General features: G+C 35.0%; 3 protein-coding genes across 4 annotated transcripts in view; 1 reads left to right on the top strand and 2 right to left on the bottom strand.

Moving 5' to 3' along the window:
- The window catches only part of LOC124632026 (aldehyde dehydrogenase 1A1-like), an 11,212-nt gene extending 638 nt beyond the window's left edge, over positions 1–10,574 (bottom strand). The window contains exons 1-10 of the mRNA XM_047166679.1: positions 10,428–10,574; positions 3,252–3,356; positions 1,827–2,094; positions 1,624–1,740; positions 1,226–1,413; positions 1,004–1,106; positions 737–921; positions 490–654; positions 206–363; positions 1–18 (exon numbers count right to left, since the gene is read on the bottom strand). The exon at positions 1–18 is cut by the window's left edge and continues 57 nt beyond it. Of these exons, the coding sequence (XP_047022635.1) occupies positions 1–18; positions 206–363; positions 490–654; positions 737–921; positions 1,004–1,106; positions 1,226–1,413; positions 1,624–1,740; positions 1,827–2,094; positions 3,252–3,356; positions 10,428–10,454 (1,334 nt within the window). The 5' untranslated portion in view covers positions 10,455–10,574. The remainder of the gene's footprint in view (positions 19–205; positions 364–489; positions 655–736; positions 922–1,003; positions 1,107–1,225; positions 1,414–1,623; positions 1,741–1,826; positions 2,095–3,251; positions 3,357–10,427) is intronic.
- An 11,964-nt stretch (positions 10,575–22,538) lies between these two features.
- On the top strand, positions 22,539–43,355 carry LOC124632153 (RYamide receptor-like). Its single transcript, XM_047166840.1, has 7 exons — positions 22,539–22,819; positions 32,586–33,222; positions 34,222–34,420; positions 35,232–35,300; positions 36,269–36,427; positions 37,729–37,816; positions 43,009–43,355. The coding sequence occupies exons 2-7, from the start codon at positions 32,618–32,620 to the stop codon at positions 43,203–43,205; spliced, it is 1,317 nt and encodes a 438-aa protein (XP_047022796.1). The 5' UTR covers positions 22,539–22,819; positions 32,586–32,617; the 3' UTR covers positions 43,206–43,355.
- A 25,579-nt stretch (positions 43,356–68,934) lies between these two features.
- Positions 68,935–139,223, bottom strand: LOC124631894 (RYamide receptor-like). 2 transcript variants are annotated; one of them, XM_047166530.1, is made up of 7 exons: positions 138,821–139,223; positions 91,231–91,957; positions 90,821–91,019; positions 88,438–88,506; positions 86,731–86,889; positions 84,814–84,895; positions 68,935–69,175 (listed from the first exon to the last, which is right to left on the bottom strand). In XM_047166530.1, exons 2-7 carry the CDS (start codon positions 91,869–91,871, stop codon positions 68,994–68,996), a joined length of 1,332 nt encoding a protein of 443 aa, XP_047022486.1. In that variant the 5' UTR covers positions 91,872–91,957; positions 138,821–139,223; the 3' UTR covers positions 68,935–68,993. The 2 variants fall into 2 exon arrangements, with proteins under 2 accessions (XP_047022486.1, XP_047022487.1); XM_047166531.1 differs by having other exon boundaries at positions 138,825–139,223.
- Positions 139,224–144,179: the final 4,956 nt, after the last annotated feature.

The following is a 144,179-nucleotide window of genomic DNA, read 5'->3' as shown; positions in this document are numbered from 1 at the left end:
TGTAGGTATGTGTTGACCCTGCAAATACGCAATAAATGTTCTTAAGTTAAATATCTTTATTTAAAGTTCATTCTTACCTAGATTTCTTATTTTGAAGCAAGAATATATCATCAAAGTGCTACTTCTGTGTGAACTTTAATAAGTTCGTTGAGTAACATCTTTTCAGAGTGTCTGTGGCTGCTGAAATACTCTTAAGGGGTCTTACCAAACTGTGCCAGCCTCGACGTGCTTGGAGTATTGTAAGGCGGTGTTAAGACTGGTCGTGAAGATTCCAGCTGCCAAACCGTAGTTTGTGTTGTTGGATCTGTCTATAACTTCCTCCAGGGTGTCAAACTTCAGAATACTTTGTACTGGGCCGAAAATCTACAAGAACAACAGAAAGATAAACAGCTGTAAATGATAAAGGCCAAATAAACAAAAAAGGCAAACTTGATAATAATTTTGATTATGTATTGATTGTGAAATTCTCTAAAACGATAAATGAGTTACCTCTTCCTTTGCGATAGTCATATCATCTGTGACGTCAGCGAAAATTGTGGGTTGGATATAGTAACCAGTTGTGCCGATTCTGTTACCACCGCATAACAACTTTGCGCCTTCTTTTTTGCCCTTTTCGATGTAGCCAAGTACTTTTGTCATCATTTCGTTGTCAATCTAAACAAATAAAATATGGTTTAGATAAAAAAGACTTAAAAATAGTAGATTTTTATGATAACTGAAATATTTATGAAAGTACCTGTGGACCGTTTTGGGTAGCGGGATCTCTTGGATTTCCAACCTTGATAGTCTTTGCGTATTTTACAGCTTCTTCCAAGAATTTGTTGTAAATTCCAGATTGAACGTATAAGCGAGAAGCTGCGACGCACACTTGTCCTTGATGGAAGAATACTCCATTAGCAGCAAAAGGTACCGCCAGATTCACTGAAATTTATCGAATAAATACATTTGTTGCAATGTATGGTTTGAGTTAATGGTAAGTATTATAAGTGATTGAAGAACTCACAATCAGCATCGTTCATGATAACCAGAGGACTCTTGCCACCGAGCTCCAATGTGACCCTCTTTAAATTATTTACTCCAGCAGCTTGTTGGATCAATTTGCCAACCTGTGGGTGTAAAACGTAGATTAGCGTGCTTAATTTGAATTTATGATGATTTTTTACTCAAACGTGTGAATTGCATGATATCGTCAATATTCTTTTGGTTCCTCTAGTGTATCGCTTACCTCAACTGATCCCGTGAAAGAAATCTTGGCGACATCGCTGTGATGAGTGAGAGCTGTTCCGGCACCAGGGCCAAAGCCATTGACGACATTGACGACGCCCTTGGGTACACCGGCTTCTTTCAGTAGCGCCGCCAACACCAACGCGGTTAACGGAGTCTGCTCTGCTGGCTTGACAACCACGGTACATCCTTAAAATAAACATCATTGTAAGGCATCATTTCAGAATTCCAATAAATCGAAATACAACTCATGTTATGAAATAAGCAAGGTGATTTTTGAAATCCACACAAGGGTCTATAAAAAGCCATATTCCAACTCTGATTCCTATTTTTGATTCTCAAATTGTAATTGCTTGTAATTGAGTATAAAAATTTTATGGAGACTGACTGTCAACTAACCTGCTGCTAATGCTGTGCAAACTTTGTTAGCGAATAGGTAAATGGGACCGTTCCAGGGGAGGATGATACCACACACACCAATAGGGTGCCTTGTTGTATATGTGAACACCTCGCCATCTGTTGAAAAGCAAGTACTTAGTTTAGTCATAAATGCATTTCTAAAACTACTGGTATATCCTCTACAGTTTTTAGTACTTATTTACCTGCAGGAATGGTATCTCCATGTACCTTATCTGCACACGAGGCTGCAGACCGAATAACGTTAACAGCACTTCCTACAAACACTTTTGCGTTGTTGAGTACCATCCCATTGTTATAGGATTCTAACTCTGTGAGATAGTCTATATCTCTGACGACGAGGTCAGAGAACTTGCGAATGATTTCACCGCGTTGTGAGGCGTCTAGTTGCCGCCATGGGGAGTTACGGTGGAAAGCACGCTTTGCTGCAGCGACAGCTAAGTCGATATCCGCCTGGAATACATAAAAATAATTGTATTTAATGCTAGCTGCATCACACTGCGTCAAAAATATAAAGATTCGGTCTCTATTGTTGCTATCACATATTTAATGCAGGATTACTTATTTTTGGATCATCAATACTAATGGAATCTTAGCGACTTTGCAATAGCTTTTTGAATGTTACTGAACTGTTCTAAGCTTCGTTCTGCATACTTTTCTTTCTTGGTTTAGTTGGGATCACAATAATATATCAATGACCTATTATAAAGTTAAGTTAGTTATCTCAACAGTGGACTTGCTAAATGAATTTATTCTCCATTAAAATAAACGATTGTGACATTGTTATACTGGTTTTACCTATTTACTTCCAACGTTTCCACATGAACTTTGTTTTCCTTAAAGAGTTATTAATTAACGTAGAACAATTTTGCAGCAAAACTAGATGCAACTTCGTCTATTTTCCTCAAAGGACGGAAAATAGTATGTACGGTCACCATCAAAAGTAATTTGCCGAGTTGCGTTTTAATCTTGCCTGATCGCAGAAATATTTTTATTTCGATTCTTACACAAATATTAAAAAGGAAATCATGAAAAAATATATAGGTATTAAATTAAGTATTTGTAATTTGTCAAAAAAATATATTGCAAAAAACACCCTTATCCGTGGTTTTAAGTTTAATTGTTTTGACTTTTCTAACTTAGGTACCTAGTTCTTTATTGAAAATAGAATTTTCCAGAAAAAAAAAAAAATCATTTATCGTGTGAATTTTGTCCTCGTATGTACCTACTCCGTTGCATGAGTTTTGTACAGTGAATTTATGTTGTTTACCTAATACAATGCAATTTTATGTTTTTTTTTATCATTTAACTTTTATTTTTTTGTATTATTCTAAACATTTAGTTTATTTAATTAAGATATTATTTTAAGAAGGCTTCTGGTTATCGGAACAAGAATTGGATTAACTATTTATATTTTCGTAGTAGATTTATTTACTTACTTATTTATCTACTTGTAATTTACGAATATATAGGATTTTTCTGTTCATTGGTCATATGCGATGTAAGAAACGACAAACTCGTCGTTTTCATTTTTAAGACTCCACAGTTTTGACGAAGATCCCGTCTGGTTAATTGTCATATTTCTCTGTAGGAAGTTATTAGGTACAAACCTTGTCACCTTCAGCCACTTTGGCGATGACGGATCCATCATGAGGACTGTATGTGTCAAAGGTCTTGCCACTCTTTGCGTCCACCCACTCATTGTCGATGAACAACTGAAAGAAGAGAATAATTTATTATAGTACAATAAGTTTTATATAGGACTTTTTTTATTTTTGACCTGAAAGTGCCTTCTTCATCTCCCAAGCTTTTTCCCAAGACTTATTATTTATTAATTTATTAATTTCAATATAGAGAGACATAATTACAAAGAAGTATCTAAGTTTACCAGTTTTAATATTTTGCACAATCTTTCACCAATAGAAGGTTAAGCTATTTGCAGGCCCGCCGTAAGCGGGCGTGCAATGCGTGCACCGCACGCGGGCGGCACGTCCTAGGGGGCGGCAAATCGAGCGACTTATCACGTAATATTAGACGACCTCGATGGCGCAATGGTCACCATGCCGGACTGCCGAACCTGAGGTCCCGGGTTCGATTCCCGGTTCGGTCGACATGTGTGTGATGAGCATGTTTGTTGGCCGTGGTCTGGGTGTTACAATATGTACTTATCAATATGTATATATATGTAGTTTATCAGTTGTGTTAGCACCCATAACACAAGTTAATCAATAACTTACCATGGGGCTAACCGACCGTGTGTGAAAATGTGTCCAGACATTATTTATTATCCAGACATTATTTAATATTTAAAAAATACAATATCATTTTATCAATGATTTGATTTCAATATTTCCGAACACAGCAATAGCGCTAAGAATATTACTTACACTGCCGGTTTTATTTTCAAAATCATTTTCAAAATTAAAAATTATTTAAGATCAACAATGCTCCAGCAGAGACTAAGTAATTTAGCTGTAGTTTCAATCACGGCAGTAGCGTAGCGTGGGGGGCCAGGGGAGGGCAAATGCCTCGGGTGGCACCATTTAGGGGGCGGCAAAATTAAATCATAATTGCTGATTACTGAATTATATAATAAAAATATTTTTACTATAAATAGATAAGTAGATAAGCAATAAAATTTCAGTAAAAGCCGCCCTCGCTTTGGTCGTGTCCTGTCAATTTTGATGGGTTCACCCTTTGCATCTCCAAAAATTAGCGCTCGCTGCGCTCGCGGCTCCATGTCAGATATCACGATTTATCTTTGTTTAATGTTGAGGCATTCAATTCCGAAAAAAACATTTTTCGCGCACGTCTTTTATGACTTTTTCTTCACTTTGGCTTTGGCTTTCAAAGTGAAGACACTTTGGCTTCAAATAATATGATTACTTCATGTAAACTCTAAGGAAAAAGCACGGCTTCTTATACATTTGCGCTTTATTTCTGTGAATATCTTAATTTTTGACTTTGCTTTGTTAATGTACAGTGTTTTTAGGGTTCCGTACCTCGAAAGGAAAAAACGGAGCCCTTATAGGATCACTTTGTTGTCCGTCTGTCTGTCTGTCTGTCTGTCTGTCTGTCAAGACCCTTTATCTTAAGAACGCGTAGACGTATCAAGCTGAAATTCACATGAAATACTCGGGTCTATTGTCCCTTTAGGCTGTGAAAATATCAAGCTTCTAAGCCAAGCCAATCAAAAGATACAACCGATTATGTCGATATTTTCAACAAATTCTCGACACTCGCAAAGGAATCAAAACCTACAGGGTACTTCCCGTAAACTCAGAATCTTGAAATTTGGCATGAAGCATTGTTATATAATGCAAATATAGGAAAAATTGCGAAAATCTCATTTTTTTTTGTTATATAATATAATAAAAATATTTTAATAAAATGAAACTTACTACCTTATTTCTCACGAACGAATAAAGGTACCAAATTGAAATTTATACCAAATACCTAGGTCTATTGTCCCTTTAAGCAATGAAAAAATCAAACTTCTAAGTTAACGCGATCAAAAGATACAGCAGTTTTACCGACACCTTAGACGAATTTCCGTCACACGCTAGGGAATCAAAACCTACAAGGTACTTCCCGTGAACTCAGAATCTTAAAATTCGGCACGAAGCAACGTTATATAGTACAGATAAAGGAAAAATTGCGAAAATGATAAATTTGAAGTTACATAAAATATTAAAATATTATTTTTGCTTACATGACATAAAATATTTTTTTAATAATTATAAACTTACTACCTACCCTTTTTCACATGAACGCGTAGAGATATTAAAGTTTTGAATAAAAAGTGAAATTCATATCAAACACTTCTTAAATACACACATCAAAAGTGTCTAGGGATCAAGCATTTTTATGCGGATTTCTTGAGATTGAGATGTGGCTTTGTAATAAATTTATGATTTTATAAATTTATATGGATCCTTTTTGGTGCATTTCATAATTTGAATCAGGAACTGTGAATCAAATTCGAGTAAAAGATGAAAATCAGCTGTCAATATTTTCCCTATAAACACATACAACGCATTGAAGACATTATTAGTGCTACTGTTTCCCTACTACTGATTAAAACCAACGTTATTATGGAGCGGCGACGTCATTTAAGCAGGGAAGAAATGCTCAGAGCCGTGGGAATGATAGAAGCTGGTTCCCGGCAACGTACTGTGGCTTTAGCTCTGAATACAAGTCAGAGTGTTATCAGTCGACTTTGGACACGTTACCGAAGCACTGGTACCGTAGCTGAGCGCCATGGAGGACGGTATCGCTGCACCACACGGAGACAAGACCGATACATTCAAATCTTAACTCGAAGAGCTCCAACAATAACCGCCATGATGTTAGCCGTGAGGCTTCATCACTCTTCAGGGAACTTAATTAGCGACCAAACAGTCAGAAACCGCTTGCATGAAGTGAACCTTCATTCCCGAAGACCGCTACGGGTACCACCTATAGCAATGCACAATCGTAGGATTCGATATCAATGGGCTCTTGAACACAGAAATTGGGCAGAAGAACAATGGCGTTTCGTGTGCTTTTCTGATGAGTCTCGTTTTGGTATGAGACCGGATACAAGACGTATACGACACTGGAGAACCCCTGGACGCCAACAGCGATTAAAATCCTGCCAGGAAGTCCATCCTTATAGTGGTGGAACCATCATGGTATGGGCGGGTATTTGGATCGGCGGAAGAACTGAGTTGATTTGGATCAGAAGCAACCTCAACGCTCAAATTTATGCTGAGACGATTGTATCAGACGTCATCGTTCCTCTACAAGTGCAAATCGGTCCCTTATTTCAGTTAATGCATGATAATGCACGACCGCACACCGCAAGAGTTGTAAGACAGACTCTCGCGGCAGCTAACATCAATGTCCTGCCCTGGCCTGCTCAGTCGCCAGACTTGAACCCGATTGAGCATGCATGGGATATGCTACAGAGAAGAGCTCTGCCGAATATGGAGGGTATCCAGTCGCAAGAAGACCTTTTTTTGTTGTTGCAACGAACATGGGCGGCCATTCCACATCGTGATTTGGATGAACTCATTTTGAGTATGCCAAACCGATGTTCTTGTGTTGTTAGTGTTCGCGGTAGAAACACGGATTATTAATTGTTTAAGTTACCCAATAAACTTTTAAAGAAAACTGTTATTTCAGTCTTTTTTTTCGAACTTTTGTGTTAGTGTTTCAAATGTCAAAAATCCCTTTATTAGGAAAATGGCAAATTTCTTTATTAGTGCAAAGGTGACTTGGTTTATCGTTACTGTGACAAACGAAAACACTTTATTTGATGAATCCTTAAAGAAAATTTTAATTAATATCAATCAGGAGAAAAGTTATTGCAAAAATATATGTTGATCCCTAGACACTTTTGATGTGTGTATAATGGCCTCTAAACTGTGAAAAATTTTAAATCATTCAAAGGTCATTGGGCACCTTAGTATGAAAACCATACCCACGGCGGATACGAACGAAATATAGCACAGTATAATGATAAAGGCTCTGATTTACTATGGCATTAGTCGCATCAATGTGAACCATGGGAATCTAGAGAAAATCAGGTGTAAACATCAAATATTTTCCTCATTTCAATGGGGAATTTAAACGACCAAGTTTGACGGATCTGAGAAATCATTTCTTTGTAGTGAAAGAGTATACTCGCCGTTTACTTCCATTGTCATCAGGTCAGGATCTGATGATGGAAATCCTGAGAAATCGAGGGCAACTATCAGAAATTGTAGGCATGCATAGGATTAAAACTTGATTCTCAGATGAATGTCTGGTGAAACTATCAAACAGTGAAGGTTTAGAGCTTATCTGATGATGGAGACGTGAGAAAGTCGAGAGAACTCGGTATGTTTTAGTTACGTCGTGTTTGGGCTTATATTATTCGTATTGACGAGAACTTTTCACAAAAGTTAAAAATAAAAACTTTTTACAAAAAAAAACAACTTCTAAAACAACAAGAAAACTGTTTATATGCATCGGTCTAGATCTCGGTGGTTAAATAAATATAGATGCATCCTCTAGACACCGACTTCTAGACCGATGCACCTAACATCTTTTTAATTTCTTTCTTGCTTTTGTTTTCTTGTTGCTTTTTAGGGTTCCGTAGCCAAAATGGCAAAAACGGAACCCTTATAGTTTCGTCATGTCCGTCTGTCCGTCTGTCCGTCTGTCCGTCTGTCACAGCCGATTTACTCGGAAACTATAAGTACTACAGTGATGAAATTTGATGGGAATATGTGTTGTATGAACCGCTACAAAAATATGACACTAAATAGTAAAAAAAAGAATTGGGGGTGGGGCCCCCCATACATGTAACTGAGGGATGAAATTTTTTTTTTCGATGTACATACCCGTGTGGGGTATCAATGGAAAGGTCTTTTAAAATGATATAAAGTTTTCTAAAAAACATTTTTCTTAAAGTGAACGGTTTTTGAGATATCAGCTCTCAAAGTCGTAAAAAGTATGTCCCCCCCCCTCTATTTTTATAACTACGGGGTATAAAATTCTAAAAAAAATAGAGGTGATGCATGCTAATTAACTCTTTCAACGATTTTTGGTTTGATCAAAGTATCTCTTATAGTTTTTGAGATAGGTTGATTTAACTGTAATTTACGGAACCCTTCGTGCACGAGTCCGACTCGCACTTGGCCGGTTTTTATATGATTGAAGTTGGATTTTTTTGTAAAATGCTACAAAATAAAATAATGCCGACTTTATAAAACAAAGAAAGGGACAGAATTACACTTTTGTCAAGGCTCTAGAAACGTAAAGCCAGCAGCCCCGAATCCTACTCTCTAGAAGTCGTTGTTACAATTCGACAGCTACAAGTCGTCAGGCGGTTTCGAAAAAAACCTGAAACTGGGGCTCTTTAGGTGATTAATCCCTCAAAAATAAAAGATCCCATTCCTGCAATGGCTGCTTTAACCCAAGTTAGTAGTGAATTCTCATCACCTAAAATAAAATAAGCTCCAACACAAGGTTATGTTATAAATTGTAAAGGAGTTCCCATAACTATATCTGATCTTAGCTGTCGATCCCACAATGGCAGTCAAACCTATCTTTTTGGAAAGTCTTCGTCAATACGAATAAAATAAGCCCAAACACGTGGTAGTTGCAACATACCGTTCGGGAGTTCCCTTGACTCTCTGTAGTCTCCATAATCAAATCAGCTCCAAACCTTCACTGTTTACCAGTACCCTCAAAAATACACTCACATGTCTGGTTATGACTCGATGCGTGCCTACAATATTCAAGAGTTGCCCTCGATTTCTCAGGGTTTCCAGATCCTCATCAGATCCTGGTCATCCGGATTGGCACCTTCCTTCTTTATGAAATGTCTTTAGCAATAAAAACTAGCATTGCAACCTGTACAATCCTCTGAAACTGCTTGTCTTTTATATTTTTCAAACGATCCTGGACATTCGTCTCCATGGAATTTTAATAAAATATTTATATTCAAAGAAACGTCATACCATTCTCCACGATTTAAAACTACTTTGATTCATGTTCGCCACTTTTTACAAAGCGGGTCAGATATGCCCCATGACCTTTAAGACATAATTAGTTATTTTCAATCAGATTTCTGAATGATGACTATAAAATGTTGTATATAAATAACTTCAATAAAATAACTTTTACAAGGTACTGGCCTACTATTTTAGTTATATTATAAAATAAAAAATATTAACTATTTTGACTGAACGGTTGGCACGAAACTCACTTTTTATCTATACAGCATTTGTACGGAACCCTCGGTGCGCGAGTCCGACTCGCACTTGGCCGGTTTATTTTATTTTTATTTATTTTGTGTCCTTAGACTAAAAATCTTTCGCGCTCGCTTCGCTCGCGCTTCATTTCATATGAAACATGTCTTATGCGGTGACTTTTTCAACGGGAAACCCACCAAAAAAGTTGACGCTATCATCTTTTACTGAATGAATCTTTACTAAACATTCCTATAGATATTTAAGTTCTTTAATAATAAACTGTTCTAATTACTTTGATATACATATGTTGTTACGTATTAATCACAATCTTTCAAAACACAGGGGCCACTTGGTTAAACAAGCTCATTTACGGACATTAGCTAGAGACGCCTTAGGCTCCAATTACTTTTTCAGATTATAGACTAAAAAAATATAATCGTACAATTGGCTCTCTCTTCTTGCATCGCGCCAGTCGCACTAAGATATAAACCAAAATCTATTCAGTTCATCGGTGGTAATGGTATTGGTAATGACAATTGTTAACTTTAAGACCAGATTCCACAACCTTTTGGGCTGCATGCTGCATGTGCCAATACATAATACCTAAACTTGGGGGTGGCAAAATTGCCTTATGATTATATGGCTTAGTTTTACACTTCAGTAAACAATATGATTACTTGTACCTAATTAAAATACATATTTAATAATCTAAACGAATTTTTCGTTTTTTTTTTTTGACAAAACCCAGTATAATATAAGGTCATAGGGCGGCATAATCAGATTTGCACGCGGGCGAACTAACAGCTAGCGGCGGGCCTGGCTATTTGTGTGTTTCACAGGGATAGCTTATGACAAACACAAAAACCGTGGAGGTTAGGCAGTGATAGCTTATGACAATCACAAAAACCGTGGCTAAGATCTTGGTACCAAAAGTACTTTCCTCGAGAAATGGGTGAAATTGAGCACATCTTTTAGGGTCAAATACAATTTTTATTCCTATTTCGTAATTCGTCAAGTATTTAAAAAAATATCCGCTCAAATAAATATTCATAATTTTCATACCTTAGTGTATTTAATTTGCGGTGCCATTTTAACAAATTATAAACTTATGGACGGTATCACTGACACAACACGTCTGCCACGAGTAAAGTGCGAGCCGGGTTTAATTTTGATGCTCTGAGCAGATCACTTTATATTGTATAACAGAATCTAAATCCCGATATGATAACAGCTGCCGGCTAGCAAAACAAAAACATTGTCGGCCGGCATTTTTAGAGCTTTGTTTTTATTTTTTTATGGTTGCAGTTTTATGCATACTTATATTACATATTTGAAGGCGTTATCTTTAATTAAAAAGATTCCATTAACAAGATTTCCTGTTTTCATTTAATAAAATGTAGATAGTGTAACTGTTCATTATTTTTCTCTTGCGTAGTTTTTGGGGCTCTTAGAGAATAAAATGGTTTAAAGTTTATTTTATAGGTCAATAGTATACATTGTATTTAATAATGTATTGATAACACAGTGTACCTTTTACACCATATACTTAGTTGGGGTTTTCTCAATTTATTTGTAAAAATTACTAAAAAATATTTTGCCTATTTTAATATTTTTTGTATCCGGACTAGGTACTAGCTATCTATTAAAATACTCCAGTGAATCCAAAATAATTATTTTTAGCGGTGACTGCTACATAATATTGTGCAATCGTAAAACAACTGTGTTGCCTTGCCATGTGTAAACAGACTTCAAAACAACTTTTGTAAAAATGTGAGATATATTATGCTCGAACCACGGGCTACTTTCCAGATAGTAGGGGTCAATGACATTAAAGGTCGACTGCTGTTTTGTATCGGGAATGCTGCGATAGAGTTGGGAAGACTGCAAAATATTCGATCCACTAGAAATTGCCGATAAAGATCAACGATAATTTGAGCTTGAATTAATTAAATTCCTTCCAGAATTTAAAAACATCCTCTGTTGTATTAAAAAAGTAAACAATCTTGATAGGATTGTTTATTTACAGGATTAAATATTAAAAAATATATATAAAAATATATATTTTATTAAAATATATATAAAATATATATATTTTTTTATATTATGTATGATATTTAGCCGCATTAAATTTTGGAATTAGGTATTTAAAATCAAAATTCATAATGAGATTTAAATGCCTACTCAAATGAATTTATAAATAAATGTCACTAGAAACACTGATCGGTTACTAAAATTATCTGGCAAAAATCCTTGCGCAATATTGGGCAATAGTAAACGAAATTAGGATATTGTTAAGAAATAAAATAACTCCCTCACATTTTCTTAGGATGTATACACACGGGATAGTTAGCAACCATGCAACTTTCTGCGTAATAACTAAAAAAAAAAATCCAAAGCGATTCTCTTGACGTGAACTAAATACGAGTTCCATGATCTTGCTTTTTTTGCACCTAGGTTATTTCCTAGCAACAACATTTAGTGATGTTTTCAATAAAACTACTTTTTATATTTCCATTGGTTATATATTTGACCTTTAAAAAGTGTTGATTTTCAGTCTATTATAAATAAATGACTTTCCTTTTATCTATATTTTCTCATTCTTGCAACTTAATGACAGTCGGTCCTGGACTTTGGTCCTGACAGACACGAACAAGAGAGTTGTTATCGGCAGCAAAGCCATTATGTACCCTGGCAAAGAATATCCGGTTTGTTAGACGTATCAGATTCAAATTAATCATTATCCAGTTAAAGTTTCCGTAGTAATGCGGGCGACGGCACTTAGTATACACAGTTAGGGATAAAGATACATATAAACTTGTGCCAGCGTATTGTATCTGACAGATACGTACGTAAAAATGTTCTGTGTGATCATGCCTTAATAGGTAACAGTCAACTGTGAAGATAGCGTATTTTTATGTTTAGTTTCCTTATCAATCACGTATAAACTAAGTAATAACATTTTCACAACATTGCAACTGTAAGGATTAAAAATGATCCAAAATTAGGTACCTATATCCTATTTCTTTGATGTATATTTTATATTCTGTTACTGTAATATTCTTGCATTAAATAAAGCATTTCTTTTTAAAAACTTAAGATGTAAAAAAACTTTGCACATACCTAGTTATTTTATAATATAGGTAATTTCATTCATACTTTTTCTTAGAAGATGTTAACATCGGAACCTGAACAAGAATTTGTTCGGCTGAAAAAATAAGAAATAGGTTTTTGGAAGCGGAGTTTTTTCTTTTCGACACAAGTCTTAAGGGTTAATAATGCTCAAGGGATTAACCCAACATTTCCCGATGACACTTTTCATTATAACACGAATAATTTATTAAAAAAAATTGTTAACATCAAATTAAATCTACCTTGTTATGCTTGACCCATCTACTGCACTGAAGCACAAAGTGTAATTTGTGACTACGCTGGCTATCTCAAGGAAAAAGTATTTATTCTTGCTGGCACACGGATAGTCTAAGATCATTCAAAGGTGTTCGTGTCCATGTAAACAGTCTTTTGTCTCTTGAGCTTGAGTGTGTGGCGTCTCGTCCATGGTCTTAGGGTCAATCCCCACTGAAAGAGCAGCGGCCGGCAGCGGCCGGCAGCGGCCGCAAATGCAAGTGATTGAGCCCGAGCGCGGCGCCGCGCCGGGCCGCGCCGCGCCGCTCTCTTACATTGTCCGTGCTCTTACGGCCGCTGCCGGCCGCTGCTCTTTCAGTGGGAATTGACCCTTAGTGAGTTCCTAGAATCACAAATGTGACGTTAAGGCGATCTTCCTTGTCTATTTACGTTTGCGTTTCGTTACCAACCGACTGTTTATCCGTTTCTATCGTATCGTTTTTTTTTCTGTTTATATTTGATGGCCATAAAGACTAGTATCTTTGACTTAAAACAGGATATTTTGTGAACTTACATATATTATTATTTATCAAACATTGTTTATTTCACAAAATCAAATATAAGTACTGTTCGCAATATAGGTGCTCTTGACTAACTGCACTTGAATTTATCATTAATTAAAGTAGATAATTGATTGTTTACTAACATGCTTATTACCCCTGATTATGAGATAATGATAAGCGTGGTTTTTCCAAGGTTGCCAAGGTAAAAGAAATGGCCATGAACCTAGAGAACTGTCAACGTTAAGATACCAAATTCTAACATAAGAAATGTGTAGCTTTGTTTGATAATAAAATTTAACAGCGATCTTAACAGCAGGGTTAATTTAGCATGAAAGGTCTTTTCAGTCTTAGTGTAAAACTGGTTCAGTAGCTTACTGAAACATAAAAGGACTTAGCGCTTGTTAACCCACTTCTTTAACAGTTGTGGAAATCCTTATTAATTGTAAGAATAAGGATTTCATACAATCCCCACAACTTTTAGTAACAAATTGGGTGTGTAGGTAATAAATTAGAATCGCAGTTGTCTTGATTTGCCACTTATCGTTAATAATCCTACGCATAAACAATGATAGGCATCTGAGACTCTTGACTTATAACGGCTTCCAATTTGATAGTAGATATCAACTAGAATCCTTTATGAGGACTCTTCACAAGGATCTCTTGTAGAGATATCAACATGTGAGGCATAAGTTTGTAACCTAGTAAGTGAAATGTATGTGTTTGGGCGTGACCTCTTTTAGGGTAATGAATTCGAGGAATAACTGACAGGAGACTCTCTCTAGTCATTATTGAGCTGAATTAATTAATACCTCCTCAGTACTCAAGAATTACCTATGAAAGGAATCCATGTCAAGAGAAGGCCTTGTCTAGAAACTTGAGTGTTATTCGATTAACTGGATTTCGCTAATTTCAAATACATACATACGTGACACTTTATAAGTTAAACGAGTATGTATATTCATAACATCATCCTGCTTACTCCTTACAAATCACTATATGGCAAACCGGCTGACGAATTATTTCAATCGCATGTGTAAAGTCTGTTTTGCTTACGAAGAATATATTTTGAAGTTATTGCCAGCACTGGTGCCATGCTGTGGTGACAGGTGCAATATCACCGTGCTATTAGTTGACTTTGATCCCGTTGAGCACGACGAAAAAAGAAACATCAATCACACTCAACTAGGAAACAGGCAATTCACCGTTTTATTTGTTATCTTTGTAGTTTATACACATCTGACCTTGCGAACGTGTTATTATGTGGAGACACGGTAATCATGTCCATTGTTACCGATAGGCATAGATTGCAGTACATATAGATCAGTTACATTATAATGGATTGAAATTCAGCGTTGATTATACGGTCTATTTGCTGCGCGAACATTGTCGAGCTCGAAATTCTTTAGCTATAGATAGCATTCGAATAGCTTTTGTTTTGTAGCGACGTGTGTCCTGAGACAATTTTGTTATATAGGTGGCACAGTGAGTTGGTTGCTTCATCTACATTTCTCCTTTCTGATGAAGAGATAGTGTCTGCTCTATGTGTTTTAATACATAATCATAACATTTCTAATTAATATTTATGAGGATTTACCGGGAATATTTTGATGCCAGATTTGTATTAAAAAAAATACAAAATAGTATCAATAAATTAAAAAAGAATTCGATGATATCGTTGCAAACCGACTGAGTTTCAAACATTATAACTTCGGAATGAGTAACATGCAGATAAAACCTTTGTAATCTTAATCAGTGTCTTTGTTATCACTTTATTTCAGCAAACAACTACATATGTATGTTCATAAACAAGTGTGAATTTGTGCGATAGGACTTCAGGCCAAAGTCCACATTTCGGTACTACTTATATCTAATGTAAAAAATGGGTGTGACTAATAAAATTAATAATGGTATCGATCATATCTTAACCTTTAGACAGTTCGTGGTATTTTTATGTATGTATAATAGTCGAAAAAGTATTGTGCTTAAAACGCAAAAATCAGCGACTTGCGCTTGTTGTGAAATAACTATTATTAGGATCGATGTTTGGATCTATTTTAAAAATAGAACTCACACTGGCCTTGACTGGTGTCCGAATATGTATTCGGAATTTAAACAATGTCTCGTTTTTTATTGCACAGCTGTGACTTTGTCTATGGGTGTGCTAATTTGTATCGGGATTAGTCTGATATGAGGTTTTAATTACCTACCTAAAAATCTCAATTTTTATTTTCATACACTAGTTAGAAATGCTGTCTAAAATATTATTAGACGTAGTATTTTCCCATTTATATTTATGTTTTTCAACGATTGCATTGCCATGTCTATTTCAGTTTAAAACAATAGAAGTGCAATATTTAAATGACGTCACAAGATAAAACTACAACATGTGTCTAATCGCATTGTTAAGAGCCGTTATGCACTCAATGTTCTTTCTCTCTCAGCATGCCTTCCCATTTACTGTTGATATAGTTCAACATAAATAAGTACTAACAACAAAATTCTATTAAGTAAAAGAATATTTATTTTTATAAAAATATAGGTATTATTTATTGCACTTTAACGCAGACTGGAAACCGCAATATACTTAGGAAAAGGCTTTGTAGATAAAGTAAATAGTGAAAACATTGTGTAATACTTATCAAATTAGCTAATATCATGTACTCCACATTAATTCGATAGCGGGAAGATAAGTACCTATCTACTGAAATTGAATGCAGCACTCACAATCTCATCTGATAAGGAAATCGAGTAGGTATAATATAGGTACGTACATACATATATCATTATGTTAAGCATAATATTTACTTACTTATCGAATGCTTGCCGCGTGGGGCGGTAATGTCGATTACAAAATCGTATTTCGAAGGTCATTAAAAGTTTTGATATAGGTACACACTTAATTATAACTGTAAGTACCTATATTGGGATGATTTTTAAGATGGATAATTAAACTTTTGCAGCCACGACGTGCTTACTACATATGTAAATAGGTAAGAGTACATAATGATAATGTTTTCTTACCTACTTACACATGTAAAGATGCCAGATATTGAATGTTCGATCGATATCAAAGTATCTACTTCTGTGACTAGAAGCCTAGTACTAGCCTAATCTACTAACTACTACTAGTGCTGGTGACTTAGTATTCTTAGAAACCTCCTTGTTGAGTAAGTGCTTTTAAATAAAGAGCATTTGTACAGGATCATCGTCCTACATATCATCATCCTCCGAGCCTTTTTCCCAATCATGTTGGGGTCGGCTTCCAGTCTAACCGGATTCAGCTGAGTACCAGTGCTTTACAAGAAGCGACTGCCTATCTGACCTCCTCAACCCAGTTATACCCGGGCAACCCGATACCCCTTGGTTAGACTGGTGTCAGACTTACTGGCTTCTGACTACCCGTAACGACGGCCAAGGATGTTCAATGACAGACGTCCTACATATCGTGGGCTAGAATATATCCTATATTACTCAGTGTTAGTCTAGCTTTGCAATAGTGATAGAATTATACAAATCTGTTCAGTAGTTCGGAACCTCCATGGTCAAACAAAAAACCCTTTATTATATGAACCACACGCAATGTTTACCAGTATTTTTTCTTCAGCAACAAAATTGTAACTCTTTGTCGAATGCGTTCAGGCGTGTAATGACGTCACACAGTGTCTCGTAAGACAGTTAAGTGGTTCACAAAGAACTTGGAAGTCCGTGTCAGTGCAAGTTTAATGTCGATTGATGTACGAGTTGCGACGAGATACCTACTTCAATAAATTTTCTTGGACGCACAGCTGGTACCTTTTAAAGCTGAGATATTACCTACAAAAGTCTTTGCTTTTACTCAGGAATATTGTTAAGACTTTAGAGTAAGTACTACAGAATCTTTGAGGCGGTAATTTGAAAAATTCAGGCTGTTACCTTAAAATTATGGCAGGTGGTGCGTAACTACAGAAGTTTGAAAGTGAAGTGAAAACTTTGCACTTATCGCTCAAGACGTTGTGTAAGATTTGACATTAAAAGTTCCAACGAAGGCAAAATATTTTACTTATACATTTATTAAACGTAATAAGGGTTCCAAGTTGATTACGGAACCCTAAAAAAGGTATGCGTGATTAATTTCGACACGAGTTATATCATTTCTTCCGTTTATACGAAGTATCCTTGATGAGAAAATACTACATATACGGATAACGTTGTATAAAATACGTAGGTATAGCTTTCAATAATGATTGAATCTAATGTGAAAATAAAATTCAATAGTACCTACAGTATTATAATGAAATTCCAAAACATAAATAATTTAAAATACTCGTAGTAAACAATAAATTGGAGCTAACAATTATTTTTTTCACGAAAATAGGTCCGTTTCTATATTGAGTATAATTTATTGTGACAACATATTTGATAATACTTAATAGATGATGGAAAACTTTAGATGAAAAAGATGTGATGAAATGATGACAAATGAAAACCATTCATATCATTTATCGTGCATAGCCAAAACATACCTGTAACATAATGCATAATAGCTTACTTTACACTGCAGTCAAAACACCATTGTTATGAGACACCCATTGAAGCGATAAGCAATGTCACATCATACTATGCGCCAGAATCCATTGCAACAAATCACTTGATTACATTTGATGGTACAAAGTGAATCTATCAGGCAGGGTCGAATTTTATTAGATATGTTCCTCTCTAAACAGCTACATCTCTAACCGATAATGATGGGAAATAAACGATCTTTAAGATAACTACTTTCAAGACATCACGTCTTCATCAATACCTTGAATATCGAATCATCGTTGGCCACAGACTCGAACCTTTTTCCCAACTATGTTGTGGTCGGCCTCCTGTCTACCCGGACGCAGCTGACTACCAGGCCACACACTCACACACACACTTTGTCCATAGGCTTTCAGGCTGTCCAGGATAAATAAAAAGCCAAATTGACGTTGATTTACAAGTTGAAACATGTAAGTATTGCATATCTCGATCATGATCATCACAATGATATATGTTTATTTTGTGATTGATTGATGATAATATGACTAATCCCCCATGTGTTCTGTAAAAAAATGTTTTCATAAGTAATGATACTTGATACTGCCTTGATAGGCATATAATTAATAATTATTTATTAAATTGAATTTATCAAAGCGAAATGAATCTAAAATATTGTACAATTTTCAGAAGTTTATCACAGAGTAAACTTATAGTTTTAATTAACTAAAAGTTTCTGGCGACGGGCTATTATAGGCGCTTCAGTTTAAACAATAACCCGGACCTACGTCACAGTAAGTATAAATTTAAATTAAATGATTTGAATGGAGGAAATTTCAAAATGAAAGTTTGTTTTGTCTTTTAATACAAAGAAAATTAACAAAGTCTGATTAAGTAAAGTCGCTGGATAATATTATGACACCTTAGCTTTGGTGTTGATATACATATCATGATACCTAGACATCAGAATAGGTAACATGATATCAGTGGTGCAGAACAAATTATTATTGACGTTTAATATTAGAATCTATTTAGGTAATTTCAGCTGGACAGATCTGAAAATGTCAAGGTACATAGTTTGAGGAAATCATCTTACCAGGATCCCTTAAACTCACAACTAAAGTAAAACAAATTGAACTTTTAATAAACAATATGAACGACACTTACAACATATTCAACTTAGTGTTTCCGTGTTTTGCAAAAGTTCCTGCGCGCCCAAGTTTAAATGCGTGATAGACAGACAGACACGGTGAACAAATTGGATTAGAGTATGGAGGCGACATGCGGGATGTCGTTGACCGAAATTATCCCTTTGTCTGGAAATAGGACGCTCTGTATCACTCTAGCAAGGACATGTTATTTGGAGGAACTGAGATAATCTAAGGACACAGTAGTTCCACTATCTCTTAAAATATCGAGCTCCAGTATATTTTTCATCCGTTGGAGTTTTCATCAGTTTGGAGTATAAGAACATTGTGCAGGAAACTCTTGGAGACAGCCTAGTTTAAGTAATATATTAGTTCAACGATTCAGCCATGAAAGTGTAAATAAAGTATGGAAAAAAACTTAGATACTATCGAATTAATAACGGATAAAATTAATAGAAGCGCGAGCGTTCTTTGTAATATAAAATTAAAGTTTACCTCGGGTGCTCTGGAACTTAATAAAAAATAATATTTCCTCTCAGAAGATAAGAGTATATTGGTCTACATTTTATGAAGGACGCTCTTTTCATAACTTTATAGTAGGGGTTCGCTTTAAAATCCTAGTTTATGGCATGTTATGTTGCATTTTAATGGGTATGTAGACACATGCCCTAATAAAACCTACAGATAAACGTTAAACCAGAACTGATCACGTTCATGTAGTAGGTACATTGACAAGAGTGTTCTATTTATGTAGCTGAATTTTGAAATAACTAAAAACAGTAGACCGTCGCACAGTCTTTCAGTTTCGATCAAACACATCAAACATATTTTGAACCTCTTGGTTTTCAAACATGTCAAACCACAATTCCTTCAGAGGAATAACGAACAAAACAAAGGAATGATAACAAATGTTTACTTATAAAAGCGGTGAGACAGCGTAGCTTGGTGAGTCGCAGAGAAATTATTCAACTGCTCTAGAAAATACCGCAAAAATAATTAAATTGGTGCTATGGGAAATAACTATAATTTTATTTACACAAACAACCACTTTTCTGCATATGAAGTGCCGAGAGAGACGTACTATTATGATACCAATAAAAAAACACTGATTGAACTTAAAAAGGCACTACTTGTATTGCTGAATTCTACTTATAGACAAAGCATTTTTTATATAAAATTGCCACACCCAAAAATATTGAAAACAAAAATTTATTCCCTCGTCACATAATTTTCAAGGTTCAACACTAAACATTTCTGATTCCATTAAACAAGCTTATTCACTGGATAATAATGTGCACATTGTTCTAATCCAAGGACAGAATTTAGAACATTGGTAAGACAAGCTTCAAGGGAAATAATTAACCGTGAACTGTATAAAGGGGTATTTTAGGCTACCACTAACATAGTGAGCGATCCATCTTCACTTATGAATGCACATAATAATTAATGTAGTGATAGAAAGCCTCATGTTTGTGTGTAACTAAGTAGATGTAATCATAGACATAATATTAGTAAACAGGACTGCGCACGTAAACCCAAAAAACGAGCCGAGTGAAACAGTTAGTACGGAGGCTGTCTGTCCCTTTCTAATAGGGTGACTATGAGATTAAGCTATGTGAGACAAATCCGAATTTGCTAAGATTATTAAACGCAGATTGGTATTGAAGTTTTAACTTACGCAGTTTGTGACCTTAAGATACTTATAACGGCTTTTAATAATTAGCGGGAATTAGCAGTAAAAAAGCAGGAAGATTCGAAGTGAAGACTGTTTTTTTTGTATTCGTACTTCATATATAGACTCTGAGCCATTTATGTCGCCTTTCTTCATTTTTTGGGAAGCTATAACAATAGTATAGATAGATATATTCTTTATTATGCACACCAATTAAAAAAAACAACAAGAACAAACAAAAATTTTGAAGTCGGTGACACAATGGGCGGTCTTATCGCTAAAAGCGATCTCTTACAGACAACCTTTGGATGGATTGTAAAAAAGGAAATAACCATATCGCAGGTGTTTGTTGTAGGTGTGTAGTACAACAGTTTTAAAATCCATTACCCATATTTTCACTCATTACAAGAATTCATGGGCACCCTAGTTGTTTGGTTTACGAAAATGTTATTATTAGCTAACCTGTGGAACGATATATTGCAACCACCTAGGATTCACTTTTACAAGTATAAACGCAATACTTTTTCACCATTTAAATAGTTTAAATTGATTTAATACAAAAAATATAAACAAAATTTTAAATGCTGATTACGCGCCAAGAATGTTCAGGGTTACCGCTAAAAAAAAAATTATGTTGTTTATGTTTAAAGAATAATAATTTATATAAATAATTTATTCGTATAGGTATATTCGTATCTGCCTAATAAATTAATGCGATTTTTATTAATTTGTAAAATAAGATAAAAATATATGTGATTCAATTGTTTTTTTGGGAAGACAAAACTGTTGATCACAACATTTTATTATGCTGGCAAGGTGTTAGAAAGAGACAAACGGCCTCCGTTCTAACTATCCCTCTCGGCTCGGATTTGCCTCTGTGTATTATGCAACAAATTTAGTACCTTATTGCATTGGAATAGAGTTCATTTTCGTAAATATATATTTTGAGCGTGCGCAATCTTGTTTATTATATTACATCTATGGATGTAATACACTGTAGGTATTTTCCACTGTTTTATCGCCGCCAAGTGTCGTACTCGTCTGAAAAAATCGTCACCCAATAAAAAAAACGATATCGATTCTACCATAAACAAACAATCTAACCAATAAACCTTCATGTGAGTCAACTACTGTAATTTGTAAATCATCCTTTTTACGTCTTTTCCAAGTCACATTACCGTCATTTGACTTTTGATTGAGCAATTTACGCCGTACTGTGTAACTATGGTCCAGTTTTTCAGGCGCTTTGTGCACAGTCTATGTGCCTACACAATCCTGAAAAAAAAACTGTCTTAATTAACTATACGTGTATTGACGTGACCGAACGCCAATGTACGTTAATTAATTTAGTTGGCTCTCTAAGGACAACAAATTATTGTGTTATTTTTTAAAATATTATTTTCTTGGAACAGTTATTATACGACGGGGAATGAACCAATCCATTGACCGGCAAAAAATATGCTTATTATATTTTGGTCAATAGTTTTATTTTTATGAGATCCGTCAGTTGCACAAAGCTCTATTAAAATTAAAGCTTCATTAAATCTATAGCTGAAGCTTTTTATCTTGTTGACAAATACAGAGTCAGCAATAGATTTAGAGAAGCTTTAACTTTAATGGAGCTTTGTGCAACTGACGGTTTATTCAATAGCTTTTGACATTTAGTGGTACATCATAGTCACAAAATAATTCTGAGAAAAATCTAGGTGAAGGGAAAAATCGTCTCAAAAAAATGGGCACTAAAGCAAAACAACCCGTGTTGAAAAGGCAGATGTGCATATAATGGATGGTAACCAAAAGGCCAGACACTTGAACTATTATATAATTAAGTTTAATTAATTATGCATTATTAAGTAATTAATTTAACAGTTATAATGTGTTTTGGAAGCGAGCATGCGCTCCCGTTTCGGAACTTTGTGGTCGTTTCTTCTCATAGAGATCGCATCCACGGGCCGAAGCGCGCGTTCCTGCCGCATTATAACCGGGAAAATAACTTTCAACGTGTATAAATCACTTAAAAACCAAAAATTTCAATCCTTAAATCCACTAATTACCCAAATAATATTTTTTTAACACATAGTTTTTTTTTTGCGTCTAGTTATAAGGACACGATGTGAAGTTATACGAAGTTTGAAATCTCGCAGTGCACTCGTAGTGAAATATTGTAAATTAACTATGATTAATGGATTTGAAATGTCACCGGAATATGTTTTAAAACATTGGGAATTGGTAAGTGTTATATTTTATACTTGAGGATTTCTGCTTACTGCTTGAATTACTTCTGTCGTCGTGATTAAACTATTTTTATTGTTACCATAATGTGTTCTTACTTAATAAATAAAAAGCAATTTGGATTACTGTATATTAGTCTCTAATCTACTTATTATATTCTAACTTTAGCATTTAATATACATGCTTGATGTCCTTGGTCGTCGATGTTAGCTTAGTTACTTAATCTCTTTAGGTAGGCAAGAACTCAAAATTTACGCACAAATTACTTACTTCACATTACAAAAGTGTGTGTTAATGAATGGCTTATGTTTAACTGATCACCAGAAATAGTAACAAATAGCAGACAAAAATAGTAAATGATCACCAAAATGAAACTCGCATTTTAATGTAAAATGATAACCAAAGTTTTAACACTTTGCTATCCCATTTAAGTGAAATTACTCCAAAATAAATCATGCGCAAGCCAAAAATAGTAAATGATCACCAAAATTAAACCACCATTTTAAAGTAAAATGATAACCAAAGTTTTTACATTCTGCTATCCTATTTAAGCAAAATGAGTCCAAATAAATCATTGTTATCCCAAAAGTAGTAAATGATCACCAAAAGTAGTGAATGATCATCAAAATTATACCAGCGTTTTAATATAAAATGATAATCAAAGTTTTTACATCTTGCTATCCTGTTTAAGTAAACTGACTCCAAAAAAATAAGTTCGGCCTGATACAATAAATGTAATTACATTATGGGGACCCTTTTCCTGCACTAGGGTGGAAAATTGTCTATTGCATGCCTCTAAACAGTGCGATAAGAGTGTGTTTTCGAGGGAGTGTATTGAGAAACACATTCTTCTTCTTCTTTCTCCTGCCCTGTTCCCAATTTTACTTGGGGTCGGCGCAATATGTCATTTTCTTCCATTTTCCCCTGTCACTCGTCATACTGACACTCACGCATGCATTGCAAGCCGGACACATAACTTAATATGGCATCATAATACTTTATTTGATAATAAGCCTACATTTTATGGCAATCACAGTGACTTATTTAGGCAAAAATAATACATTAATTTGGTCGTCAAGAGTTGGTGATCATTTACTAAATTTGGTGGTCGAATACAATTTAAAGTGAAGTCGTGACTAAAATAGCTGGTACTATTACATTTTTAGACTTTATTTTTCTGGTGTTCAGTAGATTTTTCTGGTTGCAAAACTAAGGGTATCAAAGCATTTTATGGTGGTCATTATATTTGTTCCCTTAATGAATTGGAATCAATTCAAATTAGCTCGTTTGAAATACTTGTAATGAGTAATTTGGTATCAATGTTTTATTTCCCACAGTTGCTCAAAAACCCTTAAAATATCCGTTTATTATTTTATGACGCAGTTTTTACTGAAATTTATACCTTATAGCTACTATATATTATGTAGGTACATTCGTGGCATTGTTAATTAGTCGGCAGATCGATTTTGCTTTGACCACAAAGGGTGCTTCATATATGTGTAGGTACCGTGCAATTCATATGTATGGGTAATTAATTGTGAATCACAAATATAACAAAGGCCTGTTATAAAGTCAATGATTGGTCCATGGCAATTATGTTTTAAATATTAAACCTTTATAAAAAAATCTTTTTAATCCCAGGCTGCGGGATTGTCCGGAAAAGTTACCGCGGCGCTGGTACACAAAGGGCTCAGGAAGGAACGTGGTTGGTTTTAGTCATTAAGAGGCACACTCACTTATGTTGCACCCACAACAGGAGGTGTCATTTGATGATTACCATAAAGAAATGGTTCCAAAGTATGACAACGATTGGTCCAAGTTGTAATGGCGTTCTACTAATTAGGGATAAATCTATGTTGTCTGACTGTATTTATTTAGACTTGATGTTTTATTTGCTGTTATTCGAGCTTTCATCCGAATACGAACTTCAATACCTCATTACTGGGACAAGGTTTTTATTGGAATTACGGGGGTCTTTTCTGTTTAACAACCAGGACTTTTAATTGATAATTTTTCTTCAACGGAATTTAATGAAAATAAATAAATAAAATAACGTTTATTAGGCCAAATAAAATACAGATTGATACACTTTAAACAGAAGGTTTATATTAATTTATACATCTGGAGTTCGTGATGCAATCCGTCCAAGAAAGATTCTTCTACCTCTTAAACTAGGATTTACCTGTATCTTAAGGGGTAGTGTTCGGTTAAGGTAACAATGGCTAAAGGACAGCAAAACAATGTCTGACAAGTGGACTAAGCATTTGGGCTTCGAATTGTACGTTGGTACGTTTCAAAACCATCTGTCAGTTGTTAAAGACCACGTAGTAGTAAGACCACGTCGAAATAGCTTTGTTGGAGTTAATACCGAATCTGGTCGAGTATTTGCAAAACGTAAGGCTGTTACTCAAAATAGTCAAAAGCCGCTTAATGACGACTAGCGCAAACCAGATCATTTATAACATATTGAGCTCGGAAATTCTGGGTTAAACTCGCTATTGTACATAAACTATCTGTATTATTTTTATATATTTGTTGTTAAGTGTGCAATAAAGAATAAGAAATTGTAGATTCGATTGTTTGCAGATATATGTACTCGTACTTGATAGACATACAATAGGGTTGCATTTTATGTTTGTTTCTACAGGGGCATACCAAATAATCGAAGACATGTAATTTGTTCGGCCTACGGCTTTGTCTTTGTGAATTTCGGCAAATATTATAAATAGATTGTTCTTTGATTCCTTATCAGAGTTATTTACCTCCAATGAGCAGTCCTGTTCAAAGAATCTCTAAGAATATAATATGGAATTCTTATTTTGTTATTTGGAAATGTATTACCGACCGGAAACGGGTGCAAATACTGCTGTAATAGTTTATGAAAGTAGCTCATGTCATGTAAATTGATTCAGTAGTTTTGGAGTAAAGACAGTTGGATGGAATGGCTTTTGCATCTTATATTTATAAATAAATTGCTGTTCTTTAGTCTGACTAAAACTCGGGAATGGCTGGACCTTTTTTTGTTTTAAAATGTTTGTAGAGGTCCAGGGAATAATATAAGTAAGGATGTCTGTCCATTTTCGCCATCTATCGGGTCAACTGTCTGGCCGAGTATTTAGTCTGCAGTATGCTTCTCTAACTGTACATGCAAATTCAAATTATGCATTCACATTGAAAGTTTCTAAGGCTTATTAAGTTTCATTCGCTAACTTTGCAATGAATTGTTCCTTTGAATTATACATAAAGTTGATCTCGTGACTTTGAGATGAAAGATTCAGCAGTTAGATGTACCTACTGTTTGCAGCTGGATAAATTCGATTCAGCGAAAATTAGTAACTTTGTCATCAAACAGTGTAAACTTTTTAATATTTTAAGTGTGTAGGTGTTTGTCTAGGAATTCTGAACACACTGTATTTTGTACCTCGTTTTATTCTTGTGCAGCGTCTAATGATTGCTATAAACAAACTTTGTAGCGGCCATAGAGGTGACCATTCTTGTGTACATACGTAGGTACAGCCATAGGTAGGTGTAGATATGAATGTAGTCCGCTCGATTACATGTTGACTAGACTACATTTGTATTGGAATACATTTCACCAGAATACAATCTTGCCCCTGTTGTTATATCCTATCTTCGTGATATTGTATCCTATCATCGCCTTCGTCATACTTATCAGCCAATTGCCATCCACTGCTAAACATGATTTGGTTATGTTGTTTCTTTAAGTTCAGAAATATGGTGGTAGATTGTGTGGGCCACATAAAAAATTTCAACATTGTTTTCTTCTTCAGAGCTTTACTTACAGCTAGTTTAGTTTACAGTTTTTATAATCTTCACCAAATGCCTAAGCTAACTCATGACCAGTCCTATTAGCTATTTATTTAAATTGTCCTCCGATGTAAATATACCTGCACATTGACTCCTACCAAAACATTTTCTTTCAAAACCTTACATAGGTGTGTAAGAGGAGACAATATGTCCACGGGTTGTTTTAAAACAAAATGGATTAAACGTGTACTTCAACTTGACGGCTCAAACAGGTATTCAGCTACAATAAAGGAGGTTATAAAGCAAATATTGTGTTTCATGTTTATTCACACACAAACAAAGCGTGTCCGAGGGGTAATGTGCTAGCCTATAAATCAACAGGAAGGTAAATTCGGTTCTTTCCGTCATTTACCGAAGCGTAATGTTAAATAATGTATTTGTTCTATGGGTATTCTTTTGAGATTTTGTAGAGCCCATATGTAATGGCATTTATGTCTATCGAAAAATTACACTACGTGTTAAAATATGGTGAATTACGGAAAATACACAACTCCATCTGTTGAAATAATAATCCTCTATAAAGAATGTATGGTAATATTGTCATTTACCACCTCGCTCCTTTGACAAATTTGATGTATTTTATTTACCACAGATACTTTAACCTTGGCTAAACAAAATTTTCATTTTTTTTTCTTCCGAAGTTACTTATAAAGGTGTGATTTTCTGTGTAAAGATTGATAATAATAGGCCGATCAACTAATATAAGTACAACATTCAAATGTACAGTTTTGACAAATAGATTGCGTGTCGTAATATTAATTTTACATCTTGAATTCACAAAATTAATCATATCTTTTGGCAGAGTGAATCGATTTCGATGAAACAAAAACTAAGTAATACCCCAAGTTACGTAGAATTTTTGTATATACGCATTGTCTGCATTTAATTCGTAGATTTTACGTGAATCGCGAACAAACAAACAAATAAACAGACAAACAGACAAAAATTATGGAAATGGGTTCTGTTAGTTATCCTTTAACATGCTGGCTATTTTTTTTGTCAATTTCTTCAATGTACAAAAATTACTTTTCTACAGATTTATTATATGTATAGATATAGATCAGCTTTCATAAATATAACGAATATTTAATATTACTTATTTTATTCTGAGAAATTATGGTCAAAGCATTACGGCTAATTTGACCTTAATTATGTTATCTGAGCATACAAAATCACGTGCCTAATAGGATTAATCACGAAGAGATTTTTGAAATTAGCTAGATGATACCGCAATTTCCATCACGCAACATGATAATTTTAGTTAGACAAAGGGTATTCCCTCATATCGATGATAATTTTCTATTCGAAACTACGAAACAGACTCGCGCGTCACAGTTTCTTTCTTCTGCCAATTAGCGTTAATTAAAGTAAGACCCAAAATCCCTGAGACTGTCTTCCAGTTTTTAGGACGTTACAAAAATGTCCCCGTTTTGACGTTCCCAAGATTAAGAGGCTTAGAAAGGAGCAGCTTGTTCAATCTCCATGTCAACAACACGAATGCTGATGAGGCTTCTGAAACTTTAAATATTATATTCTTTCATAATTTACTTCATTTATTTTTACAAGACGCAACTTGCAGATGAAGTAAATGAGATTACTATGTCCTGCTTTGAACATTTCATTTTATAAGAAGGATACTTTGCACTCAATCCAAAAATATTTTCATTCAAATAATTTATCAGCACCGATATATTTACTGTACGATATATTTAATCATAATTTAGTAATGCAAATTGATAAAAAATACTAGTACCTATGTACTCACTGTGGTTAATGGTTGCTACTATTATGGAAATGCTCTTTTATGAGATTACATTGTCGTGAGTGATAAAAATAGAATTACTACACACGGTCGTAAAAAGAAGAAAAACATTGTCTTTGTCTATCTTATTCGTAACTGATATTAAAAAGGTTTTCATGCAATAAGAAGCTAATGTTTAGGATATTGGATAGTCTAGTCCAAGTCGGGTTCAGGAATGAAACGAGATAAAATCGTAATAACCATGTGAGTCAAGTTTACAAAGATACACATTCAGAAAGCTATAGCAGACTTGACAATACGGGCTTCAGAACTTCTAAAGTCAAATCGATTTTTGCGCCAAAACGGAGTTAACTAAAGTTAAATCGAAAGCTAAATGAATTTACAAAAGTATTTTGTTTGAACAGAAAATGGTTTAACTTACTCATAGTTAAAGATACACGTTAAATGTAGCCCGCGGCAGCTCTTTTGTGCGAAACTTAAATGTTAGATTATTTAGAGATATTTATGTAAAGTACTGTATACAGAGATCTGCATATGCTTGTTAAAATTTAAAAGAGTGAATAAATATAACCTATAAAAAGGGCGTCTGCTGGCTAATTAGGTAACCTGCTATTCAGTATTCAAAGTTAATTACGGAACGAGTGCACAGTCATCGTTGTTTCATGAAAGGATGGTACGTTTGCTCATAAAGCCCTCTAGTTTTGGTAATTCGTCCGGATGGTACAAAGACAAAATGTTGATATTGAGTGACTTCTATGCTAAATATTAAGGGTTGGGTTTCCCCAAGGGGATACTAGTCTCCAACAAATATATATTTGGTTAGTCTTACCGATAGTTGCTTACGTACGAGTGTAGTGAGATAGATACTGTTTGTATTTGTTACCCTTCTATTCTCGAGATTATTATAGTGGGGGGTAAAATTAAACTCTAAGACGATACTGCTACCTCTATTACAAGATTCCAGATAAGAAATATTGATTTTAAATACAATATGTAACAGATGCGACTGACAGTTAAGTAAAAGGATATTTCTTTGAATCTCAGCAGACTGAGTTGAAACGCGAGTATTACTAGAATTATATACTAGCTTTATGTGGAAGGATGGAAGAGTGAATGGATCTTTATTACTCTTCCAAGGAAAAATCACTGAACGGATTTGTGTGAAAATTGACACATAAATAAATGGTCCATATTCTGGATATCTTAATTTGCATCTCACTGAGAGGCGTCTGATTTAATAAAATCTAGTTGGGTACACCCCGAATTTAGTTTAACATTTATATGGACTAATATCCTATGCCGATTTCAGCTACAAGCAACAATTTTCATCAAGTGCTTCATTATGTCACTCATAAGTACAATGTGTCTAGTACTCTCGCTTGTGATCTAAACATAGTTTCTACGTCATAAATCTGTCAAATGAGGCATATTCACGACTCACAGAGTACAGTTTCACCATATACGTATATTGTACGGATTTCAAGGTGCGATTTAAAATGAAATGCACGTGATTTAGCGAATTATTGAAGAGTTTGCCAATCGGAAAAGTTTTAATTACTTGAGTTTTTACGCAACTGACCCGTGACCATTGGGGGTTGTATAACAAGCAAGGTACGAGTCGTCACGTGGCCACCGTCTCACCTGTGTCGCTCGTAGCCCGTAGCTTTTGTAGCGTAGCAACAACTTAGGACTTGCGTAGCTCGCATGACGCTACGTCACATTTTGTAGTAATCTTTAATCTATATGGTGCCTTCGTTTTGTAAAATAATTACCGTAATTACTCACATATGATACTCATTCTAACCAACCCAACCCAAAATACTTTCTTAGTAGGTACATCTGTATGAAAACTGACAGTCATCGTAATGACTGGTATATTCCTGATCCCATTACTAAGTTCGGACATTTTTAAGCTGTGCTTACGTCCATTGGATGCCGTAAATTCCTCGTATCTCTCGTCTGTTTGCTCGTTAAACGTTAGGACCTTACAGTTATGTATTCTACAACAGTACTTTCCTCTCAACGTTGTTTTTCATTTCGCACTAGTCTGAATTCTCATGTTTTATGAAGACTGTTAGTGAGGAGATTATTTTACGCAATCTCAGATATATTGTACGCTTATATTGGACAGTCACGTATAGCAAAGATCTTAAATATTATAGATTAGATCCAATATCGATACGTAAGACGTGAAGAGAAAACTTTGCACCCTTTTGAAGCACATTGCGCATTGAGAGATGAACGATAGTAAGTACGTATTCGGTGGCCTTCTTAAAATGTGGATGTGGGAGCACTGAATAAATGTTTTCAAATACAAGGACTTTATCAGATAATAAACATTAAACCAACCAGTGTGCGACTTCTACACGATACTTATATATTTACGTGCCACATGCCAGAAGGCAACTTATGCTAAAACTTATTTACCCCTTGTACCAAAGTAGGAAGATTTGTAAACTAATTTGGAGCAGGGTAAACTCCTCTGGCGCGATGTTGCGGCCTTTTCTCAACTATATTAGCCAGCCTTATAATTAATAGCATCCTAAATTACCTCTTCACGCGCTTCTAGCAAATTCCGACTAAATTTTTCAACGCCCTTCCTTCTCAACATTGTATTTAAAAAGGTCTTAAGTTATTGCATTCATTTGCCAATTTTTGTGTTGACTGTGTTTTTGTTTTAACGATTTTCTCTGTAGTTGCTCTATACAGTAATTAGAGTAGGCGCTTGATTTTGCGTTCCCAAAAATCTCTATATAGTCAGAACCAAGTGAAAATAGGACAGCGTAACGTCACTCGATCCAGTACCAGTCGAATTGTATTGCAAACGACATCAATGTTTACAAGTGACTCGTTGCTGTGCAAATTGGGTGTTACTATGTGTCGTTTTTGTTTCAGAATGTCAGTTTATCAAGTTACATCCAAGCGACATAAGACCTTTTGCTCCAAGGACCACCGATTTGTTTTCTTCAAGTGACGTAAATACGCTCATGTTACGCCTTATCTTCCGTCCAATTACAGTTTATTTCACTTGTGAAGTGTGTCACCGTTTTTGCAGTCGTAGAGAGCAGTTCTTTGTTTACTAAAAGAAGAGTAGTTCTTTAGTTCTTTTATGGCTATTTAGACTTTAAGTCTTGACTTAGCTTCCAGAGTGAATTACTCTGTGCGTCAAAATTGCATAAGTATTTACCCACCTGTTATATAAAAAATATTTTTATTTTTCGAACATGAAACATGACAGACTGCCTATACCTACATGCAAACCGTTTCAATAGCTTTAAAAAAATCTAAATATATCACAAGCACGCCCGACATAGAATCGTTGAAAAACAAAACAAAAAAAATCACAAAAGTTGTTCATTTAGTTTTTACCCTCTGAAATTGTGTTGTATTTCACAGACATGTAGAACTTTCAGCTTCAGTAGAGAGATCAATCGAGTTGAATGCACCTGTGAATGTTAGCGCAAAGTAAATAATTATTCATTAAGTACTTTGAGAAGTCTTTATGAATAAATATATATGGCATAAATGGGTTTGGAAATAGTTATAAAAGGGGATTTTTTAAATTATTACGTCAATCATTGTAAAATTTTAGCAAGTGTAAAGTACCTATATTTAGTGAGATTCTATATTGATTGTGTGAGATATATAACATACGATAGTCGTATGTTAATCCATGTAAAGTATTCACACACACAGCCAAAGTGGCGTTTTATTTTGGTGGAAAAATATTGACGTTAAACGACGATTTCAGACAGATTGATTTATGATTGTTTTGTTTAATGATGTAGGTACATACAGTGGGAGGCAAAATTGATTTGCGCGAGTTCATCAAATTGAGCATTGTTTGATGAATATTAAAACTGTTCGGTATTAGATTCCAACTGGCAGAGCTACAATATAAAGTTCTTATTACGAAGGTAACATCATATTTCTTTTCGACGCCCTTAGCGATTTTCATCGATGGTGTTGTTTTTCAAGTTATGTAAGAAATTTTATTTTCATTTCGCTCTTTGATAAACACGTTGGGCCCTGTTTTATAGTCATCTCGTGCACCAATTTCCCTTCATCCAAACTCGGATTTCTCTCAACTTTTGTTTTTACAAATTAAGGTGTATTTTATTTATTATGTACATAAAATCTTAGCAGAATTAAAAAAATGTATGTTTGTTTCAGGACATCATGAGAAAATTCAACTGAATACATGAATGATGTACGATAGTGAAAAAGCTTCAGTGGATAACTTTTCGTGCACCAATTGCAATAATGAATCTTATTACAATAATAACTATTCTTATCCGGACGAACTTATTTGTATTTTTCATACGGATGAAGACATTGCCTCCGGTGTTTTTAAGATATTTGTATACGTGATGTATATAGCAGTGTTTGTGGCCGCTTTGTTAGGAAATGGTTTAGTGTGCTCAGTAGTGCACACCACGCCGCGAATGAAGACAGTGACGAACTACTTTATAGTGAACTTAGCGGTAGGAGACATTTTAATGACATTGTTCTGTGTACCGTTTTCGTTTGTGTCCATGTTATTGTTACGGTACTGGCCGTTTGGTGCGTTTATGTGCAAAGCGGTGAACTTTTCGCAGGCGGTGTCAGTGCTCGTGAGTGCGTATACTTTGCTCGCAATATCGATAGATCGGTACATCATTATAATGCACCCGCTGAAGCCGCGGCTGGGCAAGACGGCTGCTAAGTTCGTGGTGTTCGCTGTGTGGATTGGAGCCTTTATTACAGCGGCCCCCATACCAATTGTATCGACGCTACAGAGGCCCTCGCTCTGGCACCGAGCGTGTGAAGTGTATGTGTCATGTAATATTATTTGAATCTAAGAATTTGCGGGGCTACGCACCATGGCTTTTGTATTGTCAGAGCATTGCACTTTGTTCACTACTTATAAAAATCTAAATTCTAAACACAAAAAAATGCAACAATATGTATCAGGCCACGATGCACAGTTCTTCCGTTTTTAGTTTCAGTTTTAATAGAATACAGCTAAAAACTCTCTTTTTGTCTACCTGCTTCTTATTTCATTTTTTCAAGAATCGTGTACAACAACGTTTTTTGTGTCAGAATTCTGAATACGCGGATATTTTTGTTGAAATATTTCTTTTCAGAATTCGTGGAATTTTAGAATTGATTTGTCATGTAGAAACAATTCTCTTCTAAAAAGATTTGTCCTTCAACATTCAAGTACAAAAACCCCACAATGATTGGTTTATATTCGACTTAGTTCATTTACTCGGAAACAGATTCGTTGTTTTCATAATAGATAGACTTTTAGCGTATTTTTATTTACTAGTCAGCATGTACAGTTTGACTTTCAGATTTTCAGCGTACAAATTATTACTTCAGTTAAACATTAGTTAGGGACTCGACGCGGTTTCATGGGCTCATGAAATTGCAAATTCATAAAGTAAACACGACTAAACACGTGATTCGAGTTGATAAACACTAATTTGCTGAGATTAGTTTATTAACTCTGTTTTTCAATAATTTTGTCCTGATGAAATTAAAACTTAATTTTTAATATTCTAGACGGTTGTTTCAATTTGTTTTGCTTTAAGCCAGATAAAGACAAATAGGCATCTTTACAGATTTTAATATAAGAAATCAATTGTTTTGTCACATGGCTTAGGCTCAAGTTCACCGAAAACATAAACGTCCGTTTTTTTTTAAAAGCAACTACATATTTAGTTTGAAAATTGAATGAAAAGTTTCGTAGCAAACAGTTATTTAACGGACGTTTATACTGTCGGTGAATTTGAGCCTTAATTGTAATGTGTGGTGTGTTGTTAAGTGACATTTGTGGTGAGCAATGGTCGAGTCCGGAGAAGAGCCGGCAGTACACGTACGCGCTGTTGGTGCTTCAGTTCGTGCTGCCGCTGAGCGCGCTAATATGCACGTACGCGCGCATTGCGCATACTGTGTGGGGAGGCCGGCCGCCCGGGGAGGCGCAGGACGCGCGAGATTCGCGCATGCAACATTCCAAACGAAAGGTATTGTATAGTTTAAGTACTGTATTACTTCTCGAAACCAATTTGTTTACTGTAGTACAAAAATGTTATTACCTGTTTTTAAAGGTTTACAGCTTAGAAACATAAACTTTTTGTTTGATTCCTGTCGTTAGCCCGTAAAATCCATTCTCAGTTTTTAATTATAGCCCTTATACTTTTAATTGACAACGTATCATATGAATTTAGGGATGCGACGATTTATATGGACGGGCGCCGGGATGGCGAATCTCGTTTGAATAAGTTCTGATATTTTGACAGACGATCACGTCGCCCCTCTGTCATAAAACAGGAATCGATTTGTCATTATCAAAATACATAATGAATAGCAATTACTCGATTTAATGGTTAGAACGTGATTTATCTCATTCCTGTATATTTATACGGAATATTTTTATTTTTCATTGCCAACTTTTTCAATCGTCAGATAACTTTTATCGGAAAATTAAATGATCTTTTTTCCTCACGAAATATCGAACGGACTGGAAAATCGAATCCTACAAAAAATAAAATATAAGAAGCACATGATTATCTCATAGGCTTTTAAATTTTATTAACCAAGTTTCGCAAAGAATAATTCATTTAGGTATGTGTGTTCTAAAAATGATGTATTTTCTTTTAAACCAGTAGACATGAAAGTAAGCAACAGGTCGGCAAGCTCCTTTAAATAGAATTGAAATACTCGAGACGCATGCTATGGTTTCTTGAATATCTTTCCAGACATTTTGCAACACTTTTAGGAGTATTTTTTATGTTATTGTTTTTAATAATTACATACTTATTTTCCTTTTCACAGATGATCAAAATGATGTTGACAGTGGTCACTGTGTTCACGATGAGTTGGCTGCCCCTTAACATTTTTATAGTAAGTAAAACTTTTACTTATTTCATTTTTAATTAACATTTTCAATAAACAACAGTTACGGCACAGTTTGACGACAAAATAAAATACAGCAAAAGTTAAATAAAAGTGTTAAAATCGTTTTAAAATCCCTTACATTGAAACTCTTTTTAGAGTGTCTTTAATTTTTGACGACTTTTGGATTACGGATTAAATTAAAAAGTCTTAACAACGGGAACAGCCTAGCAACCAATTTTATTATTTACATTTTACGATCAAATTTTGCGTTCCTACAACGTGTTAATAAAAACGAAATGTGGCGTTTCGATCAACGGCTTCATTTTGGCGCTTACCTATGTTTTTACAAACAAGTAACATAATTAAAGGGAATCAGACATAAAACCCCGCGAAGTTTACAAAAAAATATACTGGTATTCCAATTAATTTCAAATATTATAACCGCAGTCGAATATAAAATGAAATAGGGAGAGGATATGTTACCTTTTTCATCAGTCAATGTTTCAGCGAATTTCAGCTTTAATAAATAAGGTTTCTGAAACCATAACGTGCAGCCCTTACAAACTTGATGTCAAGTTTATATGAAACTCGCCAAGTTTTGCTTTGTAAGCGGGCATAAAAACTCTTTGCTTTTGCAACAGTTTAAAATCGGCGTATTAAAATTGGTTTCTTAGTTCAAACAACTCGGAATGATTGCAAACATTTCGAGTAAAAGTCGAGTACTTTACAACGCTTCATTTTTCAACTCATAAATCAGTATGGAGATGAATGGTAGTGAGCATATTCGAATTTAAAGAAGATCCCTATTTTAATTCTTTATCACTTTAATTATATTATATAATACAGCTAATGACTATCGTCGTACGAGGTGTTATGAATTCTGACAAAATATCTGATCTAATTAGAAGGTACTTACCTAGTACATATGTATGTAACATTACATTGGTTTTTATGTACGTCTGTTTTTACCGTAGGTGCTATGGACGGTCCATGAAGACGATGACGAGTGGAGTATGTGGCCTGGCATGCCATACTTGTGGTTCGCATGCCACTGGCTGGCGATGTCCCACTCGTGTTACAACCCCATGATCTACTGCTACATGAACGTACGGTATCGACGAGGGTTCAAAGAGGTAGAGTATTATGTTTTTATTAAAAAAAAAACTTTATTGAAATTGCTTCAACTGTTCGGGAGCTATGATGCCATACAGACAGACAGACACGTCAAATTATAACACAAGTAATGTTTTTCATAAAGGTTACATAATTTTTTAAAAAGTCATTTTAAATGCTAAAATATGTTGGGATCAAATATTAATACAACTCTTTATAGATGAATCCTTCCTAGCAAATAAATTCAGTTGCATTGCAAAATTTTGGTCTTCTTGGTTGAAACTAATCAACGTTTCTACCAAAATATTACAAGAGAGGTAAATCTGAGCATCTATGCCGATTACATGATTTGAAATTCAGATTTGTTTTCCCCTGAACAGACGCTATTTTTGTTTCGTTGCGTGGGTGTTTTGTACGCATCCGAGAGGGTTAATAAAGCTGTGGTTCCACTAGAGATCTGCAATATTGCGTAGCTGTAGGTGAACCAATTTTTACCAAAAGGTGTTTGGTGTTCTAAAAATCGAGTCTTCCTATTGATGGAGATCAAAAACATCGCACCGTCGCTTGACAGATCCGTAGTGAAACCGCAGCCTTATTAAGTAGGCGGTAGTGACAATGGGTACATATTTTGAGTAATGAGCATAACGGGGAAGGGGACAGTGGAATATTCATTAGGTTTCGACTTACTTTGAAAGACTGCTTTATGTAATGACAGTTATAATGTACTCCGGTTTCATAGTCATTGTTCTTGTCAGATTTAAGGAGTCCATTAATTTATAACATAAGTATAGGATAGATAAGCGATGTTAAGATTACTCGTGTGTAAGTGTACCATAATTGTTGGCGACTAATATAATTTGTAGCCGTCTTACCAATCAGCAGCCAATTAGCAACGTACCGTATTTAGCTGCGATCCACTAATGTATTGGTTTCCAGTGTATGCACCCACATGTCTAGCTCAGACCGACCCACACAGCCATCAGCCGCTTTGTATACCGAAGATTACAAATCGAACCCACTTAGTATAACAAGATAGTATGCTTGGAATTACCTAAAAGTAGCTTTTTGGTAGTACTGAATTAAGAAAATACGAAATTACTTAAATTAAGCATATTTAAATTTCTTCTTAGAAACTTATAGTCACTAGAATTTGAGAAGATAAAACAGTACCTATTACTTATTCACCGTTATTGTCACAATGGTCTCTCAAGAATAAGAGTCTTGAATTTTCGGCTAATTTTCCTGTTTTTTGCTGTTCAGAAAAAGTGTAATTTCTGTAATTTCGTATTCAGTTTTACATATTAAGTTTTGGTTTCTATAGATACTCGGTGGGCTGCTGTGTTTGAAGAAAAAGGATTCCGGCAGGCCGTATCAGCGCTCAAGTATTTGTGAAGGCATACCTTTGTCGGGTAAGAAGGTTTATGTAATCTGTACCGTAACCTACATATTTGTAATGTCGGTTTTCGGTAAACATGAGTTATGACCTATTGAAGATCGTTGGCCTAAAATGCTATGTTAATTTAGCTTTGCTTCTATGATAATAAGGGAATGTGAAACCAAATAAATGAAGAATGCTTATTTTTGCTTTATAGCAATGTATTTCGCAACTTCAAAGTTTAATTCCGTTAACAAAGCTCGCTCTTAAATGTACACCGAGTAATTACATTACAATGTTTAAACACGATGCTGTGGGTATGTTTGAGTTTTCCTCGTTACATTTTTGGTTAAGAATTTAGAAGCTTTGATTGTGGGTTTTTGTAATTTTCTGAGTTATGGACCTATTTCTTCCATTGAAAATGCGTAGAATTTTAATCAGGTTATTTCACACTGCAAACGGCCGATAGTTTGTTTAGTCGGCCGATAGTTTGTTTGGGCTAATCAATCAGTATGAATATGAGTGGTCGTAAGCACATTAATACAAAGATCAGGTAAAAGTCAAGATCAGACCGACTGAAAACTTTGATTGGAATTTTTAGACAAACATCGGGTCTACTGTCGCCGACTGTTTAGTCCGCAGTATGTGAAGGGTAAGACCATCACATTCATGTAGAGAAGAAGTATCACGGTTATAAATAACAGTTATGGGTTCTGCTACATTATTGATTATAACTATACCTATTATATCTAAGATATGAAATAAATCATTTTTGACGTGAAAATACCCTTCCACACGGTGCGCAGACCTTTCAAATTTTCGTGTGTGACAAATTACGACAAATTTTAATGCGAGTGCCGTTGAGCCCATTATAATTCTTACCTGCCTACCCACATACATTGTTATTGACGTGTGTCAAAGAAATTCCACAAAAAAATATATTTTGCTTTAAATTGAATAACGATGAAGTAACCAGACATAGTATTTTTTCATATAGGTATATATTGGGTAATTCCATTTGAATGATGGCATTAGCTTGATAAATAATTCTGTTACTGTATAAGTAGTTATTGTGCCCATCAAAATATTTTTCGACCAAAGGTACTAAGTAAAAATACTATGTTCAAATAAAATAAAGTCACTGTACATATATGTACCACGGTGCTTAAAGAACAAAGTTTCACAATATATGTACATATACAGGGTGTGTCGTTCACAATCACATTAAATCCTATCGCATATACTTTATGATATTCTATGGCGAATTGTAAAAAAAATAACCTAATCCATGCAGTGGTTTAACCACAGGAGTCATTTTTCGTTTTTATAATTTACAACATCATGTGTAAAGCAGAGATAAAGTTAGGAGTATCTAATGTTTTGATCAATTGACAGCTGTCAGTTTTCAAGGGAGGATTTCAGTTGTTTTTAGTGACTGACATTTACATGGTGTTCTAATTTTCACACATTTTTATTCTATTTACTTTGATTGTAAAATGCATTTTTTTATTTTTACGTATTTTTCTTTTTTCTTTGTGTTAATCGACATATTTTAACCAGTATATTATCGCATTTCATTTAATGTGATTATGAACGACACACCCGATATACACTCATCAGAGTTTTGGTACCAGGCGTTACTTTGAGGAAATTCATTACATACTTAAGCATAAAATGTTAGGAAAAATATGTGGCGTTAATTTCGTCGACGAGTCAAAATTTCCTGAAGATTTTCCGTGGAGAAGCCAAACACGTATCGAATACCCAAAGCTTGAATTAACTGTCTCGCGAAAATTAACTATACCTACATATTTTTCCTTAACGCTTTTGAATACTATTGAACAACTGTACGTATTGTATTTATCATAACGGATAATTTATTTCATAAAATACATTTTAGTAACAATATTTCTGATGAATGAATCGGATAAAGATAACACGCAGCAAAATTTACGATCAAATTGAAATTTGATTTCAAATTGAAAACAAATAGGAACGCTTTGCTGTTATTAATTATCTACATAAGCATTAAAATATTTTCAGTCATGCTCTCTCAATGATATAGATTGCCAATTTGTAGGATTAAAAAAATCTAAAATTTTTAAATGTTCTATTCAGCCAATTAAGTGCGTTTTACATTGCTTTTATATATGAGCTAGACTAATACTTCAGTATTTTTTCAGGTAGGTAGAATGTTTTGAGTGACAGTCTCAATACTCAGCAATTCTGAGACATAAGCACAGTAGAATTCCGTAAATTCAACGTTCTTGGCCAGAATATTTCAGAATTAGTAAAATATTTGTGTTGGAAGCTCGTAGCAAAGCGCCGTAGCACATATTTCGTAGCTTTGCCGCGTAGTGTTTGTGCTCGTAGCCAATTCGTAGCAGCTTATATTTGAAACAGGCATAGGTATATATGCAATCGATTTGAATATTTCCCTGTAGAATAGACCGATCTAATCAAATAGGCTAGATCTTGTACTACATATCTTGACAGGGGATAACCCTTGGGACGGCTGTTGTTATTGTTCAAATCGCAGATATGAGAGTATTGTAGTCAGCTAGTATGGTCATTGTGTAAACAAACCTGAGAACACAAAAAAATACCACACACTAGTTACAGTAAGTTATGGGAGGGTATATGGAATGGTGTACCAATTTGTTTCTTGTTAGGATGTGTTTACTGCACATAAACCATCTCGTGGTTGTGGAGGTTTGTAATCGTCCTATTTATCTTCCAACTACTGAGGGAAGACCTACAATAAACAGGCACGACCATTGATCACAGGGCTTACTCAGTAAGGATTGTGGATTTAACACAATCTCTATTTTAAAGTCTGTTTTATTTCACAAATGTATTCATGGTAATCATAGTTTGTCATCATTAAAGTCGTCCTATAGTTCGATTGGGTTCGTAAATCGGTGTAGAAATAAAAGGCTGGTATACATAAGGCTTCTAAAAAGTTTTATTACTTGGATGCATGATTCTGTGCAATATAAACCTGTCGGCTATCCATCGAGCCAACTTACGGCCAACGGTTTAGTCTGCAAAGTGCGGAGGCCTTAAATCTATACTAATATTATAAAGAGGAAAACTTTGTTTGTTTGTTTGGTTGTAATGAATAGGCTCAAAAACTACTGGACCGTTTTTAAAAATTCTTTCACCATTCGAAAGCTACATTATCCACGAGTAATATAGGCAATATTTTATACCGGTACGGGCAGTAGTTCCCACGGGACGCGAGTGAAACCGCAGGAAAACGGCTAGTGTTCTATATATTTATAAAGAAGCAAAAATATTTTTGTGTGTCTCAAGTCATTGCCATGTATGGGTTAAAAAGCCCATTTCCTGAATCATAAGTTTTAAGCACTGCCATTAGAAGGCCATGTCGAACATATTATATTAAAGTAGGCTGGCGTATATTTGGACCTCCTACTTGCTCCCACGTGGTTTGCAGGCCATAATTACTTTTGAGAATAATTTCACTCCTCGTTTGTATATATTTATGTACCTATGATTATGATTAGATAAGCCTTTCAATGTTGTGATTATATTTTACTAACATTCATATTTTCAGAAGTTTTTTTTAATGCTAAGCTAATTTTAGAGGGGAAAAATTGTCCTAGGGTGCAATGTAAAATGTAAATTGTTCGCAAATAAGAAAAAGAAGATCCCTACTGACTAGTGTGACAGCACTTTGGTGTAAAACCTCCTAGAGATTGCTAATGGGCTCCAATTTCTGAACTCTCAGTTCACTTAATGCTAAGTATTCGTAAATGGTTCAGTGTTCTGGGGGCTTAACACGAAATCACCTTAACTTGAGCGATTTTAAAACCGAACGACCACTTTATTTAAATTGAATATTTTGGATGAAAGCTTAAACACGTTAAAATATATTCAATTTAAAATCGCTAGCTTTAATATAGTAAACACTATATTATAGTGCGTTCGTGCTCGAACAGTTTTTTATGGAAATTGCAACCCGTTTTGTAAATTGGGAATGTGAACTGAGACCTTTTAATATGCATAGCATTTATACTTTGATAACTAAGTTTCATGCTTACTTTAAAAATATACCTAAGCTTTCTCAGCCCATTTTTGAACACACTTTTAAAATAACAGTGAGAATTTTTTGCACACAGATAAAGTGCATATAATAGCAAACTTACGTCTTCATCGTTTTCCGTAGTTACTAAGATAAGCGAGTAAAAAAACATGAACAAACTAACCTTTCAGCTTTATAATATTACCTATTATTAGTAATTTTGTAGAGACATGAGTATGTAAACACTACCAATCCGAATTAAGGTTTTAAGCTTTCACCCACAATTTGTTTTACACATGTCGTATTATGGTTATCTGGTTGAACGATTTTAGGTTAGTTTCATCAGGATTAACCTCATGTGTGTATAAAGGCCATTAACCTTGTCACTTACGTAGTTGGAACATATTTACATAACCACAATCATTCTATTTCGATGTCTAACCAAATCAAAGTAGGTACTTAGCGATTTTCAGTAACAACTTAGTGTTAACTTTTGTTTAAATAGTTTTCAAACACTGATTGCCTTCTATGAAGCGTTTTGGGATAATTGGTACGATTGCGATAAGTGAGAGCTTTAGTTAAGCTGTTGATGGTTTTCTACTGGTCGAATGATGGCGATCAAAAATTTTTTTAAAGTTATTTCAAACTACATAAAATGTAATTTTTGTATAGTGAGTGTTGTGAAAAAGTCCATTGAAACGATCTCCCAATGTATGGAATACAAAAAAAATAAAATAAATCCAGTGATTCATCACTTATCGATACCGCTTAAAATTGTGCTTCTGTTAGCGACGGCTATTATATTAGATTTGAGTAATAAATTAGTTGCATATTATTATTTGAATTGTGCAAAACAATATTTTCATTTATTTATTGGCTTTACATATAATAATACTGACATAGGTAGAACACAAAATAACGACGTAGCCGTTCGATGTTTTAAACTAATTTGCGTCTCCAAAAATGGCACTCAATTATTGTTCTGTAAACATGCATAATTTTAACTGCGAAACATAATAAATTATTATAATCTTAGCGATGGTAAATTCAAGTAACTGCGCAACACATTCATGAGCTTAAATGGAATGATAACAAAATTAATTACTCCTTGTTTTGGCGAAACATAACATTTGCCTCAAAAATTATGTTCTTTTAATTAAAGTTTTTTTTTTTGTTTCTAGAATTTATGGGTGCGAACGGTACCGGGGCGTCTAACCGCCGTAGTGTGTCGGTGTGCAAGTGGCAAGCGTCCAAAAGTGCAGGTGTGTCAAATAGCAGCAAAAGTACCAACTGCACGTCGCGACTCCAACCCCGGTCGTCTGGAAATTCATCGACAGCTCCGGTCGGCGCCATGTCTATACGCTCACAATTTTTCTAAGAATGTTTAGATATGACATCTGAAAATTTTACCTTCCTAAGTTTTACGGACAAGAATCTCAACTTTTTACATACGAATAGGCTGCCAATTGTGGGAATAGTTAAAATTGTCAACAAAGAATAAATGTCACAACAACACTTCAAATTCAAATTGAGCTTTATTTTTCTACCCGACAAAGTACAGTGTACCTTTACTGATCATTACAATAAGCCATTGTCGTTGAGGGCCTTTGATTCGATTCGGCATTTTGTAAGTACATTGATATTTTGTATTTGTTTCTTATGAGTCCTCCGTTTTGGTGCTGTTTGGGCCTTAGGCTCGGGAACCGACGTAGTTGCGTCGTTGCGCCGTGATTAAAAGCTCTGGACATTAGTATTATTATTGTTGTTACATTACAATAATGATCTATGAATTAATCCAAAGTCACAGACTATTTTTGTCACGTAATAACTCCTGCGGGATGGTAAAGTATACTAAATGTATTGTGTTGAAAAAATCTTAGCGTTTGATAGAAGTTCTTCGTACTTGGTCATCTGTTATGACGACGGTAGAAATATCCGTCAAGACTTCGTAATATCCGGCAGTCCTCTAGTAAAAAGGGACACCTAGAAGTCGGACATCTAAAAAACTAAGTTAACAGCGACACATTATATTGCTCCAGGGTTTTCAAAAAGAAAATACAAATTCTTGTAGTTATTTCAACATCTATATTTATATATTTTTTATAGTACACTTCTACAAAAAGAGCCTTATTTACTGAAGTTTTTTTTATTAACAATGACATACTTATTTCTTAGTGATGTATACAACACTAAGAAATAAATTATTTCTTTAAAATCATTTAAAACATGTGGTATATCCTAATGATTCAAAAGAAATAATTTAAGAAATAATGGATTATGATGTACTCAGATAACTATTGCATTATTAACTATATATGCTTTGTCCTAAGCCCCCCTAAGCATCCTGAAATTGAAGAAACATTTGTAAACGCAGACGCAAGTTCATCACACAAATGCATTGTTTGTGCAAATCATGGTACTCTACGGAATAACGTAAACTTACATTAAATTATTTCACGGTGAATTTCAGTTTTGTATTTGAATATCAAGCCTCGTTAATCTTCTTATGATTAATCTATTTAATAACGTCGAACCCTAGTTATTTCATTGTTATTAAAAATAATAACGTTGATGTAATTTGCATTTTTATGGAGGGTTTTATACGGTCCTTATAGTATGGAGTAAGTATGTGCCATTATTTACCTCTACATGGAATTTGGTTCGATTCATTACGCAGTTCCAATCAGAGCGCTTTTACACTGGCGGATTAAAACGCCAGCTGGCCGCGTAATGCTCGCACTTACTTAAATCATGAAAGAGTATTTGGCCGAAGCGACGTGGCCGCACTTCGTGGCAACACGACACTACACGTGGGGGCACCAATACCCGCTTCAAGTTAGAACGCCCGTACGACCGCGTTGCCGGACATAAGTAAAAACTTAGCAGGAAATCCAGAATGAAAGCTCTCTAGCTATCGTTTGAAAAATTGTTTTTTTTTCTTGGTATTCATACTTAGGTAAGTGTTCGAGTAATCCAGATACAAGTACCATCTACCTTGTAATTTGCCAGTATTTGAGAAGTTCAAAGAAAACACTTAAGAGGTTTTTATCTTTCCTTTTATTTTTTCATTAACAGGATACAAAGGAAGTAGGATAAGTCTTCTGTTTACAAACATATCGAAGCTTCCTTTTATAAAGCTCGTGTTTGTTATAGTCGAGTACTAATTTAAAAAATAAATAATTATAGGAAGCTTCGTTTCTTTGTCGAACAGAGATAAGATCAATTTTGCCGTATGTCTTTAAGCAATCTTTATGGAACTGTGTAAAAATCTTTTTACACGCTTTTGTGCCCGTAGTTAATTTTCATTACCCGTCCCATAAAGAGATGTCTTAAACGTGAGGTGGAAAATCAAAGTAACATTACCTCTATATTTTAATTACTTGCTTATCCACCATTTCTACTCATATTTCAGTTATACAAGTAGTTCGACAGTAATACGTACATTTTATGTTTTGCATTTTAGGTTATTTTCCATTCCTATATTGCACGAAATATGAAGTGTGAATTACGGAACGTTATCGTTCCTTTAAAAACCGCTATTTCGGTAGAGCGTAAGGGTTTATGATCGATTTATGATCAAATCACATTTCGGTTATCATTTCGCCTTAATAGACGGTGACACACCTTGGTTGCTATGAAGGGGACATAAGAGGCTCGAATTCCAATTTTACGAGCACTATTTACATTCATCGTCTTTGATAGCACGGAATAAATAATTTCGGGGTTCATTGAAAATATACCGGATTAATGGCCTCTAATTAAGTTCCAGACCCTGTTTATCATTCACCTCATTATTCGCGAATTATTTATTACTAAGTACGTTCACATCATTAGCGCGTTCAAGCAAACAAACAAACTCTTCGGCTTTATAATATTAGTATGGATTGATATCTTATTAATTGTAAAAAGACAAAGCGAGAGGACGTTTGATTGAAATTATAATTTTAATAGCCCAAACAAAACATGTAGGTAGGCATACATACATACATAGGGAAGGTCATCTTATCGCTAAAAGCAATTTCTCACAGATGAACTTAGGGTGGAGTTGGAATCCAATTGTGTAAGTATAGATAAGGACAGTTAATGGCGTAGAATATGGGAACAATATAAACTTATATGTACAATCGCCAGCAGGTCAACCTACCCAAATCTATCGAATTTTATCAATCATACATTGGCCTTCTACTATTGTGATAAGCTTAAAAATCTATAGAAGAAATATGACAGACTGAGGTAGGTCGATGTGCAGTCTGTACAATGGATACAACCGCAGAAAAGAAAGTAGTAGGTTACATTTTAAGCATGCGCTATTGGATTCGTTGAACGTTATGTAAAATCTATATATGTAGTTTTGAACTACAGTTTCTGAAACCAGTTATGAATCTAGTATGAACTTTGTTGCGGCTTCCGTCTAACTTTGGTGCTCGTTGGTATCTAGACCTGAACAAGTTAACAAAACCTAACCAAATACTTGAAGAAAGATTGGAGAATTCTTGAAGTACGCAGTTATTCGGACTGTCCGCTCTTATTCACATGTATTGGCTTCCATGGTGTAGGACGTAATAAGTTTCATATTTGACCCTAATAACTCTGAACTAGGTTACTTAGGATTTTTTTTCAGTCCACCCTTGTTAACATATTTATAGCTATTCATTGATAAGAATACTTATTATTCGAAATGTGAACACAACACTTAGTCTATCATAAACTTTATAAACATATTTCTATTCCCTGACATTTTCAACATAAACGGTGAGTTTCTATTATGTAGAGGTATATAAGTACTGTTTTATTATGGTTAAGTAAACTTGTGGGTACCACAACTTTATCCAAAAAACTTTATCCAAAAACAACAATTAATATTTACAGTGAAATAAATTGATGAATGAATTCCTCATATACAATAATGATAACTTTAAGTGTTTGTGGAAAACAATAATTTTTAATACAAAATAGCAATTACTTTAGTTATTTATTTATTGTTCCGACAGATAGCATGTATATTGTAATAGCTTGAAACCTGATAGGGCCCCATCGGGATAGTGCGATCTCGATCCCGACCCTGATCTATCATACTTATCGCTAATCATAGACATACTCTCTATCGTAAACTAGTTTAGAACCCTTGCGGTCTTACTACAAAAACTTTAACCACTGTTTTACACTTGTCTAAAAAAAATGTGGCTCCAAAATGAACCATATGTCAACGTCATAATTTGACATTTTTTTAGACAAGTCTTAAACTGACGTTTAAAAGTTTTTGTGGTAAGACGGTTAGTGTCCCCTGTTTTGCTTAGAGGAAAGAAAACTATTGAGATTTCCATGTTCACAGCAGTCAAAAGTAAAGTAAACTATCTAACAAAATCATGAAAAAATATTTTATGTTGTAACAAAAAATTCTCTCTATTTTATACCAATTCGATAGAATACGCGGACTGCAAAATAATATTTTGTGCAGTTATACGATTATACTGAAATATGTGGGAAACAAACAAAAACAATAGCATTTTGTTTGCGTGATTCTTCGAAACACAGTTTTTACGTGTTTTTGACCGAAGAACACATGAAAATATCCTTCGATTGGAATGAAAGTTTCAGGTTTTATGTAAAAGGTAAAGGTACATCGACGCCTCATGTAACTAATTAGAATTTATTAAAAAAAATTATAATTAAGTTAGCAGAAAACAGTAAAACCCAGGTAAAACTGAATTAATTTGGTGTGTCCCAACGCCGGTTTTTGCTGCATTATTTAACTTTCTGCGAGCTACGGTCGCTTTACAATAAAACTAATGATTCCAAATGATCTTCAAATATGTGTTTCTTAATATTTTAATATTAAAATAAAAAAAATTGTGTATTTTCATAATTACATAAATTTAAAAATTGTCCCCGACTAAATTCATCATTAAGCTGGCTCGATTTGTTCAAACATTATCTATACGTAAATAAAAAATATTTGAAAGTGTAATATTTACTTGTAAGTGATCGCGCCGGTCAGCACCGAACGGTGACAGTGAGTGCTCGTGAGCGAACGTATTTTTCCAAAAAAATACGATTGCAAGTTGTCATCTGGTGTTTGTAAGGCTAGTAGTCATATCAATCTGTCTTAATTAAGTAATAGTGTGCATCTACTATCGTTTTGTTGCCAAAGCAAAGTATCTTATGAGATGGTTTTGCTAACATTATATAATTGCATGTTTGATGCCTTACGTTTATAAATAAAGGAGCAGGATTTGATAATCTGCGAATTCCTGATTTTTCTGGCCCCAATTAGTCTGGATTCATCTGGCTCTTAAAGCCAGATGAATTTGAGCGGGACATATGAATTAGATTTCATTCAAATTCGGCATATGTTACAGGTATGTCTAATGACATTTCTTTATTGTAGTTTGTTTAATTTGTGTTGGCTTCTAGTGCATTTTTTTTTGTTCAAATACCGTGGAAATAATTATTTTCCTCTGGACATAGATCTTTATTAGTATTACTTATTTTTTAATTTCAATAAGATTACTTAAGTACCTAAGTAATACAAAAAAATAAAGCAAATGGCCTGTTGGTTTTTATTCCGAAGTTCAATTTCTGTGCTAGAGGTTTTGGGGGTTTTTTTATCGTTGCTAGAATAGCTTTAAATTTTTTTATATCCATATTTTCAAAATGGCATAACGAAAATTACAAACAAGAGAAGAAATACTAAGAAAAAAAGACTAGCGGATAAGAGAAGATATGACAGAATAAACAATAATGAAGAATTATGGAAAGGAAGACAAGAAAAGAATAGACAAAACTATATACGAACGACAGTCTTCTCAAGACTGTCGTTGAGATTCATTTTCATAAAAGGTTCCTGAAAAACTCAAATTTAATTATTCAGCATTCTGCAAGTTTGGGAGATCTAACCTGATTTTCGATCAAGAGATACTTTTTCAGGAGATGGAAGTAAACATTTTAGTGTTGATTTAGAAAATAGAAATCCATAATTAATAGACTTAGGAATTTAGGCAGGATATTAATTAGTTTTCTACTATCTCAAGCTTAGAGTTCCTATCGTGCTGAAAAATTAAGTCTAATTTTGATTAGTAAGTTTTATTTCATTCTAATTTAGAGTTTGTTTTTGGTGAAGTTTATTTTTATTTTAAGCTAAGATACGTTTTTGTTTTGTGTTATTAAGTTAAGAGGTCTTATTAAGATAAGTTTACCATTTCATATAATTATTATAGCGTTGAAGCTAGTGTGATTCAACAACCGTAAGAGGTTTAATAAATGATTAATTTGAAGGAAAGTGTTACTGTTTACTTAATTCATAATTATTTTCTTGTGTCAACCAAAAAAAAAGTGATAATTAAGTAGTAATAGGAGATTATTTCAATATTTGGTAAAATCTATACTAATATTATAAAGAGGAAAACTTTGTTTGTTTGTTCGTTTGGTTGAAATGGATAAACTCAAAAACTAATGGACCCATTTTTAAATATTCATTTTTAAAGCTATATTATCTGCGAGTAACATAGGCTATATTTTATCCCGATGTGGGCAGTAGCTCCCACGGGATGCGGGTGAAACCGCGGGAAAACGACTATTTTTATAATAAAGACCATTGGAAAAATAAAGGAAGTATCATTAATCTGTATACCTCTAATTAATATGGTGCGAAATCACATTCATCTGCCTCGGTCACAATTAATCTGGCCCAGCAATTAATCAGCACCTTTTAAATCCTAATCTACGTGATGCAAATCGATGCCTTCGATATATGATATTGCACATAAGGCACTGGGTCAAACTATGACGTCAATTCAGGTCTAAGAGCAAAAAAAAATTGAGCCAGATCAATGAATCAAAAACCCTCGGTTTCAAAGAATCACCCACGTATAAGCTGAAACTGGAATAAATCCTTTCAATAAAAAATAGAACGTAATAGTTATTTGTTATACAAGAGTGCAAAGTTGCTTTTTAACCGCGGGCTCAATATTGATAACCGAGCAAGCGAAGGATTCTAAAATTGAAACACGAGCGTAGCGAGTGTTTCAATAATTAGAATCCTGAGCGATAGCGAGGGAATCAAAAGAGCACAAGGTGAAAAATCTTTGCACTCGAGTGCAACACGTAACTTTTCATCCCACCTCATCGAGGAAATTACTAAATGCAAAAAAACAAAATTGCGCGCACATACGAGTGTCAAATTAAAAAGATGTACCTATTAAAGTTAACATATTTGAAAACTCACTTTAAAAATGAAACGACGTTAAAAATCTGTGTAAAAACAATAATAAAAAATACTTAATTAATTGAATAATTATTTTAAGCAGTATTTTATTTATTTAATATGTATTTGTTTGAAAAGTCTTATCAAGATTGTCACAAATGGAGTATTGCACACGATGTTCTAAATTCAAACACTTTGCCGCTCTAGAGGATAAAAACGACTTTTGCGCTCAGATATCAAAAGGTAAAACTACTCTTTCCGAGATGGTGGGATGAAAAAATAATTACAACATTCTTCTAACACAGCTATAATACGATGTTCCATCATGAAGTTCCAGTTCATATCCTCAGGGTCTATCTTCAGATCAGTTCGACGCCAAAACAATTTGCATCTGCCAATATTTTCATGACGCTACGTTGATTTGCATGATGGTTTAATAGTTACCTTCTTTAGATTCCATTCCATAGTTACATACAGTTTGACCTAATAAAAGCATCATCATCCTCCGAGCCCTTTTCCCAACTATGTTGGGGTCGGCTTCCAGTCTAACCGGATGTAGCTGAGTACCAGTGCTTTACAAGGAGCGACTGCCCTATCTGACCCCCACCCAGTTACCCAGGCAACCCAATACCCCTTGGCTTCTGACTACCCGTAACGACTGCCAAGGATGTTCAATGACAGCCGGGACCAAAGCGACCTAATAAAAGCGTGTTATTAATACCAAACAATGCAGTAGCGTGAAGACATCAATTTGGTAAATACCGATTGCTTGTTTTTTTCTGGTTCTTTAAGATAGCCGTTAAGATGTTTGCTCAGTGACCCTCATCCGTGTTACGATGACCGTAAAGGGACACGCGGCAATGACTCGCTTTATTGCCTCTCCTTGATTTATCGTCCAGGCCCTTTACACACCTACATAATCATTATAACGGCTAAGAATAGCTTCTCGGATAATTTTGTGGCATAATAGCACTACTGATAACCGTCCGATGAATGACTAGGGTGGTGATTTCAAATCCCAGTTTGTGATTAATTTTCGAGCAAGAAATTACCTGTAAGATATCGACTGAAGTTTGATCTTAATTAAATATATTGAAATTATCATCTACGCTAGCGTAGTTATAATTACTACGAGGAAGGTGTTCATTATTTCTAATACATATCTATTGTTCGTGTCTTGAAGAGAGTAAAAGGTTGATTTACATAATTATCAAAATAATGCTGTAGATTTTTTTCCGGATTGGGTAGTGTTACGTAGTTATATTAGGTATACATCACAGTCAAAATGCGAGTCCAGTCATGTTTAGTTACCATTACTTTTTTAATTACAAAATAAAATACGGTCTCATTTCATTTTGTTTGCTTTCAATGAATCCTAAAGCAACAGATATCGTTCAAAAGTGACCCTACTCAGAGAAACAAGAAAACGGTTATAAAAAAAAAAACATATTTATTATCTTGACGTGAAATCGGATAGCAAGATTAAATTAATGGAATTCTGTTAACTTTGTCAAGATCGATGTCTGTCTCAAGTTTCTACGACGAATAATGAATCAAATATCGAAATCAATTATTAACGACGTGATTTGATTTAACAACGCTATAACAAGTTTATAGATATTATTCTATAAATAGCACTAAATATTTAACAAAATTGATTTGAATCGATTTAGTAGTACTAGAAGCTATCCATTAGGACACCGAAAGGCTTATGCAGAATGATTATTCGAAGTTTCCAAATGACAAGAGCATGCGAGTGGGTATTTTGCGCTGTCGAATAATAATTTAATGGACTACAATCTACGGAACGATAACAATGGTTTTCGTAACTACATAATAGGTTGAATGCCATAATATATCTATGACTGCATAATCTAGCAAAACAGCAAAAAACTGGACCGCACAATATTAGTAATTACGTGTATTATTGTGGCACGCTTTATGCTACTGACATGTAAGTATTACACAAATTGTACACATTGTTTTTTTTTTTGTGTAGAAATTATTTACAGTACCTATATCAAACAACAAAAGAATGAAACTTTAATATTACATTCAATCTTTCTTCTATGGGTCCACGTGGTGGACACGCTTCTGCTCAACATTGAAATTCCAAGTTGCCTTGTTTAAGAGGACGAATTGGAAATTTTGGCGTCAAGGATCTCAATTTTTCTCAGTAAATACAAAACGGATCAAAATACAACTTGGTTACCTGAAAGTTCATGATATAAACCTTATTTTGTTAGACTTCAAAACATGATTAGGTAACTTTTATAACAGAGAAAAATATATCAAACATACCTCTTTTTTAAAAAGAGATTCACATATTATGGGCAAACGGGACCGATTTAAGCCTCTTAACTTTTTTAGTACTTGAGTATATACATACTCTTTAAAATTGTGGAAGGAATTTTTATCAAATTATCATTTCTAAATAATAAAATTACAAAACCATTTTGTCGCTTACGACTTTTAGTTATAAGCTACCGCGCGTATTGTAATCCTCGCCCCGCTCAGACGCTCCGTCCCCTTTTGGCGCCTTAGATGCGCGTGCCGGTTATGGAATTATTGTTTACCAATTCGTCGCCTTAAGAAACTCTTTAAATGGTTCAAGTTTCTACAATTTGATCCAAAGCAAAATACCAATAAACTGTGGGAAAGATCAGAGGCCTCTCCATTCCTCATAATGTTAAGAATCTAAAGTATTACCGTAAAGGCCGAACATTCGTAAGACACGCGTTACGGAACCGCATGGACCCGTAGGTAAGTAGAAGTACCTATACGAAACTTTACTTCATTCGGAAATAACTCGGTTTGTGTGTCTGTCACGCTATCATGTTAAGATTAATCGTCACGCAGATAGTCTAGAGCCTTAAAAAGGACAAGCTAACTAATCCTAAGCAAGGACTAACAACTAGGCATATTAATTATTTTGTGTTCGTTTCAAATAAATTAATAAGCCACTTTTTATCTTGACGATGCGATGGTCGTAGTATCTCCAGACAGCGGGCAAAACTGCGGGTGAAACTTAAGTAAGTATCTTAAGCTGGGTACTCACTTAGAAGTGTAGCACGTAACGTATCAGATACGGTATCAACCTGCAAGTGGGTACGGCTCGTCCACGGTCCTCGCGAGCAGACTGCGAGCCGCCTTTGTGTTCGCAGCGAAACCGCCACTCGGCGGGTCACTGCGAGCTAACAGCGCTCCACGCGCGAGCGGCTCGCAGCGGGCTCGTGCCTACGTACTCACTTGATACCGTATCTGATACGTTACGTGCTACACTGCTAAGTGAGTACCCAGCTTTATATTGGTAAGTAATAACTACCTACCTGCGTAGTTATATTCGTAATTTTCAAAACGTGCCCATTTCTAGCAGCGTCCAATAAAATGAACGCTGCAACGGAATCATACTCTTAAATTCAGAGCCTCTTAATACTCCTACATTCTAAACCGAAATTTCAGGTCACAAAAACACTATTCAAAAACTTCTCTAGACTTATCTGCTAATTTTTTTTTGGTTTAAAACATCCGCTACTTTCAGTTAATGGTACATACCTTTTATCCATCTAAGTCACCCTGCTAAAATTATCCCTGCAATATAACAGTAGCGATCGAACATACCGACCTATATTAAGCTTGTTTTACCGGTATTTCAATTATAACCTCATTTACGGAGGGTCTTTAGCAAACAGCGTTTAACCGGTTCCTGTTCACTGTAATTATGTTCCGGTAAGCTCAAGTTCGTCGCTGGGATGTCTGATCATGTTCCGGATTCAGGGTACATTAGTGTCCATGTCACTACATGCATAGCTCAACTGAATATGTGATGTGCATGAATGTGGGTCCAGATGTATATGCATATACAGTCATGGTCACATAAATAAAGACACCCCCCAACTCGAACTGAAATAAATAGTTATGGTACTGACATGAGCTTAAGCACGGTATAAAATGTAATGTAATTATTATTAAAACAAACTTTACATTGTGTTCTTTAAATTAAGGACAAAAAATAATTACTTTCTTTAATACTTTAGATATAACGCTCTATGGGAAATGAACACTAACTTTTGTAGCTGATACTTGGCTGGTCAACTAATTAAAGACAGTTAAAGCCCGGTTAAGATAAAAAAACGAAAGATATAAATAGTTGCCATACTTTTTTTCAGAAGTGAGTAAAATACTTATGAAAACTCGAATTAGGTAATAATTTAGGTTTCTTTCATTAAACATTTTCATTTTAGTCTTATCAATAAGACTAGAACAAAAATACTGGTGAGTAAAATGTTTTAGGCTTTTTTAAATTAAGTTTTGACATGCGGATTTATTCATACCACTTGATCTGTAGTAAGGACATAGTAATAATTATTAAAGATTCCTTATCAATTGGCACTAAAAAAGGCAAGGTTTGACAACAACTGAAAACCGACCCCAAGGAAAACTTGTCCGCAAACAGACTTTAAGGCGGTGCTATAGGCAAATAGTGAACCATTCACATGATTCGGTACTGGTTTTTTTGGGAGTCATCTGATGCTAAAAGGACGATAATTGTGTCTGCAGAACTTTTAGACTACAATCGGGTCGGGAAAAGCTGTAAGGCATGGGTATCGGAAGATGTTACTTTTGGAAAAGCACCGCTTGTCCATACTGTAGTTGGCTATTTCTATCAAATGTGAAAGGCGCAGTGAACAAGTGTTCAAAAATGATTTTTTTTTCTCATTAAACAAAGGGATACGAATAATTCTAAAATAATGCATCGATATTGGTCGCCTCCAAAACATGAGATGGAACCAAAGTACACCAAGAAAGTTCTCAAACATAGGAGGCGAAAAGTATTAGTGTGAGGCTTCTCTCCACTACTTGGTGTGGAGATCCTTTAGAAAGATATTATTAAAAATAGGCGAATTCAAGTACTATAATATTTTAGAAATAAGCATGTTGTTATATGCTTAGCATAATTTACCGGTCCTTAGCGCTTTACAAATTAGAAAAGTTCTGAAAAACACTGCATGAGTAGTGAAAAGGACTCTTTGATCGAGCAACTTATGACGGTTTTGGTTTGGCCCATTGCAAATTTAATAGAAAAAAAACTGGTAATCGGCCAGAAAACACAATGGCGATAAGTCATACACGAAACATTGATCAATTTTACACAGATTTTTATGAAGCATGGTAGAAAATTCCCGTAGCGACTTAGAACAAAACTGACCGCTTGCACGTTTAGGGATGTCGTGATGTCATTGAGGTAAAAGGAAATAAACCAAATATTAGTACTCATCAGTATGCTTAGTTATAGTGTAGGGAATGTTGTTATAGAAAAGTACCATGAATAATATTAATAATTTGCTTTTCTTCCTCTGAGCAAATTGAGTGTCTTTAATTATATGGCCAGGCCACGTTATGGTTCATACCGCTCGAGATTCGGATAAAGCGAAAAAAACTTGTCGCGGAGGATCACTGAAGATAGTCTTTAGTTTTAATATTTCACAATGTCCTTTTAAATATTTTAAAATAGAAAATAAAGTTCCAAATAGTAATCAGAAAAAAGAAATGCAGATGAAATGCAGCGGCAATTTAAGATTCCAACAGTGTCTTTAATTAGCTGACCCCGACTGTATATTTGTTCAAATTATGGCCTAATTGCAACAAATCAAAAGACCCCCTTAGGTCTTTTTCCTATTAATATCATCTGTGAGACTTTCGCAATTATTTTTGGATCCGATGTTAAAGGTGTAGTGTTTACATAAAGGATGACTTTCCCTTTATAATTGCGGGGTCATAGTATGACATAAACCACCCGACCTTTTGAGGTATAACCTTGACTCGTTCTTAGTTATGATTGAACTGCCCACGTGTATATTACCGATTCTCAGGATCCTTAGTTTACGCGTACGAAAAACCACATGTTTGTGATCTTTAACAATGTTGATTTCAACATATATTTCGTTCATCACCATCAATCAACAATTTAAATCAACATCTTCGAAAATACGCTGGCGTGATGCTTGTTAGTAAATAGCATAAATTACATGTGAACGTACGTTTGTATGATAGACGTGGTTTGTTCAGTTCCGTATCTTTCAACTTATATTTCTATAAAAGAAACAGGTATAAATATTGAGTGTTGAACACCAGTTTACATTAAGATTGAATGCCTCCGTAGCTATTTTGGTAAATACCTGTGGAAAAGCCATTAAGTGTTTGTTTGAAATCGAATATTAAATATAACATATGTTAGATTTATTGTTCTTAATATGATTAAATAAAATATATCATACAAATATGAAAGGTGATAAAATCTTTACGATTTTGTTTGATAGAATTTTATTTACTGACTGAAATAGAACTGAATTTAAATAGAACTAGCGAATGCCAATAATAGGGGGATACCTACCTAGATAACTAGGCATGTTGTTTCAGATGCAGTTTTGAATAAAATCCCTCAGTTTCATTGAACTTAATTCCTAGATTCCTAAACTAAACATTATTATTGTATTACCACGAGACGTAGAAGCCCAAGTGGCTATGTAATTGCTGCGTGTGCCGCCGGCTCTATTCCCGCACGGGCCTAGTAAAACAGTTGCCGACCCGAGTGTTTGTGCTTATGTAACGGATGTTTGCAAATGCTCCCACGTGATACAGAAATTACTAGTGTGGGCCGAGTGGGCCAAGGTATGTCACGCATCGGCTATTTTTACTCCAAAAGTAGGAACCATTCAGAGGCTTCGATAAAAGTTTTCCATCAAGGCATAAATATTATAGAAGCTATCTTTATTTCCCGTACGCATCTCACAAGAAGTCCCAAGGGTGGGACGTAAAGGGAAAGAGCTTTTAGATAAGGTATTTTTTGTTACAAAGGGATATTACTTTGTTTTAAACGATTTAAAGAAGTCATTGTTTTCTATGTCTTTGTACTATTAATATGACATACTTACTTACATAAATATCAGCCACGTGTAAAGCTCTCTCAACAGAGAATACTTCTGAACTAATATTTCAGCGTTCTTATTGCCAGTGGCGGATTTACAAATTTGCCGCTAGTAGGCCATTCAATTTTTGCCGCCCCTAATGATTGTGAACTTAATGATATTTCTGTCAGTTACTAGATTATTTTTGCAACCCGCTATGTACCGAAGAGTTTAATGTTGACCTAACAAGTTTATCTGACAGCGACTTTAAAGCGTAAAACCTCTGTAACTTTTAAACGGCTCAATTGATTTTCATGAAACTCGCCCGTAAAACACCTGTAATACAAAAAAAATACTAAATTAAAATCGGTTCATTCGTTCGGGTAGGTACTATATCAGAGGCGCACCCATCGGGTGGCACCCTCCCAAAAAAACGACACAATATAATCACGGACTAAAATTGTAATTGAAGTACTTAAAAATTGTGTAGAAATCATTCATGTTGCTTTTTGCTAGGTTTAACATAAAGAAACCGGAGTCATACCACTGCAAAGTTATAAAGCGCTAACTAGTTTTATAGAAACTAGTGTCAAGTAAAAAAGTCGCGAGCGCAGCGAGCGCAAAATTTTTAAGATTTAGAACAGTAAAGTACCAAAACGAGTTTATAAAACCGGCCTAAAGTGAAAAAGTCGCGAGCGTAGCGAGCGCCAAATTTTTTGAGTTTTGAGGACACAAAAGCGAAATTATTTGGGACACAAAAGTCCTCCACCTCCTGAACAGCTTAGAAATCGTCAGCGTAGAGCGTCAGTTGTTTTTGCTACTTCGGTGCTTTAACTTTTTGTTAGATTGGACTCAAAGAGCGCAGAATAAACCAGAAAAGATGAAGAAACCGCGAGCGAAGCGAGCGGATTTTTCAATTTATTTTTATTGAAACGCTATTGGAATATTTTAAAATTCATGATCACATAAACCTAAGCATATATTAAATAAAATAAAAAATAAAATAAAAATAAAAATAGCCTTTATTCAGACCTTGTTTACAGTATACAATCTTAATCTAACAACTCTGACGAGTTGATGACACCAACGACCTGGTCTGTTTGCCCAACTTTGGCAAAGGCCTCCTCCATTTCCTTCCACTCTGCTCTGTATTGGGCTCTTCTAGTCCATATATTCCCTGCTATGCTTTTAATTTCGTCATCCCATCTTCGGTACTGTCTTCCTCGATTTCTTTTCTTGTCCCTAGGGTACCAAGATATTATGTTTTTGTTCCACTTGTCATTGCCTCTGACTATGTGGCCGGACCATTTCCACTTTAGTTTCCTTATTCTAGTTGTGACATTCTCAATTTTCATGCGCCTTCGGATAGTGGTGTTTCTTATTCTATCAGATTTTCTTATATTTAGCATGCTTCTTTGCATTGCCGTCTGACACGTTTCAAGTTTCTTATATTGCGCTTTGGTGAGAGCCCATGTCTCGCAGCCATATGTCAAGACTGGGAGTATACAAGTGTTATACAGTTTTGTTTTCACGTACGTTTTGATTTCTGTATTCTTCATTATTTCCTTAAACCCCCAGTAGCGTTTCCATGCATTTCCAATCCTTGTGTCGATTTCTTTTGTCATTATATCAGTGACCGAGATTTGTTGGCCCAAGTAAGTGTATTCTTTTACAAACTCTACTGGTTCGCCGTTTAAAAGAATATTGTCTTCCAATGCGTTTGTCATAGCTTTGGTTTTTGAGGTGTTCATCGTCAGACCTACCTTGCGGCTTTCTCTATCCAGATCAGTGATCATGTATTGTAGTTGGTCTTTGCTCCTTGCCAGTATTATTATGTCATCAGCGAACCTCAAGTGTGTAAGATTTTCGCCATTTATGTTAAGTCCGTAGTGGTCCCATTCCAGTCTCCGAAAGATATCTTCCAGTACAGCTGTGAATAATTTAGGTGACAGTGGATCTCCCTGGCGTACGCCTCTGTTTATGTTCATTTGTTTCCCTTGTTTCTCTAGTTTTATTCTTGCTGTACTGTTAGTGTATATGCTTTTTTTTAAAATCCTAATGTATTTCTGGTCGACTCCTTGTTTCTTCAGACATTGACATACTGTTGTGTTCTATTGAGTCAAATGCCTTGTTGAAATCGATGAAGCAACAGTAGAAGGGCACTTTAAACTCTTTGGCTTTTTCAAAAAGTTGTCTTACCGTTAGTATATGGTCCAATGTTGAATAGCCTGACCGGAAGCCAGCCTGTTCCTTGGGCTGGTTTTCATCAAGAGTTTTGGTTATTCGCCTTAGGACAATTTTTGCAAAAATTTTGTAATGTTCGACATTAGGCTTATTGGTCTGTAGTTGTTAATTTCTCCTTTGTCCCCCTTTTTATGGAGTAGGATTATTGTTGATGTAATCCACTGTGCAGGAATTTCCTCGGTGTGCAATATGTCGTTGAAAATGTGTTTAAGTAGTGGTACTAGCTCGTTTTTACAATCTGTAAGTAATTCGTTGCTGATATTATCAGAGCCGGGAGCTTTATCCTTCTTCTGTGTTTCTATTGCCTTGTATATTTCTTCTATTAGTATAGGTGGAACCGCGTCGGTGTTATTTAAGTCGGTGTTTACTATTTGGTTCTTGCTGGAGTAAAGGTTTTCGTAGAATGTAGTTGCTATTGACAGTATATCATATCTTTTTGTTTTCGTTTTCGAAAGTCGGTCTTTCATATTGGGTATCCAGTTTTTCTTTTCTTTTAAAGTTTTTAGAGCTTTTTAATACCTCCGGTTTTGCTTATGTATTTTTCAAAAGTTTCACGCCTAGTGCGTTCTCTGTCTTTTCTTATTTGGTTTTTGATTTCTTTACTTATTTCGCTTATTTTGTTTCTGATAATTTTTGTTTTCTTTGTAGTATTTAACAGTTTTGATCTTGCTTCTAGGAGTGTAATTACTTTCTCTGTCAAGTTTTTCTTATCCTTCGTATTATATTTAGTATCAGGTTCTGGTCTCAATGTCAATATTTCATGTAGTTTGTTGTACTTCTGCTGAGTATTTATACCCTCAAAGGATGATTCTGTCACTAATTTCAGTTTGTCTTTGATGGTGTTTAACATTTGTTTGTTATTTGGTGTTGGTCTTCTGACTTTGAAGGGTCGACTTTTAATAGTGCCCATTGACCTGCTCAGACGTGCTCTGAGGACTCGGTGGTCGCTATTAAAATTTAGATAAATGGTGCCGCAGTCGTCAATTAATTTTGGTCTATTTGTTAAGATGTAATCAATTTCGTTTTTGAAACTGCCGCCTGGCGATTCCCAAGTCCATCTTTTTGAAGTTCTTTTCTTGAATAGGCTGTTCATTATCCTCATGTTATTTTCCATCGCCATTTCTATTAGTTTTTGTCCGTTCCTTGTTCTTTTCCCTCTGATGTAAGGGCCAAGTACAATATCTTCTCCATTTCGTGGACTTCCAATCTGAGCATTGAAATCTCCCATTACTATGCAGTGTTTGTATGTGTACTTTTTTAGGGCGATGTTGAGAGTTGAGTAAAATGCATCGATTTCTAAAGTAGATGACTGCTCTGTTGGTGAGTAAGCTTGCACTATAGACCATATTTCCTGTTTTGGAGGAATTTTAATATTTAATTTGTTGAGTTTTGAGGACACAAAAGCGAAATTATTTGGGACACAAAAGTCCTCCACCTCCTGAACAGCTTAGGAATCGTCAGCGTAGAGCGTCAGTTGTTTTTGCTACTTCGGTGCTTTAACTTTTTGTGAGATTGGACTCAAAGAGCGCAGAATAAACCAGAAAATGAAGAAACCGCGAGCGAAGCGAGCGGATTTTTCAATTTATTTTTATTGAAACGCTATTGGAATATTTTAAAATTCATGATCACATAAACCTAAGCATATATTACAGTGAGTTTATTAATCGTTTATTTATATATGGATTGTGTACTCGTATAATTATAAAAAAAAAACTGTAAAAAAATTCGCAAAATTTGCCGCCCCTCTAAATCTGCCGCTCTAGGCACTGGCCTACTTGGCCTATTGGTAAATCCGCCCCTGCTTATTGCTTTACTTTTTCAATATGAGACAAAAGGTAATAATAGTTTTACTGCCAAACTTTATTTACGGACTCGCTTTCCCGACATGTTGAGCGCAAATAATATTGTAATCAAAATCGCTGAGCTCAAAGAGAGACAGATGAAAATCCGGGCGTAGTTTAAAAGACCGTTGCTTTTTGTCCTGGGCCAACTTACTTAATGCACATAGCTTTGGTTGTTGCTACGGGCATTACAGTAAATTTGACCCCTGAACGCTGCTTTTAGGTACCTCATGAAAGGGGCTTCCGTAATTTATACATAAGTTATACATAATCTTTATTGATAAAACGTAAAACAGATTGTAGCTTAATGTAACACATTAACAAAACGGGTAGATCCAAATATTTATAACAATCAAGTGGGTGACGTGCTGTTCTCCTTGCTAGGCTATTAGATAGTTTGTAATTTATAATTATTTAGCTCATATTTCCTTACATCAGAAGGTCAAAGTTCAAAGTAAAATTGTACAAGGTGTTACTCTTAATTTCATTTACAATGTGTAATCAAAGTCTTTGATTAATCAAAGTGAAAATAAATGTTTGAAGTGGTCAAGATAGCGTTACTGAGAAGTAACGGCGTTTTCATACTAGCGGATTCTCGTCGCGCGTAACAAAGCTCGTGACTGGCCCTTGTTGGAAAAATCTATCGCTCGATTTCTACCAGTAGTTGTCAATTGTTTGCAATTGCGCGTCAGCGCGACGCAACCCGTACTAAACGAGTGGTATCTCTCGGTAAAACTGGTCAAAAATCTGCTGGTGGAAAAATGTAACAGCGCGACATGCTTTTTTGCGAGTAAGCGCATATAATAAACGAGCAGAGAATCCTTTAGTGTGAAAACACTTTAAGAAGGAACGTGTAGTGCAAATTCTACCTCGTTATATTATTTCCATCCTTTTCATTGAACAGAAATTATAACGAGATAGGATTTATGCTTGACATTTTGACTGAGAGATTTTATTAGGTAAGTATTCTGTAAGTAGATATCAATAATGGCTTTTATTAAATTAAGGAGACGATTAAATGGAACAAGTTTTAAGGTTTTATTAAATATTATAAATGCGTGCTTTATCGGAAACTAAATTGGTGATTTTAAGAGAAGTCTGTTTGATAGAAACATTTGTAGGTACCTATTAGGTGAATTTTAAAATATGGTATATAAGAAATGTCCTCGAGTTAAAGTGTGTACACCTTTAATCTTTGATTATATTAAATCTCATTTACACGTTTTTAATAAGTCGGTATTTTTTTGTACGAATCAATCTCAATTTGAAATCATAAAACTACTTAACAACGATTCGTTTAACATCATTTTACTTTTTCCAATAAGCTGAGTTTAATTTTGCATATCTTATTTTCTTGCTAAAACCTCACTGCTCCAAAGTTATAAAGAGTTAATCCTTTTAGGACACAGATTTCAATTCGTTTTATTTTTGATATCACTGTTCAGGATTGAGATATAATTATTTATTCATTTTTAGTAATGTTTAGTCATTAATGTGCAAAGAATAATGCTTACAATGAGTCAAGTAATCTGTCAGACCTACAATATTTACCTTTCCTTAGTATGAACTACGATAATCAGCCAATAAGTCGAAATAAATTGTACTTGGAGTTCATGAAATATTCATGGTCTGAGGCCTTTCGGAGCATCTGGTGTTTCTTTGAAAATAGGAAGAGGATTATTTCCACTTATCTTCATATAGATTGATTAGATACTTAATTATGTGATTACCATGGGTTATTTTTGTTTTGATTATCTCTATCTTGGATCTATATTGTGTGTTTTTTTTTATGAAACGTGTGGTTGAATCAGTAAGGTGTGTTGATGAACCGTTTTTTGATACTTTTAGCATTTTGTTTTCAGGGCAAAATATTTAATGAATATTCCTTTGTTTGCGATGCCGATGAGAGAAAAGCTCGTCGTAAGACTCATGAAATAGCGGAAAGTTTATATTATTATTTTTATCCGATAAAACTATCCGTGTTCGAGACATATTTAATACAAGGACGGTGTCCTAGATAGTTTATGTCCCACAAACTGCATCTTGAGAAAAACCTTGAATTCGATATGATGGCCAATTCTATTATTTACACTACATTTGTTGCAAAAGACAACGGTTTTACAGACAGGAAAAATATTTGTTATAAAATAATTTTTAGCTTGAACTTTACGTTTTGTTGCAATGAATATTCGGTAGATATTAGTATTACTACATCGTTACTATCTGCTTCTTAAGAAATAGATGTGCCCATTCACAAAGTCGACGCACGCCACGAAACGCTCAGAAAATGAAGCACTATATTTAAATTTGCAAAAGGGCACAATGCAAAATTCATGTCTGAGTAGAACGGCTTAACTAAGTTTCAATAACAGTTGAGTTACATCATATTTCAGACATTAACAAACATCACATTGTTATGTTGGTCATGTAAACAATGAATAAACTAACTTAGGAACATTCACAGTTCTATTCACATATACTTACTTTAGACCTATTCAGTAGTCAGTTTTCAAATCCATTCCAAATGAAGCTTTGCTTTCTTGGTGAAGTTGGACTAACTTGACCTATTTTCTCATCAGGTTATAAAGGTTTGAATACTTATCTAATTTAATCTCTTATGAATAATGTCTATGTCAGTCAAAATGTTTTATTTTAATATAAATTATGGGTAGGTAAGCGTGTAACTAAATTACTTACGTCGAGGAAACAAATCTGATGTTGAATTTGAAAGCCAATAAAAAGTAAGTTTCCCAAAGTATTGCATAACTTTTCTATACTAATATTATAAAGAGGAAAACATTGTTTGTTTGTTTGGTTGTAATGAATAAACTCAAAAATTACTGGACCGATTTGAAATATTCTTTCACCATTAGAAAGCTATATTATTTGCGAGTAACATAGGCTATATTTTATCCTGGTGCGGGCAGTAGCTCCCACGGGACGCGGGTAAAACCGCGAGAAAACGGCTAGTCAAAGATAAAACAAAACTAGACGTTAATTACCGTAAGTCAGAATCAATCTCGATTGCACCCGCAATTACCAACTAATATGGGAATAGCTGATTTAAAGTTAATTGATTTGCCATCTCATAACTTGAACTTGTACGCTGCCTATTGAGTTCCAGTAATTATATATTCGCACACAACTGCCAAGTTTCTTTGAATAGTTATCGAGAGAACGGAAATCCTATAACAAGTCTTAGAGCTAAGGGTTTCACTATTACGGCTATAAATAGAGTTGGATAAAAGAGAGCGAGAGCGAACCAACGAACATATGAGCGAGAAATTTGGGTACCTCCGGCAACAGAAGCAGCCAACCTAAGGTGAGAAATTCTCACATCTCGCTTATCATAAAGTCTCCCCGCTTTCGCTCAGAATCCATAACCTACATAAAGCTTTCCTTTATTGTAAATTTATAAATGAAATTATGTTTCGAGTAACATTTTCCGAAACAAAACTTAGGTAGGTAAATTAAAGGCACATCGTTGGTAATAGATACATGAACGTTTTTTAGTCTAGAAAGCATTTTGTTAGGTACTACAATATTTTCTCTACGCATAAGTAACTTCACTAAGGCAAAAATACTCAGAAATATTGCACGGTGCACTTTGCACAGTTTGGATACGGGGAATAGCGCAGCACTTTTGCCTGTTAACACACGTTCCTGGAATTGGTTTGATGAAAAACATGTCTTTTGAACTGGTATGTATGTTTTCCCGCACAAATGTATCGAAAACTACATATGTTATGTATAAATGTAAACACGACCTGCAAAATAAAGAAATAGCCTGCGGACTTTATAATTATTTCTCCTGGGAATGGAAAGAAAATACTCGTTTTAAGTCATCGGCCACACACGATATTTGCATTTACCTCGATCTAGATACAGACTGTTTATTTAACATAGTCCCCATACATTTGGTGTTTACTAACCGTTTTCCTTTCAGATTTGTTTGTGTAATATCTTGTATATGAAATAAGCTGATTAAGATTTTTTTCATACTAATAAATGATTTTATAAAACCAATTTGGAAGGTTTTGGTAATTTATAATTATATTTTTAATAAATATACCTACAAAATTACCCAATAAATACATGCATGCAAGTAACAAATAATAAAAAGGCTCGCATTCCCCGAACTTAGTTGTGGGAATTTACCTTTGAAAACCTTTTCATTTACCAATTATCTAGACAAAAGAAAAGCTAGGCTATAGGGCACTTGAAGGCCACTGCCGTATACCCAATTATAGTCGAACTTTTACTAACTGACTTTTCCAAGAATGCTCTTTGGGAGGTTTTGCGAACATAGTGGACTGTGTTCGGGCACATTGAGAGTTGGACCGGGTTCCTCACGGTTGTTAGGCTCTTGGCAAAATAGCCCATTGAAGAAGGAAGCTGTTATTCCACGCGGATGAAGATTAGAGGTCTTAAGCAAAATATGGTATGATTTATATACGAACTAACATCAAAGTAATATTTTACATTAGTAATATTTCCTCCTTATATAGTTATACCTATTCTAGAGTTTACTAAGATTAAGAGTGCTTTTCACAAGCGGAAATTCCGTGCTGCAACTTTCACTTCATACGACCGGACGGGCGGTGTCATGAAACCATGACATGTTTTTTTCCTGCGTGGAATGGGTCGCCAACCGAGCAAGTAGTTTCGCGACGCGCGACAATTTTCGCTAGTGTGAAAGTGCTGTAATAAAATATATTCTCGAAAATATTATTCCTATCCTTTTAACAATAAATCAATTCAGATTTCCTATGAGTTGAGGCCCAATCAATTTCTACACGAGTTCTTGTGTAAAGAAGATATGCTTGTGAACATAAATACCAGCCGCTAAGTGGAAAACATATTTTCACGCATCACAGTTGACTTATCCAGCTTGAAAAAAAGTAATATTTACCCAGGATTTTTTTACCTTATTGTCAAATCTAGTGAATATTGTGTGTCATAGGACCATGGAGAATAAAATGACTAGCGGAGGTGCCATAACGGAAAAAGATAGTAGCGCCCCAAAATGCGGGTGAGCGGGGGATGAGGAACGTTACCGTTTTCACCCTAATATACCTTCTCTGGAAACGGCCATTTTATTTAATATCAAAAATCGTTGACAGATGTCTCAAAGAACAGAATGCCCACCGAACGAATTTGACCTATAAGAAGGCGCCTGACCTACCTGCATTATGGCATCTCCGCTCATCTTTTCTTACTCCGTGCATAGAACAAATACAGACTAAATAAGGATTTAACGATGGCTATGATTGAAACCAACAAGTTGTGTTGACTCACTGTTACTCACAGTTTGTTTCAATTGTTTTTCATGTCTGTTTATTTGATGGATGAAAGAAGTAAAGCTGTTACACGTGTATGATTCCAGCGGGAGATGGTTGCTAGGTGCTTAGATTTCATCAGCTAAGTGAAAGTTATATATAAAGAAGTATTCTTCACGGCAATATCGGATTTAGGAAGCTACACAAATGTTATATGGTTTATTAATTCTTATTCTTAACCAGGCCCTGCTACAATATAGTTACTCATCCTTAATTCTATTTATTGTGGAAGCACTATGTTCGTGTTAACATTCTCATCTCATCGAGTAATTAGCACTGTCCATTTTCGTTAGGTAAGTACCTACGTTAGAATCCCCGAATTCTTATCTTATTCTTTCACAAAAAATCTAGGAGACCGAAATAATTTACGTCTCTATTTCAAAGGAACATAAATAAAATGTTTAGTAAATACCGTAATTTACAGAAATAGTTACAGAAAAAGTCTGTTTCGCATCATCCATCACTCCATGAGAATTTAAATCAAAGCAAAGTTTGATTTTGTGCAGATCTTTGTTTATATTTCGCGTATTCAGTGAATTCTTGTTTATTGTGAAACAGCGTTGCTGGTTTTACTGAACAATTGTTTTGCATACGCATAAAAGTCGTGGATAAAATAAAACTGACGTATATATCAATGAGTTTGGTAGAAAAACGGTAATTTATTTGCTTCGTATTTATCTGTACGTTGTGATTACACTGTCTCAAACGCAGTGTAGTAAAAAATATGTTAATTTCGTGATTAAATATATTTACTTGATATTGACTTATATTTAACCGGTTTTTTTTAATTAGGATATTTGTATATGCCTTTTTAATGTCACATTTGGGTATATTCGATTTAAATGCCAAAACATTATACATATTTACATACTTACAATATTTTCTTCCTTCTCGTTACCTCATAGTAATAAATTATATTGTGTGTCGTTCTCCCCAAGCAATGCGGGTTAAAGATTAACTCGCAGATATGCAAGATTTCCCTTCTACAGCTTCCTCTCAGTCGTCGTGGGAACTTAACAGCTGCATGTATTTATAGATGCTCCTTTTATATGCAAAACTACTTGAGTGAAAGGCGGTTTTTCACTGCTCATAAAAATATTACATGGTTTTTTTTTTAGTTTTATCTTCGTCGACACGATCCATGTTTTTTTTTTTACTTAACTTTGTTTTAAACTAACCCATATGTCGAAACGCAAGTCATACATACGCGTATACGCGAGACACAATTTATTTCCTATTATCGCAAAGAGTGCAGTTGAAACTTTCTGATGGGTAACCGATTAAGCGATACAATACATTTTCATTAATACGTAGTAACAGCAGTTTCTTTATTTTGTGGAAATACATTTAACATACAATAAACTCAAAGCTTAACACATGTAGGTAAGCGTTGATAGACAGATTTTGTGTTTTAGAAGCAGTTTTAATAGACTGTCATATTTGTGAAATAATAATGTATGTAGATACAGAATTACGAGGCTCTCCGGTGCTGTGGATTTGTAAAGTAATAAGACGATTGGAACCGCACAAATCCCGACTTCGTAGAAATTGAACTGAAATTCGAATAACACAAAAACGTTTTGGTCCTGGTCGCTTACTTAAGCCGAAAGCAACAGGTAGCTGAGGCGTAGGTTTTTAAACTTTTATTTTTATTGTTATTATAAGACCCTAGTCAGCGTAAAGTTCAAATTACAAGCTCGCAGGTTTTACGGAGAATTAAGATAAAGCACGTTCCGTAATAAGGGAAGTTAGTTACAGACCCTAAGCGACGCACAAAAATTTCCAAAATGTTCCCCTGAAAATGCAATTCAAATTAATTGCAAATACTTAATACAGGTAGTAGATATTTAGGTACGTGGGATAATTGTTTTTTTTTTGTAATTTAGACTCTATGACTGGTGTTACGTCTAGAGTATAGAGCTTTTTATATTGCCAGTTTTTTTTACACTGCTACGCTTAACTGAACTGAGCGTTTCGTTCATTTCAATTTGTAAATGAGACTAATCGCCGTTGCAAACTAGGGACAGTCATGGTTGATGGGACAGTCTCCATAGCTTCTTACAACAGCTTCGAAACACCAAAATCAAATGTAAAAAAGGAGTATTCGAAGGTGTAACGTTGCCATATGAAGTGGGTTAATTGAAAACGTCACTTTGGTATTTACCCTTTATTTAATGTTAGTGGTGTTCATTACGGTTTGCGGGGTTTAACTGTTTTAACTAAGGCAATTCTCCATACTAATGTTACGTGTGGTTTTACGATACGGTTGACGTTGACAACATAAACAAGATTAGGAAGATAGCAAATTAATTAGAACGAGACGAAAGAGGGACTGTTTGAATACGATTATCTCAGGAAATTTATTATACAATGATTTTAACAAGGTGCAATGCCGAGGCAATATGCAACAATTTTTTATACACTGGGCGCGGTACCGCCTGGCGGCAACTTAGTTGAACATTTGTTTCTACTATGCTACGTCAACAACTATAAAGTATTTTTAAATAACATGGGGGTACCAGCTAACATGCAAAATAATTATAGAGGAACATATTACCAAAAAAAGACCTCAAATATAATAATAATTTATTTCATTGTGTATCAATTTATTTCATCTTGTCACTTAGTCCATCAATTAAGGTGTGTTCGCACTGACAAGGCGCGGACGGGCGCGGAGGGCGCACTGGTCCGGGTCGCAGTGGTGATAACCCTCCTTACTGACGTGCAGGAGGAGCAGGTCGGTGCTCTGTGCAGGCGGCTGAGGCAGCTGCTTGTGGTGCCTCGTCGCGTCATGCCGTTTACGCCGACGATCTCTGAGGAATAGAAAGAGATCGGATTTTAAACTCGTAATACGTACGATAAAAAATAAATTAACATAATGTTTATTGACAACAAAAGTAACTTTACATTGTGGCTTTGAGTCATAAATTAAATACAATAAAATTATAATATATACTGTAAGGTATGAAATGCGTATAGGTATTTTATTAATATGCCGTAGGCAGCCACTTTACGAAAAGTTTCATCATGTTTCATTTATTCATTCTGAAAATACGAGTATTATTTCAAAAGGCGAGATAAATTAAGCTATTATAACGAGGTATTCAAATTCAGTATTGAGCATGGGTTGAATTATCATTATATCACCTGCCCAGCTTGTAGCCTAACCAAAGGCATATCTAAGGCACTACCGTCTTCAGTAAATCTGATCGTTGCGGCCACTGGTTGTGGTCGTGGTCGTCTAGTGCGCGAGGTGTCTAACACTTGACAAGACTGGTAGTTTTCATGTACTGAAACTATGATACTGTGCTACAGTCGTTGCTGAAAATGCAACAATTTGATATTGACAGTCAATTTTATTTTAATAAGCACGTAATTTTAACCGATACATTGGCGTGGTCCGTTAATTTTATAAATTATCCAATAATTTGTTTAATTAATGTAAGTAATGCGCAGCATTATAAAATGCATTTTATATAAATTTTATTAACGCCGACTAACATAATATTGTTTCTCTCTGTTATTTACTTACGAATACATAAAATAAATACTTTTTGAACGAACGAGATTCCTGGAAGCGTAATTTATGATATGTTTACTTTTTTAATAATACAATGTTTTGTATGGATGATTTGATTGTGAACAGTTGCCTAAGCAATCAATCAGTTCCACCAGTGAAACGCGATTTGTTCTTAAAGTAAACATTTCACCTCATTCAGGCTTAGGTCATTCTAATGATTGTTTAAAGAAGTAGTAAAACAATGTTCAATACACACCCATATATCACAAAAGCAACAAACCCATAAAGTATTTTCTTAATAGCCAGTGTTATTTCGTTGTCAATTTAATTGCATTTAAAATTCATTTATTAATCCTTCACAGTACCAAATTCCTTGCATAACGCCTTAGAAATGCAAGATGACACTACAACCTTTATATCCATTTATTTTTTTGCTGTTATTCATACGCACTCATGAAATCAGTTTCAATTATGAGAACAATACCTTTCAGGATCATTAATATAAGCCATCATTGATGGAAAACAATCTATCATTTCCGTTTCGCGTTAGCACAGTATTGGTATGAAAAATGTTCCTTTGTAAATATCTTGATGCTTGGTCATTTGTTCTGTTCCTTATTTATAGTGCCACTAAAACATCGAAGGAGGTTTGTCAATTTGTCACCTATTAATCTGTGAGCTGAAAGCAATTTCTAGGATAACTTCAACTTAATGACAGATAATTTCCGCAAAAAAAACATGTGCCTGTTTTTTTTTTTAATGAACACAGGTCTTGCCTTAGCAAGAACTAGTGTTTGTTCGTAAAAACTTTTAGTAAAATTTTTACTTTACAAAATGTTTAGTTTACCTTTATACGCAAGTTTAAAACGTCTTTAAACAAATTATTCACAGTTTTACGATATTTGTGTCTAAACAAGCATAAAAGTAAGGTTGCTGTAACCTGCGTTACTTTGTTCGCAAACATTTAACTTTATGTTCTTTTCAACTGGCATTTTGTCTTACCACTATCTTTCTAAGACGTATAATGTCAGCCTTGGTTATTAACCTAATACTTTTATTTGTTACTCCATTTTAGGAATATTTTTATTCACGTCACTTACATCGCTTACACGTAAGTATCACTTATTATCACTTATACGTAAGTAAACTACCTACTCATCAAAAACTGCATGGTTCTTTTGAGGCTCATAGTCTAATTAAACAGGGAAGAGTTCGTTATACTACCTACTTCTTATTTAAGACATGTCTCAACAATTTATTTGGCCAACAAACTGATTAAAGTTACCAAATTAAACTTGGCATAAGAAATGGATAACAAGCCAGCTTATATTAAAAACCGGCTAAGAGCGATTCAGACTCGGTTTCAGTTTCCGTACTACTTAAAACTAGCCCCTAAAATATTTATTTTATTCTAGGTGCAATAATATTTTATGTGTGTGAAAATGTCAACTGTCTATCACGGTTTATGAGACTGCGTGGTGACAGACGGGCCGGCAAACGGAAAGCGAAGTTTTAGTAATAGGTTCCTGTTTTTCCCTTTGCGTAGGGAATTATAAAACCTGCTAGTTGCGTTAAAATACGGTGTAGGTAAGATAAATGTAAGTACAGAAATGAAAAGTAAAATTTTCGAGTTTATTACAGAGGGAAAGACTTGAAACAAAATATCAACGGCAAATGAATGTTCTCGGATTTACACAAATAACATGCGACATTGCATTCCAGAAACATATGATGTATTACGATAATGAGATATCATATTAAGAAGAAGAAGAATCAAAAGATCTTTGATCATGTGTTGTTATTTGTTTTCTTCATAATGACTTCAATATACTTTATACGCAAACATATTTTCCATACGTAGGTATGCCAAAACATTGTTATTATAACTCGTAATAAAAATCTTGTTAGTCTATAAATAAATATTACTTGCGGTAAAAATCCCGGATTATATTATTGATATCAAATATTATTTCTAAGAGTAATCATCGGACTATTTCTTTGGAATCTAAATTGTTTGCCTGATATAGGCAATTTTATTAATGAACTTCTTATAACTTATTCTCCCTAACTGTCTCCAAGACACTAATAAAGAAATATGCTACTAGAGTCATGACATCGTTAGGCAAATTACGGTTTCACATTTCTTGTTATACTGCTTTCGTGTCTTATTTTTGATATCGTGAAACCTCTTGTGTCATGTCATGTTAAATGGACGCGGAGATATCATGTCCGCACCTTCATCCTCGTCTCACGCCCTTTCACTCTTTGACCTTAAACTTCTATGAGTTCAAGCCGACCTATGTACAATCTACGATTGTCAACTACATTAGCAAAATTTAATTACAAGGAAAAATATCCAGTAAGTACTCAACCAACTATTGGAATATTCTTATAGGTATTTTCCGATATCGTAAAGAACTTTCCAGAATCCTTGTTAAGGGCTCTTCATGGGCCCGAACTTATAGGTTTTATTGCTTCCATATGTTGACTACGCTTCAGTGAATTCTTCGGAACAAGACGTATCGACGATATATCAATCTCAGGTAGTTTGCAGGTCCGTTTCCGATACGTATCGATATCAGTAACTATGTATATTATTCAAGTAGACACTGGCCAACTTATCTAACTTGGCCATCCGATATATAATAACTCCGCAATCGAACAAATCTGAAAGTTATTTTCTAACCGCACTGCTATCACATCCTTTAAAAACGACTTCAGTTAATATAAAACTAAAACTACTAACCGAGAAAAACGCTTGCATATCAAGCGATATTGTTCATCATAAAAAATATGTTGAGACAGAATCTGTACATCTATTTTTAGAAAAAATAATAATTCCAGCTTTTATTTTAAGTAATCGCAATTTTTCCTAGAACTCATAGTCATTATTAAAATTCCTGCAACTAAACACAGGACTCATTAAAATAGCATGCAATGTACTAAATTTTGAGTGAAACATCGAAAATTTTCGACAGTCATCTTTTCGTGTATGCAGAAACGGAAATTCACGTACCTTGTAGTTTCAATTTGTATAGGCAGAAATCACAATACGAGTATTTCACCCATACAAATCTGAAACTGCCAAGACTATGTAGGTCACGACCTGCCGTACCATGACGATGACGACCTTATGCATGAATTCAAACTTACTTCAGAAGATCAAATATTGAATATGAAGTTTTGTGTTGTAAGAGAATATCCCCTTGTGTGCATAACAATGAGGGTAGGTAATTTAAAGTTAAGGTACGGTGGCCCTAGCGCTCTATACCTATGGGGCTTGGAAGAAAAATATACATGTGGCTTATGGCTAGCTCCATCATAATTCTGTATAGAGGTTTTTTGTGCCTTTGAATAGAGGTTTTATAACTTTGAGCCCGGTGCCATTTTCAGCCAACCGAATTTCATCCAATAACAAGTTTGTGGAGATCAAAAGCAGTGACTGTGTATGAAAGTATAGAGGCACATACAGCAGCTAAAATAAAACTTGTTGCGTACAGTGAACGCAATAACTGAGCCAAATTGATGCAGAATAACTATTCGTTGCGCAAAAATAAGAAAAAACATGAAATATTTCCATTTGCCTAGTCTTTTGCAGGCTCTTTTCAAATGTTCCTCGTGTACATACCACAGACCAAAAAGTAATCTAACGAAAATAGGCCGGTTTGGAGACTTCAAGGTTGATACACCTACACAAAATAATGATTTTCAGAATGACTTGATTGCATTAGGTTAAAAAAAGCTAAGATAATACCAATTTTTTAATGCAACTTGAACGCAAGCGCAGGTGTGTTTGTAAAAGTCACTTTGGAATAGGTGAAAATTATAGGTAAGAGGATTAAATTGTCCATATTTGAAATTTGAATTATGGTCAGGAATAAATATCGCGCAATTTTCTCTTTAGCAGGTACTTGAACTAATTATTAATTAGAATTATTAATTAAACCAGGCCTCTGTCACTCGACGTACTTGCGCGCGATAAATGGCTTGTGTTTAAACACCACCCAAAAAAGTACCTATTTTACTACCAAAAAAATTCTAAACGGTTACCAAAATGGATAAATGGTCACCAAATAACGTTTCCAAAAATATTATTAGATAAAACCATTTTTTCGTATTATTGACTACTAAAAAAATATATGGACGCCTTTAAAATACACTTTAGACCAAATATTATATATTGTCACTACTTAGATGTTACCAATTATGTAATACCATGACTCCTAATTTGGTCATTTTTGTTAGACTAAAAAAGCTAACGATCACTAGAATATTTCCCAAATACCAATTAATATACTGGGGTTCCCAAACGTACGTCGCTTATTTATTGTTACATGAATTTGTGTGTTACTCAGTGCGTTTAAAATGTAAGCACGCAACATGCAGCAAACATGGCTTCTGGCACGGCTCCGGCGCTGCAGGGCTCCGGCACAGTGATTCACTCTAAGGCCATAAATCGAAAAATGTCATCGGCTTATCCCAATTAGATCAACTTACTAAGTGATTAACAAGTTAAGAATCTTCCGAAAACTATAAATACCAGTGTCATAAGGTCAACTTATTATTCACTTTTGTGCATCGGAAGTTAGCGCATCTCGAGTCTAATTATCGCAACGTGTGAGTCATCAAAACTTAACACTTTGTTTTTAAGTGTCACTATTCCATATCAAGTGTTTACGTATGGTGACAGTATGGAGGTCCAAGACCAAGGTATAGTAAGTTCAACTCAGTCTTGCGCGCGGCCTTATGTGTGGGTAACCCTTGTACATACACAGTGACTTTGTGTGCGTGACAAGAGGTACATTCGGGTACAAATACAGTTATTTAGGGGTTACGGCTGTTTAAAGAAAAACAGTTATTACGTAATTTACCATCTTACCACAAAAACTTTTAAACGTCAGTTTATGCCTTGTCTAAAAAAATGTCAAATTATGACGTTGACATATGGTTCATTTTGCAGCCAAAATTTTATTAGACAAGTGTAAAACAGGGTTTAAAGTTTTTGTAGTAAGGCCATTAATGTTTATTTATTTATAATGATTCTGAATCGCTACTTGAAAAATCAAATGATGAATTTTCGGATTCGCTACTCTCACCGAGGTAAATTATAAATTTTGACTCCATGTCAAAATGTCTATAGTATTTTTCTTTTTTCTTTTGTACATGTCGACAAGTATTACCCAACATCCCTTCATCAATATGACTTAAACGTTCATTTATGAGTTTCATTATTTCCGTCTTATTTTGGTCGACATTATGCGAAGCAATATTATTTTTTAAAATTCCCCACACATTTTGTTTACATTATTATACTAGATTGATCTGGAAAAAGCCTTTGACTGCGTCCCTCGCGAGGCCCTCTGGAAGGTACTGAGAAAGTTGGGGTGTACAGAGAAGTTCATAAGACTCCTGCGACTCCTGCACGATGACATGCAATGTTGTGTAGCGGTTGAAGATGACCAATCGAGCTTCTTCTCCGTCACCTGTGGAGTGAAGCAAGGTTGTGTCCTGGCTCCCACATTGTTTGCATTATATTTCGCAGTTGTAGTCCGGGAAGTATAGAATTCTTCTCCTGAAGGAGTTCGTATTCGTTATCGGACTGACGGCAAACTTTTCAACCTGAATAGACTCAAGGCGACCACAAAGGTGTCCTATGCACATATACAGGACATTATGTATGCAGATGACCTCTGTTTCGTGGCTGAATCCCCTGAAGTCCTGCAACAGCTAGTCACGAACCTTCACAAGCAGTGCTGTACATTTGGTCTAAAAATCAGCATCAAAAAGACAGAAGTAATGTCTTCAGATAATCACGGACGTCAAGAACTGACCATTATGCTTGGTGAAGATGTCCTGAAGCAGGTCGATAAATTTCGATATTTGGGGAGCACTATAACAGCAAAGTGCGACCTTGACGCCGAAATCAATAGCAGAATTGGTGCTGCAGCCGCTGCTTTCGGCAAATTCGACAAGAAGGTCTTCAGCTCCCATGACCTAAAGATATCCACAAAGGTTTCTGTGTATATGGCAGTTGTGTTGCCTTGTATACTCTACTCAGCGGAAACGTGGACACCGTACCGACGCCACATCAAGCAACTAGACCGCTTCCACCTCAAATGTCTGCGCAAAATATTAAATATCCGTTGGTTTGATCGTGTGCGTAACACAGAAGTGTTGAGGAAAGCCAATGTAGGTGGCATTGAAGCATACCTCATGAGGAGACAGCTTCGTTGGTGCATGGCATGTACTGCGCATGCCGGATACTAGAGTGGCCAAGCGCATCCTCTACTCCGAGTTGCAGGAGGGCAAGCGGAAACGTGGCGGACAGCTGCTGCGATACAAGGATGTGCTGAAGCGTCACATGAAAAGCTGTTCCATTGACCCGTCTCAGTGGGAGAATCTGGCATCCAACCGCAGAGACTGGAGAAGCCGCGTTAAAGCCAAAGTCTTTGACTTTGAAGCACGCCGACTTTCTGAGTTGGATGCCAAACGAGATGAGTTGAAAGCTCGACCACCTGTAGCTATCAACTACAACTTTGTGGCTGGTACCCTGACATGTCCGCAGTGTGCGCGGACTTTCACGCACAAAATTGGATACTCCAGCCACATGAGAGCACACGCACGCCATTAGGGTCGAAGTGGTCGCCGTTGCCGAAATCGGCGTGGAAGATTATTATTATTATTAGATTATACGTCTTTTTACATTCTTAGTCCACACTTTTATTTATTGTCCGCGTACCCCGAGATCTAGAAAATATGTAAAGAGTATTTAATTCATCTTAGATATTTCACCTCATTTATTTCTTAGATACTGTCAACGTCAATTTGAAAAAACTTATGAGATAATAATGAAAAACTGTAAAATGTAATAATAAAAAGCTTTGACTGTTGTTTCATTTTTTGAAACGCTACCTGACTCCTTAAACATTTTCTCCGTGAAGAACTAGACATTTTCGTAAACGACTGTACCCATAACAAAAAGCGATAAGAACACGTCATGCTCGGACGACGTCACTGTCACACGAATGAAAGTTGTATATTTACAAGCCGACGCACACATAGGGCCGCGCGCAAATCTGAGTTGAACTATCTATATGTACTTCTATTATCAACTACTTTTTTATTTTTTTTAATGCGTTTAATATTTTATTTTATTTTTTTATTGAAGGTAGCGTTTTTGTAGATTTGTTTGGTATACTTTGATTTCATTTGGACCTATAACTTTTTGCTGCTCAGTGCTGCACTTGAGGCAAATGTTTTTCGAATGAAGAGGATGTTCTTATAAAACCATATAAGTTTCATCTGCATCTTTCTGCCCCTTCTTGGGTTAAAGGAGTGTCAAAGTATGCATGTCCATAGTAAAGAAAAAAACTTTATATTTTAAGTTCAGCTTTCATGTTGTTTTAGGTAAAGTTTTCAAATGTTCCGTTTCGAGGACGACTATTTTTGACATTTGGCACTCTAAAGAGGGTAGTCCAAATGAAAAATGCAACATGTCCTGAATACTTTTACAGAAACATCGTGCCTTTCGGATGACATCGAAAATATCAAACTAGAGACTTTAAGTAATAAAATTATGAATGTATGTAAACGAATTTCTCATTATTGGGCAATATCAAATCGTAGTAGGTCTAAGTTTATAGAGAAATATTCAGATTGGCTGAATGTAGTTGAAAATATTGATGTAGAGCGAATTGAGTTACATGTATCTCAGAAGTCTGACAAAGTTGAACCATCAACTTCTTCATTCAGATCCCTTCCTAACAGGTTTACGAAAGTTCCCTGTCAAAAACAAAAGGTGTACTATCAAAAATTGTACTAGATTTGTTATCTGTTTGTAGTAAATACTTTTGAGCTTGAATGTATTCTGGTATATTTTGTGTTTTGTGTGTATTTGCAAAAAAGGTTGTTCGTGTATTTTTGTTGTTTTATTTTATTCCTTTATGGTTGTTTGTAATATAAATAACCATTATTTATATAGATTTTTCATTAAAAGTCGCAGTATGACATGTTCTAGGTTTATCGTCTAAAACAAAATTACTGCGAGACATTTTTACACCTAAATAGTAATGGTATATTTTTTAATGAATGTGGATATGTTATAATTTTAATAATTTACACTTCTCTTAACATATTTCAACGTGTAAAATAAATTAATTAAAAGTATTTGTGAGTTTCGTATTTATGGCCGCCTTTGTATGGAGCGTGAATCACTGGGCGGTCCCATGCGAGCTTATCGTCGCAGATGGTTTTCACGCTCACCACCGCAGCTTCGGCTTGCTGGCCGGCTCTGCCGGCCAGCCTCAGCCGCGGCGGCGAGCCTTAAAACTACCTGCGCCTCAGCTCGCAGGCCGCCTCGCCCCTCCGCGCCTACGCGGTTTTGAATTGCACTCTAGGGGTAGGGCAGACAAGACTACGTGGAGTCGGTTTTGCAGCGATTCGTTTTCGTCACTTACTTTGATTTTTGGTAGTAATATTAATCTTTTAGTTGGATAGAATTTGGTGACCATTAATCCATTTTGGGAACCAAAAATAATATTTGTGCGAGATTTGCGATTTTTCTGATGTTATTTTATTTTTTTAGGATCATAATATTATATACTTTAGTGCCCTTTTAATAAAGTCAATTTATTTTTTTTGGAGTTTTTTATTTTATTTGGTGCCTCAGCTTAGAGTCTTAAAAATATTTTTGGTGACCGCCTAAATTATACCCGCGATAAATGCCTACCGCTCGCTGGGTTACCGGTAACCCCGCGCGGCTCAGGGCTTTCAATAGTCACACGCGCCGCGCGCGTTCCAATATTATTATTTTTATTTCGTGGCATGTTATGCTGTTGGTTTATATTAGTTTTTTTAAGTTACCTAACAAACTGATGGATTATTTTGAGTTGTGTTGGTTTAGTACTATTGTAAGATTTAGAAACATTTTATATTTATGACCTGATTATCTAGTAATTCTATTTTTTTTTAAATAAATTAATACCTACTTATCTACTTTATGATTTTAACAACAGAGATCATTAGGTACTTATTTTACTTTAGATACCTACTTAGTTATATGAACTGTATTGTGAGTTTTGTAGCTCAAAACACATCTCGAGTGTAAGTACCTAGATATAGTTCTGGTCCAACTTAATGACGACTCGGAACATTACGCGTGTCGCTACGCAGAAACCAATTTTAGGTATGTATGGGGTATGGCACTTGTGCTCGAAAAATAGTTGGAAACCGCCTTTGATTTTGACGAAAGCTTTACTTAAGGACTTACCTATGCTTACGTATTAGGTAATATTTAGTTATATGTACCCATACTCCATTTTAGTAGGCAATACAATAGTTAACTAAAGAAAAATATTCTTGATATTACTTTTTATTTAAAAACTCAGTTTTAAAAAAGGCTATCTTAAAATAAGCGTTTCCTACTTAAATATTAATAAATTGTAAGAAGCAACCCTAAGCACGGTCACGGCACGGTTGCGGTCACTGAACTGTGCGCTATCGCATTGGAATAACAATCAAGCGCTCCAGCTTTTAAGGTTCATTTTATAACGCAGCTAGGAATTTGTAGGTAGTTGGGGAACTTGTAGGTGCTTATAACAGTAGGTATGGACTTTTTTGTATGGAGTGATTTATCTGTTACGTAGTAACTATTATATAATCTGTGATTAAACCATGACCATCCACAATTATATCCAATTTCTAAACTAAATGATGTGGTGACGAGTTATTGGAAAATGCTAGCTTGCTAGCACTGATACTTTCCGCACAAAAATTTCATTTATGTTATTCTGATATATAACGTATTTAACCAAAAGTTTCATTGAAAGACAAACCACTGAACGCAAAGACAGTAATTTATGAAGATTGTTTAAGTACCTATACTACTTTGTTTACATATTTGTATTTTAATAGTTTGTGTCTGAAAATAGCATTTATTTTTCCCAAATCCGACGTCTAAAAAATGTTGGAAATATATTTTTATTTTGCAAGTACCCATATTTTATTTAAGCCGGCATTTACGCATTCAAAAATAAAACTAAACTATAAGCTTCGGAACTAAAATATTTTAATAAATGTTGGAACAAAACCTATAGTTAACATATGCTTTGTTATTCACAGACAGTTTATTTATTTCGGGAAAAGCATTTCAGAGTATTGGTAAACATTCGTGTTTTACTGAAATTCAGATTTCTCCCTGCACGTCGTGGCTGTATTTGTTGAAGATCCATCACCGCATTTCGGATTAATTAGTTAATTAATTAATTCCTACGTAGCTGATGACAGGGTGACGTCATCAGGTCGCGATAAGAATTCGTCGCAATCATTAATAATACCTAATTTGTTAATACATCGACGGGACGTTAATTTGAGGTAGACAGACATAATGCGTAAGCGTGCCCTTTGAGAGCTTGATCAATTGCTCGCGTTTTGTTAATGTACTCAAATTGTAATAATACATATGTGCTTTATATTGTTTACTAGCTTCTGCCCGCGACTTCGTACGCGGATCCTGTCCCTTATGCCAGCGACTACGGGGTCAGCAAAATCAAAGATCTGAATCGTCTGATATTGAATTTTAGGGGCCCGTTGACTTGAAAACAACGGAATACGCATAGCCATTAGAAAAGTTCCATATATTTAATTTTTGTACTTCAACGGCAAAAGCACAGCAGACTAAACAAAACGCTGAGAACTGAACCGCAATAGACGCGACCATAGGGATAAAAGTAGTGATTCTAATTAGTCCGCATTTAAGTTGTGTGTGGCAAAAATATTACACGTATTATTACGTAAAAAAACATTAAATAGATGACAAAGTCGTGGTGACTTAGTGGAAGTCGTGGTGGCTTAGTGAGTAGAGAACCAATCTCTCAAGTATGAGCGTGCGTCTTTGATTCCAGGTCTGGCAAGTACCTGCCAATGCAACTTTTCTAAGTTCGTATGAAGGTACTTTCTACCTACATTTTGGATACCAATGACCGTTATTTGGAAGGCACGTTAAACTGTAGGTTCCGGCTGTCATTGAACATTCTTGGCAGTTGTTATGGGTAGTCAGACCAGTAAGTCTGACCAGTTTTACCAAGGGGTGTTGGGTTGAGCGGGTAACCAGGTTGTGGAGGTCAGATAGGCAGTCGCTCTTTGTAAAACACTGGTACTCAGTTGCATCGTGACTGACAAAGGCTCTTGAGATAATAACGACAATAATAATGAGATATAAGCACCGCAGGACATCTGAGGCTGATGACGGGGAGTAGCTACCCCGTGGGGCTATATATACTGAGTTCTCCAGGGAGAGTATACTGTCCCCCATCTCCAGCCGGTCGGAGTGAACCATGACGGGGGTAGGTCTCACGCCTCTGGCTTGGCTTGGCCGTCCAGAGTGGAGTCGCTAGGGCAGGGTTAGTAGCCCTGCTCGGAGGATAGGTGCCTCGTGGTAAGTGACCCACAGGGAGCGCGTAATCTGCGTTTAAAATGCGCCGAGGTATTCTCACACTTCAGCCGCTCATGTCCCTGTTGCCCTCTTGTTGCTATTCAGTGACTGATTCCCGGGGGCCCAGTAAGTGAGCTGGCGAAGTCTCCACCTGCAATTTTTACATGTATCTAGTACATCGTCATCGGCAGGTGCCATAGTTCCCGTAGTTTACCCATTCCTAGTCCATTAGCATCCCATCACAAAGCCCAAGTAGTTTTCATCCACAGTTAGCAATGATATAGCACAGAACCGGGGATTGTCTTTTTTTTTAACGACGTCCACCGGGGATTGTCCTTGGGTTCATTTCTATAGTGTATAAAGAGATAATCGTCGGTTTTGTGTCACCATACCTATTTCATAATATTCGTTTCTATACATTTCAAGTGTAGTATTGCTCTTGAAGTTCCACATCAGGTGTTCCAGATCTTCGATGTATATACGTCAATAGAGAGTGCTTATTAGATTGAACCACTTTTGCAAAAACGTCATATCTTTATATGCTTTATAGTCTAGCTGGGCTCCTGGGGTTCCACATCAGGTGTTTTACATCTTCAATTTTTATAAGTCAACAGAGAGTGCTTATCAGATTGAACAACTTTTGCTAAAACGTCACACCTCTATATGCTATAGTCTAGCTGGGCCCCTGGAGTTCCACATCAGGTGTTTTAGAACTTCAATTTGTATAAGTCAATAGAAAATGCTTATCAAGTTGAACAACTTTTGCTAAAACGTCATACCCGTATTTGGTACAGAGAAGCTGGGCTCTTGGGGTTCCACATCAGGTGTTCCAGATCTTAAAATTTATTATCTCAGCTGAAAATGCTCATCACATGAAACAATTTTTGCTATGGCACCTTTTTTGTATCTCTTATAGTTTTGTTGGTCTGTTGGTGTTCTGCATCAGGTCTTCAAGTTTCGAAGATAAATTATAGCCTATATGTTGACCAGGCTTAATACTGATACAACAAAGAAAAAATCATTGAAATCCGTCCAGTAGTTCCGAAGATTAGCGTGTACAAACAAACAGACATACAGACATACAGACAAAAATTTTTTTTTGGATTTGTGCTCCATTACTCTTTCTAAACCCCACCCAATTATTTTTTTTTTAATATATTCAATGTACAGACACAGTTTTTTTACAGATTTATTATATGTATAGATGACATAATTATCATAAACGATATTAATTCGGCTTATTGAATTACCAGTCAATGTTTAACGAGGGTTCTTTGAAAATTTTATGTAAACATATCAAAAGGGGTTTCTTTGAAATGCGTAATTTCAAGAGCTAACTTGCAATTTGTAAAAAGCATTCCTTTTATAGGAAACAAACCCAATAGCAACGTTGTACCTATTTATAGCATAAAAATACATGCGTAAGGTGTAGGTATGTCAAGTGTAAGGTATTTTTCCTACATTAAGAAAGATAAGACAAAACACAAAGCTGAAGTCGGAACAACAATTTGAGCTCAAGTCGTAACAACAACCATTACATTTAAGAAACGTGATACAGACATCTTTGATTAAGGACGAAACATACGTAGGAAGGTAGATACACTTCTAAAGAGCAGGAAGTTTTTCACTTACTTCAAATCTGTTTTACTTTAACGAAACAAATACTCCCGCTGTTCCACTTTAGTTGGCTTACTTAAGCATTTAATTAATTTAGCAATTGTAGACGATAATGAATTTCTGAAGAGGATTTAGTCATTTATGAAATGTGATTATCTTACTGAACTTATTAACTTTTGGGTGTACTCGAATATTTCCGTTGCTAAAGCAATTTTCTGCGATGGAAGTTAACTTCAGATAATGATAAAGGGCGTAACTAAGTTTATTTATAAAAGTAAATAAATGATAATTACACTGAGATCTATGAATTACATGCATTGGGGATAATATTTATTATCTGACCGGTCATTTTTCAACTATGTTGGGAAAGGCTTTCAGTCGCATCGGATGTAGTTATGTACCAGTGTTTTAAATGGAGTGATAGCCTATCTGACCTCCTCAACCCTTGGCAACCTGATTATAATAATAATCGTACCCTTTGGGGAGACTGGTTTTCAGACTTTCTAGCTTCTAATACCTACCTATAAAAAAATATGTCACGTAAAGACTGCGCTTAGCGTTGTTTAACCTTTTGATTGATCGACACACGTGACTGTTACTTGGTCACAGACACAGTTTCGCAGAAAGTGCTAGGTTTTTAATGATAATCTCGATAATTCATATTATGCACCAAGACTCTTAATTAATCAGAGTGTGTCCTGAAGCCTGCGTGCTCTGAGACACGTCTTTCGAAATAAGTCAAACGTTGACTTAAGGTGTCGCTACCAATCTATATTATTATGTATGATATGCTGGCCTTCCCCTAAATACATTGGATACATAGTACGTGACTTATATCATACGTAGTACACTAAGAAATAGTCCTTCCAACATCTATAGGCCAGTAACTACCGACTTTAACTTTTTTAGGAACAAAATCTATTTTTAAAAGCGTTTTCCATGACATGACCAAGTAGATGTTATTGCCAAAAAATAAAAGAATATTTATTATCTTAAATTCGGTTTGTTAACGGTAATTACATATTCTTCTCTTCAGTCAATCAAAGTCGTTGTAGTTGACAACTTGACAACATAATTATAGGGAATGTAATGAAGTTAAAATTCCCTTATTATGTAAATAAAACGGACAGTTCACTGCCAAGCCGATATAAAAGATAAATATCTAATAAAACAAATACATTAAAACTTAAATGACTACGATAAAAATGTTTTCCAACAAATCTATTTAATCGAGAAACTTACAAAACTGCCATTCAGCTTCGATAACTTTACATTCAACCGAAGGGATTTTCTTTTCAAAGAAGAAAACGAGTATTTCCTAGTTTAAATTAATCAAAGCGGACTTAGGTACACTGTTCAGTTACTTGATAAATACATTACCACTAGCAGTGCAATTTAAGAAAGTAATTATTCGAATGTTATATTATTATATTTCTTTATTTAATATATTGTTACCTGCCAGTGGTTAAATAGAGGGCAGCAGAAACGAGCGACCATAGACACACCGCCATTCAGCCGTGCATCTCTGCTTAGAGAATTCCTTTTTCGAACGTTATTGTGACAAGACATTTTATAGTTTGACGGGAATACGATTTTGCCGTGCTTTTGATTAACCGTAGTTGATTTTCTTGTTATTTCCTTGTTAAATAAACCTGCTTCTGGTTCTTAAAAATATAACAAGAACTACGCATATTACCGCTATTTCGTAATATAATAAAATATTATGTACAAAAGTCTGGTCATCAAACTTACCTCAAACTGTCAAATTTCTTCAATGGATTTTCAAACTTCTCACAATAAAGGAAGGTTAACATTCGTTTGGCAAAATTTGACAGATTCGGGTAGATTAACCTATTAGTGTCTGCATATATTCAAATACTCACCCGACATTTGCACTCCCTCACACATGCTTGTACGATGTCGCGACGAGGTGTCCAGTCGTATCCGAAACAAACACCCAAACGCCTAAAATAAACAAAACAAATAATTTATTGATATAGTAAAAAATAAAGCTGATTGTAATAAATCACTTTATTTATTACAGGTCGAATTAACATCGTCGGATCAATGAAATAGAATAAACATGTTTTTCACAAATGTTTACAAAACTCACATATTTACATAAACGAGGAATTTCAAATTGATACAGTTATTTATACTGATTCAGTAGTCCTAAATCAACAATTTGTTAATTCATTGGAGATTTTATTTTTTTAAACATTCTATTATTATTCTCTGTAGATATGTTCATATGTGAACAGCTTGCAATAAAGGTCTAGAGCGGGCGCACACTACAAACTTTTAGTCGACCGATAGTTGATTTGGGCCAATGAATCACTATAAAAAATGGAAGTACACAAGTAACAACGATCATGTATTTGTTCGATATCAGACCGACTAGAAACTTTGACTGAAGTCACGATTTTCGAAAAAAATAATCTTACCAACGTGCAACGGGCTAGTCGGCCGACTAAAAGTGTCCACTGTGCGCACGCTCTTATACATATAAAATGCAGCTCTCCGCACACTTTGAAATTGCGCTCTCACCATTTGCCTGGCTCTTATGTTGTTATAACCGTCTGTGGCTAGTGGTGGGGTATCAATATTCAAGACAGAGCGATGATACCCGCAGGCGAGATACGTTTTATTTAATATGGATAAGCGTAAGATACTAAAATGCCGAACTATGGCTCGTACAAAGTTATACATATTACGTGGCTATTGGCTTTAAGTGTAACTTTGGAGTAGGCCTGATATTATCTTTAGGGGATTATTTCTTTGGTGGAGAATGTTGCGGTCATGTATTTAGAGTAGTTGTATTTTTTTGTGCACAATTCATGTATGTAATGGCTATTGTCTAGTGTAGCACCAGAATAGTGTTTTTTTAAACACTCGATATCGTAAAAAATAAAATGCTTAACGTGATCACATGTAGACTCATAAAACGTGACATTATCATGTACACCGAGTTAAAAGTCATAAGTCAGTTTTGTGATCAGCAAATATTTCACAATAACAATACAGTTTCTATATGAATAATACAATAGACCATTAGCCGTTACATAAAAAATACAGACGAGTAAAGCTAAATGCTGGCTGTATATTTCATCAATTAAATTTAATGTAGCGTTCTATATATTACTTTTTATTTTCTAGGCAAATAGGTAAATAAAACTGAGAATATTCTTTTAAAACTGGCCTGAGCTAGGTTATGGACTGATTAAGCTAGTTATCAAATGGTGACCGTTTTCTTTCTTTAGCACGACAGAGACAGATTGCCAAAGAGAATTTAATTCAAGAAGGCGGCAGCTAGTAGACAAATGTTTTATCTAGAGCTGTTCAGAAGTGCTTGATTATCCAAATGGCTTTGCAGATAATAGTACTATAGACCAGTCTGTAACCTAAACTTGCCTAATGACTATAAACACGCTTGGCAGAAGCTTGGTTAGCGAGATATTAACTAGATAGCAGGGAGAATTATTTCGAATTTAGATTCAAAACAAACGGAACTTTAGTTTAATTTGATTTATTATGGTCTATTTTTACTGACAAAATAAACGTCAGTGTTGTGAATTGTCACGTACAAGTTTCGAAGTAAACAGTTGTTCTCAGAAAAGCCGCTGTTTATGACGTTGGTGAACTTGTGCCTAAGAACCGATTTTTCAATTCCCAGATAACTTTTGTCTGAAAAATATGTTTGACGTTATGACAGCTTTTGTATAGAAACCGCTTTATTTATTCCTTAGATAGAAGTTTCCTGATGATTGAAAAATCTAGTATATATTGGTGTTAGATATTACCTGTTTAAATCCTCGCCTATATCGGTTATTCATATAGCAGTATATGATGGGGTTGTAGCAGGAATGCGACATCGCCAGCCAGTGGCACGCAAACCACACGTATGGCATGCCGGGCCATGTGGCCCATCTCTCGTCTTCTTCGTGTATCGTCCATAATACCTGTGTAGTAAAACATAGTATAATAAATATAAAATAAAGGTAACTGTAGTAATAATAATAATATATTTAAAACCTTCCCCTAAGCCTGACATATACTAGATAATCAGATCAGGTCAGGTCATACAGGTCAAACTGAGAACCTTTTTTTTAACTCAGTTAAAAATATTCTGGAAACATAATGTATCTTTGTAAACTTCGGTTTCGTACCAACTTTATCGCTACGAAAGTGCTACGGCGTAGGCCGCGTAGACAGAAAACATAATACAAGACCTATGTTTGACTTACTTTCTGCGCACGAAATTAGATAAAGTACTAATGTATACGCGCCGACGGTATGCGACCCAATTTTCCTCTTAAGTTTCGTTTCACTTACTCTATTTACACGCGTATACAACATACCTATAAAAATACCCGAACATTGCAAACTATACAGTCGACCGACGCGACAGTTTATCAAGGATTTTTTTCTAAGAGCGTGAATCCAATCAAAGTTTTTAGTCCGTTTTGTACTGACCAAATATCTGATCGTTGTAATTTGTGGACTTCCATTCATCTTCATACTGATTTATGAGCTCGAACAATCTGTCTGCCCACTAAAAGTTTGCAGTGTGCTCGTACTCTAAGGATACATGAAAGTCAAACACATAATTGAGTTACCTATTTATCTGTTTGGGATACTTTACTCAAGGTCTTCTAAAAGCGATTAAGTTCTATTTTTGATTTCAAATACATATGTGGAATGCTCGTTGAAAACCCTCTTTACGAATTGCATCTACATCCTTTGTTCTAAAAGGTTTTATTCAAAAGTTAAATTAGTTTCTTTGCATGCCAACCTAAAGATAATATTCGTGAAATGAGATTTGCAATATATGTGAAGATAATCGTTTTTAAAATAATGTTTATACCATAAAAACTTCAGAGCATGCAAAGTATGTTATCTATAAATGGTGATTTTTTCTAAACGAAGTTTTACAAATATACTCGTATATCACAATTTGCTCTGATATGAGTTATAAAACAATAGACATTACAAAAGTTATGACAGCGTTTGTTATGAAATTGTAATCACTTGCACCCATTGCACCATATTACATTACCTATCAGAAAGAGGATATCACGCCTTTTGGATGTACAGTCAACTTCAGGTCAGTGGTAACAGTTTTATAGGATAATCGTACTTATTACTATTGAGTTAAGGTGCATGACAGTTACCACTGATGTGCGGTCTACCGTACTTATAAACGTGTAGGATTTACTGAATAATTTATTGTAATAAAACGATTAGGTAAATTATACAATTCAACCAACACTGTATAAAACTGACCATCGAACTAGACCATAGCCTCCTTGTTAAGTCTTCCTGATACTCCTTCAAGTAAAAACAAATCAACGAATTCTGATGAAAGTTTACGTCAGTGTAACATACACCAAAACAACTACATAAGCAAAGTATAAACACTGCTTTTTGAGTAACACTGCTTTATGAGAGTGAGTATTCAAACATTGTGTAAGGGAAAGTAAGATAAAAATGTTAGAGGAAATACTTACAATGAACATGTTGAGTGGCAGCCAACACATGGTGAACACCGTCACCACAATCACCATCATCTTGATCATCTGGAAACCAACTATTCACTTTCAAACATGCCTCACGTCATTTTACACCTATATCTTTTATTGACTTATTTTTATAAGACTACTGATGTGATCTTAGATGCACAGGACATACTATAGTGCACAAGCATTTGCGCAGACACAAGTGCACTCACTATTCGCTCACTCTCATAGCCCGATGGGACGGCAATCCGACACGACTACTACTAGCCACGTGGGTTGCACGTTAGGGAGGGGGTCAATAGGATGTACAACTGTTAAGAGTCGAATTCACGACCTCTGGACCGGCATGCCGAACCCTTCGGTAAAACCACGTACTGTGAAACGTTACACGTACTGTGAGATAAGAACTTTGACACTACTTACTAAAGTGAGTTCGATTGCGATAAAGCTATCGTATTTTCAAAATTATTATACCTCTGTTATATAAATAAATTATTTAAATACTAGATATTTCAAGGCATAATCTGTGACATAGATATTCTCGCTCAAAACGTGACGAAAAATGTTTCTAGAAAAACTTTGGCAAACAGCTTTAGTAATTATTCAAAACTTTAAAGACAAATTAGGCTGTAACCTTTCCAAACAAAACTTGTTACACGATGTTAAATAAATAGCAAGTTGTTAAAAAGTTATCATTCTTGTTTACCAAAAAAAACACTATTTCCTTGACATTGTCTTTTGTTTTAAAATAGTAATAAAAAAAATTATGTGACCTTATTACAATGTCTCTTGTTTAAAATGGCGAATTCAAAAAAAGAACAGTTCAGTAAGGGCCAATTCTAATGTAATGTGTAACGTTTTTGCGTACGTAAATGTGTTCGGGTAACATGTGCGACTTCGTGCCAACGATAATGCGCTTTGTATCGTGATAACGCTCTCCTCAATGCTAAAGATGCCCAAATTGATTCACGGGAACTTACTCCGTAATGTTATGACATCAACAAGTTCAAATGTTTACAATAACAAAACCTGGTTACAGGAAAAATTAACTACTCGCAAATATTTAAATATTCGAAATGTATATTGTTATTTGTGTATGATATTAATCGCATTCTAGGTGATTTCATGAATTCATAAAAAGGCACATTTATTGAAATCAACAAATACATCATCCGTCATTGATGTCGATATACAATTATATTAATTCTTTCAGTGCTCTAAATGATAAACACAACATTATAATAAAAGTAAGTAAAATTTTATTTTTTCCTCGACAAACTAACACGTTCCGAACATCACGTTTCTAAAGTGTCCAATAACATTGTTCCAGTTTCAGGAATATTTTGAATATCTGTCGTTTATTGCACGAAAAATTCACAAACTGCACGCGAATATTGCTGAGAGCAAGCTTTAACTGTCACGTTTATATTCAGCATTATGTTTCAAAAACTATCCTCGTTCTATGTGTCAGCATTATGTTTCAAAAACTATCCTCGTTCTATGTGTCAGCTTTTTGTTATAAAATGTTCATATCAGTAAATTAATATAAATTCAGCATAACATATTCGGTAGTCGTTTACAAATCTTTTCTATTTTCTCTTGCAACTAGTGTTTACCCTTTCTTTAAGCCCTAACAAAGGTCTGAAAAGTGTACACTGAAATGAAAACAAAAGAAGCCAAGGTAAGAACAATCGTATGTAAAATTCAAAGCCGTATTTAAGTTGGGGGTATTGCGAATTTACCACAGATGTTGAACCCGTTAACATTATTTCAGAAGAGTTTTATCGACTGTGTAGTTCGTGTGCAGTTTAGAACTACGGTCTATACATAGGACTTCACAGACTAATTTTAGATCAATTTGAAAGGTCGTGGTTAGGCAGAGTTGTTGCATTACTAATTTTGGCTCCATTTGTTGAACTCCAAGTATAAAATTAACTCACTTACATTTCAACATAGGAACATATTTATACTATTTGACTGTTTGTTTATGAAATCTGTACCTAAGCAATAAACTCGCCAAGTCTGACTGATCTACCTTGACGAAGTGAATTACGACTCATAAAACTAAATTCTACCGTAGCTGTAACTAAAACAAACCTGGAAGCAATAAATAGGAGAGGCAGTTTTTGAAATATTATCATCATTGGCCGTATAATTGTTTGTTTACATCATTTGGATCAAATTAGCTATCGTCACGCAGTCTATTAGGGAGAACCTTTAATTTGACTCGACCTCTAAGGCCACGATGTAAGTCAAGGCCAAGTGTGTTGACCTTTATTGTTAGATGTGTTCTCACCTTTTTTTATCGATGGCAAAAATCATCAAATGACCCCTTCCGCTGTGGGTCGAACAATCCCGCAGCATGTGTTCTCACCTTACGTTTAGAATGTTGTAGTCTTGAGTCCCGGGCATCCTGGGCCTCACCGGGTGGTCGGCCCCCCCAAACTGCGTGTGCGATGCGCGCGTACGTGCACACGAGCGCGCCCAGCGGCAGCGCGAACTGCAATATCAGCAGCGCGCAAGTGTACTGCCCGCTCTGCCCTACTTGCTCCCACTGTTCTAGACAGATGTCTCTGTGAACATGCCACAACAAATATGAGCTGAATGATGTCGGAAAGTTCATCTTCTGGTATTGTTCGGTAATTATGTACTCGTAAGTCTTGTATTGCACTACATATATGCAGGTACAAACGCCACCACTTGTCATCAAAAGAGCTATGACTGTGTTTTCGCATATGTTATACCTAACAATAACTTTTGAAATGTGCAACTTCCCTTACTTACGCTTTACACAACTCATGCCAAGGACTCGGTCTCTGTAGCTGTGAGACGACGACAATGGGCGCCGCTGTTGTAAACGCACCGATCCACACCGCAGCAACGACCATTTTTGCCGTCGCCTTTCCCAGTCGCGGCCGCAATGGCCTCATGATGGCCATGTACCTATCGATGGATATCGCTAGAAGTGTGTACGCACTCACAAGCACCGACACAGCTTGAGTATAGTTCACCACTTTGCACATTACATAACCGAACGGCCAGTACCGCAGTATCAACATAGGAACAAAAGAAAAAGGCACACAGAACAGTGTCATCAGAATGTCTCCCACCGCTAAGTTCACTATAAAGTAGTTCGTCACTGTCTTCATTCGCGGTGAAGTTTGTACTACAAAACACACCAAGCCATTTCCAATTAGGGCTACTAAGAACACTATTGAGTACATCAGGTAGATGCAGGTGTGAAACACAGAAGTTGTGAGGACATCTTGTGGGTATGAAGAGGGGTCGCAAACATCGTATCCTGCCCATGTTGTGTTCGTGGAGTTCGTTACATTATTGTTATGTTTCTCAGTACTGGTAGTGTATGTTCCAAGTGCATCGTATAACGTCGTAGATTCATATTCAAAGTTATTGGCATGTAACATAATGCGCCTGTTACTTGTTCTATCTCCACATGGTTTGTGCTCCCGTTGAAGTTTCTTCAATGCCGATGTCTCATTTTCTTAAGTACCTGGAAGAAAAATAAATTTTAATTGAAGGTATAGAAGGTTGAATGCATTTTCTACATATGCTCCAAAATCTCATTATATCGATGATTTACCATGACAAAAACATCAATACCAAGTAACACTTAAACGCCTTTATAGTGGTTTTTACAGGTTATCATGATAAAATGCTAGGTACTCAGAATTCATGGAAGTTCAGCATCGTCGAAAAGTGTTTATTATAACATATCTGAAGCGTTCAAAATATGTATTAACGCATTTTATTATTCCTAGAAACCGATATAGAACGTTAAAATGTTTGTTTTATTGGTCTTGGCACCAAATCTCCTTTTATCTCTTTCTGTATTCCATTTGCATTTCTATAAGCTTTCTCGTATTTGCTGGTAGTGTTTGTATAGCACTACACTATTCGAATAAAATACCGAACAAGTCTAGGGCAAAACCCGATTAGGTAGATACTAAATTGGATAATTACTATTCTGATGAATATTCACTATCAAGAGAAGATTTGCAGAAAATTATTGAAAAATTGCACATAAGTACTTAATAACAAAATTACCCCGTGTGAAGCTGGGGCGATCAGCTAGTTTATAACAGTACATTTTGATACAAGTGCAGTAGTTTGGCATTACAGTCGAGACGGGATTGACGACCTCACCGAGAACAGTAATGATAAATCCGCACGTGTGCCAAACGATGTTTTTCAATACACTTCACAACTAAAATTTGAAGATATTTTTCGCAAAAAGCAAATGAACTGTGAAAAAATATGAATGAATTTTGTTTCTTTCCCGGGTTTTTTATGCTTGTCGACGGATAGCCAAAGACAATATTCAAAACAGCTTATTAGTAAAAATATGAATACCGAACGCTTTATTTTTGAATTTTGAACTTCAAATTATTATTTGTCCGCTATGTAATACCAATATTCAAATAAAATAATAATATAATTCCAAATAAAATCTTTTTATAGAGATATCAATTTAGTGTTCATAGCAATTAAAGTTTAAAAATATATTATCTTTTTTTATTGGAGCCAATTTACTCTTTGGTTGAATTCAAAACTATTGTTCTGAGTTTAAAACAAGTGGGTAATGTTTGGGCTATCATTTTACGACGATAAGGTAAGTGTTTTCAAGTTTTAAATATGTGTATCTAATATTCAATAACAATATGTTTATAAATAGATACATTGTAATGCCTTTTATTTTAAACCCACTTTCAAACACGAGTATGTAGCTGCACCTGAGACAAGATAGTAAGTAGCTCTTGGGTGATTAGGAGCCACAATTAATCAGCTATTCGATACCTAATGAGGCTATAATATATAGCTTACATTCTACTTGTTACATAGAATTACATTAGTAGTTGTTTGGTGATTAATAGATTGCTGGTCAACCAACCTTAGTTTACCACACACAACGGGTTACGTAAATTAATAGTAGGTATTTTACCACATTTGTTTTTCAACTGGCTCTCATTATTATATTGGCTGTATAATAAAATAATTGTGATTAAATAGCTACTATTTATCATTATAACACTTGTACAGGAAATATGAAAATAGAAAATGTTCACGGAATTTCACTCACATTCTGAATGACAGGTACTCGATATGATTAATTATATAAACTATCCGAATTGCTTCAGTCCTTTCGTTAAATCTATTTATATGTAGTATTAGGTTCGTATAAGAAAAGGAAAAATGGAGTAGGTACATTGAGAGGTATTAAGGTATTGAGGTATGAGGTAAAGGAGTATTTAAGGTCAATAGAAGTGCATAAGGGGAGTACATAGGGGTAGTATACAAGAAAGTAGAAGAAGGGACACATACGAGACTACGTAGGAGCAACATATAAGAGAATATAAGGCGCAATAAAATCTTGAAACAATGAAACGTGATTTATTACAATTATTATTTACACTACCCATTGAATGGAATTCCATTCATTATTTTTTGTCTAATCTATTCCAGTCAACTAAGCGCTGAAGCCACATGGCTTGATGCCAGAAACTGCTCAGCATTTAATCTGGCTGGATCTTGAGAGAAGTTAGGATTTGAATAGATCGAACATTGACTATTGAAATGATAGATTTTAACTTCAATTGTCGCTAATCAAAAGTTATTAACAAACTAAATTTTATTTACATTGATTTAGGTATTTACCAACATAATGACGCTTTTTGCTGCTCATTAATTCGGATAAGTAATCTCCATAGCAATAGTGATATACTTAATCAAAAGTAAGTCACATAATCACACATAATACATTTTTAAATGTAAAAAACCTTTTTTCTTTAATTTTAACTTCTTGCACAAGCTGAGATTGAAAACGCTTTGAAGCAGGTGGAGAACTTTCTATATTACTTTTCTCCGATATGACGTTCATATGATGGACTGAGATATATCTTATACTACCGACACGCCACGATTTCATAAGGTTTCGATTTGCTTTGAAATTGTCCTTAAACGTACTTATTCAGATCTTTACAATCTTTATATGATCATTTCGTCACTGAAGTTCTGTCAATGCAAGTCATTATTTAGCTGTTTTAACTTTTCGTACTTTAGGTTGATATTTTTAACTTCCACACTGCTAGGCACAGCGCTATCACACTAGTGGATTTTCCGCTCGGTTTTTCCGTACACCTCTCGGTTTGTATGGGTGGTGTCGCCCGACGTGCGACACCAAACAATTAGCAACTGCCGGCAAAAAAAAATTAATTACCGCGCTTTTAGGACTTTACAACATGGAGTACGAAATCGCATAGAAACTTTTAGTTATGAAAATGGAACTTCAAAAACTTTTTGAGGGGAAAAGGTTTAAGTAAAATTAAGCTTTTTCCTAAGCATCTGTCTGTGCAATACCACTGACCATCTGTGTAGTACTAATCTATACATATAATAAAATGATAGGAAAGTCAAAACTGTACATTGAATATTTTTTTAAAAGAATACTTGGGGGGTGATCTATTATCGATTCTGAACCCAAATATATAGTTTTTAGAAGTTTTGTCTGTTTGTCTGTATGTCTGTTTGTCTGTATGTTTGGTCTCACTGAACTCGAAAAGTACTGCATAGATTTAAATCAAATTTTGCATGAATATTACCTGGGAGTCGGTTCAACATATAGGATATATATTATCACGCTATCACCTACGGGGGATGAGCAATGAACGATAATTTCTGTTAACGTTTCTGCAACAGCGGGTGCAATAATGACACATATTTGAATGTTGAACTTTGTAAGTTTATCGGCCTATTATCAATCTTTACATAGAAAATAACGCTTTTATAAGGAACTTTAGCAAAAAACTGAATTTAAAGAAATGATATCCTAAAATTATAGATGAAGAAAATCATGCAGAAACAGATGTGCCATAAAACTGGTAGTAGGTAAAATATCAATGAAAACAGACTTCACTTTGTCATGGTATGTTCTTACTTTCAAGAAAAAATTATATGACAACGTGTGTATTTCGCTACTATAAAAACACTACAAGAAATATCAGCGCATCATCAGGGACATTTTTATAATTCTTTCACCATTAGAAAGCTACATTATCTGCGAGTAACATAGGGTATATTTTATCCCGGTGCGGGCAGTAGTTCCCATGGGAAGCGGTACCCACGTCCCGAAGAAATTATGAACTTCCCCACATTCTTAAAAAGTCTACATATGTTGTTCTGACATAATATTATCCATTCATTTCATCCAATAACAAACATGCATCACACTGAAAGTGCATTGCGAGTCTAAGATTTTATTATTATAAAAAAAAAACATTGTAATTAATATTCAAACATCCTTAAAAATAAGTTCCTGGTTTGAATATTTTACATTATTTTGAATTCACTTACATATAAATAGAAGGTCCTTATTAATATACTTTTTGAGTAATGAAGAATGTAGGCAAAATACGACCGAAAACATTGTGTCACTTCTAAAATTAACATCAATGGGAATAACTACCTGTCACAATACGTCAACAAGATGTCAACAGAAGACAAGAGTTCGTTCGTTCTGAAAACGTACAAATTACGCGTCGCAGGCTAGAGACATACTTGCTTTCAACTTCTGATCACAAATCATCGAGCTAAGAATTATATCACAAATACACCGTTTACAATAATAATTACGAACAGTCACAGTCAGACCCATGGACTGAGTCTAAAAAAACACCTGATATAGCTACGTTTATATCATTTATATTATTCAGTTAAAAAGACAGAATTACTATCAAACGTGTTTTCGCTAAATGTTCTATTAGTTTTTGCAAATATACATTCCCAACTCTGATCTCATGGAGGTGGCGCCCGGGTGTCACCACTGTGCGGACTGTGCGACCTATCGCACCCGGCCCTGGTTTAAGCCATGGTCTGAGGCGAGAAGAAATGGGATGACAAAGAATGAGGCGGCGGAGCGACTGAAAATTCCCAACTCTCATCCCAGCCACTGCGGTAAGACACCACGAAAGCCGGATGTCGAGAGACGACTCCCGGCCACCGTAGGCGTGAGCGATTAGTTTTGAGTGGGTCATCGACCTTCCTGCTTCTAGGAGACCCGTTATTTTACGCGCCCCTCAAGGAGATTCAGCAAACCCCTGTGAGGCCCACTAGGGCCAAAGCCTGACACTCCCTCACGTTGCTCAAACTGATGGCTGAGAATTACGTAACTTTCCAGGATGCCATGCAACGTGTTGCAAATGCCCAGGCCTTTGGGAGCTTGGTAAGCCTTTTCTCCACCTTAACTTGAGTTTTGTGGTACAAGAACAAATTAGAATAGTAATGAATTAGGTCACCTTCATCACGTATTTGCCAACTCTTAATGTTCATCATGCACACCCGCTTCTCTAACTTTATTGAAGGATCACTAAAATTGCTTCAGTTAGTTTAACTACGCTACTATAGCCCGTTGTCAAACCTTTTAATATCAATTCTGTAGAAGTGTGAATATCGAATGTGTAATATATCGAATTTCCGTTTGTGCATTGCACAAAAACCAACGTTATGATTTTCGAGAAGTCAAAAGAGTTGGCCGGCTAAGAATGAGGGTTTTCGATATTTTTTCTGCCGCCAGGCGGCGCTTCGTATGCGTCAGGTCCAAACAGCTGTCAAATAGTATGGAATTGTAGGTGCCGAACTTATTGTTTATTGAAATTCTGTTATATTGGAAGTGTTATTGATTTTATTATGGACTACGGTCAGAATAAGGTTTCCGAACTAAAAATTGAGCTAAGAGAGAGGGTGCAAAAGTCACTGGTACTAAGGAAAAGCTTGTTGAAAAATTTGTTAACACAATATGATTTAGTTTTTTTTATTTACTCAACCGCAATAGTAAAACAATAATGCAGTGCTTTAATTATAAAATAAAAAAACCACTAAAATCGTTCACTATTCATAGTAAAGATAAGCACTTTGACAGTTACCTGGACCTGACGACTCGGTGCTGCCACCTCGTGGACGCCATTTTCGAAAACCCTCATTATATTCATCGTTGGTTAATTGAATACATTTTCAGAAACCACAATAACAGTAGATTTTCTCGAGGCGATCAAGTCAGTTCTGGTCTGTTCGCTCATCAGATCTTTGAAAGCGGTTCGATGATAATATACTGTTGTCCTGTTTATCTACGTGTGACACATAATATGGTATTTAAACGTCCTCCGCAAGAGAGCGAACGTTTGTGCTATTTATAAAGACGAAATTTTACCGTTGTGCAGTAGTGACGCACAGTATACACAGCACTTATGTTTCTTCTGATCTGCTGGCTCCACCAAGAAATGACAAATTGCGAGCGTACATTTTGAAAATCTTGGAAGAACTGCAGGCTTCAAGTGCCAACACACGAATTGGACTTACTCTCTCGGACGTATACTTTACCTGATCGTGAACTATAGTTCGGCCATTCAGAGAATGCGTTCCTGACACGTCGCGATTGAACTGACGACGTAACTTTGCAATGGCGTTGCAGTTACGATAAAAATATTTTTGCTGGTTGTTTACCGTTTTAACAATTGAGGAGCATTAAAACAACATTATTATATCAATAATCAATGAATGTAGTTACGTCGTCAGTTCAATCGCGACGTGTCAGGAACGCATTCTCTGAATGGCCGAACTATAATGCAAACATTTCGGTGGAATTCCAACATAACATAGTGAGTGAGTGCACAGAAAATCCCCGACAAGTAGTGAAACTATGCGCTTGCCTGATGACGCAGTCATCATCCACCCAGCTATTGTGTGGGTGTTGGCTTCCAGTTAAACCGAATCTTTTTGAGTACCAATGTTTACTTGGAGTGCCTATCTGATCTCTTCAACCCAGTGAACTAGACACCGCGTTATCCATGGTAAGTAAAACTGTTTGACAGACTTTCTGGCTCCTGATTTGTCGCAGCTGCTGCAGAAAATGTAAAAATGACAACTTTGTCAGACCTTTGTTTTATGTGAGAATTACGTAATAATTTTCCAAATCGGTTGACTAGATCCAAAGATTTCCTCAACGTCACAAACTTTACTTCTTTTGTTTAGATAAATAGTCACACATCGTCGACACCACCTTGATTGATCAACCCGTGCTGCTGCTAAGTGGTAATCCTAATTATATTGTTATGTAAAAGAATACACCTACGCTACGGCATAAGTAGTATTTTGACAATTCCAAATTGCCCACGCAGACGAAGTCGCGGGCAACAGCTAGTAATATTATAAAGTTTATCAATTTAACACCAGCGTAAACAATTTGCATAAGCAATTAGTTTCATCTAGACTCCCGGTGCAACTTCTTGCTCCCTCTTTTGAAATAGCTAGTTCTGACAACATTGCAGTAGTTGGACTTGAATCCATTAGTTACTGTTTACGATAGAACCGTGTTATAGAATGTGATAATTTATTCTGCTGCACCGTTATATATTCCAATATCGAGACCTTAAGAGCGCGCGCACTCTACAAAGATTTAGTCGGCCGATAGTTGATTTGGTCTCATAAATTTGTATGAAGATGAATGGAAGTACACGCGTAACAACGATTACGTTAGTGGGGCATCAGTGTTCGCTATGAGCTGGCCAAATTGTTGTACAACAAAAAAAAAACAAAACCATTTTAATTAAAACATGTTTCGAATTACAGCACAGGGCCATTGAAATACAAAGGCACTCTTTTAAATAAGTAGAAACATTTTCGTTCTACTAAGGTATTTAGACTTGTAACTAAAATTACCAGTTTTTAGAAAGGTTAAAAGAAATAAAAAACTTGAAACGGCCATACGTTAGATATCGCTTTGCCCGGGACTTTTCCTAGACCCCATATTATTAAAAAAATAGTATCTTTCAGTTGTAATGCTTCAGAGAAAAGTGTAGATAAGGCGTATGTCTCTCCGTATCTTTTAAATTATCACGTTTAAGAAATAAATAATTAGTAGTTCAATATCACCAACATTCATGAATATTGTTTTCAAGAAGCTTCTATTCATAATTGCGAAGACATTGAGAGTTTCCGCTATGAATCTAGAGTAATTACACCTCAATTTATGATAAATAAAGTATTTGCCTAAAATATCTAGACGATGATGGCCGGATATACATACGCCCGATCGCTTGTGCAAAATATTATAAAAAACTTTTAGCTTTGAAACGTTTAAAAATAGAACTGTTTACAGTCAAATGATCTTCGTCTCAAATTATGCGGATGCCTTGTTTACAATTACGAAAGCCACGATTGACTCGATGTATTTTGATGAAGTCTGTTTTTCTTGCTTCCTAATGAAAATTTATACTCGGAAATAAACTCAAACATTAAGACAGTGGCAACAGCCGCCCTTCGCTATAAACGTACCTTACGTAAACGAAAGGTTGCTACACACGTAGGTATTAACTACCAATAATGTTGTTTCTTCTTCGAATCCGAGGTACATAAAACCAGAAATGGGTACATCAGCCATTTATTACACTGCTGTGCAATGTGGGGATTTTTCGTGGAATTTTCCCTGTGAAGTGCTGTAACAGATATCTTTCCATGCGATCTTACAAAATGATAATGATGAAGGAATGTGTATTTGCTTCAGGTCGGAGTCAGACATGTTATTTTATGAAAAAAGGCGACTGATTTTAAACCAAAAAAAGTAGAATAAACAAGCCTGCAGGGACATACGAGTACATATTCGGATCCCTTAGATGATAATCAAAAATATGGGAAATCCTATGATTAAAATAGCGAAGACTCAAAAAAGAAAGTACCAACTTTAATTATTTCCAAAATAATTATGAAACTTATCAACAACGTTGTTTACTTAGACCTAGCAATTAAGGTTTGGGCAGTTGTTTACCCAGTAGATTTTTATGAGAAAAAAGGGAGATAATTATAATGAGCTTCGTTAAAATCTCGCCCGGCCCAATTTACACAGAGTTCGTAAATTGTACGGGTAATAAGGAACAAGGAACTGTTTTAGCGAGTCCTAACCTCGCGAGTGAAAAACAATTTCATGTTCCCAAAGTCATTAACTTAAAAGCACAGTTCTATGATTTCGAAATTTATACGAGAACCGAGAAGTAAGTACATCGCAAGAGAAAGACGTATTCCACATTGGACATTCGTTTTAATGAAATCCGAGTGATTTGCAATAATACGGCAGATGTTTTTCAATCGGGTGCGATTTCAACGGATGCCTGACGCGGTATACGAGAACTATTTAATCGAAACGTTAATATAAATAAGTTCATTAACTTTAAAATCAATGTTATATTTTTTGTCACAATAATAAGTATATTAATCCTTTGTAAAAATAAATTAAAATTACACAAAAGAGAACCAACTTCATAAAATGTTGTTAACATTCTTTTATTAATAAGGTTTTTGGGAAGCGAGCTTTCTATACGATTTTTAATTTATTTTAACAATAGGTCCGCGAAGATTTTAAGTAAAAAAACGTGCCTTATCTGAACTTTATCAATTTAGAAGATATCACCAATCACCGTAGTATTAAGAGTTAGGTGCCTAAGTTAAGAAGTCAGGTAAAACAATCTAAACACAGATCCTAGATAATTGAAAGATTTTGATCCTTATTTGCTGACACATAAATATATGTTATTTTTTTCTTTTCATTTTATCTTCGCTTTAAGGCTCGAGCAGACCGGATGCGTATGCGTAACCACGTCGTAGTCACGCGCGTAGTTACGGCGTAACCATGAGTTGTAATGTATGGAAATGTATGAGACAGGCCACACCGCTTGCGTAACGTAGACGTGCGCGTCGTTACGCAAGCGGTATGGCCTGTCTCATACATTTCCATACATTACAACTCATGGTACGTGCACATCTACGTGCACGTCTACGCTTACGTCTACGCATACGCATCCGGTCTGCTGGAGCCTTTAGTTAGAAAGTTACGTTTATTCATGATTCTGACGCAGCGACTATCTCCTACCAACTGCTAAGTTTCATTGAAAGGTAGTGCCCAGCCGATTTTAATAACTCCGATATTTTCAGCAAGAATTATTTCCTGGTAATATTCAATGCAATTCGAATATGACGAACGCACCAGTGCGTCTGGCAGCAGTCAATTCCTTAAATTTCGTATCGGTATTCGCACTTGTCGAGAGTAATATGAGATTTTGTCATTCGACGAGTTTTTTATGTACTTAAATAAAATTTTCAAGCTGAGCAATGAGGTATGACTTTAGATTATGGAGTAAACTACTGAAAAAAAATACTTTATTGTTTCGTTCACTTAAGAAAAATACTATTTTTTGGATTGTCCAAGTCCTATACCCAGCTATAAACGATCACTTACTATAGTTAATAGTTTAAAGCTTTGACGGAAGAAACTTATGTTCGAGTCGTTATTTAAGTCTCGTAAAAACACGACATCCATTAAAAGACCCTTTGATTTCATTTTGAACTTTTCTTATTAGACCCTTTTATATAATATTTTGCTTATCGCCCCAATCCTTCACGCAACGCTATTTTACAAAGGACCCAACGTTTTAGATTTAGATTTTATGATCCTTCTCATAATTAAATTTTTGATTTCTGACACTTACGCGAATATTAGACATTTAAATAAAACTACTTTTACGGATTTTATCGCGTTATATTAATATTATTTAATCCCGACGTTTCGGATCCTTTACAGCATCCATGGTCACGGGCAGCCCATGCCTGCCCGTGACCATGGATGCTGTAAAAATAATATTAATATAACGCGATAAAATCCGTAAAAGTAGTTTTATTTAAATGTCTAATATTCGCGTAAGTGTCAGAAATCAAAAATTTAATTATGAGAAGGATCATAAAATCTAAATCTAAAACGTTGGGTCCTTTGTAAAATAGCGTTGCGTGAAGGATTGGGGCGATAAGCAAAATATTATATAAAAGGGTCTAATAAGAAAAGTTCAAAATGAAATCAAAGGGTCTTTTAATGGATGTCGTGTTTTTACGAGACTTAAATAACGACTCGAACATAAGTTTCTTCCGTCAAAGCTTTAAACTATTAACTATAGTAAGTGATCGTTTATAGCTGGGTATAGGACTTGGACAATCCAAAAAATAGTATTTTTCTTAAGTGAACGAAACAATAAAGTATTTTTTTTCAGTAGTTTACTCCATAATCTAAAGTCATACCTCATTGCTCAGCTTGAAAATTTTATTTAAGTACATAAAAAACTCGTCGAATGACAAAATCTCATATTACTCTCGACAAGTGCGAATACCGATACGAAATTTAAGGAATTGACTTGATTACTTTACAGCATCCATGGTCACGGGCAGTCCATGTCTGCCCGTGACCATGGATGCTGTAAAGGATCCGAAACGTCGGGATTAAATAATATTAATATAACGCGATAAAATCCGTAAAAGTAGTTTTATTTAAATGTCTAATATTCGCGTAAGTGTCAGAAATCAATATGTTAACCAGTACGGACTGCCAATTGCAATTAAATTTTTATTAGCATTTGACATAAATACATAAATGTCTTACAAAGTATTATCACGATCTAGAGGTATTACATGTTAGAACGCATCATAGACTCTAACAGTTAATGTTATTTACTAAGTAGTTCTTTACTTTTGGCACAGCTGAAACACGCCTTCTACTAGACAAAGGTCCTCCTCCAAGCTTACCCGTATTTACCGTGCCGGATATGCGTGAATTCTGTAACAGTTAGAATCGTGTCATGTATTCAACGCCTCTTGTGTCACTAACAAGGCATTTTGGCCTGAATAATCGAATTGAACGAAATAGAACATCTGCTGGAATATACAAAATATGAAACAAAACTGTCGGTAAAAATATTCACTTGACATTTTAAAATATTCAACCAGAAATTTCAATAAAAATAGCCAGCTGTTCTATTCCCACGTAAAGCCTAAACTTCACGAAAGCTGAGCTTAAAGGTGATTTTTTAAAGAACCAATAGAATATATCTGGCCTCTAGTAAGCGGGGGCGAGATGTTTGAATAAACGAAACTCTCTCTCCGCTCCGATTTGGTGGAGTCTGGACCTAGTATTGTAAAATATTTAAAGTCCATTCTGCGGTACACTCGACAAAGTTGAACGACATCGAAAGCATTTTTATAAGTCGTGATCTTAAAACGCTCACTAAAGCAAATATTAGTACACTTTTATGTTTGCGGATCCAATAAATATAAGCTGGAGTGAAGAGTTTGATACCAACACCTGGCCAATTGACACGTACTGCGTACATCATCCGAGAGTTATTTGCTCTGCCTCGATTCTATAGAGTACTTTCATGTGTACGTACATACCTAGTGTACATACCATGTATTAAAAACATATAAGTAGGTATATTTATTTTATTATCGATTAGGTGTATATGATTTTCAGCCACATTTCATAAACATATATGGCGTAAAAAGTTTAAAAGTTTGAGTGTTTTCTTTTGGAAAATGGAGACAGTAGTACGTAATTTAAGGATTGGCAAACTAATTATTTTAGTACTTATTTCTGATTAATTCAGCAGACCACGAAGGAAGGAAAGATGATTTTGTTCTCTTGTAAGAGAGATTCTTTGTATGTCCTAAACATTAATGAGACGACCTATTAAGTTTTCAATGCTTAAATTAAAGGGATTCTTAATAAACCTTAAGATTTATAGGGCGAATTAAGATAAAACCTACTTTGAACATTGTGTGAACGAGTCAAGTAATTAGAACTCCGATCACAAAGCTCGCTTACGACTAGAGAACTGCGTTTATGAAAAGCAATTACACTCTCATTAATCTTATGCAATTTGCGCGGTTCGCTGCATTTCTCAGTTAGAATATAGTTCATAATTTCCGTCTTACTTATTTCATTGCTCGGCGTTTGTAGTGATACGTAAATTGAGCATTTTATTCACTGATTTATCTACAAGTTAAAATACATTACAATTTATAACTTGGGGAAGTATTGCTTTTAGATTACACTGAGATCCGGACTACTAATTACTGAACCATATTTATTTCTTATTTTATTGTTGGTTATGATGATGATTTGTAGTGTCTTTATACCTAATTCAAAATATACCTAATTAAAATAAGTGATACTTAAAATCTTCATTTTCATCTATCTCATAACATACACAGGGGATCTAAAACACAAAACAAAACATTTAATTCTCATTCGACACACAGATTCCAACAAACAAACAAGGGACGGCTCCAGCTTCACGCTTCAACAGTATTAATATGTTCATGTAAGATGGATCAAAGAGAAACAAATGTCCCAGCCTTTATTTATTTCCTCATAGAAAAATATTTCAAAAAGTAAACAAAGCATTTTCAATATCTTAAAGGAAATAGCTTCACCTTCTGAATTTTTCATTTTCCGCACGATATACAAGCGACTGCATTACAGCAAGTATTTTAAAGTCACTATATTGCTTAGCAAAGCAGGCAAGGATCACATCTTTCCCCTCTTCCAATTACTTCTAAAGGGATTACGTATGTAATCAACCTAATTAGTAAAACTTCACAAGTGTTTTCTTTTTTGGGAAAAGATTACTTACTTTCTGCCTTTCCAATTTCCGTCATCAAAGATGGCATTTGCAAGGGATTATCCATTGCTGTCAATGAAATTAAGGACACCTTCACATTGCGATTGAGGATTTGTAAAATCCATTCACGTCGGATGAAAAGTTAAATTAACTTTTTATTTGGGATTTCTTTTATACCATTCTATAATATGTATAACGTGGGTTTGGTAGGCACGGTTCATTCGTACCGATCAGACTATTGTGCGCGAAAAGCCATCTCAATATTCAGATTTAAATTCGATATATTCGTTTTGTATTTTTTTTGCAAAATATCTCTCGTGGGCCTGTTAATAATAACTGCATCGTTAATTTCGTCCATAGTTATATTTTTTCTTACCCTTTTTCCATTTTTGTAGGTATATAGTGTACCTATAGCTTTGGTGTTACGTTACGTTTTTATTTCATTGAGACTTATCGGCGAGCTATTCATGCGGGACAGTGATATACGCAGACACGACCAAATTGAAAGTAGGAATCCTATATTGAAACGAAAATCCTGGTGCTATTGTGACAACGGTACTATATAGGGTTTTTCAAACCTGACTATAATAATGAAATATTTTCCCAAAAATATAAGTAAATAGGTTTTCCTTGAAAAGCATGAATATGTTCATTGTGATGATAAAACTGATACATAGTCAAAACAGCGAGGACAGAAAGACCATAATAATTTGGCCCCATTCTGTTTATCGGTCAAGCAGAAATTAAAGAATGACTTGAATATTTCAAAAAGGGTAATTGTCGAATAAATCACTTGAGACCTTCACGAGAAGGGTCGAGCCAAAACACTACACAGATTTATGGACCACAAGCGGCGACTGATGCTAAACCACAGAAAATTGTCGTTTGACCACATTTTCTCACTAAAGGAGCGAATTGCCTCCTTAATCTTACTGCCCTTAAAGTTATGTTATAGCCTAGTATGGCACTAAAGAGTAAGTATGAAGCTATTTATTTCGTCAAATGGTTACTATCTATGTTTAACGTAACTATGTTTTCGGTATATAATGCCGCAATTGTTACCTACATTTTTTATTAAAATACTATATATGGTTACTGTGCGTAAAAACGGTGTGCTTGCTGGCTACCTTAATACCACATAGAGTTTTGATATGATGGATAGATGTGCGATAAGAACACATAATCCTTCATTCTCATTTTACAAAGCACACTTTATGAAAGGGGTTTGTTTGTTCTAGCAACGGTAACTATGGAGAAATACCCGCTCTTTAACCATATCACGGCAAAACATGCACGTCATGGTACCCTCGTCCTATTCACATTCATAGGGTTATTTACCTTAAGTATTAAACAAGCTGCACGCCCGACTTTGCACGAGGTAATTAAAAATATTCAATAATTTTCTGTCATAAGATCTTCACCTGATTGTAAAAAAAAAACATGCTCAATTTGACGATGTTGAACAAAAAGAAAAACTATCAATGTTTCGCTGATATACGTACTATTCACATTACCTATATAATTAAGTAATAGGTTCATAATTGAACTTTTAGGTTCATAATCATATAGGAACAACAACAGAATTTAAGCATACATATCGACAGACAAATAGTGTGAAAGCGCTTTGTACTGTGTGTTCGTACAGTAATGAATTAAATTCCTTCACAATTTCTGCATAAAACCACACTCATGTTGACCATTGTGCTCTTCAAAACTACTTAACTATGGCACCCACGGCTTAACCCAATAAATGACGCACTAAAACCAATATTGAAATCAGCCCGCGGCGTGCTGGCTTTTGACGTTAATTAATTAAAATATCTTGATTAATTATGTTTAAATGTTTAAACGGATTTGTGGATTACTATTTCCGTACTACCTACCAGAATAAGTGACAGTATATGGTACTCAGAAGTAACGTGAACATTTTTCAAAATCGTTTCAGCAGATATGGAGATTACGCCTTCAGTCTCACTAACTTTATAATTGTACACAAAAGACGTTTATTTAAATAATTAAATTGCATCATGTGTTTAACTTTACCCATAAGAAGTATTAAATTATCATTTTTGTATAACATTGCCTAGCAATTGTAAATGTCTAGCCTAGCATTTGATTAAATAAAACAAAATTTGTTCAGTGTCCCATCCTACCTGTTACTGTTTAAATAAGAAACATACAATAAAATCTAAGGAGAAACCGGACACGGTTCTCAGCTATTGGTAAGTAAAATATATTAGGGAAGCAATGAACTTTTATATTTCGAGTGTAATTGACATAAAAGATAACACGAGGCCTTGGATAAGGCGCATTATTCCACTATGTTTGGTGTTTCGTTTCCTGTTCGTTAAACGCTAATCTTTTGAGAAAACTTACCTTGAGAAGGAAAGTTATCAGTGTTAATGAACAACGCATTGCGAAAGTTGTAGTGGTTTAACGTAAGTTGTACACTTGCGTTAACTAAAAAATTTATTCTTTCCTCATTTATGTGTGTTGTACAAATGAAAGGTGAAACAAAAACCTATCGGAAAAAATCCTACCTGTACGCGAAAGAAAGAAAGATGAAAGCTTTTATTTTGAAATTTTGCACCTACGCTCAAAGGCTTTTTCTATTCTGTAAAAAAAAACTGCATGCATGGTACAGTATTGAAAACTTATTTATGATTTTCTATCTTTAAAATACGTGTAGGTGTATATTAGTATTTTATATAATCCGCCCTAGAGCGTAATCTTTGATCTTGAGTTGAGTCGGTTTCAGATTCAGCCAACAAAGTGCAGAAGTGAGATTTAGTTCAGGAATTATAGAAATGGAATAAATCAATTTTTTTTATTTTAATTTCTCGGTTCAACTTGCAATCGAAGCCATTGAAGGCAGCTTTGATGAAATTGTAGACTGGTGATTAAATCTTATGAGACCTATTCAAAATCTCAATCGATAAGACTTATTCAAAAATATTTTAACGGATCATATTTCATTAAGATACACTATAATTACATTATAAGAAAAAACCATTAGACGGAATTACGGCAAACACTTAACTGTCATTGAAATTATTGTCACCATGGTTTTCCTCCTATCCTTAAAAACAATTAACATAAAACTGATTACCAACAATAATAAATCATAACAAATTTAATTTAACACAAATTGTATTAAGAAGTTAGTTGAACCATCAATTCGATCTCCTTAACTGAAAAGTTTTCTTTCATATTTAAATCAAGTTTTCTATTGTGCTTTAAGTTTATTAAATTAATTCATCTATTATCTGTGTTCACAGGATATTTACACCGTTAATGAAAATTTGGTCTCTAGGAGACCAGCCTAAATTAATTTACTACAATTTTGATTATTATACGTAAAGACAAAACGAATAAAGAGATGTGACAAAAAGAATCACAATATTTTTCGACTAATTTTATTTCCGAAAATTCATGAAACTTTATTGATATTCATCTATATTTAGAGTAACAAACAGCAAGTAATATATTCACATATTGTTTGAAAATGCTATATATTTGTTTGAAAGTAAACATCCATAAAATCTAGTTACGATGGAAACTAGAGAAATCTTACTCCCGCAGTGAAGTTTTGTTTTACGATATAGGTACCTACTAGTAAATGACACATAGGACGTAATATGCACATTTATCAATATCGAGTGGAAGGCTACTGGCATCTTTTATTTGATATCGGATTTAACACCTCCGACGTATTCTTGACTCATAAAAATCTTGCTGCTACAAAAAAATATGCACGTTGCAAATTAATTTACATAAAATGTTACACAGGGAGCTTAGTGTGTGGTGGCTTAAAAACAAAGTAGACCATTATGCACTATTTCATTATCATATTGTTTTGCAATAAATAATACAAACTATACGTGGGTTTGTTTCGGCGTTTCTTCTCAGGGTTCAGTCAATTATAGGAGTTAGGAAATTAGGAAATTCTTAAAATGACGTGTAAAAATGATGTAATGTCCAACTTGCAAAATAAACGATTTCATTTCATTTCATTTGGTGGTGCTTTCGAAGTAAACCTTATCTTTACTGGAATAATAAAAACGATGAAATAGTAGTTTTAAACTGCTATAAATTCATAGAATAGATTCGTGTGTATACAATCTGTAGCTCTAATAGAATAAGAACTAAACAAAGAAGATATATGAGGGCCAGCTGAACAAAGACTTGCCAATATTTGTCTGAGAGAAATCGTTTGCCACTACACCTTAATTTACCGTAAGTAATCCAGCTATGTAGAGAGATCAATTCTGGACTGGCTAAATATTTACCTCAAGAATAGCTCCATCTAATGCGCCAATGTATCGTGGAAGCCACGTTTGCCCTGACATGAACACAGATGGAAATGAATATTATGTATGGGAAGGTAATCTCGTATACAGCAATGAATAAAGTTTCCTTTTATAAAACCTATTTGGTAGATGAATGCATGAATATTTAAAAAGGTATCAAGTAGATTCTCGCATTTTCATAGTTAAACGAGTGTATCTTATTAAAGGATCTGTAGGTAGGTATCATAAATTATAGCTTATCTAGCCGTTACTGTCATAGTTATCTTCATTAGCCTAATGATTTCATAGTCGTAGAAATTATAAAAAAAGCAAACAAAACCTATCGCAATTAGTCTTATATTGACACCAAGCATTTTAATTTTAATATTCATAGATCTTTTGATAGAAGCCGCATTTTATTATTACCAAAACGTGACACTGGCGCAAGTTTTCATAACTTGAAGGTCACTTCAATCAAAAATACATTTTGCTATCGTGCTAGGTCATTTAGTCTATTTATTTAGGTCATTTATCCGCACATTGCAGACATTTTAGTCGGTCGGAGTTTGATCGGGCGCTTGATCAGTATGGAGATGTATTAGAATCATAACAATGTACAATATTTGGCCGATATCAAACCGGCTAAATACTTAGATTGAATTCACAATATTCTTTAAAAAATATTTTTTCCCAACCTTCGTGCTAACTGTCGGCCAACTGTTTTGTCTGTAGTTTGAGAGTACTCTTCGACTTTAACAGTGTAATCTAGAGGTGATTAGTTTTAAATACAAAACTCATTTATCAGTCTGGCATTTTGGTTAATTGGGACTGTATAGTAAAATTAAAGTAGGGCTCGACCACTCATTTAAATAAGATGACAGGCAACTATCATTCTATTGACAATCAATTACGATCGAGCACTTCGAACGGCTCTAAAATTCTATGTAACATTAATTGAAAATAACACACATTTTGACGTAAATGAGTTTTCATATATTCTGTTTGTGAATACACTTAACTTGTAATGCAGTGAGGTATAGTTTTACAAAGTTCTATTGTATGTGGATCTGTAGTCTAAACAGCTCGCTAATTACATTATGTAAAAAACAAGTATGAAACTGATACTTTAACCCAATTATGGGGTTTTAAAAAAAGCAGAAACAGATCGATAACGGCGACTGTCACAGTAAATATAGTTTAAATATATATAAAAAAAGCTTTTAAAAATACATGTAAAAATGTAACTGACTTATTGTAACCATTTCATATTGGTATCTATGATTATTTTGGTTATTTGTTACAAGTGTAGCCCAACTTCTTTCTTCCACAACAAGATATTATTATTTTATATGGATTGATATACGAAATACAAGTCAAGTCATATTAAGTTGTCCAGAAATAGACATATGTTTGGCTATCGAGTCATATTAACTATTTCTGATTCAGGAAAGATAAAAGGAAGTACGTTTAGCTTCACGCAATAAATCTTCCAGATGGGGAAAATATACGGAAAGTAATACGATACAGGGTTATATAAGGGAATTTACTGGGAGCAATATATTTACATAATCGTTTGGGATAAAAAAGGTACAACTATTGACTGAGCTATATTACCATTGATACTAACGATAATGAGCTTCTTTCATGTTTTTATTTATTAAATTATTTTATGAAATAAAAAATATATCTGTTTATGAAATGTTGCTAAGAGCAAACCACGTCAAACTGGTTTCTATTTGTTCGTTCCTTGTTCAGAATGTTGTTATACCCCAGAAACATTTATCTGCCATCCTTTCAGCGATGTAATCCCAAGTCTACAAGTAAAATGGCTGCAATATAAGAACGAACAAGGCGAATTTATGAGGGCTTACTTTCGACAACAGAAAATGGTTTGTACGAGTAACATGTTAACAAAGTAATAAGTAAAAAATAAAACTGACTTCAATTATGTCTAGAACCTTCTAATAGGTCTAACAAACAGTGAGACAATCGCACAGACATACATACGGGTCAAACAAATAACACCCTTTTTGAAGTTTTTTGAAGTCAGTAAGCACTACTATGAAAACCTCATTATTTGTCGATGTTTATGATAACACTGGCCGTTTTCGCGCGGTTTCACCCGCGTCCCGTGGTAACTACTGCCCGTACCGGGATAAAATATATGTTAGCCTATGTTAGTCGTGGATAATGTAGCTTTCGAATGGTGAAAGAAATTTTAAAAACGGTCCAGTAGTTTTTGAGCCTATTCATTACAACCAAACAAACAAACAAAGTTTTCCTCTTTATAATATTAGTATAGAAGAATGCGTGCGTATGAACTATCGAGGATGTTCCGCTTTTACAATGCACCTCATTTCGATTTTGATTAACGCTCTGCCTCCTCATTATCAATAATATCAAGTGATGATAATTGCTGTGAGCACTTTGCACGTACAAATAACTCCGTTAAACAAACAAAGTGTGTCTGTTTAATCATAGTCCAATAGCATCTTGGGCGGTTTTCCTTTATGTCGTACATGTTTTTTGTAGTAAACAATTTACTTACATCTTCAAGATACACCCCACTTTTGAAAAAATATTGCTTCTCCAAAAACACGGTCTGAAACCGCAATTTTCTTAGGATAGTTTTTTCTGAAAGAAAAGTCCATGAAAAACACCGTTTATTTTTCGAACCCTAATTGACTATGGTTGGTGTTTCTTCTATTTAGCTGCTAGGATTAAAACTTTTTTAACCACAGTAATGCCCGAATGTTTTAGTAAAGAGAGATACATCTTGAATAAATGTTTTTAAACACGTTTCATTAATTTTACTTTACGGCAGTAAAGTATAATTAAATATGTGTCACAAAGCATAAAACCCTTTTATTATTCTCCCGTGTTTTTTAATCTGCGTCGACGTAAAAAAAGTTCTTGTTACTTGTTTAATGTTCCCAGTGTAAACAATTTACACATTCAATTACGTTTCGTACGAAACTCATTGTTTTTGCGAACTGGTACTTTTACTCTAATATTTTATTTACGACATAAGTAAATTAGAATTTGACTTGCGTGAGATAAGCTTGAGAGAGATGTTATTTCCTTACTGAGCCATAAAGCACTCACGTTGCAAATGAAACGTTTCTTTTGATTATTCATGCTTGCCTAAACTGTCAACTTCGGAGCGTTTGGTACCCCGCGAGTCGAATATTTATAGGCTACACTTTGCATTTCGGAAATTGAATATTTGCGCTGACAGAACCGGGTAAAAACCTCATAGAATATTTAAATTTCCAAAAACGAGAGCGATTTCTATGGGAAAAAACAATGCAATAGACACGTGCTTATGGAACCTTTTAAGTTATTTAACTGTGTGGGATTTACAAAAGATTAGGGATGACAAAACAATATGGATTTTTGTATATTAGGTAAAAAAAACTCCAAGGACTTAAGATGTCTTAAATAGCATTTTCATAAACAGTAAGTACTGACGTGTGAGGAAGATGAGTTTCAAAATTAAAGTCTCGTCTGTCCACAGCAAAGTTTTCTAATAACATTTAGAACTGTTTGTGGTTGACGCAGTTTGTGTTTTACATTTTAGTCAACGTTTGGATTAATTAAATTAAAAAGCTGTTATATTGTGCAGTGTCCCACTCAATTATTACCCACAAGCTTAATCTACAAGATAAAATATAGATAAGGCCTGCCACATAAAATGAGCTACTTATTCTAAATTTTTTTTTAGATCGGTCCAATAGTTCAAATAAACAAACAAACTCTACAGCTTTACAATATTTGTAAAGATATAATTCTACCTAATGCAATAAGTTCAATACCCACCCTTTACGAACTAAATTGCGTTTAGCTTTGTCCTCCCGTGTCCTTTACATTCATCTAACCTTTTTATCAATAATATTGGGTATCTGAGAGTGCTTGCATGTTCGTAGGTGTATGACACGGTGAACAATAAGTACGTCAACAATACACAAGTCTTTTGAGATGAACATTTCAAGTAAATAAAAAAAAAACACGCCAAAATACGTAAATAAGCGTATTACTAGCTTAGGTGCTTTTGTAAACGTACAACAACTTCAAACTACGCCGATTTATTGGAAATTCGGGTTCATTTGAGTTTGAACTCTCAACTCTTCACCCCATACTTCACCTACACAAATTGATTCGATTGCTAGCAAACCTTACTTGATTGAATTGGAATTAGACCGATTGGTTTATTCCCAATTGTTGTGTTAATGTAAATGTTTTCGGTTTTTCTTTACATTAGGTAAATATATGTAAAAAACAAACCTTTTTCTACTTACGTGTAAATTGTAGTAACAATGAGTTAGCAAAACAATGAGCGAAGACTACAAGCTGGGGTGATTGCTAAAGGAGTATCTATAAAGCAAATAATATATTGAGTAAGTTATTTTTATTTACACGCCTGGTCTTTATCTTGATCCTTCCCTTCAGACCGAACTGACGTATTTCCAACTTTTTAATATTAACTTAAACTTGTTTGTCGAAGACTTTTCCTTGTTTTGAGAGTTACTGAGAAAATTGAAAATCGTACACTGACTGAGCATTTGTCAAAGATTGACTTTATTGGAATTCTGTCCACTAAAAGTTAGAAATGAGTTATACGTACGAGTAAATATTGCAATATCGTATAAAGGGAAAGGTCAACCAAATTGATTGAATACGTGGGTCAGCTTGAACCGGTCTCTTAGAACTGTCGGTTTCGCATTCCCTTTGAAATCGTTTTGGACATTTTCTTTCGACCGTGTAACTTAGCACCCAGCGTTATTTCTTACGCATGAGTGCAGCTCCATTTCAATAACCCAAGTTTACAACTGAGATTTATGGTTTGCTTTTTACCTTACCTTTTGCCTTATTGAAGTTCTATGAGTTAAAAAGATTAAACAGATTTAGGAACCTACTTAGGTACGTGGGTAATTTAATGTACCTATTTTAAGACTGTTCTGTTTATCCGTTTATTACAAAGATTCGGCAGATATAGCGGAGAATGCTCTGATCTATTCTCATCATTCACGCACTTCTACTAAAAGCAACACTTCAAATATTTTTAGCATACAATCAATATCACTGCCAAACAAATTGTGATTTTTCATCAATGAACTAGTCAACAAAATTTTAGACCGTCTGAACTGAAAACGCAATTTTACTTTTTACAAAATCATAGCTTATTCATGTATTTGTACGCGTATGAACATGAAATGAACATATTTTAATTAAATCTAATTTGTTCTGTCAGACAGTATTTACTCCTGAATTGTGCTGCTTGAAACGAAAATAAAATTAACAATTTTGAAAGGCTGTTCTGACCAATTAACCAACCTACGTTTTTGTCATCCGAAAGAGGGACAATAACGGTAATGTTACTGGAATTATATATTTTTCTCTATGAAACAAATGAGTAAAATGTAAATAATAAATATATTTTTTATAATTCACTTATAAATATATGGTTTCAAATTTTGTCCAGACAGCTATACGAGTATACCTAAAACCGTGACTCTACTAGATAAACAATTTGCAGGTGACCGTTTTTGAGTTCATGCCTAATTCCGTTCAGAATAAAGTAGTGTACACATTCCGTTAACAGTGCTTTTGTACATTTGCATAAAGTCTAAGCTTTCAATTAAAGCACGTTAGTATAATCAAAGTCAAATCATTTAGGCAAGCATAACTAATCTAGTTACCCATATTAACTATACACAACAGTACCTAAATGAGAAAGGCACCTATTCAAAATTGAATGCCCTATTATTTAAACAGACTATACTAATATACATTACAATTTATTGATGTATTAGCATATTATCTACGGTTATTGTACTTCACAAACACTAGTTACGATGAGTGAGTACGCCTTCAGACTGATTTATTTTTATGTTGCTTGATTTATTTTTGCACAGTTATGAATAATAATTATCGCCTTGAACTATATTAAGGAAATTAAAAATACAATGAAGCGGTAATCTAATATTGTTATGTTCGGCCATTCAGAGAATGCGTTCCTGACACGTCGCGATTGAACTGACGACGTAACTTTGCAATGGCGTTGCAGTTACGATAAAAATATTTTTGCTGGTTGTTTACCGTTTTAACAATTGAGGAGCATTAAAACAACATTATTATATCAATAATCAATGAATGTAGTTACGTCGTCAGTTCAATCGCGACGTGTCAGGAACGCATTCTCTGAATGGCCGAACTATAATATAAACATATACCGTCTTACCACAAAAACTTTTTAACGTCAGTTTAAGACTTGTCTAAAAAAATGTCAAATTATGACGTTGACATATGGTTCATTTTGGAGCCACATTTTTTTTAGACAAGTGTAAAACAATGGTTAAAGTTTTTGTAGTAAGGCCAAATGTGTTTTAACGTGGGTGAAAATGATTAGGCCTTAAAACACATTAAATGATATACGATATGTATTATACATATATTTATAGCTAGCTTTCGCCATTGACCTTGTTCTTATGGTTTATGTGATTTACAACGTGATATATTTCTGGCATATTACGGCATGACGTATGGATGCCAGAATATAATATATTTAACTACGTGTTTGGTGGACCTCTGGTGGAAGGGTATTAATTCAAGTTTTTACCCTTTATAAAGGACTCGCGCTCTCGACTTGAAACATATGTATATACCGGGTGTATTTCATGGTTTTCTTCAGGACGAGATAACTTTTGCGCGAGCGTGCAATAAGTATGTAGGTTTCTCGGCGTAAATAGCAATAAGCTTCTACGTAGTACTACTAGTGAGTCAATCTAAATCTAGAGGTACCGCTATCATCATTGCGCTCTCAATAATAGATTAAATCGTTATCGTTTTACAATACAGATAAATTGATACGTATCGGTATTCCAATAACTAATGAGTTTATTTTTTAACTAAAAATATATGGAGTAATAAACTCTATCAACAACAGTAAAAGTGATGAATGTCTATGTTTACAGTCGTTAACTTTTTATAATGTATTTTTTTATTCTAACACCCATTTCGAAGTAATGAATGGGTCTTATTATTGAGCCCCGCATATATTTTATCCCGTATTTTTGTCTATTAGTCATCGTCGAGTTACACGAAAATATCATATATCAAAATCGCCAATCATTCTAAATTTTACCGTAGGTCTGTTGTAACAATAGTTATTAAAATCTCTCAGTCACCTAACAATTTATTAACGACACATTTTTATAGCCAATAATTTTCAAAATTAGTGGCTAACATTAACAATACCTACATACGTATAGTTAGTATAATGAACTTTTGTACCCAACTAGGTACGAGTTCAAAGAGTATAATGTTTTTCATTAATACAGTCTGGTTAAAACAATGACGCTAAGTTTATTGGGATTCCATAAAATCTTATTCCAAGCAAAAGTTACTCTAAGAGAGTAACAGTTGAACAACTTCGACCTCACAAAGGGCTGAACTAAATAAACAAAACTATCAGAATTACAATAAAATTCTAATTATAAGCGTAGAGTAAAAGAGTCGGATAAAAGTCTATTTCACCCAAATCCCCGTCAGATATTAGAGCAAAAGTTACATTCAATAGTTCCTATGTTTGGCGCTGTGGCTAAGCGATAAGCTGAATAAATAAACGTATTTGCAAATTAAATTTTCAAAAGCCTAGCTCAGCCTAGTTATTAATATTAGCCAGTCATCAGAACGGCTGAACGACGTGCGAAAACTATCATTGCCGGTAGAGGTAATTTTTGATAAAACATAATCCACGTTATTATAAAACGTGGTTTTAAGAAGTACCCGCTTTAGTAATAGCTTTAGTCCACTGATTTTGTTCGGGACGGTGGTTTAAAGATGGTACAAAAGCTGGTACAAAAGCTGGTACTTTTTTAAAACCACGTTTTATAATAAGGTAGACCGGGTTTAGACCCACGTTCCTGGACTAACTGTTATCATTATTATTAAGAATGTGTATTTTTGTTTAGGTACTCAATACTCAATACTTTAATGCATACCATAATGTTTACAGTTGTTGTTCTATAGGTAATTTATGTCACAATTATGGACCCTGTCGGGCACAGCATCTAGGTATGTAGGTATTCTTACTCTACTTGTACATACACCAAATTAATATGTTTCCTAGTAAAATGTTTCTAGGTAAACTGATGAAGTCTAGGTCAGTATAAATCTCTTTAACGGCAACCAAAAGAGGCCTTTTGCATGAATAAGTGCCTACTTAGGTCTAAGAAATATGTGCTAACTGTTTCCCTAATTTGAATGGTATAGGTATAGGTAAGTACACTAAATAGGTATTTTCATTCCAATTTATTTTTTAACTTCTAGTAACTACTCTTGTTTTTATTAATAACTTAATAACTGAGGGAACCAGATTACATTCTAATAGTCGATCAACCGAAAAATTGTTTCTCTAAATCATAGACTGCGCGTGTGCCAAAATATGCTTCGACTTTTTTCCAAAAAATACTTTGATTTTTCCAGAAGAGGTAGCCGGCATTTATTAATTTCAACATTTTTCTGGGTATATTATAATCCCAAGTACGTAAATGTTATGCAATCAACCGGGCACAAATTCAAATTTTCAGTTGATCCCTAATCAAAAGAATAATAAGCCAGGGTTCACGTTCAAGAGTATTTGTATTTTCAAGTAATTTTCTTTCTTTTTTTCCGTCCATTACTTAATGATACGCAAAGGTGGTATGGTGCTCTGTAATTTTGTTCGTCCTGACTAAAAAACACTTTGCGGAAGACACAACATGACAACCGCACGTATTACATTAACAACACGCAGGAAAAAGTTCATAATATTATTTTCCAAAGGTGAGACAAAAATGAGAAAAACAAAACGTGTACGTAGGTACATTTCCATTCAACTGTTCACATACTGTTACTGTTCTGTCTTTTCCCCTTTTATGGCATAACTCGAGATTGCTACAGAAGTGAGTTAAGAAATTGGTTGAACACCGAGGAACCAACTGATTGAGTTTGTCTTTAATTTTAAAGGCAAATTGTTACAATCAAGATTTTCATCAACGCTGCAGCTGTGATTTTAAAAATAAAGACCAAGTTCGTTAACTTTTCCTTACTTTTTTAAGTAAAAAAATCTGTTAAATAAAACTAAATTCAAACTGAGGTCGATAGTTTAAAACACTCGACGAGTTCACCTCAAACGTAAACACTTTAGAAAACTAGCACTAACTGTTTAAGTTTTCATTTGGGAACGTAGATATATTTGACCTCTTTTGAATTTTCAGTTCGTCCCAAATATTTGGAAATGTTGAAGACCTTCTAGGATAAAGTAAGAAATTAGGTGACCCTCTTTCGAGTACCAATGCAATTTATTGTATCTTAAGTCCAGCGTGTATTTATCTGTCCCTGAATCCAGTCTATCTTATCCTTCAAGAATCGGTCAAATCGAAAACGTTAAGTATAAACTGATGTTTGACCTTGCTTATCTTTACATCCAAAAAAAGGACATTACTAACATTGAGACCAAAAATAAGTAAATTATTAGTTAAAGTGCGGATCCTGTACGCTTATGTACCAGGTTATCTGAATTTACATGAATTCTCAATTTAACCTTAATTAGGACACAATAAAATACACATGTTCAAGTGAACATACTACCGAGATACGCTTCATGGTGGTCTGTTTGCTTATATTTCAACCCGTCTATGTAAACGTGGTGAGCAACAATTTCCAACTTATATTATATTTTAAACCTCGTATGCTCAACAAATGAAAGTTAAACATGAACGCAGCTTTTAAAAAACAAAATTCCACGCAAAATGACCACTAAAGTATCGTTGAAAAGGGTTTGGAAATAACATGAAATTCTCTTTGGTAAGATTTGAGCTGTTACCAATCATTATTTGCGAACGCCACGCTTACAGGCCGAGAATTCCACGAAACCTATCGTGAATTATTTATTGCTTTCATCTGTCAAAATATATTGCTTTTATGTAAGCGTTAGATCAGGCCTGGACTCATCTCTGAAAAAACAGAAAAATACTTTATGGAATTCAACGAATTTATTTTTCAAACGTTAAGTTAACAATATTTTGCAAAATCTGATATTACGCGCACGTACAAAAATATTGCTTTTAGTAAAAATTTTGACAGTGAACATACCTTTATATGCCAACATAGAACGGTAAAATTACGTTCTTAAGAACCTCAAATGGACAGCAATCATGGCGGGACCATTTGTAGATTATAAGTACAAAAGGAACTAGTCACTAGAAACGCTTAGTTCCGTCGTTTCATCCCAATAATACAAGTTATGACAGCCATTATGGAAAACCGTTACTATTATCCGATTATAAGAGAAGCACGAACTTAGTTCATTCCAAAAGTAAAATTCCTAAACAAAATACTCCTACACTGATTTGAATTGACTTTAGGATATCAAGACGTGGGTTGCACAACTTTTCAGTTATTCCCACTGTTCGCAGCTAGGGCTGCCATCTCGAATTTCGCCAAACCCGGACAAACGTTTAAAAAATCCGGACATTTGGCGTAAACCGCATTTTTCCCCCGAACATGTACGATTTTTTTTAAACAAAATAATACCTAATTTGTAATCAATTTGTAATTCAATATGAACTTGGTATGTTCATGTTAATATGATGGTATAATCCCGTTGTCCCTAACTCACCTACCTAATAATTCATCATCACGCCCTATCATGAAGGAGACAGTTTGTGAGGTATATATTAATGTATGTTTGTTACTTTTCACGTAAACAGCTACCACTAAAATATTAAAGGGTATTTAGAAGAGATCCTAGACTCCCTAGCCTGATTTACCAAACCAAATTCACCGATACCCGCCTTTGTGATGCTTGTCACTGCTAGCAAAAACATGTAACTGTCGCCTGTTTCCCAACCTACGCCACTAGAGGACCTCCACGCTCTTAGAAAAGGTAAAATCCGACACGCCCCTCTACCGTGACCAAGCATAAACATACCCGTAAAGATTGCCATCTCATCAGCAAAAATTAAAAAAGTCGACCCTAACCTTTTTCAAAAAAAGTTAGGTATGTGCCAAATGTTTTTGTTGACGGTTGTTGGCCGACTAGGTACCTGCAATTGAAGTTCAGTCTCCAAATAGAATATCCGAAGGTAACGTTATTATGGCCAAGAGTGAAGTACCATAAGGGAATTAATCGTATAAATGGATGTGGTCAGGGGCGTCCACGTAATTTACATGACAATTTATAATTCAAGCATTGAGATGTTACGATACCCCATGTTTATCACTCCCAATCTTGCCCAACCAAGAGGATATATAAGGATCCTTGTGATAAGCTTGAAATACTATATCTTCGTTACGTATACCATGTGCAACCTTGACCCAAATCTGTTCGTACAGGGATTAAAAATGTACGGACAATGTGGAATCCCAGCTATTTTTAATTACACGAAGTCAAAGCAAATAAATTCCCCTTTACTTTTCATAATGAATCAAGTCGAATAGATTTGTTTTTTAGGGTTTTCTGTTTCCTTAATAAACAAGCAAAGATGATTGGGATGATAAAAATAAAGTTCCACGAAAGCCATTTTTTAAATAATCCTTTATTTTGTACAGAAAATTGAGGAAAAAGTAGTGTCACAACCACTGAGTTCAATTTATCAGGTCACCTGTAGTGATTTTATGTTCTACCATTATTTTCGAAAATATTCTCGGATTGGGATTACGGACCTATTTGCCATCTGTTAGCAACGGACCAATTATTTAAAATACGGGGTACCCAGTAAATAGGTATGCCTTCATCTTTAGGGAAATTGTTTTGTTATGACAATGTTACTAATGGTATAAAATTAAGAAAACATCAATATTTGCGCAGAAGTTTGTTACTCCGTTCTTTCTCCGAACTAAACAAGACACCATGAAGGTCGCGGCCTAGCGGTCCTTGTCTATATTGGATTGATTAATGAGTTATGACTTTGACTTTGATGATGTTTATCCAACGTCTAATGATAGTCTTTGGTAACTTCCCGTAGAGAAGATGAGTTAGCGTATTCACTTGGGCTCTAATTTCCGTCCGCTACTTTTACTAAACAAGCTGATTTCAGCCCGCGGACTCACTAAAATGTTATGTAATATTACAAGATAATGCTACTATCATCTTAGATTATCTCTCCGGATTCTGTCAAGAAGTACAGAGATCCCTATGACGCACAACTATTTCCTCTATTATTATAGAATCTATACATATACATACCTTCATAAAGGTAACAGCAGGACATACACATAATAATAATAATAGAGACAATTTTGTATTGAACCGCAATATATCTCAATGCAGGTGCTAAAAAAACCTAAAAAGTGGTACTCACATTTATGAATAAACAAGGTTCTGGGAAGTTTTGGCGAGCCTGAGTGGGACGTTGTTTGCAAATAAAAGTAACCGGAAGCTTTTCGAAGCTCAGAATTCTACATATTACTATTTTGTCCGAAGCGAAGAAATTGTATCATAACGGTTATGCAGGTATTTATGTATTGTGGACCTGGTCTGCTATGAACTGAATTATTACTTTATAAATTAGCAGAAAATTTATGACCGGCGTATGTAGGTACTTAAATTGATAGACTGCTGAAGACATAGTCCAAAATGTTTTTACTCATCTTTCAGACGAAAAAATTCGTTGTACACCACATAAATATATTGTGATTTATTTCTGTGTTGTGTACTCTTTTCATTTATATTAATTAGGTTCACTGCCGGTGCGATTCCCATGAAAGCGCAGCATACATTATATCGCAGATACACAGTTTGCGTTAACAGGCTTGTATTAATAATTATGATTTTATAGTACAATGGAGTCTTATGGAGTCTTCACCTAATAAACCAGAGACAAGGACTCTGTCTCTCTAATGTCTTTCATTGAGGTGTGTTTGTAAAAAGAACATGCGTTTTTCAGCCATTTTTTACTCCAACCTGATAATAAATGTAAATGAGGCAAATAATTCTTACCTAAATCTGTTTATGCTCTTGATATTGCAAAATATATTTCATAAAAAGATTGTAAATTGATCTCCAAAGACTTAGATTTTATGTGCAAGAAATCCACGTAAATAAAGTATTTAAAATAAAAATCTTTGGGTGCTACGTCTTGCTTACATCGGAGCAAACTGTTGACTCCTCGTTTGAATTAAATTTCTTAGAAAATTTTTACGCAAAACGATTTCTATGCAATTTGTTAGAAATCGAAATTTCTTCTTTTGTAAAAATTAATTTTCGTAATACTTAAATCTATGAAGAAATTACATTTTTTATTACCTGATTTAAGCGAAATCTGTCAATCATTTTTGCTTTTTGCGAGTAGAAATAATCTCGACCACGAGCTACGAATAGGTATATTTTTTATTTCTACGTCTAAAAGCTTTGAGCTCGCAAGAATAACTCGTCATTCCCGGGATTACGACTCACTTACATTCATCGATATCGAGATTGATCGATACTAACATTTGTAACAAAAAGGAGGCCTCATTTTCTTCTCTGGATAACACATATGGGATTAAAATATCGACTTCACGATTCTAGGATACTCTAGCAATTATTACCACTTTCAAATGTAGCAAAAGTTATCAAAATAAAAAAAAAAGATAAATAAGTATCCGTCACGCTTTCTTTTGTTTTTATAAAAGTAATGCTTTGTCCCGCTTTGGAATAATTATGCATGAAAATGAAAAAGCGACAAGGCGCTGCTCAAGTTAATTAACTCAAACCCGGTGAGGAACTCTTGGATCCCTTCACACCCGAGTTGTTGGATGTGTAGTGGAAGAAACATAATTTTAGAGAAATAATTTTTTATATTATCCAGTACAAGTTTTATGGTTTTACCAAGAACGATGTACAAAATTAATTGGCAAACATCAATTGTGACGAGAAGAAATTGTGATGCTAGTTAGTTATCAAGTAGGTAGTTTGTTTTCCTATCTACTAGCATTACGTAATAATTATTAACGTGTAATACAAACCATGCTGCCACCTTATAATAAAACCGTTATAAATAGTACCGGCTATAGTGCTAACTTACCTCGGTAGTTAGTTAGTGGTAGTAAGTGCCATTTACTTTGTACAAGACGTTGGTTTAAATCTAGCACTCGAATCTGGACCAAGTAGTGGCTTAAGTTTGAATAATGCTGGGAACACAGTGGCAGAAAATAGATTTAGAGCCCGCTTACGAGTCCTTCAATTTCTAATATTACGCCAATATGAATAGCTTTTTACAATTGATACGCTACAGAAAGCTCATGAAATTAAATTGTATTAAAATGTAATTTCGCAGTAACATCGGCTATTAATAATAGCACGAATAAATGGCTTTTATAGTTCTGCTTTAATAACGCCCTTTACTGACATTTCGTTTGAAACGAAAATAAACTAAAACCTAAATAAATGTTCAGATTTACCCCCTAGGGACGTCTCCGTACTGAATGTCTCATATTTACGAGAAAGTATTATTTATAGACTCGCCACTTCATAAATCTGATGTCTAAAAATACTGAGCGAATTATTTGAACAGGCGGACATTGTACATAGAATTCCGTAAAAATATGAGTTTCGTCAGCAGAACTAATAAAGCTTTGTGCGGTTTTTAATGGTGTTGAATGGAACCGAAGCTTAACGTGACTTTGGAGTGACGACCGAGATCAGTGACAAAACAACTTTCCTCCCAGAGTGATTTCAAAGCCATTAATATTATGTGTCGAATCTAATTTTAAAATACTTCTAAGAATAATGTGAAACCATTGACAAAAGTCATTTCATGTTTTTATTTAAACGTGGCATCGGTAAAAGAGCTTGGGGATTTTTTCCCTACGGCTGAAAAAACTCCTCCATCTCAAAATGTGATAATTTTAAGATTAGCTTACAAATCACAGTAAAAAAAAAAAAAAAATTTCTTATATCACACTTTAACGAGAAAAGACATGAAAATGTACATAGTTAATTTTGATTTCGTTGTTTTACTAAGCTTAGTAACTAATGGTTTTTACTTGACAACTAACAAATAATCTCTCAATCTAAAGTGTATAGAGTAAACTTTTACGACGCTAACGTACAACCAACAAAGCATTGATACAAAGTTAAACTTCATCTTTGCACGCCTGAATTTGCATAACAGAAGACTATCTCTGCATGACTTAGAGCAAGTTAAATACAGATAGTAGGTACTTTTTGCACTAAACCGAGTCTGGTTATTAAATAACTAGCTGTTGCCCGTAACTTCGTCTGCGTGGGCAATATAGAATAGTCAAAATACTACTTATCCCGTAGGTGCATTCTTTCACGTGACAGTATAATTAGGATTAGCACTTAGCAGTCGCATAGATTCATTGATCAAGGTTGTGTTGTGGATGTGACCATTTATCTAAACAAAAGAAGTAAAGTTTGTGACGTTGTGAATATCTCAGGATCTAGTCAGCCAATTTGGAAAATTATTACGTATGGTGCGTAAGTAATTTTCACAGGAAACAGCTATAATCTATGTCTATATGCTTTGAGTCTGACAAAGCTGTCATTTGTACATTTTCTGCAGCTGCTGCGACTAATCAGAAGCCAGAAAGTCTGTCAGTCTTACCATGGATATCGTCTTGTGTAGTTGACTGGATTGAAGATAGGTAGATAGGTAGTCGCTCCAAGCAAAATATTGGTACTCAAACAGATTCGGTAACTGGAAGCCAACACCAACATAGTTGGGGAATAGCTGGATGGATGATAAAATGAGTCATCATCATCAGCAGGCGCATAGGGTAGGATAGTTTCACTTACTCACTATGGTAAGGCTGACCCCACATTAGGCGTGCGCGATCCTCGGGCGTGTGAGTAGCGTGGGCGTCGCGAGCGCGCTGCGTGAACGTCGCGTTTTGCTGCCCTGCGGCATGTGTGAAGAGTGCAAGCGACGCGCTCGCGGCGAGCACGCGGCGCTCGAGTTGCGTTCTTACCCCTTCGCCCACTATCCCCGCCGCCCGCTAAACGCCTTAGCAGTTAAACGTCAAGGAGAGCGGCGCGTGCGCGCCGCGAGCGCGCTGCAAATGCCGCAGGGCAGCAAAACGCGACGCTCACGCAACGCGCTCGCGACGCACGCGCGGCGCCCGCGCTACTCACACGCCCGAGGATCGCGCACGCCTAATATGGTGGCCTAAGCCGGGACTCCACCGAAATGTTTGCATTAGTTCACGAATAGGCAAAATGTACGTATCTGTGAGAGTCCACTTCATGTGTTCGTACTTGAAACCTGCAGTTTTGCCAAGATTTTCAGAATGTACGCTCGCAATTTGTCATTTCTTGGTGGAGCCAGCAAATCAAAAGAAACATAAGTGTTGTATACTGTGCGTCACTACCGCACACCGGGAAAATTTCGCTCTTGCGGAGGACGTTTATATACCATATTTTGTGTCACACGTAAACAGGACGACAGTAAGTATCCACCGAAACACTTTCAAAAATCTGATGAACGAACAAATCAGACATGACTTGGTCACCTGGGGCCAATCAGAGCTCTATGAAGCGATAATACGCTTTGGCTCCTACTGTTATTGTGGTTTCTGAAAATTTATTCACCTCATTCAACGATGAATGTAATTCTGATGGTACTATTAAGAACACTTGCTTAGCGCAGAAGCTGACGTGTTGGCAGGCCGACTCTTTCGACTTCTCGAATAGGACACCATTGGTTTTTGTGCAATGCACACCTGCAATGCATTCTGGATTAGGATAGGATATAGGTGGATAGAATTTGCAACAGAGAACAATTCTGTCTTTGTGATTAAATGACATCAAACGTAGTTTTATATAAAAGGTGTTTTTTTAGACTTGGCTCGGGTCTTACTGAGACTGTTCGTAATCGTGAACAGTGTATTTGCGATCAGAAGTTGAAAGTAAGCATGTCTCTGGTATGCGGCGCGTAATTTGTACGTTTTCAGACGCATAAAGCATTTTACGTGTGTATGGTATTAAATAGAGAAAGCTCCCATTTCTTATCTGCACTTTGTATCTGGGCTTGTTCTTAAAGCTATAAGAATCCTACATTACCTACCTCACGCTTAGCAGCGCTTGCGAGAGATAGATCCTCATTTCTTCTAGAATTAAGTTTACATATTTTGCATCAGAAAAAATAATTAAGGTCTACTTAATACTACTCACTCAAAGTAATTTGTTTTAAGGCCACCACATTAGTGGAAGATAAGCTAAACTATGTTTGTGAAAAAATCCTGATATGAACTCCATCTGTAACTTTAAACTTTATTGTTCCACTAAAGTCATCATTTTTGACATAATGTTCAAAAAATAATTTAGATTGCACCGTTTTAAATTTGGCTGAGAACTATTAATTTTCTTTTCATCAAGGTAATAATTATAGTTGGATTTTGATGTGGCACGGCAAACTGACAAACACTATTGAAATGTCTATCGAAAAATTACACTACGTGTTAAAATATGGTGAATTACGGAAAATACACAACTCCATCTGTTGAAATAATAATCCTCTATAAAGAATGTATGGTAATATTGTCATTTACCACCTCGCTCCTTTGACAAATTGATGATGTATTTTATTTACCACAGATGGAGCTACTTTAACCTTGGCTAAACAAAATTTTCATATTTTTTTTTTCTTCCGAAGTTACTTATAAAGGTGTGATTTTCTGTGTATAGATTAATAATAGGCCGATCAACTAATATAAGTACAACATTCAAATGTACAGTTTTGACGAATAGATTGCGTGTCGTAATATTTTACATCTTGAATTCACAAAATTAATCATATCTTTTGATAGAGTGAATCGATTTCGATGAAACAAAAACTAAGTAATACCCCAATTTACGTAGAATTTTTGTATATAAGCATTGTCTGCATTTAATTCGTAGATTTTACGTGAATCGCGAACAAACAAACAGATAAACAGACAAACAGACAGACAAACAGACAAACAGACAAAAATGACAAAAATGATGGAAATGGGTTCTGTTAGTTATCCTTTAAAATGCTGGCTATTTTTTTTGTCAATTTCTTCAATGTACAAAAATTACTTTTCTACAGATTTATTATATGTATAGATAGATATGTCCTTTGAAAGATGGCAAACTTCATGAAGTAAATAAAATTCTTTTGCAACAACAACAACAGCGGCCTATTTATTGTCCTACTTCAAAAGAAGAGCCCCGTAGCATACCAAGTAGCTACAAGCATTGATTGTTTAGAACTTTTATAACTTAGCGAGTAAGAACGATATCTTTCATAAATTCAATTCAATCAGAAGCATCTATGTAAGATTAAATGGTAAAAGCTGAACATTCACGTCAATATCTGCATATTAATGTGACAATTACCACTGTACAAAGCTTAATAGGACCCAAACTATGTCTGTCTTTGTGAAAATTTAATTAAATAAGCCTTCTTTGTAGGTAAAGCAACAAAGCAAGCTCTTAAAGTGGGTTAAATAGGTATTCTCTAAAACATTATTATAATTTCCCTCCAAGAGACCCTTGCATAATCTATCTTCGTGAAGTAATAGCAAGAGTTGCCAATAGAAGGCGAAACACATCGATTGTTCATAAATCTCTCGCTATCTTCAAGACATAGTCACTTATTTAGCATTATCGCTCCAATGGACGAGTAGATAACAATGCCATAAAGGTCGACCTATTTATCAGTATTACGTCCTCGAGTTTAACGTGCCCCTCAGGAATTGTGGGGGTGCGATGCATTTAGGACTACAAACTTAATTATAGAATTCGATCCTTCGACTTTACGTGTGAAAAGACGAACGGTATCTCGTATCGTGTGGACGGGAGGTATTCGATTATCCAGCTTTGGTGTTTCCCCGAAGCAAAAATAGCTTAGTTCTAAAAGTTTTTAGAAAACATTTACTCTGATCCCAATAAGAGTCTGCAAGCGAAGTTATTTGATTTCACAAACAGTTCCCACAGTATCTGTTCTGGATTGTATACAGACTTTTTTTATTTTTCTCATTGAAAGAGCGTAGTATTGTTAGAGCTCTCGTACACAATACACTGCTATCTTATAGTCGGACGATAGTTTGTTAGAACCCGCGAATATGAAGATGAATGGCAGTGTACATGTTACAGGAGTCAGGTATCCCGCCGAAAAATGTTTAATTGGAATCACTATCACCAACACAGGCTAGCCTGCAGAGTGCGGGCCTTTTTAATGGAAAACACAAATAATTTTCTAACCGAAAGTACATTAACGCTTCACACAAGCTAAATAACGATCATAAAACTAATGAATTTTCCAGAACAAAGCGAATATTCCTAATTACGCCTTCTGCGCATTGTCATGAATTATTTTAATGTAATCCTTATGTTGAAGCCGTGTAGCAAACAACAAGCTAATTCCGTAACACATTCTCATTCACAATGGCTTTCATTTTGATAATTCATCAGAATTAATTGCTGTGCGTAAGAAATGTTAATTTAGAAACCAGAAGGCTCAGAATAAGACGATATAAATAGAGTAGATGTAATCTATTTATAGGTACTAAATAAATATAAAAAAGGTTTTGTTTGCTTGAACCCTAAAATGTCTAAAACAGAAACACAAAAAAAAATACAGTAGCAGCAAAAGGTTTTAATTGTTTTCTGATGCAAATAACATACCCCACGTATGGCTTAGTTTGTTTGGAAATAAACATAACTGGCGAAATTGCTTTTGCTAGAATGAATCCCCAGCTTATCTTTAAGGAAAATTAGCGGAACGTGTTCATACAAGGATTGCCAATATGAATGCAATGGCCGATAAGCAGCAACCTTCCTGGTACCCTTTCGGAAAGAGTCCTTAGAAATGCATTTTCTTTGTTAAGCTAAAAGAGTTTCTTTAACTGTTTGAGTGTGAAAAGCTAAACACAAAATAAAATATTTACGCGCTACTCTCACCGAGTGAAACATTTTTTTGGATCCAACTTTTTTTTAAACGTAGGTATACTTTTTCAGTCGAACAAACACTACTACGCCTGTTCATTAACATAATTTTTCATGTATTTGAACAAATGCAAAATAAAAAGGTGAAGTAACAGCAGGTAACTCCGCAAAAACCTGTGTTAGTATGTAAAGAAATAAATTAACAGATTATTTTTTATTCCTATTATTAATATCTAAAAAAAACTATTTTTTCTTCAAGCCCGGGGTAATATGTTAAGACCCCTTTGTTGCCATGAAAATATTATAAACAAGTAAGTTACATTCAACATGAAATCATCATCTTGTATCCCATACTAGGGTTTATTTACGCAAGAAATTATGTCAACTCTTGAGCGTTTTGTCCAAGCTCATATAAAATACCTATATAAAAAATAATTAGGCGTTGTGTTACCAGACACGCGCAACGTTCAACAAGGCAAGGTTGAATGCTAATGTTTAGGATAGCAGCCTTTAGGAGGATCTCTAACGATGTTTTCCAGATTAATTCTGTTTTATGAACGATATAAAGATACCTTGAGAGGGTCCAGAAGATTACCGCAGCTAGGCTGATGTTTGAAATCACTGTTCCACATTATTTTTTATAGGTTCTCCAGCTTTACTCACTTTTATGAATTTATCCACTCTAACGTCCGGGCCGCGCGACCGTTTCTCTCTCTAACGTCCAGCCGCGCGCGGCACCCGAACCACGCGCGACTCGCAACTTCGTCGTAACAAAAAACCTATACAGCTACTGAACCGTAATGGCTAAAATAAAGAAAAAAATACGAAAAAAATGGTTAAAGGATACAGATCAAAGTTAATGATATTTTAAAATCGTTAGTTATAATCTTTGATACTAAAATCCGGGTTAAACATGATTTTAAGGAGAAAAAAACACATTTATTTCTACCATTTTAAAATATAAGGGACAACTGTTGCATATTTTATCAATAAAATATTTTCAGAACAAACTAGGCTTATTACCCTTTCTTCTGATGTATATTTGATTATATTCGGTTAACTCTAAGTATTTTAATTAAATCGAAACAAAACACTACTCTTCGTAATTTTACCGCGATGTCTCCCGCGCTCGAGAAGGCTATTACGAAATTTTCAATGAATTTAGTATATTTCTGTTTGAAAAATGTATTATTTTGCTTATTACGATATTAAATATAATATTTTAATGCAAAATTTGTAAAATATGTATAAACAAAACTAAGATTGGCCTATGACCTTGACCGGACTTTTTTCGAAACAACAATCGTTTGAAGTTAAAATTAGACTAGATTTATCAGCTAAAACTGTGATATTTAAACATCATCGTAAAGCCCAAATCTTCTAGTTTATTTTGATGTATAACACTTGTAAAATAAATAAAACAAAACGACATAATAGTTGACACTTATAAAAACACTTAACGAAACGAACGTCAAACGCGTCAACTGAACTTAATTTTTTTTTTTTTTGTCAAAAGCTTGTTACACTACCATCTCTTATTTTTTCGTCGAACTATTTCATCAGCTATATAGATAATCTGTCAAAACTCAACAAATAATACCGTATTTTAAAATAGATGTAGTTAAACACAACTCGTCGCTTTGGATACTATAGTATCCATGGGCGTATGACGCTACTTTTTTCTTGGATACTGTACTATCCACGGACGTTAGAGTGGTTATGGAAACTGGCCTTTTACCTAAATGTTCATAAACTATGAAATAAATTGCTGTGGTGGCTAGACAGACTACACTAAAATATCTTTACGGTTTTTTCTATCTATTTTAAGTCATACTTGCTTAATTATAATTCGTACGTCATGACAAGTTGGTCACCCATCCAGAGACTGACCGCACCAAGCGTTGCTTTACCTAATGATCGATCAATCCATACGTATCCACGAACACTTCCACGCGAGCATTAATAATTTTAATCTGAAAATATATTTAATCTTTCATTTTAGAGATTGAAAAATATTTACGACGAATAATAATCGCTTGGGATTAAACTTATAATTTATAGACAAAGTTCGTGTTTGATGTGCAGCACGTACTTGGTAGGACAACATTTTAAAGTATATAGTTGTTCTAGTTAGTTGGTTTTACGAAATTCAGTATAGTCTGTGGAGACCTCCAAGTAATTTCCGTGTTTGTATAAATTGCCTTGGGACGTGAGGAGTTAGGACTAGTTCTCAATCACTGCGGACTTTGGAAAGCCTTAGGAGATTCTCCTCAAATTGTAGTGCTTGTTCTAGTGATTACCCTTTTGTCTTGTCACCCCACTTACCGAGTTAATAAGCTCTTAGTAGTCGTACTAACTATGATTAAAGGTTAAAAACAAAATAGTAATCAGAAAAATAGGATAATTAAATTGTAAGCATTGTTTTTAACACAAAGTCTCGCACAAAAGCGTTGTACAGAGAATATAAAACAAGAATATTTTAAAATATAGTTTTGGAAAAAAATATGTACCTATAGTTTTAGTGATTCTATGAATTTTAACTGAATCAACACGTTCACTTCTATTTCTCTAAACTTGCTTTTACCATTAACCTGCGATTCAAAAATAATGGAAAGATAAAGTAGACCATATTTCCAAAGATTTTATTCTGCCCAACTTGCAGCTTTTTCTCGTCCTATTATTACGTAAGTTTCAATAAAAACTTAGATTCTACAACTTCATCGTTCTTCAAACTTCCCAAACAAAGTTTTTCAGAACAAGATTATGCAAAACGGATATTTGTGGTAAAACGACGACGTGGGACGGCAGTCCTACGAAACTTCTCAAAATGTCTTAAATGACTGAAAATAAAGTCATAGAAGTTACTGTCAAGTCATGGTGGAATATTTACGTATCATAGCAGATTATTGAGCTATGATTGGCAATATTATAAGACAATTTTTTGTTACAGATTTCCTGCGTATAAAAAAACTCATCAAATATACTAAAGAATTGGAGAAGGAAATATAAAAGAGAGCAACGAGTGAGTCGAAAAGTAATACTTTAGAAAAACCTAAGCTTGTCCCCAATTCGAGTCTTACTAAAAACACATTGAAAGGTAGCTTTCATAGTCTTTCGATACACTAGCGGTGCTATATAGGTACCAATATTTTTAATAGCACAGGAGCATGACTAGTCGCAAAGTTTAATTACACATTCTTAATATCTTGAGAAGTTCTTTGTGATTTCTTAAAAGGATATGACAAAAGGGAACCTTGCAAAGATAAATGACTATGGCATGATGAGTGGCAGTTGAGGAAAATCGTCCGGCAGAAAAGGTCCTATTTGTTTCGCTATACATAATTTTACACGCTGTTGTTCTTAGGCATCGTTCAGACCAAACGTATTGTCGGCCGCTGACTGTGAGCGCGCGTTACGCAGTTTATTGCTTTTCCATATATATTGAAATTGTCGTTCACACCGAACCGACTATACGCTATTACGTCGCCTGTTGTCGCTGACTCTCAGTGGCCGATTATTTAACTACGCGACTATCCACGGCGGACGCGGATTGGCTACGCGGACGCAGTTGCCGAATAGCGCTGCTACGCCGCGCCCGCACCGCCGCGCGCCTCGGCCGCAATACACTCGAGAAACAAACTTCAATGAGGACAGACGTGACACGTGACACCTCGCGATGTTCGACACCGAAAAGTTTATTGCAGAAGTACATTCTAGAGAATGTATTTGGAATGCGAATTTAGTGATAGAAACTTACGAAGATGCGCTTGGGAAGACATAGCATCTGTTATGTATGAAGATTGGGGGGTTCAAATACTGAGCTCTTTTATGTGTAGAATAGTCAGCCGCTCAGCGTACGCATCTAGTGTGAACCTACACGAGCTTATTCTTTTGTTCACACATGTAGCGCATCGTACGCTATAGCTTATTGTCGGCTTGGTGAGTACGCGTACTGCAGATTGAGTCGACGTTCACACTGGGGCAGACAGTGAGTATACTCACAGTCAGCGGCGGACAATACGTTTGGTGTGAACAATCCCTTAATTAGCCATGCTTTAGCTTTATAGCGGGCAATCTTATTGTAGGTTGTCATGGTGATTTTGATTATTTATAACGTTTTTACTAGATACTTGACGATCTTTCGGTGTCCCTTACATTTCTATAAAGCGCTTTATTTCACCCTCCAAACCTACATACTACATACGAAAATCATGCACTGTAGTACCTACAAGTATTTATGTACCTACACGGATTTAAGAGCTGTTATTTAACAATTTTACGCTTTTGTATAACTTTCACTGTAATAAAAAGCAAAAGTTACCATATTTATTTCGAGGCTGTCACAGAACATTAGGCGACTATTTCCAGACAGGCACATCCATAAGTGTTAGTAATTTTTTTCCTAAGCTTTCAAGCACCGCCTTCTTTTTGTCGTTAGTCTTTCCAAGCCCTTAATCCTGTGAGTAACTGCCCCAGATATAGTAAAGAAACGTCTGCCACTTAAGTATGTTACAGTAATCTGAGCCATTAATATCATGTACACTTGCATGTTACTGTGGTAACGCCCAGAGGCCTATATGGTTGATTATGTGTTGAATTTTATAGCGCTGACATCCTGAAGTGTAATTTGTCATGAATAATATAAGTATAAAATATTCATTTTCATTATTATTGTTTGGGTATAGTTACAGCATAGTTTGATCCTAAATGTGATATCTGGAGTTATATATGTGAACATAAGAGCATGTATAAAAAAATATTGACGATATTTATGTCACTCTATTACGAAGTGATCGATAATCTTGACGCTATGATCTGAAAATAATCGATCTTGAGACACCTCTGCGACAATTTGTCAATAAACACGACTTACTGATGTTCAGTTTACGACCGATATAATTTTATGAGCAATATACTTTTTGATAGAATTGTTTTAATAGCATCTCTTATTGGCAGTTTCGTCAGGAAAACTGTGACGGACAGTGTCCGCTCGGTCGTCGAGTCGGCCCTATTAATAAGCATAATAACTACCCTCCTTTACGACCGTTCTTTATCGTTACAGCGGACACCGAAAAATTCCTTTCAACTTGTTTTTTAATGTATTTCTTAATTTAAAGATACTTGTCGAGTATGCGGGGCTACGAGCAAGACAAACATTTAAAATTAAGAAATAGGGCACAGGTACCTACTCTTTTTTTTTAAACAATATTTGGAAACAAACTTATTTATAGCAACAATATTAATAGCTTTTCGTGTTTTACTCACCTTTTTGATTAAAACGGAAATCTCAAATCTCTATTTAATTAAATTAAAATATAATTGTGGTATTTTCATTCATTATATTTAAAGGGTTTCTAAAAGTGCCCTTAAAGATAAAGATTAAGGGAATCAGGAAGCCAAATATCTTATTTGAATTTCTGTTAAAATTAAACATGATTTCGTTAATAATAAATAATTAGCAAAGACATTCGCTTTCACACGCATATTCCTAAATACATAGGTATGTAAACCTTGCCTAATTAATTAGTAAATGTAAGAGTCCCAAAGTGTAGATATTATCTCTATACATACTACACATGGATCCCTTAATTCATTACGGTGCCTTGAATAGATCTAGTCGTTACACATTTGCACGAAGAGGCGATGTATTCCGATCAGGTCGCGTGCCAACCCAACACCTCTTTGCATTGTTCTAAAATCAACCCTTTCAGTGTAGGCTGGCTACACTCGGTAGATAATTGGGTTATTTATGCCCATAGCATGCGAACCCATAGAGACGTGGCTTCACAAAAATATATGGAAGCAATTCAGCGTTCCCCCAACTCAGTTTTTTAATGAAATTTTGGCCGCTCCGAGCCCACCGCATTATCGTTCTACGCTGGCATAGAACGGAACACGTGGTATCACTCCGATGTCAGTCAGACACAAGAGAATTTGCCTGAAACTATGTGACGCATGAATGTTTTCAACGGAAATATAATAGATATTTTACTCAGTGAATTCTGATTGATGTCGCGTTTCACGTTTTGGAAATTTAATTTTGTGACGGTTAAAGTATTTGAAGAGTGTTAGGGAAATCAAAGTACTAGCTTTTATGAATTCGTTTTATTCTACAAGAAATCTAATCATCTAACAACAACATCCTTTTAATGTTAATATATATTTTTATGTAAATAAGACGTATTGTGATGCCTGAAATAAAGCTATTCAATAAAGGCCAGTACACACACGAATACAATTCGTAAGAAAAAACAATTTAATATAGTTACAGTAAGGGGCCTGATAAAGGTAATAGAACGTACCATCCATCACGATCAAATAAAACGAAAACGTATATTCTCAGAAGGAATATTAGATATTGTATCTGAAATCATTGCAATAGCGGGAACAGAATTCTAAATTTCTAAGAAATATATTACGTTTAAAAGACAGAGGACGCTCTAACGAGTTTATAATAAGTTCCGCCTTAGTTTACAGTACAATGAAAATCTGTTTTGAATTAAATAAGAATCACAAGCACTGCAGTAAACACACGCAGGTATACCTTTATGTACATTTCGAGATGTGTAACAAGACATATATATACCTATGTCTAGTTAAAGAAGTCCTATCACTACAAGAACGTAATCCTTGAAATCGTACAACCATCTCAACGTTTGATAAAAGCTTTTTTTATAGATCTTTTTGAAGGTTTCTTGATTCCTACCGTCCGTAAGAAAACTCTGGAAATGGATTACAAAACCTCTCTCTCTACAAGCGCATTTACGACAAACAAGGTATCAATATTGTATGTCCCTGTTTATTAACAGCCACCGCTATCTAAGCATCATACGTAATTTACATGGTGTAGGTACCTTTGTACACCACGGGCGGCAACGCGGCGCGCTCGTAACAATTAATCAACGTCAGAACCGACTCAAGTCACAATCTGTTTATTTCAGTCTCGACAAAAACACATACCTCATAAAACACCTTCAATTTAAAAACTTTGAAACCACGAAAAACTTGAATACTAAATCATAAGCAAAAATATATTTCACTGTATGTAAATTATCTGAAATCAATGCAAATAAGACCGTAAATCTTCGAAGTTTGTTTCAATTACCACACAAAAGCGTATTCAGTAAGATTCAGTAGAATTTTTTTTTTTGTAGCCGATTGCGTACATAAATTTAACAATTTCCATCTTTATATTAGCACGTTAGTAAAATATCTTGTGAATGTGATAAGTAGGCTCCATATATGGGAATCAGCCATTTGAACAGCAGTCATCGCCAGACAATATTAGCATAGGTAATCTGTATCTATTTTACCACATAATTATGCTTTATTGATTTGATCTTAATAGATATGTATTATGGTTTCGGCTTGCCAAAATCAATTTGCATTTATGTGGTCGATAAGTTTTGTAACATGCCACTAATAGAAAATAGGTAGGGTGAAGAAGGTCGATGAAAACATCATTATGAGGAGCATGACATGAAAAAAGCACATTCTGCCTAGTAAGGTCATAACACGAAGGTGAGGAAAAAGATTAGTTCTATATACACACATAGTCAGACATTGCAAAAATGCCTTTCAATATTGAAGCTTGCATATGGATGACAAAGCAGGTATTAAAATCTTATTCACTTTTCAAAAGTTTTAAGCATTTACGGAGACAACGGTACACCCTATTCCTTTTTACTTTCATACTGTCATGGCCCTTTGGGACGGCAATCCGTCACGATCGGAAAAAGATCGGGAACGACATTAACGTGCTCTATGATGCACGGCTGTATACCCATTTTGGTCCGATCCGGGAATCGAACTCAAACCTTCGTGCACATCAATCGTGCTACGCAACTACTAGACTACTGATAAAAGAATATCTGTTGTATGTTTCTAGACCGAATGAAATATTAAGATTTCCTAAAAATTAAAGTTTAAAAATATAAGAGAGCACTTAAATATTGCTGTAACACATCGTGCTAATATAATCTTCTAAAATTAGCGAGTCTTTAATGACACTACCTAGGTACATAGCACCCTCATAAAGGTTTTGTCAACGTTGGCATTACTGCTACACGTTCAAACATTATTATTACCTAATAATATTAAAAGGAGCACTTTAAAATTATTTAACAACTTTTAAGAACTTTCTGAAGAGACTGAGTAAGATGAAACAAAGTAAAACCAACTCTTAATTTGAATGAGAATAATTATTTGAGACTAAAAGCTTAAGACGGTTCTATGAGACATTTATTTGTCAAATATTTGCAAAACTATTGATGTTTACATTAAGTCTTCATTTGCATGCAAATAGGAAGAAAATATTTTTCCAAAAATCCTCAATTTTATTTTGACAAATGAAAATCTGGATTTGCACGAACTATACTCGTTCATATTAAAAGCAAAATCAAGAATTTATATCATTAAGTTTAGCTACAAGTAGTAACCGCAAATTCGAGGAGATTGGAGGAGATAACAGATTTTAAAAAACTACCTAGATACTTGAAAATAAATAAAAAGAAAATTTTAAATAAAATAAAAAACACATTTTATATAATGTACACTGCGATCGTAAAAATGTCAGCACAGTAATTATAAGCAGTTTTATTTGAAAACATGACTGTTATAGTTTTATCACATAATAACATGTGCCTATATTTTAGCTATCACGTATATTAAAGAGATTCTTACACGATATTAGTTGACACTAATATTAATGTCGTTAAATAGAAATTACAAATAGATGGAAAGCGCAATTTCAGACTTAGTTTTGGTTTAATTGGCTACAGCAGCCTGAAATCTAGTGAGCGCGCCATGTGTAATACAATGCAAATTGTGTTCGACGCGTGTCACCCAGAGTTTACCTTCAGTAATCAAATATTAAGCAAATCATGTTGCAAAATTTTCATTATGACCAGCATAATGTGATCGATCAAATTGATTGAATAGAGCTTAATGAATAGTGTTGGAAAGTTTTAGTGAAAGTCACAAGCACTGAGGCTTTTCAATAGTTAGACATATTTGAGATTAAATGAAGTTCAAAAATGTAATTATTTGAATTATGTGAAAGTATGTATTTTTAACTAAAATTTTGCCTGTGTCTACCAGCACATTTATTTACAACAACCTATAAATTTATCGAGATCTTATTATAAACAGCATCTTTTATGTATCTTTTCAGAAAGATACAGTAAGTATTTAAGTTTACCTATTTTCTTTTTTTACAAATACAAGAAACCGTAATACAATACAAATAAATAAATCTGACGTTAATGAACGAGAATAGTTCTCGCGATAAATATTTCAAATACGGTTTCATAAAAAAGTATCGATTTGAAATTAACACTCTATAAAAACACTTCATAAAAGTAATAATGTGAGCACCTGTTTGATTGTCAATCCAAAAGTATGATAAAAAGTACATTTTCAACTCTAGAGGAAATGGTACCCTTTCACAGACAGAAGTGTTACCACGACTGTTAACCCATCGCGCAAGTTTTATTGCACTCGAAATAATAAATATACCAAAAAGGTTAATAGATCTGTGGCAAAAATAAAATGGGAACACCTACGTTGAAATATCATAGGCTGTGTTGCACACTGAATAATAAAAAATTGTTCTATATTTGGTATGGGTATTAGTGCTCGTTATACTTTTGACTATTAAAAATATAGTAAAATTATTACATTACCTACAAAGATCCGATGAGTACGGCCAGTATTTCAGTCCAGTTCCTTTAACTAAAACTTTACAGTCCCTACAATCATAAGAGTTTAAAGTTACAAGCTAATTCTTAAGCACTTTCGCACTACTGAAACACCACCATAAAATTTTAACTGAAATAAATAATAAAGCGAAAGTCACACTAAAGTAATCAGAATTTCAAATTAAACTGCACAATCACTGGCAAGTTAAACGAATTAATTTATACAACAAATAAAAATAAGCGTTGTTGTATACGCAAGCCGGTTAACTGTGGATAAGATAGCGAGTCAGAGACGAGCGTTCGACACGCCACGGCTACCAATCTGCCCTGTGACTGTAAGCGCGAAACAAGGCGGGCGAACCACACGACATTCGTACCGCGGGAAAATTGCCCACTGAAGCTCTCGCCCGACTAGCTCCCACTTATCCAACTTTTACCCGCCTTTTTATCAAATGTTCCTTTTAGATTGCTTAAATACTCCTTTGTTCAAAGTTTTTTTTTTTCAATTGACTTTCTTTCTTTTCCCTTTTGTTTCTCTGTTTTAGAAGGGAAGCAACCTTTCTTTTAGTTCAATTTTAATAATGACTGATGGCACCATCAAATGCCATTCTTCAAAATTCTTGTCGTAAGTTTTGAAGAATGTAGTAGTAATTATGAATAAAGGGGATGTTGTAAACAGGAAAATAAGTAGACAAGGTTTATAACTGGCGGCGTTTTTTCCCGTTATGAAAGAGGGAGCTTGTTATGTACAGCCAATAAAGTACAGCCTTTGGTGGGGCCAAATTAGGCCTTTAGTAGGCATGAAACGTTCGGTCCTAGACAGCGTCTATTATATAATTTTTTCCACAATATAAGAAAAACTAAAATCACATTATAATGAGCTATGAAAGCGATATACAACTGAAACTTGCTAAAATTATTTATATTCTTTGCAAACATTTCTATGAGACTACTTATAGCGCAAATAAACTATTTTTTTTTCAGTCTATAAATAAACCAGACGTAAATACGTCAACTGAAAAGACTTTTATCAAAAAAGTATTCAGATTCGTTAAACTTTATTCCAGTCCTTGAGAACTAACGTAAAGTAAAGAACATGTTTCAGACAGCAAGACATTAGGATTTCTTCTTCAAACCTAAAATGTAGTTACACAAGTATAGAATCGGATGAAGCCTGAGAGCATTTATTATGTGTCTGTCTACTCATTCAGAATAAACTACCACGGCAAAAATGTGACAGCTGATTTTAGGCATACTTATGTGTAAGAATTTACTTTACAAATCATAATAAAGTAACGTTACGATGTATAAATAAATATCTGAAATTGATAGATGTCTGGATAACGCAGTTACAGTGCAAAACACTTAGTTTGGTCACCTTTATAGTACTTCTACCGAGACAGTTATTTATGTGAATGGTAAAAAATATGGTCCTTTGGGTTGCTTTTCAAAGGCTTTACTTTATATTTTTTCCTCGGTTTTTTTCTTTTTTTATAGCGGCCGGATGTCTGCATTCGTGCTCAGTTGATTTCAATAGACTCAATACCTTTTTATATAGATTTGTTTTGTACATAAAAGTGGTGTGATATAATATATATACCATATTATATTTTTTTATTTGCGAAAAAAAATGAGGTTTTACAATGTACATAAGTTAACCGTTTTGTAAGTGGCAAAATAGCAAACAAATAGCACATTTTTTTATTTCCATCATATAAATAAAAAATATTTAGGTTTGTATCATAACCGCCTGAAGCACATAACAGTTTCGATATATGTCAGAGTACTTACATAACTGATCTAACTGTCTTCAGTAATTACCTAACAGTAGAATTTAGCGCACTCCGAGGTCATACCATACATGGTTTGTATTTACTTAGTGTCTAGAATCATTTGTTACTTGGATATTATGTAAGCCATTAGTTATATACCTAATCAATTGAATTTATATGTAGACTATAAGATTGGTCCCGTGACTAGTGATCCAGAGGTCGTTAAAATCAGTTCTGAATAAACAGCTCAAATGAAAGCAGATTCATTAAATTACTTTGGAAGCAAACGAATTTATGCACAGAATGAATAAAATTTTCAATATGATTGATCGACGACGTCACAATATTCACAAATGTCGTATTTCTTCAGAAGTGTCTGGCTTTCTTCAGTTATTACTTTAGATTCGAATATCTTACTGCAAGCATTAATTTAAATATCACATTTTCTCAAGTAAAGCGCTTGCGGCACAAAGAGTGTCATTTGTAACCGACCTGAGACATCGTTACTTGGTAAGAGTACCGGATGCAGTAAAGGCATGTTTTCATACATTTTTCCAGAATCCTTGCATACCTACTGGAAATGTTGGAAGAATGTTTTAATTAACAATTGCCTAGTGTTAGATAACATATTTTCTACGAAATTCTGTCCATTAGAGTATTTTTATAGGTTAGTTTAATTAACGACAGATTAAAAATTAAACGCAGACTTGTAATTTAAACATTTCAGGAATTGCCCTTGGGGTCACAAAAAATTATCACGTAAGTAAATAGCGAACATTTTTATTACAATTAGATTCGTCGTATTTCACAGTGGTTTTACTTGGATCCCACCATGTCGGCATTCGTGTAGATCTAAAAAGAATTATCAATAAAAAATTGAGTATTATATATAGGTACAAATAATATAATCGTAAACAGAAAGTGGTCATATCATGAATATATACGAGTATTTGTGAATAGTTATCTTACATTCGTATTCAACGACCATATCAAGCCGACGCCATATATTTTCATTCAAACATATTATTATGATTTATTTACCTCGACAAGTGAGTCTTTCACTTAGAATGATAAATCAGGAATCACACGCACGTACATATATGCGTCACAATCGTATGAACACTGAATAAACCTGTAGGCTGTAATTTGTAGTGAATTCGACGCCACAAATGTCGGGCACATTAGAAATGGCGGCCCTGCCAACAAAAGCTTACACACAAGAAGCATCCAAATGAAAAATAGCATGAAATTTAACACAACCACGAACGCTCATATTTATGTCTATGATCACTATTAAGCTAATAACCGTATTTAAACTAAAAATATGAAATTACTGCACTTTAGTGCTTCAATTTACAACAGAATGCCGTAAATATCATAGCTTTGTTTAGATAACGGAGCTTATTTCACTCGTCTATTGTAATGAGGTAAGATTAATTACTGTTATTTGTCTGATGTTATTGTTAATGGAGTGATAGGGAACATCAATAATCTGTAAGCTGTTATTGTCATCTTGTACAGTTTACAGTGAAACTTGCTTGATAAGTTTATTAAAATCTACGTAAAATTAGAGCACCACAAATCTTGGATTATGAAAAAAATATTATAAACATACATTTTTATAACTTCAAAGCTTTTTTGTACAAAGGCCTTGGCTTAGACATAGGTCTTAGCTGTCTATCCAGGCATTCAAGAATAGCACCGGTTAAAAGTGTCAGATAAAAATACTAGCCATTCAGTAAAGTAGTGGTGCTGAGTGCCCAAAATAGAAGCTGAACGAAAATGTACGAATAGCCACCGGGGAAAAGGTTATTTAGAAGAGCCTTCAGAAAATCGATAGCGTAGAAAGTTTCTGAACATCATTTTTAAAAAGAAAATAAATGAGATTGCATGCGTTTTATTTTGTCATCATCGTTCTATGTCAAGCGACACTCAAGTTCTGAGAGCTCTTTATTTACAAAAATTTTGGATCAGAATTTTCATTTTGAACAACCATATTTAAAATACTGCACGACTTTTAGATAAAGTTTTTCTGAACCGTCACTTACAGCAGCAGCTTAAGTACTCACTTTCATTTGTCTTGTTTAATGGTTTAATCAGCTTATATCAAGTAATCAAATAGGTTATCGTACTTCTATATGTACTGGTCACGGTAAGGTAAAACCAATATTCCATTAGTGAGACATTTTTATGCTCCATTGAGAAGGTCTTTTACGTTTTTTTCACTTGTGCTTCAGGCACTCATTACAAATTAATTTTACAGGGTGCCCCGAATCTGATAAAGTTTCAAATGCATGTTGTGTTGTTTCATTTGAACATCATCATCATCATCATCATCATCCTAGCGTTGTCCCGGTTGCCCTTCCGGGCCCGGGGTCCGCTTTCCTGCTACTTCTCCTCCACTTCGCTCGGTCTTCGGCATCCCTGGTGGTTAGTCCATTGGCACGCATGTCATCCCTTACGACGTCAAGCCAGCATTTCCTGGGTCTACCCAGTCTGCCCCGGCCGGGCGGAGGCGCCATGGCTAGACATTTGTTCCCCACGTAAGTGGCCGGTTTCCGTAAAACGTGTCCGTACCAGCGTAAGCGACACTCTTGCAGTTTGTCTGCAATGTCACGGACATGAAGGCTGCCGCGGATGCGCGAGTTCCTAACGCGGTCTTTCCGCGTAACTCCACACATCCAGCGCAGCATTTTCATCTCCGTGACCCGCAGCTCCTGCTTGTGCCGCTCAAGCACAGGCCACGCTTCACTGCCATACAAAAGGACAGGCCTAATGATGGACTTATAGACCTGTCCCTTCAGCTTAACCGGCATTTTAGGGTCACAAATGTTGTTTCATTTGAACGAGGTGTCAATTTTTTTTTTTTCAATAAAGATATTAATATAAGCATTATAGTTTTTATTACATAACAGCCTCATTGATCTAGCTGTCACAAGCGCGGCTGCTGAGCACGAGTCGGGCCGAAACCGCTTTGTGGGTTTTAGAAACTTTCACAAAGCAGCCCGGAGCCTGAAAGTTGGTGATTGTTGCACTTGTGCATTGGAGAGCACGTAAATGTCGATCTCTCTCCGGTCGTGTCGGATTGCCGTCTCATCTAACTATGAGAGTAAAGGAATAGTGAGTGCACCGGTGTCTGCGCAAATGCTTGTGCACTATAATACGTCCTGCGCAGTTAACTGATCTCCTTACATGAGAACAGCTGCCGTATACGATAATCGGCTAGGAGGACATCAACATCATCATTTATTTTTTCAGAAATAACATTAATTTTAGGTCTAGTTAGTTTTTCCCTGGTCAGCAGATTTTTTTACATTATAATATAAGAGAGTAAATCGAAAATAGCGATTTGATGAAGAGCGGTCGATTTATTACATTTACTTACTTCCCATTTTACAAGAATTTAACACAATTAGCAAAATGTTGAATGAAGTAGGCAAAGAACACACATACACCATTTGCCAAGTGCTAAAATCCCACGGTAAAATCCCAATAACCCATTAGATTTGCAAGTCAAGTACGAGGAAAAGGTTTGACTTTAAACCATTAAAAGTTTGTCGAATATCTGAACT

Source organism: Helicoverpa zea, chromosome 7 (genome assembly GCF_022581195.2).
Source record: "Helicoverpa zea isolate HzStark_Cry1AcR chromosome 7, ilHelZeax1.1, whole genome shotgun sequence".
In the NCBI taxonomy this organism is placed as follows: Eukaryota; Metazoa; Arthropoda; class Insecta; order Lepidoptera; family Noctuidae; genus Helicoverpa; species Helicoverpa zea.
The sequence above is the reverse complement of the archived record's forward strand: the minus strand, read 5'-3'. Positions and strand labels throughout refer to the sequence as shown.

What these genes read in the sequence shown, in the direction of transcription:
- LOC124632153 (XM_047166840.1), top strand. Translation starts at nt 32,618, where the DNA reads ATGATGTACGATAGTGAAAAAGCTTCAGTGGATAACTTTTCGTGCACC. An exon ending in TGCCCCTTAACATTTTTATA is followed by an intron (nt 35,301 to 36,268) that starts GTAAGTAAAACT and finishes TTTTTACCGTAG; the next exon opens with GTGCTATGGACGGTCCATGA. An exon ending in TGAAGGCATACCTTTGTCGG is followed by an intron (nt 37,817 to 43,008) that starts GTAAGAAGGTTT and finishes TTTTGTTTCTAG; the next exon opens with AATTTATGGGTGCGAACGGT.
- LOC124631894 (XM_047166530.1), bottom strand. Translation starts at nt 91,871, where the DNA reads ATGTTACATGCCAATAACTTTGAATATGAATCTACGACGTTATACGAT. An exon ending in TACAACATTCTAAACGTAAG is followed by an intron (nt 88,507 to 90,820) that starts GTGAGAACACAT and finishes GTTGGTTTCCAG; the next exon opens with ATGATCAAGATGATGGTGAT. An exon ending in TGAGGGAGTGCAAATGTCGG is followed by an intron (nt 69,176 to 84,813) that starts GTGAGTATTTGA and finishes TCTATTCCTCAG; the next exon opens with AGATCGTCGGCGTAAACGGC.